Below are 121,190 nucleotides of genomic sequence, written 5' to 3' on the forward strand. Positions count from 1 at the left end.
ACAAGCAACTGGTCGAGTGTAACGGATTGACTGTGTTCAGTATTGCGGAGGTGGAGGTGCAAATATCCACCTGCTTGACTGACTGTGTTACTGGGTGTGCACACACCCACACCTAACTGTTTCTGCTTCCTGCCAGCAGTGTTGGGAAAGTGTCAGTACACGGACCCACAACAGGGGGCGCAAATGAACGGACAATGAAGAAAGTCAAATAACAAGGCTTTACTGTTGTGAACACGCACAACAAATACAACAAATCACAATTTCGGTCTCAAGTTAAATTCCAACGGTGTCGTGTGGGCAGGCTCGACGATAGGAGACGTCTGTCCAAGACGAACCGGAACCACCCGATTTCCTCTGCCACCGAACCCCGGGAATACTGGAACCGCCAAGTCCCGACCTCCCAGGTGGTCTCTGCCTCCGCTCGTTGGATCCGGTACTGCTGGCGAGGAACAGACACAGTCAGACGTGGGTGCGGCTGCACCCAACAACACGTGGGGTGGAAAACACCACCTCCACCTCTAATCAGAAAACAACACTGTCTAGTAACTAGGATACTTATCAAATACGTTCCTTTCACAAATGATGAAGGGCTGGCTGAGTTCGTTACCTCCTTGGTAGAGCGATATCTCGGCAAATGAGGTGGAGATGCCGTCCTGCTGATATACCTCCTCCGTGATTGGGATCAGCTGTCTCCAGTGATAGATGACAGCTGTCATCCTGGCTGCTCCCGTAAGGCGGCAGCGCCCTCCGGTGCCTGGAGCCCACACTCCAGGCAGGGCGCCCTCTAGTGGTGGTGGGCCAGCAGTACCTCCTCTTCAGCGGCCCACACAACAGGACCCCCCCCCTCAACGGGCGCCTCCTGGCGCACGACCGGGTTTGTCAGGGTGGCGACGGTAGAAGTCGGCCAGGAGGGCCGGGTCCAGGATGAAGCCCTTCTTCACCCAGGAGCGTTCTTCGGGGCCGTACCCTTCCCAGTCCACCAGATACTGAAAACCCCGGCCCATCCGTCGGACGTCGAGGAGCCGGCGTACGGTCCAAGCCGGCCCTCCGTCGATGATCCGGGCAGGAGGTGGCGCCGGACCCGGAGTGCAGAGGGGTGAGGTGTGATGGGGTTTAATCCTGGAAATGTGGAATACTGGATGAATCCGCAGTGAGGCCGGAAGCTGGAGCCTCACTGCGGCGGGATTGATGACCTTGAGTATTTTGTACGGGCCGATGTATCGTTCTTGCAGTTTTGGGGAGTCCACTTGAAGGGGAATGTCCTTGGTGGACAACCACACTTCCTGCCCAGGACGATACGTGGGAGCCGGGGCCCGCCGCCGGTCTGCATGGTTCTTCGCCCTCGTCCGGGCCCTCAACAAAGCAGAACGGGCGGCACGCCACACCCGACGGCACTTCCGTAGGTGGGCCTGGACCGAGGGCACACCGACCTCCCCCTCAACCACCGGAAACAACGGGGGTTGATACCCCAAGCACACCTCGAAAGGGGAGAGGCCGGTGGCTGATGACACTTGGCTGTTGTGGGCGTACTCGATCCAGGCCAGGTGGGTACGCCAGGCTGTCGGGTGCGCGGCTGTCACACAGCGTAGGGTCTGCTCCATCTCCTGGTTGGCCCGTTCTGCTTGTCCGTTGGTCTGGGGGTGATACCCGGACGAGAGACTGACCGTGGCCCCCAGTTCCCGGCAAAAGCTCCTCCAAACATGCGAGGAGAACTGGGGACCGCGATCAGAGACGATGTCTGATGGTATCCCATGCAGACGGACGACGTGGTGGACTAGGAGGTCCGCTGTCTCCTGGGCCGTTGGTAGCTTCGGGAGGGCCACGAAGTGGGCCGCCTTGGAGAATCGGTCCACTATCGTGAGGATGACAGTGTTTCCCTGGGACGGCGGAAGACCCGTGACAAAATCCAGGCCGATGTGAGACCAGGGGCGATGAGGCACGGGCAGCGGCTGCAGCAACCCCGATGTCTTGCGGTGGTCGGCCTTGCCCCTGGCGCAGGTGGTACAGGCCTGGATGTAACCCCGGACGTCGGCCTCCAGGGACGCCCACCAGAAGCGCTGCCGGACGACTGCCACGGTTCTTCGCACCCCAGGATGACAGGAGAGCTTAGAACCGTGACAGAAGTCCAAAACTGCAGCCCTGGCTTCTGGTGGGACGTAAAGTTTGTTCTTCGGTCCGGTTCCGGGGTCCGGGTCTCGTGTCAGGGCCTCCCGGACGGTCTTCTCCACGTCCCAGGTGAGGGCGACCACGATAGCGGACTCCGGGATGATGGGATCCGGGGGATCCGACGGCTCCGTTTTGACCTCTTCTTCATGTACCCGGGACAAAGCATCCGATCTTTGATTTTTGGTCCCTGGACGGTAGGTGATCCGGAAGTCAAAACGGCCGAAGAACAGTGACCAGCGGGCTTGCCTGGGATTCAGCCGCTTGGCGGTCCTGATATACTCCAGGTTCCGGTGGTCAGTGAAAACCGTGAATGGCACGGACGTTCCCTCCAACAGATGTCTCCACTCCTCAAGAGCCTCTTTCACCGCAAGGAGCTCTCGATTGCCGACGTCATAGTTCCGTTCGGCTGGGGTCAACCTGTGGGAAAAATAGGCACACGGGTGAAGGACCTTATCGGTCTTCCCGCTTTGGGACAGCACGGCTCCTATCCCTGAGTCCGAGGCGTCCACTTCAACCACTAACTGGCGACTAGGATCGGGCTGCACCAGAACAGGTGCAGACGAGAAGCGCCGTTTCAACTCCTTGAATGCGGCATCGCACCGATCCGACCAGGTGAAGGGGACTTTTGGTGAGGTCAGGGCTGTCAGGGGGCTAGCTACCTGACTGTAGCCCTTAATGAACCTCCTGTAGAAATTAGCAAAGCCTAGGAACTGTTGCAACTTCCTACGGCTTGTGGGTTGGGGCCAGTCTCTCACCGCCGCAACCTTGGCCGGATCAGGAGCGACGGAGTTGGAGGAGATGATGAACCCCAGGAAGGACAAAGAGGTGCGGTGGAACTCACACTTCTCGCCCTTCACAAACAGCCGGTTCTCCAACAACCGCTGCAGGACCTGACGTACATGCCGGACATGAGTCTCAGGATCCGGAGAAAAGATGAGTATATCGTCTAGATATACGAAGACGAACCGGTGCAGGAAATCCCGCAAGACATCATTAACTAATGCTTGGAACGTCGCGGGGGCGTTTGTGAGGCCGAACGGCATGACCAGGTACTCAAAGTGACCTAAGGGGGTGTTGAATGCCGTTTTCCACTCGTCTCCCTTCCGGATCCGAACCAGATGATACGCGTTTCTAAGATCGAGCTTGGTGAAAATTTGGGCTCCATGCAGGGGTGTGAACACCGAATCCAACAGGGGCAACGGGTATCGGTTGCGAACCGTGATCTCGTTCAGCCCCCTATAATCAATGCATGGACGGAGTCCGCCGTCTTTTTTGCCCACAAAAAAGAAACCTGTGCCCATCGGGGAGGTGGAATTCCGGATCAACCCGGCAGCTAATGAGTCCCGGATGTAGGTCTCCATTGATTCACGCTCAGGCCGGGAGAGGTTGTACAGCCTACTGGACGGAAACTCACTGCCCGGAACCAAATCAATGGCACAATCATACGGGCTCATCGATCTCGTCATACGGTTAGACAACCGGTTAGAAGAACGTCGGCGGGAACGAGACGAAGGGCGTGGCCGGGCACGCGCCGTCCCTCTCCCTTCCGGTTCCGACCGCGCTCCGCCTTCCCCACGCTCCACGGCCCCTGCGCTCCGTGGGGCCACAGCCAATATGTTGGATGTATTTCTATGAAATTTCTGTCAAAACATGTTCCTTCTGTCAGGAAAGAATTGAATAAAATTTTGAGGAGTTCCAGATCCTTGATCTCGTTTCTGGTCCCAGTCATATGACATGAAAAAGATCTATTCAGATCCTACACAGAGAAATACAGCGAGTAAAATAGGTTTTGGTCATGTCACCATATTTCTCAGTAAATAAATTTCTCACCAGATGCCGGTAAAAAAACAGGTAATCTGCAAATCGGATGCAAAGAAACCAAAACAAACTAGAGTACTGCACTCAAAGAGCACAAACCTCCACCAACACTAGTTTCCAATTCTGCCAATTTTTAGATAGGAAAAAATTTCAAGGTCGAAGTTCTGTTAGAAGTGGCTTTTCATAAGTGAAATTAGATGTGATCAAATGTCAGGAGGAGTATGTATTTAGTTCATGCGCTTGAATCAATTTTTTTTTTTCAGTTTTTGAATTCTTTTTCAGATAATTTTCACAGAACATTGGTTATCTTTGCTATGCACAATTTGTCGTTTCTGACTGATAAGTGGAAGATAGACAAACAGGCATAAAATTGTAACCTCCATCCAGTTTTGGTGGTGTAGGTAAATCCATAACAGAAAAATGAGTGATTGAGGCACTTTTGATTGAGATATAATGCAAAATGTTCACCAAATGTGCTTTTCAATATTAAATTCAAATGTCCACAAAATCAAAGCTCTCCATAAGTGCTCTTTGTCCAGACAATTCTTCTGATTATTTTTTTTCACTCCTCTGTCAGAAATTTTGTCAGGAGCACTTGACCGTGACCGGATTATGGCCCGAAGAGTGCTCTCTGGAGCATTCACAAGTTTTGAAATCCTTCGGTAACTAATGCCATCAGTATGTTTTGCAACAATAAGGTCACCAAGATCTTGAGATATACGTATTATAATCACACTTATTAAAATGTTGTCCCTCTTTCTGAATACTGTTGCATGTTGCTATTGACTTTAATGTAACTCCAACAAAAATAGCTCCCCCACCATCATTATGGACATATCTGAAAAGTCTGAAGAAATACATTGAACTCTATATGACTAACCATCTTATTGAGAACAAAAAACACCTCCAGTTTTACACAAATTTGGTCTTGTGGGGAAGGAAATGGTTCAAGGAAGCCTATACTGCAACAAATCATTGTTAACCCCAGCCATCAGTGTGGCTGCTTGCATGAATTATTGCCTTTAATCTCAAACCCAGTGGATTATCATTTACTTTCCATCCAGAATACTAACCTGTTTGTCTATACGGTTAAGTAGAGCATGCTGCAGAGTCTAACACACACCGCAGCTTCTTCAAGCAAGACAAATACAACTGGACAGCGGCTGCAACACAAATGGGTACATTGATGGACTTTTAAAAAGCTGAATTATTAATTGGAATAACTAGGGGTTAACTGGGGGACCTTGAGCTGTATTTAAGGGCCTACCTGTAGAGTGCCAACATATCTTTCAGAGCAGTTTCAAAGCAAGCATCTGGAGCAAAATTCAGGATCTCCACAAGTCTGGTTCTACCTTCGGAGCCATATCTATAAGATTAACGGTGATAGAATCTAATATAGTGAAGTCTATGAATCTTTGGACCATACAGACAAGAGATGCACCAAACGATCAGCCAGTGACTGGAATCGCCCAGTTTTTAGCTGGACCTGTCTTTACTGGTGACCAGCTGATCAGTCTCATATAACCAACACTGTGCTGATTAAATTTACACTCACATGCTGGACACAAGTTTGAATATAACTGCAGGCAATGATTGACAGGGTCCAAGCCCTGGTTCCACAATTCGACCCATGAATAACAAACACATCCATAAAAAGTTCCCCAGACATTTTGAGATTTGACAAAATGTCACAGTCTTGTAGGTCTTATATAGCCTACCTCTCTGTCCAGTGTAAACGGGGCATAAGTTTGATTTTTGAAACTTTGAGATTTCTGAGCTCCAGACACTTTTAGCTGAGAAAAACAATTAGTGGGAATAATAATAATAATATTTACAATAACAATAGGGGTCTTCACCCCTTTGGGTCACCCACAAACAAGCAAGGTTTCTGGCTCTCACAGACCTGTAACTTCTTTAAGAAGCTCTTCTGTCCTCCACCTGTTACCTGTATTAATGGCATCTGTTGGAACTCATTATCTGTATAAAAGACACCTGTCCACAGCCTCAAACAGACTCCAAACTCAGCCATGGCTAAGACCAAAGAGCTGTCGAAGGACACCAGGAAGAAAATTGTAGATGTGCACCAGGCTGGGAAGAGTGAATCAACTGTGGGAGCAATTGTAAGAAAATGGAAGACATACAAGACCATTGATAATCTCCCGCAATCTGGGGCTCCACGCAAGATGTCATCCCATGGGGTCAAAATGATCACGAGAACGTTGAACAAAAATCCCAGAACTACACGGAGGGACCTGATGAATGACCTGCAGAGAGCTGGGACAAATTAACAAAGGCTACACACTACGCAGAGAGGGACTCAAATCCTGCAGTGCCAGGCGTGTCCTCCTGCTTAAGCCAGTACGTGTCCAAGCCCGTCTGAAGTTTGCCAGAGAGCATATGGATGATCCAGAAGAGGATTGGGAGAATATCATGTGGTCAGATGTAACCAAAATAGAACATTTTGGTAAAAAACTCAACTCGTTGTGTTTGGAGGAAGAAGAATGCTGAGTTGCATTCCAAGAACACCATATCTGCTATGAAGCATGGGGGTGGAAACATGCTTTGGGGCTGTTTTTCTGCAAAAGGGACAGAACGACTGATCCGTGTTAAGCGAAGAATGAACGTGGCCATGTATCGTGAGATTTTAAGCCAAAACCTCCTTCCATCAGTGAGAGCACTGAAGATGCAACGTGGCTGGGTCTTCCAGCATGACAATGATCCCAAACACACCGCTCAGGCAACAAAGGAGTGGCTCCGTAAAAAGCATTTCATGGTCCTGGAGTGGCCGAGCCAGTCTCCAGACCTCAACCCCATAGAAAATTTGTTGAGGGAGTTGAAAATCCATGTTGTCCACCGACAGCCCCAAAACATCACTGCTCTAGAGGAGATCTGCATGGAGGAATGGGCCAAAATACCAGCTACAGTGTGTGTAAACCTGGTGAAGACTTACAGGAAACATTTGACCTCTGTCATTGCCAACAAAGATTATGTTACAAAGTATTCAGTTGAACTTTTATTATTGACCAAATACTTATTTTCCACCATAATTTACAAATAAATTCTTTAAAAATCCTACAATGTGATGTCTCTCATAGTTGAAGTGTACCTATGTTGAAAATTACAGACCTCTCTCATCTTTCTTAGTAGGAGAACTTGCACAATCAGGACTGACTAAATACTTTTTTGCCCCTCTGTAAGCAGGACAGACAGGTAAGTTTCTGTTACCCTGCAAATTGCACAATTTGAAGCAGCGAAAATACACTAAATGGAAACAAGTGTGCACATACAGTTGTGCTCAAACGTTTACATACCCTGACAGAATTTTTGTGTTTTTTTTGTTTGTTTGTTTTTGTTGTTTTTTTTTTTGCCCATTTTTCAGAGAATATGAATAACACAAAACCTTTTTTTCACTCATGGTTAGTGGTTGGGTGAAGCCATTTATTGTCAAATTGTGTTTACTCTTTTTAAATCACAATGACAAACTACCCAAATGACATCCTAACAGCTCTCCATGCCTCCAGATGGCTTACAGCATAGCAAAATTTTTTTTTTTTGGTGTTAGAAGAATTAGCACAGTCAATTAGCTCCTTCAAATCATCATCCGTCAGCAAAATAAACTCTGCCACGTTTATAGCTAAAGGCCACCCCGACTGGTGGACAGTGGTAGCAGCGTGCAATGGTACAAAACATATAGAACCAAATTTGCACAGTAAATGGAAGCAACACAAATGGGACAAATAATCCATGTTACGTGACATACAAAACACCAATGAAATGCCAAGGATCCACTCAGCCGTTATATAACAAGCGATAAGGTGTTTCATGCATTATTTTTGTTCCATTTTTCTTGCCAACATGTTGTATGGGCCGCTGAAGAGGAGGTACTGCTGGCCCACCACCACCAGAGGGCGCCCTGCCTGAAGTGCGGGCTTCAGGCACGAGAGGGCGCTGTCGCCTCACGGGAACATCCGGGAGAGACAGCTGTCACTCATCAACTCATGACAGCTGTCACTCATCTCCACTTCATCAACCGCTCCATAAAAGCCGGACGACATCTCCACCCCGCTGCCGAGATATCACCTACCATTTGAGGTAATACTCTCAGCCTGAGATTGTGCCGTATTGCACGTAATCGTTTGCTTAATCTTTTCAGAAGGACCTGTTTGCTTGTGTCAGCGGGAGGCTGATTCAGCCGTTGACGGCAGGGTGCGGGATCACACCCTTCACGACTCGTAAGACAAGCAACTGGTCGAGTGTAACGGATTGACTGTGTTCAGTATTGCGGAGGTGGAGGTGCAAATATCCACCTGCTTGACTGACTGTGTTACTGGGTGTGCACACACCCACACCTAACTGTTTCTGCTTCCTGCCAGCAGTGTTGGGAAAGTGTCAGTACACGGACCCACAACAGGGGGCGCAAATGAACGGACAATGAAGAAAGTCAAATAACAAGGCTTTACTGTTGTGAACACGCACAACAAATACAACAAATCACAATTTCGGTCTCAAGTTAAATTCCAACGGTGTCGTGTGGGCAGGCTCGACGATAGGAGACGTCTGTCCAAGACGAACCGGAACCACCCGATTTCCTCTGCCACCGAACCCCGGGAATACTGGAACCGCCAAGTCCCGACCTCCCAGGTGGTCTCTGCCTCCGCTCGTTGGATCCGGTACTGCTGGCGAGGAACAGACACAGTCAGACGTGGGTGCGGCTGCACCCAACAACACGTGGGGTGGAAAACACCACCTCCACCTCTAATCAGAAAACAACACTGTCTAGTAACTAGGATACTTATCAAATACGTTCCTTTCACAAATGATGAAGGGCTGGCTGAGTTCGTTACCTCCTTGGTAGAGCGATATCTCGGCAAATGAGGTGGAGATGCCGTCCTGCTGATATACCTCCTCCGTGATTGGGATCAGCTGTCTCCAGTGATAGATGACAGCTGTCATCCTGGCTGCTCCCGTAAGGCGGCAGCGCCCTCCGGTGCCTGGAGCCCACACTCCAGGCAGGGCGCCCTCTAGTGGTGGTGGGCCAGCAGTACCTCCTCTTCAGCGGCCCACACAACAGGACCCCCCCCTCAACGGGCGCCTCCTGGCGCACGACCGGGTTTGTCAGGGTGGCGACGGTAGAAGTCGGCCAGGAGGGCCGGGTCCAGGATGAAGCCCTTCTTCACCCAGGAGCGTTCTTCGGGGCCGTACCCTTCCCAGTCCACCAGATACTGAAAACCCCGGCCCATCCGTCGGACGTCGAGGAGCCGGCGTACGGTCCAAGCCGGCCCTCCGTCGATGATCCGGGCAGGAGGTGGCGCCGGACCCGGAGTGCAGAGGGGTGAGGTGTGATGGGGTTTAATCCTGGAAACGTGGAATACTGGATGAATCCGCAGTGAGGCCGGAAGCTGGAGCCTCACTGCGGCGGGATTGATGACCTTGAGTATTTTGTACGGGCCGATGTATCGTTCTTGCAGTTTTGGGGAGTCCACTTGAAGGGGAATGTCCTTGGTGGACAACCACACTTCCTGCCCAGGACGATACGTGGGAGCCGGGGCCCGCCGCCGGTCTGCATGGTTCTTCGCCCTCGTCCGGGCCCTCAACAAAGCAGAACGGGCGGCACGCCACACCCGACGGCACTTCCGTAGGTGGGCCTGGACCGAGGGCACACCGACCTCCCCCTCAACCACCGGAAACAACGGGGGTTGATACCCCAAGCACACCTCGAAAGGGGAGAGGCCGGTGGCTGATGACACTTGGCTGTTGTGGGCGTACTCGATCCAGGCCAGGTGGGTACGCCAGGCTGTCGGGTGCGCGGCTGTCACACAGCGTAGGGTCTGCTCCATCTCCTGGTTGGCCCGTTCTGCTTGTCCGTTGGTCTGGGGGTGATACCCGGACGAGAGACTGACCGTGGCCCCCAGTTCCCGGCAAAAGCTCCTCCAAACATGCGAGGAGAACTGGGGACCGCGATCAGAGACGATGTCTGATGGTATCCCATGCAGACGGACGACGTGGTGGACTAGGAGGTCCGCTGTCTCCTGGGCCGTTGGTAGCTTCGGGAGGGCCACGAAGTGGGCCGCCTTGGAGAATCGGTCCACTATCGTGAGGATGACAGTGTTTCCCTGGGACGGCGGAAGACCCGTGACAAAATCCAGGCCGATGTGAGACCAGGGGCGATGAGGCACGGGCAGCGGCTGCAGCAACCCCGATGTCTTGCGGTGGTCGGCCTTGCCCCTGGCGCAGGTGGTACAGGCCTGGATGTAACCCCGGACGTCGGCCTCCAGGGACGCCCACCAGAAGCGCTGCCGGACGACTGCCACGGTTCTTCGCACCCCAGGATGACAGGAGAGCTTAGAACCGTGACAGAAGTCCAAAACTGCAGCCCTGGCTTCTGGTGGGACGTAAAGTTTGTTCTTCGGTCCGGTTCCGGGGTCCGGGTCTCGTGTCAGGGCCTCCCGGACGGTCTTCTCCATGTCCCAGGTGAGGGCGACCACGATAGCGGACTCCGGGATGATGGGATCCGGGGGATCCGACGGCTCCGTTTTGACCTCTTCTTCATGTACCCGGGACAAAGCATCCGATCTTTGATTTTTGGTCCCTGGACGGTAGGTGATCCGGAAGTCAAAACGGCCGAAGAACAGTGACCAGCGGGCTTGCCTGGGATTCAGCCGCTTGGCGGTCCTGATATACTCCAGGTTCCGGTGGTCAGTGAAAACCGTGAATGGCACGGACGTTCCCTCCAACAGATGTCTCCACTCCTCAAGAGCCTCTTTCACCGCAAGGAGCTCTCGATTGCCGACGTCATAGTTCCGTTCGGCTGGGGTCAACCTGTGGGAAAAATAGGCACACGGGTGAAGGACCTTATCGGTCTTCCCGCTTTGGGACAGCACGGCTCCTATCCCTGAGTCCGAGGCGTCCACTTCAACCACTAACTGGCGACTAGGATCGGGCTGCACCAGAACAGGTGCAGACGAGAAGCGCCGTTTCAACTCCTTGAATGCGGCATCGCACCGATCCGACCAGGTGAAGGGGACTTTTGGTGAGGTCAGGGCTGTCAGGGGGCTAGCTACCTGACTGTAGCCCTTAATGAACCTCCTGTAGAAATTAGCAAAGCCTAGGAACTGTTGCAACTTCCTACGGCTTGTGGGTTGGGGCCAGTCTCTCACCGCCGCAACCTTGGCCGGATCAGGAGCGACGGAGTTGGAGGAGATGATGAACCCCAGGAAGGACAAAGAGGTGCGGTGGAACTCACACTTCTCGCCCTTCACAAACAGCCGGTTCTCCAACAACCGCTGCAGGACCTGACGTACATGCCGGACATGAGTCTCAGGATCCGGAGAAAAGATGAGTATATCGTCTAGATATACGAAGACGAACCGGTGCAGGAAATCCCGCAAGACATCATTAACTAATGCTTGGAACGTCGCGGGGGCGTTTGTGAGGCCGAACGGCATGACCAGGTACTCAAAGTGACCTAAGGGGGTGTTGAATGCCGTTTTCCACTCGTCTCCCTTCCGGATCCGAACCAGATGATACGCGTTTCTAAGATCGAGCTTGGTGAAAATTTGGGCTCCATGCAGGGGTGTGAACACCGAATCCAACAGGGGCAACGGGTATCGGTTGCGAACCGTGATCTCGTTCAGCCCCCTATAATCAATGCATGGACGGAGTCCGCCGTCTTTTTTGCCCACAAAAAAGAAACCTGTGCCCATCGGGGAGGTGGAATTCCGGATCAACCCGGCAGCTAATGAGTCCCGGATGTAGGTCTCCATTGATTCACGCTCAGGCCGGGAGAGGTTGTACAGCCTACTGGACGGAAACTCACTGCCCGGAACCAAATCAATGGCACAATCATACGGACGGTGGGGGGGAAGTGTGAGCGCCAGATCCTTGCTGAACACGTCGACAAGGTCGTGGTACTCCACCGGCACCGTCCCCAGATTGGGCGGGACTCTGACCTCCTCCTTAGCTTGGGAGCCGGGAGGAACCGAGGAACCTAAACACACCCGATGGCAGGTCTCGCTCCACTGAACCACTACCCCGGACGGCCAATCAATCCAGGGATTGTGCTTCAACATCCAGGGAAATCCTAAAACCACACGGGAGGTGGCCTGAGTCACAAAAAACTCGATCACCTCTCGGTGATTTCCCGACACCACCAGAGTTACAGGTGGTGTCTTATGCGTGATCGGAGGGAGTAGGGAGCCATCTAGTGCCCGAACCTGCACAGGCGAGGTAAGCGCCACCAGAGGGAGCCCTATCTCCCTAGCCCATCTGCTGTCCAGCAGATTCCCCTCAGAGCCCGTGTCCACCAGTGCTGGGGCCTTCAGGGTTACATCCTCATAAAGGATTGTAACTGGGAGTCGTGTGGCAATGTGGGTGTGTCCCACGTGAATGTCTCGGCCCACCCCTAGCCCAGTTTCTAGGGGCGGGCGTTGGAGTTTAACCGCTCGGGGCAGTCTCTCATATGGTGCTCTATTGCACCACAAACAAAACAAGCTCCGTGGGCCCGTCTCCTCTGTGCATCTGGTGCCCTAAATGTTGCCCTACTCGTGTCCATAGCTTCGTCAGCAGGGGGAGCTGTGGCCCCATGGAGCGCAGGGGCCGTGGAGCGTGGGGAAGGCGGAGCGCGGTCGGAACCGGAAGGGAGAGGGACGGCGCGTGCCCGGCCACGCCCTTCGTCTCATTCCCGCCGACGTTCTTCTAACCGGTTGTCTAACCGTATGACGAGATCGATGAGCCCATCTAAATCCCGCGGTTCGTCCTTAGCCACCAGGTGCTCCTTGAGAACCAAAGACAGTCCGTTTACAAAGGCGGCGCGGAGGGCAGTGCTATTCCAGCTGGACCTCGCAGCCGCAATGCGGAAGTCGACCGCATAGGCAGCTGCGCTCCGACGCCCCTGTCTCATTGACAGTAGCACGGTTGAAGCGGTCTCGCCCCTATTAGGGTGATCGAACACGGTTCTGAGCTCCCTTACAAACCCATCGTATGTCAGAAGGAGCCGTGAATTCTGCTCCCAGAGCGCTGTAGCCCAAGCGCGTGCCTCACCGCGAAGCAGGTTTATTACATAAGCTAGTTTACTAGCATCGGTCGCATACATGACGGGACGCTGTGCGAAGACGAGCGAGCACTGCATCAGAAAATCCGCGCACGTCTCCACACAGCCTCCGTACGGCTCTGGGGGGCTTATGTATGCTTCCGGGGAAGGTGGGAGAGGTCGTTGAACAACCAGTGGAACGTCTATGTTACGCACAGGGTCTACGGGAGGGAGAGCCGCAGCGGCGCCCGGAGGGCGCGCTTCCACCTGCGCGGTGAGAGCCTCCACCCTGCGGTTCAGGAGGACGTTCTGCTCGGTCATCAAATCTAACCGAGTCGTGAAAGCGGTGAGGATCTGCTGCAACTCACCGATTACCCCTCCTGCGGACGCCTGCGCGTCCTGTTCTTCCATTGGCCGTTCAACAGCCGGTTGACGCCCCTCGGGATCCATGACGTTGGCCGAGATATCCTGTTGGGAAAGTGTCAGTACACGGACCCACAACAGGGGGCGCAAATGAACGGACAATGAAGAAAGTCAAATAACAAGGCTTTACTGTTGTGAACACGCACAACAAATACAACAAATCACAATTTCGGTCTCAAGTTAAATTCCAACGGTGTCGTGTGGGCAGGCTCGACGATAGGAGACGTCTGTCCAAGACGAACCGGAACCACCCGATTTCCTCTGCCACCAAACCCCGGGAATACTGGAACCGCCAAGTCCCGACCTCCCAGGTGGTCTCTGCCTCCACTCGTCGGATCCGGTACTGCTGGCAAGGAACAGACACAGTCAGACGTGGGTGCGGCTGCACCCAACAACATGTGGGGTGGAAAACACCACCTCCACCTCTAATCAGAAAACAACACTGTCTAGTAACTAGGATACTTATCAAATACGTTCCTTTCACAAATGATGAAGGGCTGGCTGAGTTCGTTACCTCCTTGGTAGAGCGATATCTCGGCAAATGAGGTGGAGATGCCGTCCTGCTGATATACCTCCTCCGTGATTGGGATCAGCTGTCTCCAGTGATAGATGACAGCTGTCATCCTGGCTGCTCCCGTAAGGTGGCAGCGCCCTCCGGTGCCTGGAGCCCGCACTCCAGGCAGGGCGCCCTCTAGTGGTGGTGGGCCAGCAGTACCTCCTCTTCAGCGGCCCACACAACAAGCAGTACCAGATCCGACAGCCGGAGACGGTGGCCACCTGGGGACTCGGGACTTGGCGGCTCCAGTATCCTCCGGGTTCGGTGTCAGTGGAAATCGTGTGGGATCCGGTTCTTCTCTGGATGGACGTCTTCTATCCTCGAGCCTGCCCACACGTCACCTCTGTAGATTGACTGCATACAAATTCTGTAACCGTCTGTATTTCGTTGTGCACATTCACAAAGTAAAGTGTTCTATTTTCGGCTCATTCATTGACCATTCATTTATGCCCCCTGTTGTGGGTCCGTGTCACTACACTTTCACAACACAAAACTACTGTCAGGACTGCAGGCAGGCGACTCCAGTAACCATAACCTCTTCTTTTGCAGCCATGCTTTTGTAATGTGTGCAGAATATGAATTCGTATTGTCTTGTTGAAATATACATGGACATCCCTGGAAAAGATGTTGTCTTGAAGGCAGCATATGTTGCTCTAAAATCTAAATGTACTTTTCTGCATACAGTGCATCTGTAAAGTATTCACAGTGCTTCACTTTTTCCACATTTTGTTATGTTTACAGCCTTACATTACGCTGAAAAAAAACCTGTTGCTCCAGTTGGTGTGCCAAGAAACTTGCCTCATGCAAGTCTGGTCAGAGAAGACTGAAACAAAGCAATCCACAGTTTAACGTGGGAGACTACAGAAACAAATCTATGTCTTGTAAGTGAAAGTATGAGTTTAGAAAGTGAGCTGAAAAGCTTAAATAGCTCACTAAAATGTGTAGCTGAGTCTTAAGTTTGTCTTATGTCCATTTGAAGATGTTAACTGTGCTAATGTTTGTCATGTGGGCTCCACCCATCCTACCCCAAGGTGAAACCGTGACAGTTGCAAATGGAAAATGATCTGTTGTGCATGATCAGCGGTCATGACTGATGTTGCAATACATATTGCCATCACCGAAGTGTAAATTACCTTTGCCAAGGGTACTGACACAACCCCATACCATGACAGATCCTGGCTTTTGGAATGGTTGCTGGAAACAGTCTGGATGGCACTTTTCATCTTTGGCCTGGAGTACACAGCTTCAATTTTATCTCAAAAAGATCTGGAATACTGATTCATCTGACCACAAGACATGTTTCCCCTGTGTGATGGTCCAACCCAGATAGCTCCAAACCCAGAGAAGTCAGTGCTGCTTCTGGACAAGGGTTACATGAAGCTAGTTTTTTGCACAGTTAAATTCTGAGGGCTGTAATGCTTAACAGAGATTTTCCAAACTAATCCCTTATTCATGTGGTTATATCAGCTATTGATGAATGCCTGTTGTTGAAGTAGTGTCACCTAGGGAATTGTATTTTTAAAGGTGTTGCAGGCCTGAAAGTCAGGAATGGATGTATATTAACAAATTAAACGAAGTTGACCACACAAAACTTGAAATATCTTGGATTCATATTGTTGGCAATGATATAGAATTCAAAGTAAATGTAAGGATCACTGCTTTTTTTTTTTTTTTTTTTTACATTTGCTTTTTCCATACCATTCCAACTGAATTATGTTACCAAAGAATCCTTTGGCTTGTGCCACACACTGAACTACACGTAGACTTAGTAGTGAAGCAGGCAGACAAGACATTCAGCTAACATTCAAAAAAATTTAATGGTCTGTTTTAGGGAAGTCTATGAAATTGAATGGCAATATTTAAAAGTACAGGTAACACCCCCCACCCCCCCAAAAAAAATCTTATTGCTGTTACCTGTGCTGCCATCCGTTGCCATATTGACCACATCACAGAACTACCCTAGGTTCTGGATGGCAACTGCCTCAGTACAAAAGGGATTGTGTTTTTATTATCAAGTGTCGACCATGCATTTGCTCTGATCTTGAGCTATTGTGTTTACAAAAAATGTGTCTGGACACATCTGTGTACATTGTGTACATACATTGAATTAAAGGGCATATCGCACTGAAATCATAACAATTTAGATTTAGGCTGTTAGTGGCCATGTCATGATCCACCGGGATTACATGCCAGTGTGAGGAGCTCGAGCGGTACTGCTAAAGTCAGAAAGATATTCACAAATTCAAAGTTCACAGCTCAATAAATCTGAAGAGACATGTTCTAGAAAAACAAACACTAGTTTCTAACCTGGGCGGCTTTGCTTGAGCTGCGGCCCCCGCGACCCGACTCCGGATAAAGCGGAAGAAAATGGATGGATGGATGGATGGATAGTTTCTAACCTCAGGAAGGTAGACAACGAGCTACAAACTTATTTTCATCCATATGAGCCATCCTCTGAGCTGGAAAAATAACACTGATCTGAACGAGCAGGTGCCAGAGAAACGGAAGCTTAGGGACTGTCTACAAAGTGCGAACACAAAAAAAAGACACCACAAAAATGTTCAATAAATTCATTGTAAAAAGGTGTGGTGTCACCACATTCACTGAACACATCAGTGGTCTCCTGCTTGTTATACTACAGTGCTCAGTTTGGGAAAATGTTGTTGTCCATTCGGCTGCTCCCGTTTTGGGTTTGGGGTCGCCACAGCGTATACAGCCAGATCCGCATTGGTAGTTGGCACAAGTTTTACGCCGAATGCCCTTCCTGACGCAACTCCAGTTTTACCTGAAGAAACACGCACAGCCACTGGTGTTCCAAAGAGGTCTCCCATCCAAGTACTAACCAAGTACCGCACTGCTTAGTTTCTGACATCTGACGTGATCAGGCTGACACAGAGCAGACCGGCTGCTCAGTTTGGGAAAATGTAATTGTGAAAAACTTTGGAGAATTTTTTTATTGTTGGAATTTTCAATAGCATAAATGTTATAAAGGTGTGGTGTCACTAAATTCACTGCACACATCAGTGGTGTCCTGCTGATTATATTCCAGCACCAGTTCCTGAAAATAACATCATCTGAGTTTTTCCAATAGGAGACATACATCTGCATGTACAGGCATGTCCATGATCCCAGCAGCATCACGACACTTTAAGTTCCAAAATCCGACAGACTCTGGAACAGTTGAGAGTTTCGAGGTGAAGTGTGTCGTCTCCTCTGTAAATCCGAGCTTTCAAAGAAAAGCTCAGAAGCATTATCGGACAGAACCGCATTTGTTTTGTTCTATCCATCTCTGGCTTCTTTGTTTTTGTTTTGCTCTTAACTACATCACACACAGAGAAATGCAGAAAACTCCCGAGTGAGACGTTTTCCGGAAATGCACTGAGATGATTCTCTCCTTATTTTTGTGCTCCAGATAATGTAACCTTCAGCCCTCCTAATCTATGTCTGCCATGATTAGCTATTTGATATTTGTTTATATATATAAGAATAAAACACCACTTAAGTACCTCCAGGGGAGTTGGTTTTCTCTTGCAATGTTAATATTTATTACACACTGTGCTTCAGCCTAATATTCGTAATAAAGCTCATAGCAACAACGCCTAAAGTGCCAAAACTTTGCACAAGTAGACCTAATAAATGTCTTACAATAATTTGTTCCAACACAAAAATCAGCATGTGGCTTCACACAAGCCACTTATTATTATTTTTATTATTATTATTATTTATCTATATCTATATGCTGGAATAAAGGATAGAACTCTTCAAATTATTATTCATTACTTTCCATTTCAATCATATTCACAGATGAAATGTTCGTCCACAGTCTTTGAACTGGCGATTTGCACAGTTTATAGCTGCACATGAAAGCATTTATTTAATGTTATTTATTTATTTATTTTTACAAAATCACAAAGAATGGAGAGCATTCAGGAGCAGCACATGCGAGTGGTAATATGGCGGCCGGTTTGCTTCAAAAATATTGACCAATGAGCTATCCAGTATCAGTGGTAGTCACCCATAATGAGTTTACTACATGAACTGTATTATATTCATATCTATTTTTTCCTTTGTAAAATCAAAACAATAGCACCCCCCCCCCCAAAAAAAAGTTTAAACTGATTTCTATCCTTAAAAATGTGATTTTTATTCTAACACTTTCAAGGAATTTGTAAATTAGCATGTTGTGCCATAATTTTTGTACACTTTCGTAATTTTATGTTATTATTTATTAAATAATTGTTTCAAGGTTATTTTTTGTTGTTAAAATTTAAACGTTTATTTCTGTATATTTAAAGGATATATATATATATATATATATATATATATATATATATATATATATATATATATATATATATATATATATATATATATATATATATATATATATGTGTGTGTGTGTGTGTGTGTATTGAAAAATATGCCAAATGCAATAAAACAAACAAGGCACAACTTGGTACGTAAGTACAATTACAGACACAGGAAACAAGAAGTGCAAATAATTTTCCGGTAAATTCTGCAAATAATAGTGCAAGGGGGATAGTTCATAGTTTTTAGAAAAAAAGTTCAAAGTTCACAGGGAAAAGTTCATAGTTTTGAAAGTTCATGGACTTCAGAGAAAGTTCAAAGTTTGCGGGGAAGAGTTTGTAGACTTTAGAAATAGTTCACAGATAAGGTCATGAAGTTTTTGGTTCAAAGATCATTGCTCGACAACTGCAAAAAAATAAGAGAAGAGTTTCATGGCTTTCGGTTGCTTCATATGTTCCAAAGATTTCATGTAGAGGTCAAAGTCATTCTTGAAGTAGGAAAATGTAGGGGGACATTTTTGACATTTTCTTTTGTGGATACAAAATTTGGCAAGACATAAAATGACATTAATACAGAGTTCTTCTTTCTTATTCTTACTCAGAAAACCAAAAGTAATATTATCTCTTGTAAAATTAATTGTTAATGGAAATAATGTTTTGACCCAATTAAATAATTCTGACCAAAAGGATTGCACCACAACACAGTAGAAAAACAAATGGTCCGTAGTTTCAACATTTGTAAGGCAAAATGAACAGTTATTTTCTTGAATGTTAAAACGTAACCTTAGTAATTCTTTAGATGGGTAAATATTGTTCATAATTTTGAAGTGTGTTTCTTTAATTTTTGGAGCTATAGGAAAGGACAAATACATCGTTCTACGTTTGGAAATAGTCTTTTTATCAAATTTTGATAGAATATAATTTCTACATTGCAGTCCAGGGAATAATTCATTATTAAGACATTTTCTAATTAAATGATTGTTACTTTTTTTTTTCTAAAATTGACACACCACATTTCATAGGAGAAGGCAGGTGTGTGTGTGTGTGTGTGTGTGTGTGTGTGTGTGTGTGTGTGTGTGTGTGTGTGTGTGTGTGTGTGTGTGTGTGTGTGTGTGTGTATATATATATATATATATATATATATATATATATATATATATATATATATATATATATATATATATATAAAGGGAGTTGTAGAGCTGTGGTACAGATTGACCATTTTTATGCCTTCTTTAAAATTTAACAATTAACTTTTGATAAACATACAGAGCCGCAAACAAGCATCATATTAGTCGATGGGATATTTCAGTATTGATTATTTTATTTGTTTATATATTAATTTATGGACAAAAAAGAAAGTCTGGTATACATTTTCTTCAGGCATTTGCTTGTAGATACTAAAAACCTTCGTCATCTTTAATCGACATTAATTAGGTGCTCATAAAATCCACAACACCAGGCGCGAAAAAAGAGAAAACTGTCAGAACCTGTGTTTTCACTGTTCAAGACATTTTGGACTCGTTTTATTTAGCTGTTGTTTGGTTCTGTGTGTTTATCGAGAGGCATCATGTTTATTTCCTCACAAAATACACCGCCGTGCTTTAAAGACTTCACCCTGGTGATGGTGAGCGACACATTTGGAGTTTTGGTTTCATTTTGACATTTTTGCGTTCTGTCGCGCCGTTATACCCGTGATTTCAGATACGATTTTGGGAATAAAATGTTAACGTCTGCAAGAAAAGTATCATTTGACGCAAACGAAGGTTTTATTTTCTCGAGAAACTGCAGTTCTGGTTAGACGTTTTGCCTTCAAGGTGACTATTTGGCGCCACCTAGTGCTTGGAGGGCCAATCTGATGTTACGAGGGTCAAGAATTTGCAGGTTTTCTCCTCAGTATAATCTGTGAAATCACACAGTAATATGACTGCCTTGAATGAAACCTGCAGACTGTTTGGCACACACACATACAGGTCTTGGTCCTAGGCTTATTGGCCAGCAGAGGATAATCAAACAAGTAATGTCTCTGTTTAGTAAAAATTTGGAAAAGTTAATGTTGGTTTCTGTAAAGATGTGTTTAAAAAAAATTAGGTGTAACAGCGCAGAGTAGAAGGCACTCTGCGAGCACATACATCCACCATGCAATTGTATTGTATTTGGCATCATCTTGTTTCCCAATAACATATTTCTCTGCTTACAAAATTTCATCAAAGTCCACTCATAAATTTTTGAGTTCGGTGTCACTATATCTCTAACATTCTTCTGGATACCGGCCCGAGAATATGTTCTGGATTAACCCTAAAATTGCATCAGTTATTTCCCAGTTATTATTTATCTGCTTACAAAATGTTATCAAAATTCATTGTTAATAATTTTCTGAATTAAATGTTTCCAAATGCTTAAAACGTCTTATGGATCCTGAATCCAAAATATGTTCTAGATCAAATTCAGAATAAAATCCCCCATTTTCTAGGACATTATCCAGAATATTATCTATGTACTCATCAAATGTTATCAAAATCTGTTCATTATGTTTTAAGTTATCCTGCTAACAGACGCTGGTGAAACCATTACCTCCTTGGCGCCGGTCAAAAACAATTTGAGCATCCTATAGTGTATGAACATGATTGTGTGCAGACATTATTGAAACATGTTTTGAAATGTGTATATTTTCATGAAGCATAGAAAAAGATTGCTTAATATGCTAGAGTCTGAATGGATTTTGTAAAGGACATTTTTGGAACATTTTCCCTTCTGTGCCAGCCTTTGCAATGTAGTATTAATAGTGCATCACTTGTGTTTGTTTACCTTTCAAAGCTGCCATGGCCAAAATTGAGCTCTGGTTTTATAATGCAATGATGAGTGGAATTAGTTGTTATTATGATGTTATGATTTTAATTTCTTTGTCATTGATTTTTTTTTTTCTTAAATGGTTTCTTTTTTTCAAGTTCTCCAAGCTTTTTTTTTTTTTTTTTAAATATATATATATTCTGCCTCCAGCCAGCCGTGGCCGTTGGTAATGTGGGCCAGCTGGCAGTTGACCTGATTGTGAGCACCCTCAATATGAGCCGAGTGGGCTACATGCACACAGACTGTCTCGTCCCCATGGTGGGAAACAACCCGTACACCACCTGCAAAGAAGATGCTGATGAGTTACACACATCTGCAGAAGGTAATAGTATTATAGGTTTCTTTGCAGAAGATGAGCTACATTGTGGTCGATGCTTTGGAATTTGCATATGTTGTTGCATCTTATTACCATAATGTGGCATCAGAAATTTTGACCTGTACTAAAGTCTGTATGAATGAAACTTGAAACGTTTGAAAAAGTATAGTGGAATTAGTATTGTAAATCTGCCTTAACAGGAGGCAGGTTTACTATACTCCAACCTATCGTATGCTACTCGATAGGTTGGAGAATCACTTTGGGATTACTGGGAATGTCTTTGTTTGACATCCTAACTAACCAGTCACTCACACTGTGTCCTGTACAATAACGTTACCTCAAACCTTGTTCTGATGAAATACAGGGTTCCACAGGGATCCGTCTTGGGCCCCCTGCTTTTCTCCATTTATATAGCACCCCTTGGGCATATTCTACGACATTATGGGATTACTTTTCACTGCAGTGCTGATGATACTCAGTTGTACATGCCAATAACTGCTGGTAATCTCATATACATCAAGACTTTAGAGGACTGCCTTGCTTTATTGAAAAGCTGGATGTCTATAGCATTGGTCCAGCGAGACATCGACATCAGTTTGACCAGCTAGCGCTTAACTTAGACACGTGCATCATACATCACTCTGACAAAGTGAGGAACCTTAAGGTGATTTTTGATCCCACGTTGTCTTTTGACCTACACATCAGAGAAATCACAAGGACTGCTTTCTTCTATCTTTGTAACATAGCAGACATTCGTCCCATCTGGTTTATGGTTGACACAGAGACTCTGATTTATGCATTTGTTTCTGGATTATTGCAATGTTCTATTCTCTGCTTTACTGCAGTTCAGCATTACGAGTCTCTAATTATTAGAGACTATTAGAGTCTAATAGGTTCAAAATGCTGCTGCCAGAATTTTGACTAGAAGCAAAATGTTTGACCACATTACACCAATTTTGGCCTCCCTTCATTGGCCTTCTGTCTCTGTGAGGTCAGATTTTAAGATTCTGCTCTTATAAAATTATTCACGAACTAGTACCTCCTTACTTAGCTGACCTATTTACATGCTACATATCAGCCTGTGTTGTGTTCCCAGGACGTTGGACTACTTTGTGTCACTAAGGTTAAAAAAAAAGTCAACAGGCCACAGAGCCTTCTCTTATCATTCATCTGCCTTGTGGAATGATCTACCTGCAGATATTCTGTAGAGTCATTCAAGTCCAGACTAAAGATGCATCTATTCTCCCTCTCGTATGGCTAGCATACTGGTGTAGAACGGAACTATGCTTCTTCTCCTTTTGATTCATATTATTAGTAGTGGAACAGGTCTCTGCCTCACTACATCTTAATTCTGGGGCTGTTAGTACAGCACAGGGCTGCTGCCAGCAACCACCTTAGTAATCTCTTTGTTTCCATGTTGATTTACTGCTGGTGAATTAATGCCTCGGGTGCCGTTATTTCCGGCTGACTGATTCTGCTCTTTTTATCTCTGTCTGAGGCACTGACAGCATCATTGACTGATCCTGGCCTTGCACCCCAGGGTGCCAGACTGACTTTGAGATTCCACGCCGGTTGCACCACTGACCGGAAGTCCTGCCCTGCAGCCTACTGGTGCTAGACATGGACACCTATATATTAGAGACCCAAGATGGACTCCACTGTATTTTCAATTAAGGGCTCTGTTTTTGTTGCTGTTCTGTTTCTACTGTTTGTAAAGAAACTCTTACACAATCTATAAAAACAGTGTAACTGTTAGAATGGCCTAAGCAGTGGGTAACCCCTCTGAGACTGATCTGCTTATGGTTTCTTCCTCATTATCACCAGAGGGAGAGTTTGGTAAGTTTAGACCTTACTCATGTGAAGCGCCTTGAGTCAGCTTTGTTGTTATTTGGCGCTATACAAATAAAATAAATTGAATGAAATTGAATTGTTGAGTCTGGCTGCCAAGAATCAAAAGTTGGAAACACTACTGGTTATCTTGTGAGGCATCACAGGACAACATGCAGTAAAATATTTAACTTAGTCACAGTCTTTTTTTTTTTCTCTTGCCCTGTTATGGTTTTACTGTTTCTTGGTCAAGCCTGAATGGCGTTTTGTATTCAGGAAGATTAAGTTGGAACACAAATGACATGAATTATTCACCTGTACAGAAATCCTACACATTTCAGAAGATCTGTCAGCAGACCATCAATGCAGTTTTCCTTGTTGCTAGATACACGTTTCATGAACCATTTGCTTTTTCCCAACAACTAACCATCAGAAAACATGGGTGACACTGATAAGAGCAATTGATAACAACTGAGGCACATGATTCGAATGGATTGAAAAATTTGGTGGCTTTCAGGGGAAATAATTAACACTGTGAAACCTTAAATAACAGAAAACATTGCTATCCACAGTATACACAGCAGCAGAAACGAAGCTGGCAGTTCTTCAGATCAGGTCGCCAATTATTCAGGTAATGCTCCACTTCCGTCACATGCCCAAGTTGACTTGTTTGTGCATCGGAGTGGTTGTTACATTTTTTTACTCTAAACCATGATTTAATTGCAGAATAAAGCTAAAACGTTTCGCCAGTTGCTTGTGTCTTGGATCAAAACCAGTGGATTCTCCAGGACAATCGTCCTGTCCAGCAGCCACGCCTATCAAAGAGACGACCAGCAGCTGCAAGGGTACTTTATAGTGTAAACGCATTAATTGAGCAGTGTTCCTTTCTTCTTAAATCATGTTTAACAAGTCAACCCTCCCAACAAATGCCAGAACTCCTCTGAGGTACCTGATCACACCGGCCCTGCTGAAGCTGTGTGAGGGAGAGGTGAAGGAGCTGGCCTGGAAGGAAATGGAGCAGGTGCCACCCTTCCCGGGAATCACAGATGCCAACATAGAGTCTCGATTCTCCATCCCTGGAGGCGGTATCACCAAAGGCCTCTTTACAGACAGGTACCAAGCGCGAGCATCACTGCTGGTCACTGTCCTGGAAACTGAAGGAATTAAGAACTGGATTTTACAAAAGCTTATTTAAAACTGTAAAACAAAGCTGAAAGTAGTCTTATGTGCTTTTCAGTTGCGCAGAGGATTTGCCACTGGCCGTGCTTCTGCTTTTCTGCTCAGAAGGCAACAATATCCCAGAAGCCTTCGCCCTCGTCAACCACGTCAATGACTGGCTCCATCTGCTGGACAATCCTGTAAGTGAAAATCTGGAGCATAAAATGTACAAGCATTAGACCACATATTGTTTGCTTAAGGACTTGTTTACCTGCATTGGGAGATTAGATCTAGGAATTGTGTGTGTGTTTGTGTCTATGTGTCCGTGTGCACAAGACATCTTGAAAAAACTTTGATACACAAGGTCACCTCAACTGAGACTTGGAAAATGCTCAACATTGGGGGCAGTGCATCAAACTGATTTTATGTAATGGCTGAGTGGATCCTTGTTATGGATTTTTCATCCCATTTGTGTTGCGTTGCATTTAATGTGCAAATATGGTTCCATTTACTGTGCAATTTGTTTCCATACATTTTGTACCATTGCATGTTGCAAACTCCACCCACGCACACACTAGTGGGGGCGGCGTTTAGATAAAAATGACGCAGTGTGTTTTTCTGACAGACAATGATTTGAACAAGCTAATTGACAGTGCTAATTCTTCTCTCTCACACACACATAAAAAACAAATCCACCATGCCATAAGCTGTCTGGATGCATGAAGAGCTGTTATGAAAACCTGGACAAATTTCTGGTGCAATTTTTCACTTAAGTATCACGGACTACATCGTCATAATTATTTTTGAACTGTTTTTCTGAGCTGACTGAGAACAATTTTGGACACCTATTTAGTGTGCGTGTTCGACTGTTGATGTCAAAGCAGCAGTGACGCACACCAAAATGTAAGTCCCTTTTCTGTTGTTTAGAAATTAATATATCAAATGACAAGGATCTATTTTAGCCGTTATATGAAACAAATAATGTTTTTTACATTATTTCAATGGAACAAATATTTAATAGAGTGAAAGATGGAATGTTCTAATGAGGCGAAGCTGAGCTTTCACCGTTGAACTCATAAACATTCATTATTTGTGTAATGTTAATCATCTGGTGACAGTAACCAAAGTAATATTCCCATCAAGTATGGTGAAGGTTCATCCAGCTGTTTTGTAGTTCCTTTGTTGGTATGCAGACACACACAGGAGTGATTACAATGTCCTGTGAGCCACTGCACACACAGCATAACTATGGCCATCAGGAGGCAGAGTCTCTGAAGCCTACTGTACACAATAATGCCACAAGAACATTGTGGGTTCTGATAAAACTTGAAGATCTTGCACAAGTTTGAGGTTAGACACTGCAGTGCAGGTTAGGCTCCGTATTGGCCTTGTTTCACTGTAAATAGCAGAAATTTGAAAATTGCTCGAGATGGACAGTCTCTTACAGGTGTTGATAAATTATATTACAAATATCTAATCAGTAGTGTTTTATTTCTTATTTCAGAGGCAAGGACCAAACCAGTGGAGGATTCCAAGTTCTTGGAAGCTTCTTTTTGGCAGTGGCATCCCTCCAGCACTCTTCTAACAGTTTCCAGGTTATAATTCACTTCCTTACAATGCAGAAAACTCAAAGCAGCAAAACACATGTTGACTTTGACTTTTAGTTGTGTTGTTCAGCCATGGTGTGTGTTTTCAGGCCTTCATCACTGTTTGGCTTGATATGTGGTGAGTGAGGACGGCTTCCTAAAGGAAAAATCCAGGAAGTCACAGTCTGGTTTAAAAACAACAAAACAGCGTCATGATGATTATTTGCAGTCACGTGATCATTTGTGTTGGATGAACCTGATTCATGACTGCAAGCGGACCACACACAGAAGAATCCCATACTGCACTGGCAACATTGTAACATTTAGATGTACGTACAAACATTAGCTCAAATTCAGGAATAAATTCAAATGTGCACTTAGGGAATATAGTGCTGTCATCATACAGTATCTGTTTGCTTGTGTTCCTAATAAATATTTGTACAATAAAATCCATAGTGAATGTTTCCATGCCAATAAAGCCGCATGTTCTCCTTGAATTGCTGGCTGTCTGAGTGGTGTCCAAAAAATGAGGTGGGCTTCATTGATAATTGGCAAAGCTTCTGGGGAAAACCTGGTCTTGTTAGGAGAGACGGCATCCATCCCACATTAGATGGAGCAGTTCTCATTTCTAGAAATCTGGCCAATTTTCTTGGATCCTCCAAACTGTGACTGTCCAGCGTTGGGACCAGGAGGCAGAGCTGTGGTCTTATACACCTCTCTGCAGCTTCTCTCCCCCTGCCATCCCCTCATTACCCCATCCCCATAGAGACGGTGCCTGCTCCCAGACCACCAATAACCAGCAAAAATCTATTTAAGCATAAAAATTCAAAAAGAAAAAATAATATAGCACCTTCAATTGCACCACAGACTAAAACAGTTAAATGTGGTCTATTAAACATTAGGTCTCTCTCTTCTAAGTCCCTGTTGGTAAATGATATAATAATTGATCAACGTATTGATTTATTCTGCCTAACAGAAACCTGGTTACAGCAGGATGAATATGTTAGTTTAAATGAGTCAACACCCCCGAGTCACACTAACTGTCAGAATGCTCGTAGCACGGGCCGTGGCGGAGGATTAGCAGCAATCTTCCATTCCAGCTTATTAATTAATCAAAAACCTAGACAGAGCTTTAATTCATTTGAAAGCTTGTCTCTTAGTCTTGTCCATCCAAATTGGAAGTCCCAAAAACCAGTTTTATTTGTTATTATCTATCGTCCACCTGGTCGTTACTGTGAGTTTCTCTGTGAATTTTCAGACCTTTTGTCTGACTTAGTGCTTAGCTCAGATAAGATAATTATAGTGGGCGATTTTAACATCCACACAGATGCTGAGAATGACAGCCTCATCACTGCATTTAATCTATTATTAGACTCTATCGGCTTTGCTCAAAAAGTAAATGAGTCCACCCACCACTTTAATCATATCTTAGATCTTGTTCTGACTTATGGTATGGAAATAGAAGACTTAACAGTATTCCCTGAAAACTCCCTTCTGTCTGATCATTTTTTAATAACATTTACATTTACCCTGATGGACTACCCTGCAGTGGGGAATAAGTTTCATTACACTAGAAGTCTTTCAGAAAGCGCTGTAACTAGGTTTAAGGATATGATTCCTTCTTTATGTTCTCTAATGTCATATACCAACACAGAGCAGAGTAGCTACCTAAACTCTGTAAGGGAGTTAGAGTATCTCGTCAATAGTTTTACATCCTCTTTGAAGACAACTTTGGATGCTGTAGCTCCTCTGAAAAAGAGAGCTTTAAATCAGAAGTGTCTGACTCCGTGGTATAACTCACAAACTCGTAGCTTAAAGCAGATAACCCGTAAGTTGGAGAGGAAATGGCGTCTCACTAATTTAGAAGATCTTCACTTAGCCTGGAAAAAGAGTTTGTTGCTCTATAAAAAAGCCCTCCGTAAAGCTAGGACATCTTTCTACTCATCACTAATTGAAGAAAATAAGAATAACCCCAGGTTTCTTTTCAGCACCGTAGCCAGGCTGACAAAGAGTCAGAGCTCTATTGAGCTGAGTATTCCATTAACTTTAACTAGTAATGACTTCATGACTTTCTTTGCTAACAAAATTTTGACTATTAGAGAAAAAATTACTCATAACCATCCCAAAGATGTATCGTTATCTTTGGCTGCTTTCAGTGATGCCGGTATTTGGTTAGACTCTTTCTCTCCGATTGTTCTGTCTGAGTTATTTTCATTAGTTACTTCATCCAAACCATCAACATGTTTATTAGACCCCATTCCTGCCAGGCTGCTCAAGGAAGTCCTACCATTATTTAATGCTTCAATCTTAAATATGATCAATCTATCTTTGTTAGTTGGTTATGTACCACAGGCCTTTAAGGTGGCAGTAATTAAACCATTGCTTAAAAAGCCATCACTTGACCCAGCTATCTTAGCTAATTATAGGCCAATCTCCAACCTTCCTTTTCTCTCAAAGATTCTTGAGAGGGTAGTTGTAAAACAGCTAACTGATCACCTGCAGAGGAATGGTCTATTTGAAGAGTTTCAGTCAGGTTTTAGAATTCATCATAGTACAGAAACAGCATTAGTGAAGGTTACAAATGATCTTCTTATGGCTTCGGACAGTGGACTTATCTCTGTGCTTGTTCTGTTGGACCTCAGTGCTGCTTTTGATACTGTTGACCATAAAATTTTATTACAGAGATTAGAGCATGTCATAGGTATTAAAGGCACTGCGCTGCGGTGGTTTGAATCATATTTGTCTAATAGATTACAGTTTGTTCATGTAAATGGGGAATCTTCTTCACAGACTAAAGTTAATTATGGAGTTCCACAAGGTTCTGTGCTAGGACCAATTTTATTCACTTTATACATGCTTCCCTTAGGCAGTATTATTAGACGGTATTGCTTAAATTTTCATTGTTACGCAGATGATACCCAGCTTTATCTATCCATGAAGCCAGAGGATACACACCAATTAGCTAAACTGCAGGATTGTCTTACAGACATAAAGACATGGATGACCTCTAATTTCCTGCTTTTAAACGCAGATAAAACTGAAGTTATTGTACTTGGCCCCACAAATCTTAGAAGCATGGTGTCTAACCAGATCGTTAGTCTGGATGGCATTTCCCTGATCTCTAGTAATACTGTGAGAAATCTTGGAGTCATTTTTGATCAGGATATGTCATTCAAAGCGCATATTAAACAAATATGTAGGACCGCCTTTTTGCATTTACGCAATATCTCTAAAATCAGAAAGGTCTTGTCTCAGAGTGATGCTGAAAAACTAATTCATGCATTTATTTCCTCTAGGCTGGACTATTGTAATTCATTATTATCAGGTTGTCCTAAAAGTTCCCTAAAAAGCCTTCAGTTGGTTCAGAATGCTGCAGCTAGAGTACTGACGGGGACTAGCAGGAGAGAGCATATCTCACCCGTGTTGGCCTCTCTTCATTGGCTTCCTGTTAATTCTAGAATAGAATTTAAAATTCTTCTTCTTACTTATAAGGTTTTGAATAATCAGGTCCCATCTTATCTTAGGGACCTCGTAGTACCATATTACCCCATTAGAGCGCTTCGCTCTCAGACTGCGGGCTTACTTGTAGTTCCTAGGGTTTGTAAGAGTAGAATGGGAGGCAGAGCCTTCAGCTTTCAGGCTCCTCTCCTGTGGAACCAGCTCCCAATTCAGATCAGGGAGACAGATACCCTCTCTACTTTTAAGATTAGGCTTAAAACTTTCCTTTTCGCTAAGGCTTATAGTTAGGGCTGGATCGGGTGACCCTGGACCATCCCTTGGTTATGCTGCTTTAGACGTAGATTGTGGGGGGGTTCCCATGATGCACTGTTTCTTTCTCTTTTTGCTCCGTATGCATCACTCTGCATTTAATCATTAGTGATCGATCTCTGCCCCCCTTCACGGCATGTCTTTTTCCTGGTTCTTTCCCTCAGCCCCAACCAGTCTCAGCAGAAGACTGCCCCTCCCTGAGCCTGGTTCTGCTGGAGGTTTCTTCCTGTTAAAAGGGAGTTTTTCCTTCCCACTGTGGCCAAGTGCTTGTTCATAGGGGGTCGTTTTGACCGTTGGGGTTTTTCATAATTATTGTATGGCCTTGCCTTACAATATGGAGCGCCTTGGGGCAACTGTTTGTTGTGATTTGGCGCTATATAAGAAAAAAGTTGATTGATTGATTGAATAAAGACGTTATTTTTGTAGTTCCTCCTAACAGAAAGTGGTTGGCATGGAGCCACACTGTATTCCCAGCAGTCCAGCCTCTCTGAAATTTGATTCCATCCAAAAACATGTTTCAGCAGTTACGCCATTGTAACGACTAAGCATGATGACTCATACTTTGCTGTTGTATATTTATGTTTCCTAGTATGTGGCTTTCGCATTGTTGAGTTAATTGCTTAAGTGTTGTGGGTGAAGGGTAGAAATGTCTGGACAGCGTTTATTTTTAAAAGAGACTGGAGTGGAAAACATGAACTTAAAAAAAATCCCACTAAAATAGAAAATTGGCCCTTAAAACAACACAAAACACATCTTAAGAAAGTCTTAAATACTTACCATTCCAGTTTGTTTAAAGCTGTTAGAAATGTTTTTAGATATGATTCATGTTTGTGATGTAATAACCAGGAATTGGTGATGGAAGATACATGAACTAGAAAAGATTTATTTGTAGATTACACTGTAGGTGAAACAGAAACTTAAGACATTCGTTTCCAAAGGAGGATATGTCGTCAGATCAGGTGTCCAATGATTCAAATCCACAACATTTTTTTTTTAACAAGCAAAAAAATGTCTTTACACACATCTTTGAAGTACAACACTATGTACATCATTGGAAACAATACATGCCACTGAATTTATGTGGGAGGAGGCCTTGGTGTAACCAACCCTCCATCACTGTGAAAAACTTCAAGTATCTCTTATAAAAAATACATTTTATTTTTGCCTCTGAAAAAGGTTTCCTAAAAAAAATACGAAATATGAACAGCATTAAAAATTAGTGGTGCACAGCCGGTATTCAGTCTTAAGTTGATAAATGTCAAAAAAAAAAAAAAAAAAAAGCAGAGGATAACAAAGCTGCAAATAATATATAAAAAAAAAAACCCATGAAGTGTAACAGGCTGGATGAGAAAAGAGCTGGTGTATTTGTTGATGATGCACTGCTGTTTCTGGGTGGTAAAAATCAGGCTGAGGAGGTGTACAATATGTCAGTTGGGCTGGAACAAAATTAAGAAGACACCTGGCCGAGTTTGTGTGGGACTAAGGGAGGAGAACAGAGCTGGAATTCCCTGCCGATGTTGGCCTTGACGCCAGAGTAGTGGTCTAGTGGCTGCAGATGGTTAGCAGTCACCAGTTTTCATCCTGTCAGAAAACACAACAGGGTTAATGATGTTAAAACTGCATATGGTCTGAGCACCTGAGTGAAGCCTGGAAGTGATCAAAGAAGCTGGTGCCACAAAAATCTATATATATTGTCTTTAAAGGGGAACAAAAACACTTTTTGAGAATTTGTTTGTGCATTCCTTGGTAAAAATTGTTATTCACATACTTGCAGAATGTTTGAGCGCAGTGTAGTGAATTTGGTGACACCACAACTGAATTTATTGAATGTTTTTTCTGGTCTCTTGTTTTTGTACTTTGTAGACAGTCCCTGTACTTCGTTTCTCAGCCGCCTGCTTGTGCAGATCAATATTATTTTATATTACACATCAGGGGACGGCTCATATGGATAAAAATAAGGTTATAACTCGTTGTCTACCTCCCTGAGGATGGATACTGGTGGTGTTTGTTTCTACAATGTTTCTTTTAAGATTATTGAGCTGTTTCTGGAGGGGGAGGTTTCGGTCCTCTTTGAGTTTGACAAGTGGACCGTCCCAGTCAAACTCCTCACCTGATCATATGGTCCTTGGAGCGGGACACAAGTGACAGCTACTCGGATCACCTCCACATCTCACCGGCTGTGGTGACCCCCACCAAAAAAAAAAAAAAAAAAAAAAAAAAAAAAACATTTTTGCGGTCTTTGGGTTTGTGATCAAGATTTCCTGCAGTAACTGATCCGTAAACTGAAATCAATAAACTACTTAAAATGAAAAAATATTTGTTTACTAATAATGATATTCACATTTTGCAAGACCTGCGTTTGTTTTGCAAGATATTTTTTCAGCATTCACGTTTTGCAATTATCCGTTTGCGGATAATTCACAATTTGCAGCCGATTCACATTTTGGGGGTTAACACTGACTCAATATCCAGGTCAGAATGCCATTTTAACACGTATTTTGCGAGTGGTTTTCTGAGTGTGTTCACGCGAATCCCCATTGAAAATACATTAACATTTGGGAACTTCGTCAATATTTTGCTCAGTTAGGTGTCATGTCACTGTCCATGAAGGGACGTTCGTGTTTAGTGGGCATTGGGAGTGCGGACTCTAGTAGTCATATAACCTCTGGCAGGGAATCTCAGAACGAGGCTCATCTTCCCACCAACCAGTGACGTCACCAGCCTGACCTGCATAAATGGCGGAAGCTGGTCGATGTCAAAGCCTCTCAGACCACGACTAAAACAAGGTTTTCTGTAGATATTTTATGGTCTTTAGTGTTTCTTGAACTATCAAAAGAATGCATTTTTTTGTGTTCATTCTTGCTATAAATAGTCTGTTGGCATTTCTGTTCCCCTTTAATATCTCACACAGTGGGGAAAAGTGTGGGAGCATTTACATTTTTAGGAAACATGGGCACAGATTGCTTTGATCATGTCAACCTTGGAATTTTTTTTTTTTAATGCAGCACAAACATACTTTTAATACACAGCAACATGTCACTGAGTTGTTCTTAGTGTGTGAACATTAAGCAAAGATAAGTCATGCTTTGATAAAACCTCTCCTCTTTCACCTCTACACTATCTCACAGCATCTGAACACTTCAAAAACTATCATCTTAGCAACAGTCTCCACTGATGACAGGAAACTTTAGTTTTTGTTTCAAAACTAAGTAATATTTCTTAAAACAAGCAGCAGCAGACTTAATGTCCATTCGGACCCTGAAATTAGCAACAAGCCTTCATAAATCACATTCTAACAAAAGGTCGACTTGACATGTGCCTGCATGAAAAAGCCCGGACTCGTCCCACTTTGTCAACATTCCTATTTAATATATAAAATAACTCCAAGTTGTGTGAAAACATGCCAAGATAATGCAACACACAAGGCTCAATTGTCCTCGCCTGCATGCATCACAATCCTAAGATTTTAAAGCTGAGTATGCAGTAGTTCACTGACAGAAACTGTTGACCCCGCCCACTTGCTGACCTCATGTCTATGCTTGTCCCGCCAATCACATGGAATAGAGAGATATGAATGCAGCTGCCAGGCTTTTTGGATCGATAGAATATTCTTCTTCAAAAAATTGTCACATATTTTGGTGCAGGAGCTGTTTTTTGTTTTCCACAAAAACAATGTAGCAGAAAAACTCAAACAATTTAAACTTCATCTACTGAAAAAAAAGAACAAAAGGCAGCATATTAAAAAAATAAAATAAGAACACTACCATGTTAAATTTACAACAGAATCTTGTGTAAAACGGCCAGTAAACAAGCATTAATGAGCACCAAATCATGTGACATGATCATCTGCCTGTCACAAGTCGCGCTAACATGCAAGTTTAAACTGAGGTTTTTCTGTCTCTCCCAAACAGTGGAACTATTGTTTACAGCAGATATATTCAGTGAATTTATGGCTGCATGACAGCGGTTTTTCAGAAATAAGCAATAAGTAAAAACTGCAAATGTACATGAACACACACCATGCTCCAGCACAGTCAAAAGTAAAGTCCAACTGAAATAATGGAAATGTATGCATTTCCTTTCTTTATAGTGACTGAAGTTTTAGTTCTCGAAAGGAAGGACAATCACCACCTAAAAACTTTCTTTGATTTCTCCCTTTTTGCTTGGAGTCGCCACAGTGGATTCGGTATGTATCCGTATGTTTTACAATTTTTGCTGCAAATAGCAACATTCTCAGTCTACATACTAGAGGGAGCAACATGTATGCACAAAAGCAGGAGGCACTATCACAAATCCGAAAAATATAAAATTAAAAATTGACCCTCTGAAGTTATTCTTCCCAAAGAGTACGACACAAAATTTACACATGAAATCTGTGCGCTAGCAGGAAATAAAAAATAATTTCAGCTGGACCTTAATGATGCAAAACCACAAGGTGAAGTGATTCAAAAGAAACAAAAGCCCTGAAAGGACTAAAAACACAACACACATGCACACACCTCCATGGACAAGACCAGGTGTGCTGTTTTTTTTAAGATCTGGATAAACCACCTCCTCTAAATGTGTTCTTCACCGTTGCTGCTGTCACAGCAGGGGGAGCAAAGAAACACAACCCCCACTGGACAGATCAGCTCTTGTCATGTGCAGCAAATGCAGCCCAAACTGTCCAAGGAGCACAAGAGCAGATTAAGACCTTTCCAGAAATCACAGCGTGGCTGTGTTACTGGCACAACACCGACATGTCATACAATAGAGATGAGCTTCTCAGAAATGACTCTGTTAGTCATTTTAGGAGGTGCGCTGTCATCAGAAATAAGTGCATTATTACGTCTTACTGACCTACCTTCATACAGTTGTGTTCAAAATATTAGCAGTGTGTTTTTAAAAACGCGAGTAAAGCTCAAAATCCTTTTAATGGCTTTAATTTCCATACATGCAAACACATTGGGAACACTGCACATTCTATTCCAAATCAAAAAATGTTCTTTCTGTGACCCTTACAAGACCCTTATGCTGGTTGTAGTGCTGGCTTCTCTCTAAAAATCTGAGTAAAATAGGTTGTTCCAGACTTTGTTCAGAAGAACAGTGTATTTTGATTAAAAAGTTGATAGGAGAGGGGAAAACAGAAGTGCAGAAAATGACAGGCTGCTCAGCTAAAATTATCTCAAATGGCTTTAAAATGTTCACAGGTACCCAAAGTTGGTCGACTCCATGCAACACAGACGTGAAACTGGTTATACAACTAAATTTTAGTTCAGTGATTCACAGTAAAGTTAAATCTTAAACATTTTTTTAGTTTATACAGTAAATATTTGAGTTCATAAAGAAAAATGCAGACACTGCTATTTTTTGAACAGCCTAATGTTACTTTTTCTTCATTTTCTGTAAAGTAAAAACAAGTCTGCTAAGTTTTTCTTAATGTTTCGAGTTTAAATTGAATGTGCAGTGTTCTGATGTGTGTATAGAAATAAAAGCTATTACAAAGATTTTGAGCATTACTCTTTTTTTTTTAAACGCACTGCTATTATTTTGAACACAAGTGTATGAGGAGCAAGACTGGTGCCTTAGTGCTAAATTACCAAGAATGTCAAAGGAAAGGAAAATAAAGCTATCCCTGATCTCGTGTAGGACAAGAGAACAAATCTGATTTTTTTCGCTCATCATTTTTGTCTCAAAATGAAGGACGTGTGGAGAAAACAATGCATTTATTTTCTGTTTAAAGAACAGACTAAAGTGGAATCGAAGCAAAGGCTGCAGGACTGCAGACTTTCTATCTTCCCACTTAGGAGTTACCTGTTATCTATGAATTACACCAGTTAAACCTGTTGAGACATGATGGATCAGATCTACAGTTGTGGTTGTGACAATATTGGGTCTTCATGGTTTTCTTTGAACTGTCATTTTTTTCTTGATAAACAAGTTATTACTTAGTTTGGGTTTTTAGAATTATACATACTGTACACCCATACAGATTGATCACTCAGTTTTGCTCAGTGTTCCAAAATGTCTTGCCAACACCAGGTAAATTGCTATTAGTGATCGTGATTAAGTATAGCCAGCATCTTCTATGTTACAACATAAAGGGTTTCTTGTGAAGCAAATCCAAGAAGTTCAGTGCAGATCTAAGAAATAGCATTGTACTCACTCTCTCATCTTCGACCGCTTATCCGGGAATGGGGCGCAGGGGCAAAAGCTCCCGCAGGGGACCCCAAACTTCCCTTTCCCAGCCTACATTAACCACCTCTGACTGGGGGATACTGAGGCGTTCCTCAGTATCTTACCAGATGCCCAAACCACCTCAGCTGTCTCCTTTCAATGTGAAGGAACCGCGGCTCTACTCTGAGCACCTCACGGATGACAGAGCACCTCACTTTATCTCTAAGGGAAACACCAGCCACCCTCCTGAGGAAGCCCATTTTGGCCACTTGTATGGTCATGACACAACCCTCATGACCATAGGTGACAGCAGGAATGAAGATTGACCAGTAGATCGAGAGCTTTGCCTTTTGGCTCAGCTCCCTTTACGTGTAAACAGTACAGTAGAGCGAATGCAATACCGTCCCTGCTGCACCAATTCTCCAGCCAATCTCACGCTCCACTGTCCCCTCACTCGTGAACAAGACCCCACGGTACTTGAACTCCTTCACTTGGGGCAAGACCTCATTCCCTACCCTGAGTAGGCAATCCATCGGTTTCCTGCTGACAACCATGACCTCCGATTTACAGGTGAGTGCTGGCATTCACAGGCCGATGAAGCCAGCAGGACCACATCATCTGCAAAAAGTAGTGATGAGACCCTGAGCCCAGCAGACTGAAGACCCTCCTCCCCCGACTACGCCTCGATATCCTGTCCATGAACATCAAAACAGGATTGGTGACAAGGTGCAACCCTGATGGAGGCGAGTCCGACTTACTGCTTGAGAACCTGAACACAGCTCTGGCTTTGTGAGGACAGAGATTGGATGGCCCTGAGAAGGGACCCCCTCACTTCATACTCCCGCAGCAGTTCCCACTGGATGGGCATACTCCCAGGCCACCTCCAGGATCCTTGTGAGAGTAAAGAGCTGGTCTGTTGTCCCACAACCAGGATGGAACCCGCATTGTTCCTCTTCAATCTGATGTTCGGCTGTTAGCCGAACCCTTTTATGAATTAGCCATGAACTTTGCGCAACCTATTTGAAAACACTGCATGTCATTGCGTACAGTGCATCTGAACAATTATGACGAGATCTATAATAAACATCATTTCACTGATATATTGTCCAACTCATAAGAAAGAATGAAAATGCAACTGTTTTACCAATCCATTACAATATTTATAATGTGTGTGTGTGTGTGTGTGTGATTCTAGGAGCGATGAGAGAATGGTTTCATCAGCCAAGTTCTGAGAGCAAATGCGTCATCAGCTACAAAATTATTATTTTATATAGTGTGGCATCAAGCGGGACGCACTGACAAGATGAATTGCGTGGCAGTGCAGAGATCAAATTCATGCAAGTGTCAAGGTGCCTTAAGGTCCAACCCCTATCAAGGAGAGTGTTTCCAGAGCCAAGGCTGTGCGTGGAGGCGAGGCCCACCAGATGTAACTGGTATCACTCCACCTCCCGCACAAGCTCCATCTCCTATCCCCACGGCGGGGTGATGTTCCACACCCTCAAAGTTCGCCCCTGCTGCCTGGGTCTGGTCTGTCGAGGTCCTCAACTTTCACTGCCACCCATGGGACAACGCACCTGACCCCAGCTGTTCTCCCTGTGGGTGGTGATCCCACAGGGTAGAGATGGAAAGTCCATGTTGCCTTTTCAGGCTGTGCCCGACCAGGCTCCATGGCAAGTCCAGCCACCAGGCACTCACTGTCGGGCCCTCCATCCAGGCTTGGCTCCAGACGGGGCCCCGGGTAGAAGGTTTTATGGTCACATGAGATGTAGACTACATCAGAATTATTCAGAAAAACCTTAAGCCGCAGTGGAAATTTGCACACAGTACAATGGTAAATGGACTGCATTTATATAGCGCTTTTCCATCTGCATCAGACGCCTCAAAGTGCTTTACAAATAATGCCTCACATTCATCCCAATGTGAGGGTGCTGCCATGCAAGGCGCTCACTACCCACCGGGAGCAATAGGGGATTAAAGACCTTGTCCAATGCCTTAACCACTAGACCATCACCTCCCCAATGACCCCAAACACACCTCAAAGCTGGCTGTGGAATGGATAACTAAAATGAAACTATTGGAGTGTCCTTGCCAGTCTGTGCTAGGAAATCAACGAATACAAGTGAACTCTGCCAGTTCTGATAAGAACAGTGGGCAAATGTCTAGCCAGAATTCTACTGAAAGCATCTGGTAGAGGTCAAATTTACTAAATCGTCAAATACTAGGTGGACTGTATGTATAATATTTACAGCATTAAAATAAATAATAAATGAATTTGTGCACAAAATTCCTGTTCCCCCCCCCTGTCTATTCAAAATTTACATTGTGCAATAATTATGTCCCAACAAAAGAACAGTTCAAAGAAATCACTGAATATCACCATGATGTTCATGTCTGATGAATGACTGGAACCGCTGTAACCAAATCAAATAAGGTATGTAGTTTATACGTTGTGGAGAGTCTCAAATCTTTTGTGATTATGCATTATATGTCAGTAAAACTGAATATTTCTAACTTTAGTAATTACACTTAATAGTAAGAATAACAGAGGAAATGTGACTGTGCACGGCATAAAACACTCTGAAATGTACTTAACCGTATTTCCTTGATTAAATGCCTAAACTTGAATAGGGCTCTGCCTTATTTAATGCCTGGGTCAAAACTTTGTAAAAATGAATGCCTGCCTCAAATAAGTGCCGGGCACTATGTGTATTGAAAGGATTGCATTTGGTCAAGTCACTCTTTATTCCACGTCCACTGCAGAGTGTTACCTTAAAATTCTAAAGCCTGATTTATGCTTCTACAACTCCATAAGTCTGTGGCCATGCAATGACGTCAACATGCGTGTGACACTTTTAAAGTTCTCAGTTGCATCTTAATGCAATTTTCCCTCAGGAACAGTGGCCTTTTCTGGATCAATCTGTCCCTCAACGAGCTCCACTTCTTTATACAATCCTCCAAATCAACGATATGTTACGTGCAATTTCCCTTCACGGATTGCGGGTCACTTGAGCGTCTTTTTCTGACTCCATGTTGTAAGGTTGGTAATATTTGCAGACTTTTTTTGCCAAACTTATTTGATCCATGATAAAAATGTAATCGGTGTGCGCACTGCAAAAACTATAAGCAGGACAGGACAGGACAAATAAATGCCCGGGCTTTTAATCAAGGAAATATGGTACAGTTAGTGTGGTATACAAAATAAGAGCTGATTTTAGCTAAAAGAAAATCACCTTTTTCTCTTCTTTTCTGAGTCACTTGTCCTGTTCTTGCTTTGGGTCATCTTGGCTGTACCTGATTTGGAGAAACTGTCTTCTCTGCGTCGCTTGCTACATAAAAACAAAAGGACATAATTCAGCAAATTTTTTTTTAACTCAAGCAAAAAGCCATTTTATTTGATCAGGTTTTCACTGGCTAAAAAGTACTGCAAATTTTCAAACCACTGCGTCATTATTTTCTAACAAACCAAATCTAGTATTACTGGTAGCACCTGGAAACTATTTCTCTGCAGAAGCAACATATCTAACTGGTTCCAGTTTAAAATCATACAGAATTAAATGAGCTGTTATGAATTAAATTCACTTCTCAGATGGATGCCATATCTACTCTTATGATATTCACCAGATTATTTCTCAGCTATAAGGTTTAAGATCACTTTCACACCTAATAGTTAATTTATTTCATCCAGACCAGGGACTAAAACATGGCAATGGTTCACTTTCCCCTTTGTTTGGTTTCACAATGCAATATTTGTAGGCGGACCAAACCATGAGAACACGGTGCCTTCACTGATGAGGTTCTATGACGATATTCCAGGACTTGTGTCACAGCCTCAACTTTGAGAGTCTGTTAGGAGGAGATGCTACATCAGACCTATTGCCAGTGGTGGGCACACTTCCAATAATCCGATAACGGATAATTATCGAAGTTAATGTTTTCATTATCGGATTATCTTTTTAGATAACTTTAAAAACCATTATCGGACCAATTATCTTCCGATTAATTTTTGTCCGGTAACTTTTAGACCGATAAACAAAGTAAACAAAGCTGAACAGCGACAAGCATTTTTTTAATTTAAAATCAGTTCAGCACCTGCCTATTAAAAGTTTTGTAACAGATGGACAGTTATACCCTCTGCTAACAGAAGAAAGCTGCTTCTATGAAAAGCGTCTCTATCCTCTGTAGACAAAGGCGAAAAGGCCAAAAAAAAAAAATCATTTCCTTTAACACCATACCAATTTGCTGGCAATATCACCTAAGTCATCCAGAGGCATACATTTTTAACTTATGGTTCAAATTTTAACCAAACTAATTTTGGACAAGTTATTTAAAATTACTGTTATGTCTGAAGTTTTATAAAGTGAAAATATCAGATATATGTTTTAGTTTTAAAGTAATGTGCTAATTTTTAAGGCTTTGTGGGCACATGCTGTTTCCAGCAGTGCATTATGGGTAGGATGATGTAATCTCAGTACAATCACAACAGGACAATTGCATTTCAGACACTCTGTTCAGGCTCCACGGACAACAGCATTAAACTCTAGTGCCTAAAACTCTCGTGAATATATTCTCTGGGTTTATAGACGTTGTTATTGTATTTGCGTTTGTTAAATTCCACGCATTTTAAATGTAGCAGACAGGGATTATCTGGAATTTTGTTTTCAAGGCCTCTACTGTCATCTACTGGCCAGTAGTGTTCATGGCAGTATTCGCCCTAAATACTAAGCATCTGGGCACCAAATCAACTTTTTGGCTTTGCAAATGGCTTTTTTTTTTTTTTTTACAAATGAAGTTTAAAAACAAAACAACAGCAAAAAAAATAAAATAAAATAAACATTACAAGACAGCTCTGCGGTGTTTGCACAGGCACAGTGCGAGCGGTTAGAATCTAACCGCTGCTGAAGAGCTACAAGCATCTAACCCTTAGATGCTTGTAGCTCTTCAGCAGCAGGATACCCTCACGACGGCCGACCACAATAATATCAAACAGGTTTGATTTTCATTGGACCATGCGATCAGGAGGTAGTCCTGAGATGTTAAACGCAGCTTGTTACTCCATGTACACTACACGATGCAGGACGCGCGATTAACCTGAAACTCGGTCCAAAAAATTCATGCATGAAAAATCATCTCGCACAGTGTAAAGCATGTTTTACATCATCATAAAACATGCGCACATTCTCTCCACATGCAAAACATTTTGCGATGACACTTCCAGGGCTCTGTAAAAATGCCTGTTTTTACAAATAAAAAAAATGGAATATTTTACAAAAGCACATTCATCTGTAAACACCAACACACGACAGACGTCACATTAACGTGTTGGTTTACATAATGAATGACTGAACCAATCAGTGTTTAGCAGAGGCACTTTTACCCAGAATCCTTTGTTACAAAACCTCAGAATCAGTGCATTATTCAACATTAAAAGATATATGCTATATTTTAACTTTGTACAAATGACAGAATTGACATTAATGGAGTTATTCTATCGGTATTAATGGTATTTATAAATCAAAACCATAAGTCAGCATGACTTTATTTTTCAAGACCTCTGCCTGACCGGAGCAGACTGATAAGAGAGTTGGCTTTATGGCTGCTCTCAGAGTGCCTCTACTGGGAGCTCTGTAGTGAACAAGTGCTTCCAGCAGGGGCAGAATGTTCAAAGACAAAAGTGTGGTCTCATTGTTTGGATCTGTTGTTACTTTTAATATTACTAGAAACTATTTTGGCATTAAAACTTAAATTTGTTTTATTAGTAGTTGTAAATGTAACAGAGACAATATTGGAATTTATCTGTTATCGGTTATCTGTAACTTCCGATACATTTTTGGGTGGTTTATTGTTTTATATTTATCAAAGATAACTTTTCAGTTATCTGATTATATGTTATCGAAGTTAATTTTTTGGTTATCTGTGCCCACCACTGCCTATTGCTAGCCTGAATCGGTTTAGTCCCTCTAAGGTAGGAGGAGAGAGAGATATTTGACAGTGTACTACAGACTGAAACTCTTCAATCCTTCTCCATGCAGTTCACTAAACACTTTGCATATCAATTGATGTTTTCATGGGTTTGATAATTCACTACTGTGTCTGTACTGCAGTGATTTTCAACCTTTTTTGAGCCGCGGCACCCTTTTTATATTTACAAAATCCTGCGGCACACCACCAACCATTATAATGTATTTCTATTACCTCTGGTTTTGCGCAAAACCCAATTATCGCAATAGAAAATCGATACAGAAAACACCGCATTTCGAAAATCCTCAAGCATTTTGCTCTCTGATCAAGTTGTTTTATTAGACGTGTCGACACTTTTATTCACAATAATCTGCCACTCTAATATTCACGGAGCGCAGAGGCTGCCTTCAGCGAATCCAGTTGTGAGCGACAAGGCCCAAGTCTGACCACGGTGACATCAACGGAGGTCAGGCCGCCTTCCCCGCACACCTCCACAGCCAACGCGGTTTCTCCTTCCCCAGAGGAGCCATGCTCCGTGAGCAGCTGAGATTCATGCTGTAGTCAGCAAAAAAAAAAGTAAATCCAAATGAAAGGTAGCTTTCACTATATTGCCTCGATTTCACCGTCTTGTCTTTTTTCTTTGGTGGCCCACCGTCTCCATCTGCGTCTGAATTTTGTCCAGGATCCCGATTGGAATTTGTATTTTCTCTTTTCAAAAATGTCTCCATCACTGTCACTTGCTCGTATTACACTGCCACTGTCGTGTCACGTAGCACTAACTCAACTGTCTATTATACTATAGTACAGCGCTTTGCTGCCATCTACTGGAATAAAAGAGCATTACATCATCTGCCACACTATTACAGCACATACACCCAATAATGGTGATATTTGATAATTGCCCACGGCACCCCTGACGATCGATCACGGCACCCCGGTTGAGAATCACTGCTGTACTGTACATCAAACTTCAGTCCACACTGCTGTCTTTCATAGCAAATCAAACTAAATAACATACAGAATTCACATCTGATTTGGCCATTTGACTGTTGGTTTGTTTTCTCAGCACATGGTACACTTGGTACTGGACCTCTTCAAGAGGCCCATGGTCCATGTATTCAGTCTGCACCAGAGTTCAACTGAGTGTTCAAACCTCTCTAAACAAACCAAACTATAAGAGGAAATGGACCATGGTCTGATCAAAAAGGTTGAGAAGAAAAGAAGAGCAGCTTAAAACATCTAAATGACATGAAATCTTTACATGTATTCAGCCAGAAGCTCACTGACTTTGTTGTGCTGCTGTCCAGCTCCTGTTCCTTGCTGGAGGTCTGAGTGGATATTTTTCCATCTTGCTTGTAGTCTCCTGCCTCTCCCTGTTGCCCAGCCTTTTGGCTGCCGTTGTATCGCTCTGAGGGACATTTGGCTTGAGGCTGCTTTGAATGCGAAGAGTCCGATATTGGCTCATGGTTATCATTCGACAACTCCCGCCACGGCTTCTACAAAAGGACAAAAAACAGACGTGACAGATTTGGAAAATGGGTTGTGGGTCATCTTGTTTGCAATGAATAATTAAGTCAACAATTTCTTTAATAGTTTTTTTTTTTTTTCAGTGCATCCAGAAAGTTTTCAGAGCTTTTTCCACATTTTGTTATGTTACAAATGGATGTTACAAAATGGATGAAATTATTTTTTTTCCTCAAAATTCTACACACAATCCCCCATAATGACAATGTAAAAAAGATTTGAAATTTTTGTGAGTTTATTTAAAAAAAAAAAAAAAGAAATCACATGTACATAAATATTCACAGCCTTTGCTATCAAGCTCAAAATTGAGTTCAGGTGCATTGTGTTTCCACTGATTATTTTTGAGATGTTTCTACACCTTAACTTGAGTCCACCTGGGGTAAATTTAGTTGATTGGACATGATCTGGAAAGTCACACACCTGTCTATATATAAGGCACCTGACAGACTCTCAGACCATGCGAAACAAAATTTTCTGGTCTGATGAGACAAAGATTGAACTCTTTTTTTTTTTTAATGCCAGGCATCATGTTTAGAGGAAACCAAGCACAATGAAGCATGGTGGTGGCAGTATCATGCTGTAGGGAATGTTTTCAGCAGCAGAAACTGGGAGACTAGTCAAGATTGAGGGAATGATGAATGCAGCAATGTACAGAGACATCCTGGATAAAAACCTACTCCAGAGCACTCTTGACCTCAGACTGGGTGAAGGTTTATCTTTCAGCAGGACAGTGAACCTAAACACACAGCCACAATATCAAAGGAGTGGCATCAGAACAACTCTGTGAATGTCCTTGAGTGTCTCAGCCAGAGCCCAGACCTGAATCCGATTGAACATCTCTGGAGAGATCTGAAAATGGCTGTGCACTGATGCTCTCCATCCAACCTGATGGAGCTTGAGAGGTGTTGCAAAGAGGAATGGACAAAACTGCCCAAAGATAGGTGCATCAAGCTTGTGGCATCATATTCAAGAAGACTTGAGGCTGTAATTGCTGCCAAGGGCACATCAAAGTATTGAGCAAAGGGTGTGAATACTTATTACTTATGTCCATGTGATTTCTTAGTTTTTTGTGTGTGTGTGTGTGTGTGTATATATATATATATATATATATATATATATATATATAGTCTTTATGGGGTATTGTGAGTAGAATTTTGAGGGGGGAAAAAAAAATTTACTCAATTTTGGAATAAGGCTGTAACATAAAATGTGGAAAAAGTGAAGCGCTGTGAATACTTTCCAGGTGCACCGTAAATGCACATTTTATTCACAAATTAATGAAAGCATTTTACTTCCAAAAAGCTCCTAAAATCTGTGTTCAAACATAAATTTGAAATCGAATTTTCAGATATGGAGCCATCCTGGAGCTGACCTCTAATGAGCTACAGGGGTCAAAATTTAAAAAATACTCCAATCATTATTTGTCTGATCATCTATGACGTACGTTACCCCATAACATGATAACTAAGCATGACAGATGGTGCAAACGATTCCTTTTTAAAATGCTATTAACTCAATCAATAATTGGCATGTTTTTTTTTTTTTGTTTTTTTACCAAAATTAGAGCAACTTTAACTTTTGACCCCTGTGTAATTCTTTATTGACCCCTGTAGCTCATTAGAGGTCAGCTCCAGGATGGCTCCATATCCAAAAATAAACATTAGTTAATTTAGAATATGTGTGCCAAATTCCAAGCTTTTTATTCACAAAATAAACAATTTTTAGCTAAGCTGCACCGCTATAACTATAGTTTCTGAGCTTCATTCAAACAAGAGGTAGTGACATGGAAGTGGACGAGAGGGGAAGTGCTGACTGTACGTGAGCAAGTGATTGCCTGCTTTACAGTATTTGTGTGTGTGTGTGCGTGCACACTGGTACCTGTGAAGAGGAGTTGTCTTTGTTGTGCCTGGCTCCTTCAAGCACAGCCATGTAGGAAAAGCGCAGCTGGTCAGGGGTCTGTATGAGGCCCATGCGGTACTTCCTCATGTCCAAAAGGATGCTTTTAATGTCCACTGAGGAAGGATCCTTCCTCTTATCCATCTGGACAGAACAGCATGAAGTGTACTGATTGATTTATCTGTTGTGTTTTTACAGAAAATTATTTTTGAAATACAAAAATGGAACAACAAGGCAAACCATTCTCAAAACCAGCATGAACAAAGCAGCTGGACTTACCAGAACCAGACACGTATCAACTAATGAGAACGTTCCTGATCGTCCAATTCCAGCACTGCAGTGCACCACGGCTGGCCCGTGATCGACCCCCAAAGCACCCGACTCTCGCACTTCAAAGAGGAAGTTCAGGAAGGATGCTGGAGACTCTGGGACACCAAAGTCAGGCCAAGTGGTGTAATGAAAGTGGTAGATGTTTCTTTTCTCCCCTGTCTTTAAGAAGAACAGAGATGCCTCATTGAAAATTACTGTAAGCAATGTAAAATCTGTTAGACCCATGAGGGTTTTTTTTGTTTGTTTTTTTTTTTAGTTTTCCTTTGTCACATTTGCCTACATTTATATTCTGCAACTCCAACACTCTGGTGGTGTAATAAGACTTGATGTCTTCTGACAGTAGTTTGATCAAGAAACGCGTGTCTCTGAAGGCCAGTTCCTTCTCCTCAGCTGTTGGCCAGTACTGTGCACATTGTTCCTGTCAGAGAAAGAAAAGCATGCGGAAAAAAAAAAAAAATCGCATTATTTGCCAGAAACATAAAATATAACAGGTTAAAGAGTTACAATAATGACACATACACAAACATGACAGTTATTGTCATAAATTACAAATGTGAGCAATGCTGCATTCTGAGACCAGAGGAATGATTTCAGAGTTTAATTTTAAAATGTGTGTGTGATTTTAATGCTGTAAAAAGTAAGTTACACATAGAAACGTTCCTGAAGGAACAGTGTGCCGAAAGACAAGCTTGTTCCAACAACTTCAAAACTCTTAACAGAACTGTAGTTAAATGTGTCAAATACCTAATGTCTATAAATAACACCAGAGATATTAGCTTCACCATGAGTTTGCATTTTCAGTTATTGCATAATAGTCACTGTTTATCTTCCAGTTTGGAGAAAAGTGGTTCTCATGACATATCAACTCCGGCTGCCTCACTCAGAGACCAAATGGCACAAAATATCTTGCAATGTTGGAAAGCTGCCAAACCTTGCGGTTGTTTGTTACAGACAATTGCGTTGTGTGCACATGACTCTTCTTTCTTTGCTCTAGTCACTGTTTGTGCACTGTCTTCCAATCTGTGTGTGGGTGTGTAAGCACATACGCAGAACGTGATGTCATAGCAGACAATGTGTTACCGTTGTGCATTGTGTACTTACCGAGCCTTTCTCTATGACTCTGTTGAGCATTATCACTGCTTTGGTCTTCTGCTCCCAGATCATGAGCCAAAAATGGCCGCAGGTGTTCCTGAGAGGGCCCTGTGGATGGCAGCACACACACGCATCAGTTACATACAAGACTACTGCAAGAGCGGGGAAAAGTAATTTATAATTTAACCTTTCACACATTAATAAAATTAGACAAACTGAATACAATTACAGTATAATTAAAGTAGTGACTGTGCAGTGAGTGACTGGCTAGTGAGTTTTTAGTTAAAGGGCTAATGTGGTTGAATAAGTCATATTTTAGGCATGTAGTGCCCTGAGAAATGCGGTGAGTGAACAGACAAGATGGGCCCGGTTAACACAGTAACTCAAAAGCAACAACTACAGCACTTAGAGAGTGCATACCTCCACCAAAAAAGAAAAAAATATCACCTGTTCTTTGATAATAGAGCTGTGCACCCCAAAACAAGATTATATTTTTAGTGCAGTTTGTCTGTTAGAAGGACTTAAAAAAAATAAAATCTACTCAACTGATTTCCTTGAAACTTGGTAGAAGGATGGGGTACGGGCCAAGGAAGAATCCATTAACTTCTGGAGTGAATGTATCAAGGTGGTAGGATCCAGGAATTCCAGGAATTCCCCCCCCACACACACACACTTTTTCTTTAGCTACTTTGAAAAAGGGCTTTTTTTTTCTTTTTTTTTTAATCAGAGTCAAATTTATTGGCAAGTAAGTTCGCACATACAAGGAATGTAATCTGGTGTTACAATAAGAAAAAGAAATGAAAAACACTTCTGTAAGAAGTAAAAAAGTCGAATATGCAAAACTATATACACTGTTAAATAAATATAATGTAGTTGAATGGGACTGTGCAAAAACAGATGATTGGAGTACAGGTGTACATTAATTGAATAAATAAATGATGGATCCACCATCGTAATTGGATTCAATCCAAAAGTTAATGGTTTCCTTCATGCCCATAATACACCCTTCCACCAAGTTTAAACAAAATCATTTCAGTATTTGCATAATCCTACTAAAACACAACCAGCACTTAAAACATAACCTCCTTGACAGTATAATAAATGGTATAATTGCATAACTCAAATTAAAAAGGAGCATAATGAAGACCAACTCATTAAAATTTTTATTTTTTTATCAAATCAATTGAAAAAGCAACTTCATTTTGCCTAAGTAATATCCCATAGATGTGTCTGCCATCTGCTGAATGATTAGTGGATGTTGGGTTGATGGGGAGAAGTGGGGGAATAACATAAATCAAGTGCCAATGATCTCCCCTTGTAGACAGATTGGAATTATTTTCCTTCATGTGCATCTGCACATCTTCGGAAAGTGTGCTACCATTGTGAGAGATTTATCTATTAACCAGTTTAAGAGAAGTTGTGCTTACCAGAATAACAGATACCTAAACCCCCCCCCCCCCCCCCCCAAAAAAAAACATTTGTTTGTTGGGGTATAATAAATGTGTAATAACTGAAAAAAATATCCATTCTTTTTAGGATATTCACAATCTGCAACCATCATCTTAACTTTTGCTTTTTAACAATGATTTTGTTTTTACAGTTGCCTTTGTACTGCTAAAAAACAACTGATTGCCAACATACTTTCTCCAGGTTAGAGTATGAATTGATACAATAGGATTCCCTTTGCAGCCACAGATGCACGTTAAACCGTAATCTGGTTTTACATGATCTGAATAGAATAAATGTGCAACTGTGAAACCAGTAAGAAGCCACCAAACGTGTGCTCTGAGCACTTATGTCATAAAGTCAATGTGTCCTTGTTGGTAGAAATGAAAAGATAAAACTTTGTTCTACATCTATGACCTGAATCTTTATATTGCTGTCCTCTCATATTTTTTATGTGGCACGGAAGCACACACAGTCCTATGGCTGGCAGGGGGAAATGACTCAGAGACCATGTCATCACAGGCTCAATTACTTCCGAAAACTATAATCTGACAATATAATTCAATAGGATCTCTGGGTAATTCCCTCTGCTTCAACAGCAGACGAACAGCTGTGCATACACGTCCTAGTTTTCTTATAATGTTAATAAATGGACATAAACTGATATATTCATCGTTAAAACTGAACAAATACGTATCCCTGGTATGTTACTTCTGAACTTGCCTGAGTCAATATGTAACTTCTCTGGGCTTCTTCCATCACAACCAGACTAGCGTTGATGTAGTCGTTTTCTGTGTTCTCCAGCTTCACCCGACTGTGATCAACTGCAGGGAACATGAGGGAAAAATAATCTAGGGATCATTTTCTTAAATAAAATAGATGTGAAGACGTTTACAAAAAGAATCATATACTGGACGCAGCTTAGAGTTTACTCACATGGACTGACATCTCTGTATCTGTTGCGATTGCGATTCTCTGGATATTTTGCCACTTTGTAGGAGCACTCATGAGACTGAGTCCTGATTTCCTGAAGACAGTTTAAAAATGGTATCATTTACAGTACGTCCAGAAAGTATTCACAGCAATTCACTTTTTCCACAGTTATGTTAGTCTTATTCCAAAATGGATGAAATTCATTTTTTACCTCAAAAATTCTACTTGCAACACCCCATAATGACAACATGAAATCTTTGTTTTTTAATTTTTGCAAATTTATTACAAATTAAAAAAAAAAGAAATCACATGTACACAAGTATTCACACAATTTGCTCAATACTTTGCTGATGCACCTTTGGCAGCAATTACAGCCTCAAGTCTTCTTAAATATGATGCTACAAGCTTGGTGCACCTATCTTTGGGCAGTTTTGTCCATTCCTCTTTGCAGCACCTCTCAATCTCCATCAGGTTCGATGGGGAGCGTCGATGCACAGCCATTTTCAGATCTCTCCTGAAATGTTCAATCGGATTCAGGTCTGAGCTCTCGCTGGGCCACTTAAGGACATTCACAGAGTTGTCCAGAAGCCACTCCTTTGATATTTTGGCTGTGTGCTTAGGGTCATTATCCTGCTTAAAGATGAACCCTTGATCCAGTCTAAGGTCAAGAGCGCTCTGGAGCAGGCTTCCATCCAGGATGTCTCTGTACATTGCTGCATTCATTGTTCCCTCAATCCTGACTAGTCTCCCAGTTCCTGCCACTGAAAAACACTCCCACAGCATGATGCTGCCACCACGCTTCACTTTAGGGATGGTGGCTTGTTTTCTCCAAACATGACGCCTGGCATTCTCGTCCAAGTGTTCAGTCTTTGTCTCATCAGACCAGAGAATTTTGTTTCTCATGGTCTGAGAGTCCTTTAGGTAGCTTTTGGCAAACTCCAGGTGGGCTACCATGTACCTTTAAATAAGGAGTGGCTTCCGTCTGGCCACTCTACCATAAAGGCCTGATTGGTGGATTACTGCAGAGATGGTTGTCCTTCTAGAAGGTTCTCCTCTCTCTCAGAGGAATGCTGGAACTCTGACAGAGTGCCCATCGAGTTCTTAGTAAAGTCCCTGACTAAGGTCCTGCTCTCCGGATCACTCGGTTTAGGCAGGTGGCCAGCACTAGGAACAGTCCTTGTGGATCTGCACTTCTATTTACAGAGGATGGAAGCCACTGTGCTCATTGGGACCTTCAAAACAGCAGAAATGTTTCTGTACCCTTCCCCAGATTTGTGCCTTGTGTGTCTTGGAGGTCTACAGACAATTCCTTTGACTTAATGTTTAGTTTGTGCTCTGACATGCACTGTCAACTGTGGGACCTTATATGTAGACAGGTGTGTGTCTTTCCAAATCATGTCCAATCAACTGAGTTTTCCCCAGGTGGACTCCAATTAAGCTGTAGAAACATCTCAAGGATGATCAGTGAAAACAGGAGACAACTGAATTAAATTTTGAGCTTCATGGCAAAGGCTGTGAATACTTATGTACACCTGATTTTAGTTTTTTTTTATTTTTAATAAATTTGCAAAAATCTCAAAAAAAAAACCCAAACATTTTCACATTGTCATTATGGGGTATTATATGTAGAATTTTGAGGAAAAAATAAATTTCATCCATTTTGGAATAAGGCTCTAACATAACAAAATGTGGAAAAAGTGAATGGCTGAATACTTTCTAGATGCACTATATGTCATTCTGCCTAACTGTCATTTTATTTTGATTTAATGGCCTCCCTGCTGCCAACATCAAAAAAAAAAAAAAAAATTCACAGAAACCAAAACTGTTGCCTTCATAACTTGAGTTTACCAGTCCACTTTCTGTTTTTGTAGAGGAGACAATTTCTCCTGCTTTCACATTTGTTTGGAACAAATACACAGTGTGGACAACACAACTGCTTCAAGGCCACCTCATTGTCCCTGTACTTATTGCTTCACAACAATTACAGCTTTTAAATGTGTTAACTTCAAGCACTGTAGCATGGTCAATTAGTGGGTAGTACTGTTGCCTCACAGCAAGAAGATCCCATGTTTGCGTGGGTTCCCTGCGGGTGCTCCAGCTTCCTCCCACTTCCAAAGACATGCAGGTTAGGTCAACTGGAAACTTTAAGTTGACGGTAGGTGTGAATGTGCTTGTCCGTCTATATGTGGCCCTGTGATAGGCTGATGGCTTGTCCAGGGTGTACCCCACCTCTTGCCCAAGGACCACTGGGATAGGCTCCACCGCCCCCCTGTATCCCTCAATTAGAGTAAGGTCATACAGAAAATAAATGAAACACCTCAAACAGAAGTCACCACTCTAGATCTTTGTCATATCTGAAATTGATGATGAAGCCCGACATTACAGCAGTTATGCACCTGTGATTGCATACTTATCTAACATTTGTTTCTGCATTTTTATTTAATTATGTGTGTGTGTGTTTACACAAGTAACAAAACATATATCTATATCCCCTACAATCACGTCTGTATTGTTTGTTGCCCTACCCAATGTGGCCACTAATGTGCATCATACATGGAGACATCTTAACACAAAGGTGTTGCAACTGAACTTGTTTTGAACTATATTAGTTTAATCTACCCTCAGACAAAAACAAGATGACATTTCTCAATGAAGGTTCTCAGTCATGCAGTTATTGAGTTAAGCGACATCTAAAATTTTATTCCACAACAAGTGGACTTCTTTGTTTTCAAGACATGTTAAGATGATATGCTAAGGGTTGCAGCAAGCTGGTGCTGCCATCTTCACGAAGGGTAATACAAATAGTTCATGAGCATAAGCAACAGTTGATTTTTTTTTTTCAGGTTATTTTTAGACGCTAATGTATGTGGAATGGATTAACACACTTTAACACGGACTGATCAAATACTTTGTATTAAAGTGAGTTGTTAGCGTTAGGTGCAGAGGAAAGTAAGTCACTGGCAAGTCATTCTCAAGTGATCATTCTGCAAGTTCCAAGTCAAGTCTCAAGTTAGCTTGCAAACAATTGGTGGTCATTATGACCTGAGACTTTACTTGGGACTCGCTGATTCATGACTTGAGAGTGACTTGATGGTGACTTGCTCTCACCTCTGGTTAGGTGACCTATCTACAACCTGGCACCATGAGCTTTACAATGGACAGATTCCTTGTGTTGCAGTATGACAGAAAATCTACTCACTACTTTGGTTAGTACATTACACATGAAAGAAAATAAAACACCCCTTGCGCCATGTGTTTTATGTTAGAAAACTGGAGTGTGTAGGCTATTTTGGAATCTGCATGAACAATTGAGTAGTGTGACCAAAGCGGTGTCCTGTCTATGATATTCTCACAAACTGGAGAAGCTCCTTTCCTGATCACGTGGAGCCTTTTTTGCTCTTCTTTCTGACCCACCTCTTACACTCAGGGTCAAGTGAAATGTCCTCTCTGTTAGAGCCAATGTTGGTGCAACTAACGACAAAACAGGGTTTTTTGAGCAAGATTACACTAGAAAAATGCCACAAACCTGCCATCTGAGACAAACTGGTTTATTTTACCCCTCGCGCTGGTTATGACGTACAGTGCATTGTGGGAGGCAAGTTAGACTTCTTCCATGGCAACCTTCAGCAAATTCCCACTTAAATAATCAGCCAAGTGTTGACGGAACGGTAGACTAAACTAATGCGATCCAATTTAAAATACACGAGGCAAAGACGCTTTAAAGAGACAGCCAAAATGTTCAACGCGCGCGTTGAGTTTCTATGTTAGCTTTATGCTAAGCAACGCTAACATACTTACTAGATACAGTTTTTGCCAGCGGCCCTCTGAGTCCATTTCTTCAAAATCCTGATCCATTTTGCCGTGCCAGTCTGTTCCAATCAAGGAAGGTATAATTAAATGTGCGACTCCCTACCTCATTACTTTATTTAATCCAGAGACGCTTTTGGTCAAAGATTATTTACTTCCCTGCGCTAGCGAGCTGAACCGTGTCCGCTACGTGTAGACGTCTGAAGAAGTGCGATGTGCGCATGCGCCAACCGGGGTCACCTGGAGCTGTCAAAACTGACAAAGATTGTGTGTACAAACACGATGTCGCACTAACATACATACATACATACATACACACACGTCTGCTCAATAGACATAAAACAGGAACATCGTTGCTAATAAGAAATCATAAATTAATAAGTAAATTGTCGAAATAACAGATTTCTATTTGCGTGATTTGATTGTGCTGAATTCCAAGATTTAGCTAAAAGATCAACAAAATTTTTGAACTGATTTTGTTTATTTATTCATTTATTTATTTAGACTTTATCCAACTGAAAGGCAATCAGTAGAGTGCAGGATCCTTTCAAGTGGCGCCTGGCCCATAGGGGGCGCTCGGGCGCTGCCCTCCCAGATGTGAAGGGGAAAAAAAATTAGTATCAATGTCAGTTAGTTTTACTTAATAGTATGTGCCTACATGTAATCTGGATTATTTAAACAACATTTCCACCAGCTGACTCTCATTTAACAGTGCATTTCCACCGACAGAACGTATCATTTCTCTTCTTGGGCAATCACTCAAATGAAGGTGCATTGACTCTGCAAATATATTAATGTTTGCACCGAAATTTCGTGAACTCCTTCTTGGTTTATGCCAAGTTTTAAATGGGCTGGAACAACTTCGGGATGAAAGAATTTGCCTTCTACCTGCCATCACCCCCCTAAACACATTTATCGTAATCATCCTGGCTACTAACAAACAAAGAGGAAATGACACTGACATTGAATTTATTGTGAATCGATTTATTTTGTATGGTAAATTTCATGGTAAAATAAATAGGTATGAAAAATGTCCCCAAGTGTTAAAGTCTTCTGAGTTTTGTGGATATATTCAAAATTTATCCTTCACCAACTGTAAAAAAAAAAAAAAAAAAAAAGTGCAAGCGCTTTGAAGGTATGTTTGGACTTTTTTTAAAAAGAGGATTAATTTTTGTTGTTGTTGTTGTTTATTCATTTTCCTTTTCTTGATTTGACTCTTGTGTATTTTATTATTTTTTATAATTTATATTTCCTGCTAACTCCCCCTCCCCATTGTTGTTATTGTAAACTCTGTAAGTTTCCTGTGAGACTATTTTCTATTTGTTGTCCAATGATATCTGTAAACTTCCTTTACAGACATTGCAATACCGCTTACTGTGAGTGCCGTCTAGTGGCCACAATGAAATGCTGCCACACTCACGTTGCTTTATTTTGAAATGTATTGCTGGAAGTGATAATGTGATATTGTGTTTGTTGTAATGTTGACTCATAAATAAGTAAATAAATAAATGAAATTCAAAACAAAGGCAACAGGAAAAAAAAAAAAAGAAAACGAGGCGCTTTGTAGTGTAAAGAATAAATGAAATGTATGCTATTTTACGCATAATTAGCTTTGCATGCTAACAATGCTAAAAGTTACAAAACTGAATAAAAGGTCTTGTGTTCATTATTTTCAAAAAGTAACAAATTATTAGAAGTATGTACACATGCAGGTTTAAATGAAGTTGAATAGAGTGTATACTTGTGCCATAGTGTGTTTAAGGGTTTTATCATGATGTCGAATGAATGAAAATGTGTATGATATGCTTTGATGGGTGTTGAATTGATTTATGATGGTTTTGAAATGGTACAATATTATACGGTTTGATTAATGATTGAAATATGTGCTTATGATGAATTGTATTGAACATGTTGAACTGCCGACAGGTGTGTTGACTCTCAAATCAGCAAAGTGTTGTGGTTTAAGGTTTTTGTAAATAACATATGCTTAAGAAGGGTGTAACATGTTGGTTTAAAACATGTCAGACATTGACCATTTTTGAATAAAGTCATGACTAATGCCTGACATGATGTTTCTTGATATGGTCGTGTACTGCAAATAATATTGTTGTTACCTATGTTTATAATCAAAGGGTTTGTACATTCATCTTTGAACTATGCTGATCAATTATGTACAGTTGAATGATTGTACTGTTCAAAATTAATTGCTGCTTGCTGTATGCTGTAAAATGTGAGTGAGCTCATACTTTGACTGTGAAAAAGTTTTGCTCCCAGAGGCAAAACAATGACTGGGTTATTTCTTATCTGAAGCCAACCTTAAAAATGTCTGGAGAAATCCAGTAAAATCCATTTTACAATAATGTCACTGTGAACTGAACTGAACTGAACATGGACCTGTTCTCATACGGAGTTGTAAACAATAAGCTGAAGAGAGTGTTTCTTTAACAACTGATCTACATTAATTAGTTACACTTGCCGTGAAGGCAGAGTGGGGGTGTATGTGCTAGCAACCTCTGCCCCCAGGGTGATTATCAGATCAGTTTCCATCACAACGAGGGAATAAGGATTAATACAATGTTCCACCTCTTCTATGAAGTACATTTTTGTACTCAGACCAAGGACGTGTGGGACTGGGAGCCCCGCCCGGCCAGATTTCTGGACTGTAAGTTTAAAAATTCTGTTTTTGAAAAGAAGCGTATTCAGTCTGCTGCACAGTGCTGTGGGTATTGGTTTTGTGGCGTTATTAAAGATGTATCCATTTTTGTGCAAAGATGAGTGATTTTTGATGACTGATCTGCTATGCTGTTTTAATAAAGCTGGTAGGATTAATTTTAATTCAAATTAATGTCTGTGTTCTCTTGCACTGCCCACGGACTCACGGGGAAACCTGAGATTTTCTGTATTTTGAGAAAAGGTTGTTTTTCCCCAACAGTAGTCCTATAATGTGATCAATAGTGGGCAGCAGGTATATGCTTCTATCTTTATCTGACACAAATTAACAGTAACACTTTTGAAAATAACTTTAAAATAATAATAATAACAAGCATAAAACATGGTAAATTATTTCATATACATACACACACACACACACACACACACACATACACACACATATATATATATATATATATATATATATATATATATATATATATATATATATATATATATATATATATATATATATATATATATATATTATATATGAGAGAGAGAGAGAGAGAGAGAGAGAGAGAGAGAGAGAGAGAGAGAGAGAGAGTATACCTTTGTATTGAAAGGGAATATTCCATGCCGGAAGTATGTTGCTGCTGACTTAACAGACTTGGGGAGTCAACATAGGCAGCTCGTCGAAGTTTTCTGCAACATTTTTTCCCCACTAAAGGCGCAATTTGCTTTCACAAAAGAAGACGGTAGGACGTGGTTCTCTTTTGAGATAAACGCAAAGTGTATTTTACAGTGAGTATGTGTACGAATTAACTTTACAGTCCAGACTAGCACAACTTCTTCCTCTTTGAGGCTGTCGGGAAGCTAGCAGCTTTAAGCTTTGTTAGCTTAAAAAAAATCCACTGTTTTGGCTCGACAGGGGCAGAACGTCGTTTTTGTTATCACTGAGATTTATGTCACCCTAAAGGCAAACTTAAATACAGAAACGTGTCAGTTTAAGAGTGATTGAATTGAAACCGTAGTTCAACGAGTCAGCGACTGTTTGGGCGATTAAAGTTGGGTACTAGCGTCCAGTTAGCACTCTAGGCTAGCTCTCATTGCCAAGTAGACCCTTTATTATAATAACTAGCGTGTTGCTCGTGGGGATCCACGGGCTCTAGATTGAGTAGTGTTTATAAAATGGGTAGCAGACATTTTTCAAGGGTGGTAATAAATTAAGGAAAGCTTGTATAATGAGTTGGAATCGCATGTTATTCCAGAATGTTTTTAGACCTCAACAATTTTTAGAAGAGGAACTCAGCCCTTTTATTTCCTGTTAATTATGTAATTTTTTTATGTTAAATTACTATCTTAGTGCATTTATAAGTTGTTTAAGTTCTTGTTGTCATATACATGCTATTATTATTAATATGTATATGTTGCGGACATGACGAGCGAAGCTCTTCAGCGTGTCACCATGTCATTTAGGTCCTTCAGACTTTCGTCTACCATCGGTTTTGGCATTTTACGACAATGTTATCCAATTTGTGGTTTTGTCTACCATGGGCAGATTTTTTTTTGTGTGTGTGTGTGTGCGCCATTTCAGGTTTGTGGCTTAGTCTACCATCAGTTTGTGGCTTTTTACGACAGTGTTGTCTGGTTTGTGGCATTTTCCCCTATGGGCGGATTTTTTTGTCATTTCCGGATTGTTTTGTGCTATTTCTAGTTTGTGTCTTGGCCTACCATAGAGTGAGCTTCGTGTTGCTGTGCAGCGCTTTGCTTGTATTCTGTTTTATTTTTACTTCTATTTTGTCATTTGATTTTTAAATGGCCCAGAATGGAAATAAGTGGTTTCACTTTTTTGTGTCATCCATGTATTTTAACATATTTACAGTTATGTTCAGTACATACATTGAACTTACTAAATAAAATCACTCACTGCACTCACACTTTTAATATAAAGATCTTACCACCCTCTGCTGGAATGGCATATGAGTCCAGAAAGGAGTTGGTAACATCCATTGTTCAGTGTTGTTAGCTTATATCTGTAGCTTCTCCAAAAATAGTCCTATTAATGTTCTGTTGTGGCAGCGTTCATCCTTGACCCAAAATACATAAGCATACCAAACGGCAAGGGTTGGTATTTAAATCACTGTAAATAAAAAAAAAAAAAAATATATATATATATATATATATATATATATATATATAGTTTTTTTTTTTTTTTTTTTTTTTTTAAGAAATCAATACTTAAAACATCACCGAAATAGGAACTCGGTACATTACCTAATTAATGGCACTTGTACATGTTGTATGAGCACCTTTATGTTTTAACATGTCAGTAAAGATTATAACTGATATTATTTGTGTCGTCTCATTTAGAAGAGTGAAATAAATAAAAATGGAGAAAGTCTATTTAAATCGACATTGATTTAAATCGAAAAAATAAACTAGGGCTGCAGCTATAGATTATTTTAGTAATAGAGTATTCTATCGATTATTCAGGCAATTAATCGAGTAATACAATTAAAAAAAAGTACTTCTGCATTTTTAAACCACATCACTAGTCCACGGCTCTCCCTAAGCAATGGCACAGTGTCGCTGCACCGCCACGCAGATTGTCAAATTTAGTGTATCTTTTTCTGTTTTCATGGGTAATTATTTATTTTTTCACATCTTTACAAGTTTTGGATCTTTCCAGGTGTCAGGAGCTCAGCCCTCCCCTGATACTGGACCGTGAGCCCGGACAGTTTGTATAATCCTCGGTCAGTCTGGCTGCACCTGAATGTGAGCACAGCCTGCGGAAAAACTGGGCTCTGGGAAGGGTGCGATGATTTACCCAAACTGACCCTAAATGACTAAATGAAGTACTTTTATTTATTTTCGGAAATGTGCATCGTGCTCAAAACAGTACATGAAGCCCCCCCCCCACTGTCTCTTTAGAATGCTGAAACAATAAACAAGGGATATTTAAGTATGTTTGTGAGTACTGGCAATTTTTGGAGGTGGACATATACAACGGACTCTGAACTTTAAGATCTGATGTTACGAGCCCCAACGAGGCAGCAGTGCGTCCCACTGTACGCAAAGGCGAGCGCCGTTTGCTTTTCATGTACCATTTTGAGAACAGAGCACAATTCTGAAAATTAATAAAAGTACTTCATTTAGTCATATTTGGAGTCACTTTCGCTTTCAATGCGCAGTAAGTCTATTTCAGATGATAAGTGTGGACCCCCTTTCTCTTAAGGCTTTATTTTTCTCTTGTGTCGCATTGTAAAGTGGAAGCTTTTGGTGCTACAGATTAGCTCTTGCCCAGCTTGTGTTCATTCTCTAGTCTTATTCTGTTTTTTTTTTTTTTTTTTTTTTTTTTTTTTTTTCTGGGGACATTGCAGCACCACACACAGGCCTGGCATATGTACTATGACATTAAACGGCACTTCGAGGCACAGAATTTGCCTCAAATACTTTTTGTAATTGAATTATTCGAGTTACGCGACGAATCATTTCAGCCCTAAAATAAACAATCATGACTTTTTAGAAAAAAAGTTTTGTTTTTTTACACCACCCTTGCAAACGGCAAATGTCAGCTGTCCACAGTTCATCTGTGATCCAAGTCACACACATGCAGAGCTGCTGCTTTTAATTTGGCAAAAAAAAAGAGTGACAGAAGAAATTAAAACCACTACACTTTTCACTCATGGTGAAATGTGTTGTTGAGTTGAGCCTCATGGTGTTAACATGAGACTTAACTCACTCATGTTAAGAGCAGTGTAACACTTAACTAAACTGACTAAACCAATTGAACTACAAAAACACAATAAATCAATAACACTAACAACACTGTTAAACTAGCATGAAACACAGTAACATTTTAAACCCCAAAACCCTGAACTCCCATGGTGCATTGCAGCACAATGTCCATTGATTACTGGTTAGCTAAAATTCCTTGTCAACATTATTTTACAGACTTACTCGATAGGATCAACTGCTGTAAGCAGTTTTGATATCCTGTGCAACTTTTATCGCTTGCATGGCAAATTATCTCAAGACATTCTCAGTGCCTGGGACTTGAGTCATTGCTGTGTCTCTTATCATTATGTTACTATTTAACTTGATAAATTTAAGACTCTATGTGAATTAATTTGCTTTTGAAAGCATTGCAGTTGAAATCATTTTATCCTGTTAAATTTGGGTGAATTGTGGGGCTTTTTGTTGCTCTTGCTTTAGCTTCAAAACATGTCTTGACATGATTGAGTGACCTGTCAGTGGCATTTTACACCACCTCGGCAAGGGGTTTTGAAATCGGCACAGAGGTTTTATTAGGTCACCCACATTTTTATAAGTCGTATGCATGTGCTAATTTGGAGAGTTGTTTTATACTCCATAGCTTGAAACAAAAGTGTTAAATTATAACCTTGGTTCTGTTTTTTAGGCAAATGGTCATCTATTCACTCAGGACAAAAATGTATTTAATTAGCATGTTATTTATCATGCAAACATCATGTTAGCAAACAGAAATTAACTGGATAATAAATGTTATTGTAAAGGGCAAGAAGAACTCAAGGTAAACTGCTTCTTGTTGCCCCTGGACAGCTGAAAACATCATTACAAGTGCCAAGTTGGAAAGGACCGCTTCAATGTGGAGCTAAATGTGTGCAGGTTTACCTCACTAAATGTAAAAGTGTTAACTTTTTTTTTTTTTAGTAGCTGTATATAACTGTGAATTTGTGACACTGAAGGCTGACGTTTCTACGGTCAAAATAGAATGAAGACCTTCGTTCCGCCTTTTCTCGAGACCTAATGATAAACAGCCTCATGCCTAAAGCCCCGTTTACACACAGACAGTAAGAGCTCCCGGAAGCGTCCCGGAAGAGTTTTTGGCCGTCTTAAGGATCACACACCGTTGTTAATGCTGGCACTAGGGGGCGTGGCTTAGTTCCGGCTTTACCGGGAATCATCGAAAAAATTATTCAACATGTCGAATAATTCCGGGAGCGCTCCCGGAGACCTCCCGTGACGACAGCGACAACGCGAACAACGGCGTTTCATACTTTTTAATCGCCGTTTCATCCTGCCGCTTCCTGTAGTGCCGCAGTTCTCGTTGCGCCGCGATGACCAATCAGGGACTGAATATGTAGTGACGTGGAGATGTCTGGAGTTTGAAGATGTGAACATGTCCTGTATCTGGTAGCAGCTTGTGAGCAGGACTTATGTCTCTTTTGTCCTTTATTTTACAATCATGACAGAGTTTTTGGAGCGAGCAGCAGCACCACAGCAGCGTGGAGCGGAGTTTCTTTTTATTTTTATTTTACGTGCATGCGCGTGCGAATCGTCCTGGAGATTATTTTGCTTATTAGCTACACAGCTGTATAATAAAGCAAATGGTGACTGGCTTCTAAACACAATTATGACAGAGTTTTTTTGGGGGAAAGAGCGGAGGAGCAGCCCCGCAGCAAACAGCAGCAGGGAGTGGAGTTTCTTTTTTTCTTCTTTTTTTTTTTTTACGTGCGCGCGAGCGAATCGTCTGTAGAGAATATTTTATTAATTAACTACACAGATGTATAATAAACCAAATGGTGACTGGCTTCTAAACACAATTATGACAGAGTTTTTTGGGGGAAAGAGCGGAGGAGCCCCGCTGCAAACAGCAACGGGGAGCGGAGTTTCTTTTTTTCTTTCTTTTTTTTTTTTTTTTTTTTTACGTGCACGCGCTCCGCCCCTTTACACTGCGAAAACAGCCGGAACTACCGCGAACTTCGGTCTACGTACTACTCGCTGACAAAACCGTCTATGTGTAACCTTGGCTTAAGACCCCGGTGCATTCAGGGTGACGACTTTAAAAAATACATTTCACTCTCCTGTCCTTCAAACATGAACCAGGTGTGTTTCTGATGGATGGGACACGTGATGTAAACTTCTTACTGTAGCACTTTATGCATCAGTAGGCAAGTCCCCCCCCCCTGTATTTTCTTCCTGTTCAGTGTTCAGAGTGTCACAGTCTGTGACGTGGGCATAGCCAAGGGGGTTGGAAACACTGCTCCCCAAGCCCCTTAGACACAGGATCTACATTTGAAGACATTTTTAAACATCCTGCTACTAATAATGACAATAACTAGCATGCTGCCCATGGGGATCCATAGGCTATAGATTGGGTAGTGCTTATAAAATAGGTAGCTGACATTTTTCAAGGGTGGTAATAAATTATGCAAAATTTCTAGAATGATTTGGAATGGTGTGAGTCCAGAATGTTTTTAGAACCTTAGGCCTAAACAGTTTTAAGAGGAAGAACTTTTATTATATCTGAAGAACCCTTTATTTCCTGTTAATTATGTAATTTTTATGTTAATTTACTGCCTTAATGTATTTATGTAGCGGCTGCACTCTGCGTTGTTGTTATGACTCCGCCCATTTGCTCCTCTCGGACGCAAACTCACGATTCTCGGCATGAGAGTCACACTCTAACCAGAAGGCTAAAAACCCGGGCTCTGGCCTCTTGACCAGAGATTCCTTTTGCGCTGTTGGGAGTGAGGTTTTCTAACTACTAGGGCTGCAACAAGTAATCGCTAAAATTGATAAAAATCAATTACAACAGGCGTTGGCAACACATTGCGTCATCGATGCGTTGTGTTGAGCGATTACGGCGCCAGAACCTGCTGGCCACTTCTGACGGCGACCAGTGCACAGAGCAGATCAGATGCTGTTTCGTAGAACTACACAGTTAGAATATGGCAAATGCAAGTAGACGAAAGAAAGATAAGACTTTAAAAGTTTTGGAGCACTTTACGTTAAACAACGCAAAGATGTTTGTTAACTGCAACACTTGCAAGTCGGACCTCGCATGGCACAGGAGGCTCAGGCTGTTTGCGCGTCTCCCAGAGCAGCAAGGTGAGGGGCAGAGAGGGAGAGAAAAAGAAATTTTATTTTATTAATGTTGTCAAAGTCCTACCATGGACATTAACGCCTGTCCGATTGTCCGGGACAAGTGTAAAATGTGATCGGACAAGTAATAGCTCTAAATCTTTGTCCGACCGGACAAGTGGCTTTTTTTTTTTTTCTTGCTTTTAAACATTCAAATCCTTCTCGCACTTCGCGAGAAAGCGTCTTCGGTTTTTCCTGCCACAGTCTACGCAGCGGACAATCGGAAAACATGGTAACACCGAGTTCTCCCCAGACAGTGGAACGACGCCGCCGCGCCATCAGTGTTCTGACAGCGCCATCACACTGCCGTGCTCTCAGGTCGTTTTTAAAAATTCAGCCAGGCTGCTTATGCAGAAGTGGCCGCCCCCCCACCCCCGCAGAAGCTGCAGCGGAAAAAAACTGCGTCAAAGTCTTCACATAAAACGAGCTCCTTCTGGATGTATAGCTCCAGAAATTCATTTATAGGCTTTATTTTACTGTTGAAAGTCTTCATGTTTCCAAAGTTTGCTCAAATACGGTGTGTGTGAGAGAGAGAGGGGGAAATGGGGGGGGGGGGAGAAAGGGGGGAGGGGGGGGAGAAAGGGGGGGGGGGAGGGGGAGGGGGGGGGGGAAAGGGGGGGGAGGGAGAGGGGGAGAAAGAGGGGGAGGGAGAAAGAGAGAGAAGAAGAGAGGGAGAGAAATACGTATATGTGGGATGAGTCACGTGTCATTGTGAAATGACCACATTGACCACAAGTTATACAGAGAATGTTGCACATATTAATGTAGCCTGACTATGTGTCAGGCTACAGTTTTTGATTTAGGTTTTATGGTTAACTGGTTATGCTAATTGCTCATTTGCAACAATAAAATACCTCTTTTTTCACCATATACATTTTTTATAACATTTATATGTTTCAATGTTTTATGGCAACTCAGCACTTTGATAAAGCAGTGCCATTTGAAATAATTATTTTTGTTCTTTATTATAAACTGTTTTATTCTTTATTATTTTATATTTCAACAGCCAAGGGACATTTGACAATTTGTTGATTTTCAAGTATTTTAAGTTTTCAAATAATGTTCTGTTGTTAAATAAAGTGATGAAGGGGGTGGTGGCCAAGTGGTTAATGCGCTTGGTTTTTACATTACCTGGTCTCCATGTAATGTGGAGTTGCGTCAGGAAGGGCATCTAGTGTAAAACCTGTGCCAATTCAACATGCAGATCCACCTTGGATTTGCTGTGGCGACCCCGAGTGCAAACAAGGGAGCAGCCGAAGGGACTTACTGTTAAATAAAGTGATGGAAGGAGAGAAAAATTGTTTCCCTGGCACATTTTTTAAAAATTCCCCGCTAATCCGATTAATCGTGTCGAAACCCCATCAGATTAATCGATTACCCAAATAATCGTTTGTTGCAGCCCTACTAACTACATATGCACAGTGACACCTGCTGGCCTCTGTCACATTTATAAATTGATTAGGTTCTTGTTATCATATACACATTATTGTTGTTGTTGTTGTTATTATTATTACCATTATTTTATTTTTACTTCTATTTTGTCATTTGATTTTTAAATGGACCACAGTGGAAGTGTTTTCATTTCTTGTATAATCCATGTATGTATAGTTATATTATGTATTTACATTAAACTTACTAAATAAAATCATGCAAACATACACGTACACAGACGCCACTTCGCTTTTAATTTATAGATGATTTACCGCCCCCTGCTGGAATGGCGTGCAAGTCCAGAATGTAATTCTCAACGTCCAATGTTCAGTGTTGTTAGATAATATCCATGGTTCTCAAAAATGTTAGTTCTATCAACATTCCATTTTGGTGGCGTTCATCCTTGACTCAAAATACCTAAGCATACCATATGGCAAATACGAGGTCTTAGAAAAGTAACAGACCTTTTCATTTTTTGCAAAAACTATATGGATTTGAATCGTGTGATTGCATCAGCCAAGCTTGAACCTTCGTGCGCATGCGTGAATTTTTTCACGCCTGTCGGTTGTGTCATTCGCCTGTGAGCACGCCTTTTCCTCCGCACGTCTTTTCATGCCGAAAAAATGCTGATGTCAAACTCTTCTGCCATTTCTGTGGTAGTCAGACGACGTCCCGGATCAACAAAGCGTTTACTTTGGAAATGAACGGCACATTCCACTGTTACAGGAGTTTTTTTGTCATGAAAAGACGTGCGGAGGACTTCGCGCGTCGGGACGGAGGCGCAGGGCACACAACAAAAAGCAACGCCGTGATGAAGCCTCACAGGACGTGTTGTGGCATGTCCAGCTCGTCCACAATTTCTCGGATAGTCACACGACTGAAAAGCCACCGAAAGCCGTCTGAATCTTCCGAATGGTGCAAGAGCTGGGCATGTTAGGGCTTGTCCTGTGAGACCAACACAGAGGTGCTTTCGTCCCGCGCCATGAGCGGCTCCGTGGCGAATTTCTCCGCTCCTCTTTCCATTACAAAAACTCCTGTAACAATGGAATGTGCCGAAAAATTGCTATGTCCAACTGTCTTGGCATTTCTCTGGTAGTCAGACGACGTCCCGGATCAACAAAGCGTTCACTTTGGAAATGATCTGGTCTTTTGAGCCTGTCGATCGCCACTCAGTGCGTGGCGCGCCATCCGCCGCTGTGGGCCGTCTTTAATCCAGTTGTAATTGTCCTTAATCTGTGTGATCCCCATTAGATCTTCACCGAAAGCCATCTGAATTTTCCAAATGGTTTTCACTTGGCTGTCTCTCACACTTTCTGAAAAAACTTCCGTTGGCATATCTCCAAACGCTGCGCGGCTCTCTGCTGAGACAGAGTCTGGTCGGAATTAATAACTTCAAAACGAATTGCCGCTTTAAATAAAATTACACCTCTTACAAACATTGTAATACAGACAAGAAACTGCAATCAACAAAAACGTTTTTTTCATCCCAAAATGAGACGTCCTGCATTCTTTATAAATTACATCCTGACGTGCAGCACAGCCAGCTGCAAGAGCTCAGATGTGTGGAAATACATTCATGCCAATAAATTCTGAAAGGAAATGCTTTTGACAATAACTACAGATTTTGTTTATATCTATTTATGTCCTGAGATCAAGGATCCACCATGTAGAGTTTATTATGTCCAAAGTTTAAGGATCCAGTGACCAATTTCATATTTATTTACTTTAAGATTCAATAAAATGTTGTTCAATTTCAGTTCAATTTAATCGGCTTATAAAGCGCCAAATCACAACAAAAGCCATCTCAAGGCACCTCACATAGAACAGTTCAACATAAAAAATAAAATAAATAAATAAAAATTAAAAAATTCAAATACATAATTAAAAACAGAAGTAAAAGAATAAAGCAGATTAAAAAATAAAAACTATTCATAAAAAAGAGAATAAAAATAGGCTTTAAGTCTTGACTTAAAAATGTCCATGGACTCCGACTGCCTCACTGTCGCTCATGATAAGAAAAAGCTCTTTGACCCACTGACATAGAAAACCTGTAAAGCCTACTTTTAGCACACAAAAAAATTCAAAAGAGGTATCGATAAGGAATCGGCTCAGTAAGCGGAATCGATAATCGTATCTATATTGATACCCATCCCTACTCCTACTGCAGGGCAGAACTGTTAAATTGTCAAGCAAGGACAATGTATTTCTTTCTTTCTTTGTTAATTAAATGTGCTTGCAATGTGCTCTGGGCAACTTCATTATCCAAGAAATACAAGTATCAGATTGGGACTGTATTAGCAATTTCTTAATGTGAAATATACACTCAACAAAACTATAAATGCAACACTTTTGGTTTTGCTCCCATTTTGTATGAGATGAACTCAGAGCTAAACCTTTTTCCACATACACAATATCACCATTTCCCTCAAATATTGTTCACAAACCAGTCTAAATCTGTGATAGTGAGCACTTCTCCTTTGCTGAGATAATCCATCCCACCTCACAGGTGTGCCATACCAAGATGCTGATTAGACACCATGATTAGTGCACAGGTGTGCCTTAGACTGCCCACAATAAAAGGCCACTCTGAAAGGTGCAGTTTTGTTTTATTGGGGGGATACCAGTCAGTATCTGGTGTGACCACCATTTGCCTCATGCAGTGCAACACATCTCCTTCGCATAGAGTTGATCAGGTTGTCAATTGTGGCCTGTGGAATGTTGGTCCACTCCTCTTCAATGGCTGTGCGAAGTTGCTGGATATTGGCAGGAACTGGTACACGCTGTCGTATACGCCGGTCCAGAGCATCCCAAACATGCTCAATGGGTGACATGTCCGGTGAGTATGCCGGCCATGCAAGAACTGGGACATTTTCAGCTTCCAAGAATTGTGTACAGATTCTTGCAACATGGGGCCGTGCATTATCCTGCTGCAACATGAGGTGATGTTCTTCGATGAATGGCACAACAATGGGCCTCAGGATCTCGTCACGGTATCTCTGCATTCAAAATGCCATCAATAAAATGCACCTGTGTTCTTCGTCCATAACAGACGCCTGCCCATACCATAACCCCACCGCCACCATGGGCCACTCGATCCACAACATTGACATCAGAAAACCGCTCACCCACACGACGCCACACACACTGTCTGCCATATGCCCTGGACAGTGTGAACCAGGATTCATCCGTGAAGAGAACACCTCTCCAACGTGCCAAACGCCAGCGAATGTGAGCATTTGCCCACTCAAGTCGGTTACGACGATGAACTGGAGTCAGGTCGAGACCCCGATGAGGACGACGAGCATGCAGATGAGCTTCCCTGAGACGGTTTCTGACAGTTTGTGCAGAAATTCTTTGGTTATGCAAACCGATTGTTTCAGCAGCTGTCCGAGTGGCTGGTCTCAGACGATCTTGGAGGTGAACATGCTGGATGTGGAGGTCCTGGGCTGGTGTGGTTACACGTGGTCTGCGGTTGTGAGGCTGGTTGGATGTACTGCCAAATTCTCTGAAACGCCTTTGGAGACGGCTTATGGTAGAGAAATGAACATTCAATACACGAGCAACAGCTCTGGTTGACATTCCTGCTGTCAGCATGCCAATTGCACGCTCCCTCAAATCTTGCAACATCTGTGTCATTGTGCTGTGTGATAAAACTGCACCTTTCAGAGTGGCCTTTTATTGTGGACAGTGTAAGACACACCTGTGCACTAATCATAGTGTCTAATCAGCATCTTGATATGGCACACCTGTGAGGTGGGATGAATTATCTCAGCAAAGCAGAAGTGCTCACTATCACAGATTTAGACTGGTTTGTGAACAAGATTTGAGGGAAATGGTGATATTGTGTATGTGGAAAAAGTTTTAGATCTTTGAGTTCATCTCATACAAAATGGGAGCAAAACCAAAAGTGTTGCGTTTATATTTTTGTTGAGTGTATTTGAATTAGGAGAGGTCATGGTCTAATGGTTAAGCAGTGGCCTTCCGACCAGAGGATCCTTGCATCAAACTCCAATCTGGCCGGACAATCACTACAGACCCTTGGGCAAGGTCCTTAATCCCCAAGTTGCTCTACTTTTGCTGTATGTTTAATAGTTTTATTACAGAATTCCGTAATTATCCAGGGTTTACTTTTAAGATTAAGCTGTAGACCTTCAGATGGAGGCATTGTGTTATGATTATAAAGTGGGAATGGGTCTTATCCTGTTGGCTTTACATCAAACAGTAAACTGGTGAACTCAAGCTCAGGTACATTCACTCTGCTGCCCATGTTTCTAAAACTATGAATGCCAGACGTTATAGTCTATCTACAAGAATGTGTTAAAGTAGTTCTGTTGAGTGCTGCACGGTCTTGCAATAAATTTTAAGTGTAGGTAAACTTTAGATGTTAAGTTCCAGAATTTATTATCCTCAGTTTCAAAGAAGTTTGAAAACTTTGTCAGTGTGGAAAGAAAGTAGAAGTAAAGAATAGCTTTAATGTGGATTATAGTGTCTGTGCTGTGGCTGTTCCACTGTCCAAATCTATTATAAGTGATTGTATTGTGATGAGGAAGTTGGTCTTCCAGCTGGAATGTCACCGGAAATTAGTGTGGAACAAACTCATGAGCTCTGTTGTTCCCTGTTCTGGAAGTGGGAGTGTTTTCTTTGAAATGGGTTTGGCTGGTGGTTGTTGAAATTTGAAATGGTGTTCCTAACATCATGGTGAGATGAGAGAAGTGAACAGGTTGTATCATGATAGTAAATAATACACAAAGTTGTGTACCGTACGTGCTGGCACAGAATCAGTTAAATCTTGAAATTCGTGGACATAGGTGATTATATTACATTGGCCTTGAATCAGTGCCAGGAACAAAGTGGTCCTGACCTTCAGGGATAATCATATGCATGTTGCATATTACCATAATTTCCGGACTATAAGCTGCTACTTTTTTCACCGGCTTTGAACACTGCGGCTTTTACAATGATGCGGCCAATTTGTGGATTTTTACAGGCTTTTTCATAAGTCGAAATACGTCAATTGATGCTGTCAATTTATTGCCTGAAAGCTGTGCTCCTCATGCGGTGTAAATTCATACACACACACACTATAAATATAATGTATTACCTCTTCGTTTTAGTGAAGAAAAGTCCCTCTCCAGCATTTTGTGCCCAAGTTGCACCGTCAGATCAGTTAGCGGACCGGAGCCTTTCCCCCCATCCTTCCAAACCGGCTCTCTGTCTTGAGGCAACAAGTCGAAAAAGTCACAGCGCCTCATTAACGTCTCATTTGCCACAGACATCGGATCCTGGCTGCACCCGATGAAAACTCAAAAAGTTAAAATTATTCAGTTCTCCGTGTGGAGCAGAGACACCGTGCGTGCACGCTGGATGACGTGCACATCAATATTTACGTGTAACACTTCAGGGGGGAAAAGCATTTACAGTACATATTTAATTAAAAGTTAAAAAAATCTTTCTGTCTAACATCTTTCTGTGTAAATATAGCATGTTACAATGTGGAGACCCGCGGCTTATACACAAGTACAGCTTATTTATATACAATTTCTTTTTTTCTTTTTAAAATTAGTGGGTGTTGCTAATATTCAGGTGTGCTCTATAGTCTGGAAATTACGGTATGTACAGTCACAGTAGCTATGTAACATTGGTATATCAGCTGATGCTAAATCTGTGATGCCTTTTAAGAGATGACAGAAGATTGTGACTCTTTATTCTACATGTCTTCTTCCCTTCAGGTCATTTTTGGAAGTGGGACACTGCCCCAGTTTTTGAGCTGTGGTTGCATGCGAGTGCCCTTCAGTCACAAAACATGAATACAGGCATGATTACACAAACACAACAGATACAATGACCACATTGTCATAGAAAATCCTACTTTCTTTCAGTACAGTGAAGAGGCAGGCTTATTCAGTGTAATTTTTGATTTGTAACTTTTGATTTGTGGTTGTTTTTAAAATGGTTTCTCTCTTGTTAGAAATGTCTTTGTCACGGGGCTTTGTTATGCACAATGCATCGCCAAGGTTTCTGTGGTGTATGCTATAGAGTTAGGATGTTAGCCAGTGGAAAGCGAGCCATTCTGTAGCTTATAGTTATTCTCTGGACTTTAGCGTAATTGACAGCAGACATTTTCAGTCATTTTCACCTAGTTTCAAGGAGATTGCACAGAAAATTGACACATTTCAAGTAATCACATGACAAGCCAGGCGGGCTTTAATCCTCTGGGGTCCAGGAATATTTTTTAGATTTTACCATACTTTCAGTTATTCCCATTTTAAGATAAAGTTTCATATGAAAATGTGCACAACGATCTCAGCTTTCAGAATATGTTGCATATTTTTGAAGAACATTGTATGTAGAAATATTTGGCTCTAAATCTTGGGGAAAAAAATTAAATGCATTTTGTGAAAATTCTTCCAATCTTGATTAAAAATACACATTTTATTCATGTGGATGAACTGTTTTGATTGCTAGGAATGGGTTTATTAAAGTCTTTGTTTCACAAAAGTAGTGTAATATATTTAGAAAATTGCATATCAGTGTAACTAAATGAAAAATAAAGTCACATACTTTTCAGCTAGATGTTTTACCTCTATGCAGAAATGTCCATAAATAGTTAATTGGATGAAAAGTGGAAAGTCCCTCACAAAAACTGCCCATTTTTCAGACTGCAGAAACTGATCTGCTGATGTCTCAGACCTGTGATTCAGCTCGGTATGGTATCTGGGCCACCAGTAGATCATGAAGATAATGTTCAATGATCAACATCTGAAGTTACACTGCTTGTTGCATTGTAGTCTCTACTTAACTACATTGTTTCCACAAAGACTGTAACTAGTCAAAGTGTAATGCTGCATTCACGGGTTGATGTTTAAAAAAAAAAAAAAAAAAAAAAAACAGCCATGTGGTGGTGGCAGAATTTTCTGTGATCTTTTCATTAAGAGTAATGGTTCAACAGCTATTGCGCAACATGTGACCAGACCGTGAGTGGTGTAGTGGTTAGCACTGTCACCTCAGAGCAAAGACATCCAAGGTTGGATTGCAGAGGCGATTGAGGGTGTTCGTGTAGTTTGGTTTTCATGTGAAGTTTGCATGTTGATTGATTCTGTGTGTTGGCCCAAATGGTTAAAGATAAATCTACAGGTACTAGTTATGTCAGCCAAGGACGTAATAAAATCATCAGCGTTTATTTGTGTGTCTGACTGTTGGCAGGATTGTGTCAAAACTACTGAACAGATTTTGACAATTTTCACCAAAGATAGATATTAGGCCAGAGAAGAACCCATTAAATTTTGGAAGTGATCCGGATTCTGGATCAAGTTTCACTTTATATAGGCTTTTCTGGATTACTGTTAGCAGGATTACGTCAAAACTACCACACGGATTTTGACGAGATATTCAACACAGATATATATTAATCCATGGAAGAATCCATTAAATTTTGGCAGTGATCTGGATCCAGATTCTGGATTGAGATTCACTTTATATAGGCTTTGAAGAATTGCATCAAAACTGCTTCATGGATTCTCACCAGATTTGCAACACAGATAGATATTAGGGCATGGAAGATTCCACTGAACTTTGGAGGTGATCCGGATCCAGATTGGTGGATGTCAGAAATCTCTGATTGCTCTTGTTTAGGTAATGCTATGATTAGGACTAGTGTGGGTGTGGTTTCTCTTTGTAAAGGTTGGACAGCTGTATGGTGGTTGAGGGTTTTCATCAGATCTAAAGAAAAATTTGATTTTTTTTTTTTTTTTTTTTCCCTTTGATAGTACTTGGGAAATATTATCAAGCCTGGATTACACATTGAGTTCATTTAAAAGAAGTGATTACTCAGGATGTGCATGTCATGAGGTCATAATCCTCACATTTTTTTCCACAGCTAAAGAGCTTTTTTAATAGTGGGTGTGATCTTGAGATCTTATCGTCCAGCGGGGTTTCATGTACAAACTGGGATAGGAAGTCCCATGATTATAAGATTTAGGAATGCAATGCTGTTCACACGTAATATGAAGAACACACACCCATTGATCTGCTTCACAACCAAATGTTGTATGTAGGCTTTAGTTTTGAAATGTAACTTAAAATGCTAGACCTACTAGTCTATAGCTTAATGTACTATTTTAAATTAAAGCTGTATGGCCTTTAAAATTTCACAAATTGACAAAATTTAGTTTCTACCAAAATCCAATCATTATAATGTAGGATTATTTTTGTAACCTATTGCAAAATTACAGTTCATTTCAGTGGTGAAAACATATTTACCAAGGGGGAATGCCACAGAGAATATTTTCTTTTCTTTCTAATGCCATCTACAGGAGGAAGCACGTGTGTGAGGTTTTACTTATGACCTGATGTACTTGCATGATGCATATTCCCAGGGCATGCACACTAACATCTATAAGATGTCTTTCTAAATCACTTCGCTTATCTGGTTTAAGAATCAGCATTTTTAGATTCAGACGTGTTTATTTCTCACTAACTTTGACAAAATATATGAGAAACATATAAGATTTATACAGAAATAAGCTGTTTCATAGCATTTTCTGCCATCTTGGTTTATTTTGTTCAAGCAAGCAGTCAGGTGACATCATGTTGGCTTTCTTTACTCTGATTGGGTGCCGCCATATGTTTCCTAGCATCTCTCACACAAGTCACGGGAAGCCGGCATGTGATCTGACGTGGCTTCCAAATGTAAGTCTTTAGCTGTCTGATTGCTTGAAATTCTCTCCTTCAGGGGGAGAAATTCTACATTGAATCCAGACATCACAAATTTTTAATCATACTTGCAATATCATATTCTGAATCCCTTATTTAAATTCTAATGAATAAAATGATAGTGGTGACAAAGAAAATTCCTTTTATAACTTAAAGCTTAAAAAAATACAGGTGGTGCAGCTTTAAATTCATTTTTAATTTGGAGTTATACATCTTTATCTCACAGGTTATCATGACTTAATGTTAGCTTTAATCATTTTCCTCTCTCCCACTAAATCAGTCTTGCTTAGCAGTAGTATAATCTTTAATTATGAAGATGGTTCATTATTGTATTGTGGCCAAGATAAGGTTGGGGCTGATCCGATCCCGCATTGGTATCTGGTTCTGATACAGACGTAATTCGCGGATTGGAATTTCCCGATCAAACTCCAGGATTTTCCGATACCAGAGAGAAACCACATCTGTGAAACCTCTCTTGTACTGCCTGTTCTCTGCTGTGTTTACTGCTGAGCAGGGAGAGGGGGAGGTTTCTCTCAGCTGCTGAGAGTTTTAAGCCACCGGTAAGGGCAAATTTCCGCCCAGCTCTTGGGTTCAAATGGTCTGTGCTGCCAAGCGCACATTTTCCAAAAAGTGAACTGAATTGTTACTGAAAAATCAGCCACTTCAACGTCCGGAGGCTGTGAAACACTTTAATAGCAGCTCAGAGCACAGCTAAGGAGGACAGCCGAACAGAGATTCACTTTCTCTCCGCTGAACGGGAAAAGCTCCACCAAAATCCTTTAGTGTTTACCCAGAGTTATTCACATGAGCGTGGCTGATGATACATTTAGAAAATTAGAGTTTATTTTACAGTTGAAAGGCTTCGTGTTTGCTCAGCAGGTAAACGGCAAGGGGGGAGAGATGACTTTCTCTTTTTGCTCCAACGCTTGCTTTTACAATGTAAACATATGTTTCAATTGAAATTGAATTGAGAGACTGAGGGAGAGAACTTAATTTTTACTTGACAATGTAAACATGCTTCCCGTGTCAATAAAGCTCCATTGAAATTGAGGAGAGACAGACAGACAGGCAGAGAGGTTGACAGACAGAGAGAGGGAGACAGACAGAGGACTTGATTTTTACTCTTAACACTTGCTTTGACAATGTAAACGTATGTCTCCCATATCAATAAAGCTCCATTGAAAATGAAAATTGAGGAGAGAGAGAGTGTGTGCTGTCTTTTCTCTTTAAGTCTATAAAAAAATAAAAGTATTTAATTCTTTAAATTGACCCACAAAACAGACATATTTCCAGCCATAACTTTGTAACAAATCATGGTAGGGCTTAGATAATAGGCACAATTGGTCAATATGTGGGCCTGATGTACAAATATTGGGCCTGAGAGACAAATATTACTGAAATTAACTAAAGAATCTAGTCACAATTTCACTATTAATACCCATTTTTCACTATGTACCCTATAATGTGAAAGTGCACATATAGCGTAGACCAGTAAAACCTTTTTCTTACAGATGTTACTTTCTTGTTCCTGAACCTTTCTCTCAAAAAGCTACATTAATTTGTTGATTCATTTCTACAGTGAATCTGAGAGTGACTTTATCTGTTTGTTTTGCTGATAAGGTGCCACACAGAAGGTTTTGGTACTCCAATTTTGTTAATCTATTGTTTATAAATCTTAGCTATTTTTATGTGCTACTTTTTGTAAGCCTCAGATTTTTAAAATGTTTACATTTCTGCATGTGCAGGCTATGGTTATTTATTTTGAGTGTTAGTTCATGAACTAATCTACTATTGCTTCTGCTCCCCCCCACTATGTCTCTTTCAGGTTGGTGTCTCAGATTTGACTGTTCGTCACTGTGATAGACATCAGGGACAGGCCACACTGCACACTTTGACCTGCTAAACCGTTTTCCAGCCACCATGTCCAAACTAACAGCTAGCATGCCCCCTCCATAGTGTCTTTCTTCATCTCCATTCCATTTCTTGTCCACCCCTGATGCAGTAACGTCTGGTAGCAACACTAGTGGCCGACCCCTTCAAGCGTGATGAGCAGCTTGCACCGGCAGCATCATGGCAGCACAGGCTCAGAACGAGATCTTCACTCGGCTGCTTCCTCTGTTAGCCTCCCCTCAGTTAAAAAGACTCCCAAGAAACGTCGCCTTTCCCTCCATTCACTCTTTGGTCGGCGACGACGCCCTGACCATGATTGCAAGCACAAGTCCAAGACCCTGCATACTGCAGCTGGAGTGGATGGCATTGTCAGTACGGAAAGTGTCCAGTCAGAAACTTTCCAGGATAAAACATCTGCCCACTCTGCACAGGGCGTAGCATCGACTTCGTCAGAATCGGAATCTTCATCAGAGCTGCTTGAGTGTCCACTGTGCCTACTGCGTCACACACGAGACCGTTTCCCAGACATCATGACCTGTCACCACCGCTCATGCATAGACTGCTTGCGGCAATATCTGCGTATTGAGATTTCAGAGTCCCGCATCAATATCAGCTGCCCAGAATGTTCTGAGCGCTTTAATCCCCACGATATCCAGATGATTCTGGGGGACCGAGCTCTCATGGAGAAGTATGAAGAGTTCATGCTGAGAAGGTGGCTGGTTGCAGAACCTGACTGCCGCTGGTGCCCTGCCCCAGACTGTGGGTAAGAATGAGTGCTCAGCATAGAATGAAAGAGCCACATTAAACACATTTAAAACATAAAAAAAAAACTTTTAACTACATAGACCGCTCACCTGTAGCAAGAGCATGAAATCAAGGGAAAATGATCAGCAAGTAAACAGATCGTTTGCTTCTGTAAACATCCATGATACGTGTGAGATAGAACAGAACTGTTGCACTTGCATAAAGCCACTCTTGGTGGAAACAAGTGGTTACAGTGTCCCAAAAGAAATGATACCAAATCCACAAACGAAAATGTCACAAATGTCCGAATCCATATTTGGTGTTACTGTGGGATCTGTTGACATAGCTGAAGATGACTGGGGTTTTTCAAGTTGACAGTGTTCAACACAGCAGATCCCAGTCATGACCACAAATTCTTGACAAGCCTAGTTGGCAGCAGGTCAAGAAAACAAATTGAGCAATTGGCATCCCACATAATTTTGGACAGTGTTCCGAGAAGAGGACTCAGAAATCACTTACCTCTGCCAAGGTTTCACACACATCTGTGTAACTGTTAGAAATCAATATTGGCAGGATTATGCAAAAACTACTCAACTGACTTACTTGAAACATGGTTAAACGGTTTGGGTCAATTAAGAAACCATTGACTTTCTTTAACAGGGCATTTTTCAAAATGTTCTTGAATTTGCATTTGTTATGTAAATTTAAGCCTGTGAGATTTTTTCCCACACAGCAGAACTGTCTATTTTAGGAAAAGCTATTTTGGTTTGAGGTGTTATTGACAATATGTGACTCAAGACTGACTTTGCAGAGCAAGCAGCTACATCGAGGAAACATCAGAACTATCATCAGGCTTTTGAAGTTCACTCCGATTTCTGTGTTCATGTCCGAGTTATAAATAGTCCTAACAGTAGACATGTTTATTTTGTCAGCTGAATGAATCAGACAAAGTGATAGGTAGAGAAGTGTGTGATTATCCTGTTGTGATGGGATGTTAATCTGTTATTTTTAGAACCACTGATGGATCATAACAGATGAGGGCTGTAAAATATACTGCAGGAGCAGACACCTAGTTGGCCGTGATGGCCTGCTATTCAGCCGTGTGGTGAGCTCACATGGGCCTGAAATGATGCTTTAACATGATCTCCCTGTTACCTCATCCACATATTTAGGTCCTGATTATACTCTCAGCAAACTTAAAAACTGCTCACTGCACTCAGGGAAGCCTGTTTTTTTTTTTTTTTTTTTTTTTTTTTAAAGAGGTAATGCCATGGTGTAATTAAAGCTACCATATTCTTAATTGTGCATTAGTGGAACCCTTAGTTGTAGTCGTATCTTTAATACGTTCTGTGCTGTGTTGCAAATGTTTAGTCAGCACTGCTGAGTTTGTCTAGTAATATAGGTTCTCTTATGTTTGTTGCACAAAAGTGGGCATATGTTGAAGATGTCATTTATGAGCTCTTTAGAGAATCCAGTGTCATTGTGCAAGCTGCATGGCAACCTTAAAATACTGTGAATTATCTGAAATTTTTAATTATTGTATGTGATATGTTTTAAAAAATACCATGTTTTGATAGTGTTTTCCATCTTTGTGAGGAAGCAAGTGTTGTACAATTCTTGAGGCATCTATAATTTTCTCATTATTATTTGGATAAATGTCAGCACATATTCAGCCACTAGACTAGGGAGGACTACACCTGTTGCTAGTTCTTTGGCATAGCATCCTTGAAGATCAGTGTTTATCGAAAAGCAAACAGGCAAGCAACCAGCAGTTGTTTTAGTGGAACATTAAAAAAACAAAAACATAATCTCTGTGTACTATTATTGTTAGTTCTTATTGATGCATTGTGGAAGAACTTTAATATCCTGAAAATGTAAATTACAGCACCATGTATTAATGTTTCTAAAATTGTGCGAAATGCACTAGAAATTGCTCTGGTTTTAATTATTCCTTTGTCTTTCTTCATTACTATTGTTTGTCACTTTGGCCTTTGTGAATAACTGCAGGTTTTTTTTTTGTTTGTTTTTTGTTTTAACCTTTTACGACTCAACACATCTCTGCTGTATTTCTTCTCTTTCAGCTATGCAGTCATTGCATTTGGTTGCGCCAGCTGCCCAAAGATTACATGTGGACGTGATGGCTGTGGAACAGAGTTTTGCTACCACTGTAAACAGCTGTGGCATCCCAACCAGACATGTGACACTGCGCGCCAGCAAAGGGCCCAAACCTTCCGGCTCAGGAGTTTCAGGTCATCTTCCCTTAGTTACAGCCAAGAAAGTGGAGCTGCAGGTAATGGGTGTGAGCATAAATACCCACATGAGAATCCACACTGACTAACCAGACCAGCTATCTATTATTTATCAAATCGTTTAAAAGTGCCACACTCGTCATGTCCTGAAACTACACTCAACAAAAATATAAACGCAACACTTTTGGTTTTGCTCCCATTTTGTATGAGATGAACTCAAAGATCTAAAACTTTTTCCACATACACAATATCACCATTTCCCTCAAATATTGTTCACAAACCAGTCTAAATGTGTGATAGTGAGCACTTCTCCTTTGCTGAGATAATCCATCCCACCTCACAGGTGTGCCATATCAAGATGCTGATTAGACACCATGATTAGTGCACAGGTGTGCCTTAGACTGTCCACAATAAAAGGCCACTCTGAAAGGTGCAGTTTTATCACACAGCACAATGCCACAGATGTCGCAAGATTTGAGGGAGCGTGCAATTGACATGCTGACAGCAGGAATGTCAACCAGAGCTGTTGCTCGTGTATTGAATGTTCATTTCTCTACCATAAGCCATCTCCAAAGGCGATTCAGAGAATTTGGCAGTACATCCAACCAGCCTCACAACCGCAGACCACGTGTAACCACACCAGCCCAGGACCTCCACATCCAGCATGTTCACCTCCAAGATCGTCTGAGACCAGCCACTCGGACAGCTGCTGAAACAATCGGTTTACATAATCAAAGAATTTCTGCACAAACTGTCAGAAACCGTCTCAGGGAAGCTCATCTGCATGCTCATCGTCTTCATCGGGGTCTCGACCTGACTCCAGTTCATCGTCGTAACTGACTTGAGTGGGCAAATGCTCACATTCACTGGCGTTTGGCACATTGGAGAGGTGTTCTCTTCACGGATGAATCCTGGTTCACATTGTTCAGGGCAGATGGCAGACAGCGTGTGTGGGTGAGCGGTTTCTGATGTCAGTGTTGTGGATCGAGTGGCCCATGGTGGCGGTGGCGTTATGGTATGGGCAGGCGTCTGTTATGGACGAAGAACACAGGTGCATTTTATTGATGGCATTTTAAATGCACAGAGATACTGTGACGAGATCCTGAGGCCCATTGTTGTGCCATACATCCAAGAACATCACCTCATGTTGCAGCAGGATAATGCACGGCCCCATGTTGCAAGGATCTGTACACAATTCTTGGAAGCTGAAAATGTCCCAGTTCTTGCATGGCCGGCATACTCACCGGACATGTCACCCATTGAGCATGTTTGGGATGCTCTGGACCGGCGTATACGACAGCGTGTACCAGTTCCTGCCAATATCCAGCAACTTTGCACAGCCATTGAAGAGGAGTGGACCAACATTCCACAGGCCACAATTGACAACCTGATCAACTCTATGCGAAGGAGATGTGTTGCACTGCATGAGGCAAATGGTGGTCACACCAGATACTGACTGGTATCCCCCCCCCAATAAAACAAAACTGCACCTTTCAGAGTGGCCTTTTATTGTGGACAGTCTAAGGCACACCTGTGCACTAATCATGGTGTCTAATCAGCATCTTGATATGGCACACCTGTGAGGTGGGATGGATTATCTCAGCAAAGAAGTGCTCACTATCACAGATTTAGACTGGTTTGTGAACAATATTTGAGGGAAATGGTGATATTGTGTATGTGGAAAAAGTTTTAGATCTTTGAGTTCATCTCATACAAAATGGGAGCAAAACCAAAAGTGTTGCGTTTATATTTTTGTTGAGTGTATAATTAAAGCTTCAAAGTCATAGAAACACAGGTACTTAATTACATGGTTCTTCACATTTGAGTTAAGTAAATGTCAAACAAATAAAATATGAATCTGTGGCCTCCTGATTGCTCGCCACTAGGTGATGACATCAAGCCTTGTCCAAGGTGCTCTGCCTACATCATTAAGATGAACGATGGCAGCTGTAATCACATGACATGTGCTGTTTGTGGCTGTGAGTTTTGTTGGCTCTGCATGAAAGAGATCTCTGACCTGCACTACCTAAGGTGAGACAAACAATGGTTATCAGTCCAAAGCCCTAGGATCATTTCCTCTTTCTTATATTATATAGTTGTCTCATCTGTGCACTGATATATGATAAAAAGTCACATTTGCATCAGCAGCTCTGACAACCATTTCCCTTCTCTCAGTCCTTCAGGCTGCACCTTCTGGGGCAAGAAACCCTGGAGCAGAAAGAAGAAAATTCTCTGGCAGCTGGGCACATTAGTTGGTGCACCCGTAGGCATTGCTCTGATTGCCGGCATTGCTATCCCTGCAATGATCATTGGCATCCCTGTCTATGTAGGCAGAAAGGTGAGGACGACAATAACAATTTTCTACCAGTCCCTTGGGTTATTGTCAGGTTTGTTTTTCAAATAAATACACATTTTCCTTTTCAGATCCATAATCGCTATGAGGGAAAAGACATTTCTAAACACAAGCGGAACTTGATAATAACTGGTGGCGTGACATTGTCTGTGATTGTGTCACCTGTGGTTGCAGTGGTCACTGTGGGTAAGAATCAGATTTTTCTTGCAAATCTTTGCCTAACTGTATGTATTTTTCAGACCAGGTTCACATTTTGACATCAAAGTACACTAGGATTTGTCACTAATAAGGCAGTAAGCTGTTCATAATTTTTAGTTTTTCTATTAATTTTACTTATTTAATCCTAAACCTGGTTGTCATTATGCATGGAACCTTTTTACTTCAGGTCACTTTTTGCTTTATATTAAGCTGCTGTAACTGGGAACCTTTATTTTTGGTCATTCATGGGTGATTCTTAGACTACGGGCACTTATGTCCTTGGATCATATTGTATGAAAAACAGAAAAAAGGGGAAATTTCACACTTTTATAGTTATCTTTACAATGAAAGTGTGTTAAGAACTTTGTTCTAGTAGTCTATGATGACTTTTTCACCTTTTTTCAGCATCATTATATGCAAATATTGCCGTTTTGTGCTTGTCCCACACGCAGACTTTTGATCTTCAATGATAAAAATGAATGGTAAAGAAACGTTTTTTCTAATGTTTTAAAATATCTCTGAATAAAATATCAGTAATATAATCAAAACATAATTGGGGTATTCAATGTCATACAACTGTTGTGGTTTTTTTAAACAAAATGTAGTTGTCCCACACGATTGCCGTAATTTCCACCACAACACTGTAATGTCCCTTTAAACAGTTTGTATTAAAGATTGTTTGGGTAGTTTCTATGGAGATAAACAGTGACATCAGAGCACATGTATATAGCGCCAGATCACAACAAACAGTTGCCCCAAGGCGCTTTATATTGTAAGGCAATGGTGTGGTGGAAATTACATTTACAAGGCCAATAGTGCCCGTAGTTAAAGAATCACCCTCATACATTCATTTTCTACAACCCCTGGCAAAAATTATGGAATCACAGAATCACAAAAAAGCAGATCACAGACATGACACAAAACTAAAGTCATTTCAAATGGCAGCTTTCTGGCTTTAAGAAACACTATAAGAAATCAGGAAAAAAAAATTGTGGCAGTCAGTAATGGTTACTTTTTTAGACCAAGCAGAGGGAAAAAAATATGGAATCATGAAAAACAAAAGAACACTCCAACACATCACTAGTATTTTGTTGCACCACCTCTGGCTTTTATAACAGCTTCCAGTCTGAGGCATGGATTTAATGAGTGACAAACAGTACTCTTCATCAATCTGGCTCCAACTTTATCTGATTGCTGTTGCCAGATCAGTTTTGCAGGTTGGAGCCTTGTCATGGACCATTTTCTTCAACTTCCACCAAAGATTTTCAATTGGATTAAGATCCGGACTATTTGCAGGCCATGACATTGACCCTATGTGTCTTTTTGCAAGGAATGTTTTCACAGTTTTTGCTCTATGGCAAGATGCATTATCATCTTGAAAAATGATTTCATCATCCCCAAACATCCTTTCAATTGATGGGATAAGAAAAGTGTCCAAAATATCAACGTAAACTTGTGCATTTATTGATGATGTAATGACAGCCATCTCCCCAGTGCCTTTACCTGACATGCAGCCCCATATCATCAATGACTGTGGAAATTTACATGTTCTCTTCAGGCAGTCATCTTTATAAATCTCATTGGAACGGCGCCAAACAAAAGTTCCAGCATCATCACCTTGCCCAATGCAGATTCGAGATTCATCACTGAATATGACTTTCATCCAGTCATCCACAGTCCACGATTGCTTTTCCTTAGCCCATTGTAACCTTGTTTTTTTTTGTTTAGGTGTTAATGATGCCTTTCGTTTAGCTTTTCTGTATGTAAATCCCATTTCCTTTAGGCGGTTTCTTACAGTTCGGTCACAGACGTTGACTCCAGTTTCCTCCCATTCGTTCCTCATTTGTTTTGTTATGCATTTTCGATTTTTGAGACATATTGCTTTAAGTTTTCTGTTTTGACGCTTTGATGTCTTCCTTGGTCTACCAGTATGTTTGCCTTTAACAACCTTCCCATGTTGTTTGTATTTGGTCCAGAGTTTAGACACAGCTGACTGTGAACAACCAACATCTTTTGCAACATTGCGTGATGATTTACCCTCTTTTAAGAGTTTGATAATCCTCTCCTTTGTTTCAATTGACATCTCTCGTGTTGGAGCCATGATTCATGTCAGTCCAGTTGGTGCAATAGCTCTCCAAGGTTTGATCACTCCTTTTTAGATGCAGACTAACGAGCAGATTTGATTTGATGCAGGTGTTAGTTTTGGGGATGAAAATTTACAGGGTGATTCCATAATTTATTCCTCAGAATTGAGTGAGTCCATATTTTTTTTTCCCTCTGCTTGGTCTAAAAAAGTAACAGTTACTGACTGCAGCAATGTTTTTTCTTGATTTCTTATAGTGTTTCTTAAAGCCAGAAAGTTGCCATTTGAAATGACTTTAGTTTTGTGTCATGTCTGTGATCTGCTTTTTTTTTTTCTACAAAATTAAACAACTGAATGAACATCCTCCGAGGCCGGTGATTCCATAATTTTTGCCAGGGGTTGTATACCTGCTTACTCTGGTTAAGGGATTTTTTACCATTCTGTCAGGATTTTATTTGGGAAACATTTTCTGCTGAGTTTGTTCAGAGCTATGGTAAGTCAGTCAGGTCCGTGGTTACAGATATTTGGAGCTAGTGTTAGGATTGGCAGTCTGGCTACTGTAGATGCATTCACCCATCTTTAAATAAGTGATATCACGATACCAACATTTTGGCAACTAATACCGGTGACAATCCATGATTCTCAGTGTATTTAGAGTATGAGCTTTATTGGGCACATTGTTGTTTTTCCTCACTCCTGTATAAAAATGTTATTGAATCTGGGTTTTAAATGTAATGTTTGTTTGTTTTACTACTGTTTTGTAGGCATTGGTGTTCCCATCATGCTGGCGTATGTTTACGGGGTTGTTCCAATCTCACTGTGCCGCAGTGGTGGCTGTGGAGTGTCTGCAGGCAATGGCAAAGGGGTGCGAATCGAGTTTGATGATGAAAATGATAACATCGGTAGTGGAGCAGCAGCTACAGGTAAGTGTCCCTATTTGCCGCATGATTATAATGACTGATAAAAGACCAGAAGTAGACTAGGAGTAACATAATTCTGTCGATTTCCCAACTTGAAAGTCTGCTGGTGGGAATTTGGCAATCAGGACATTTCTTTGTGCTTTCACTTTTGCATGCTTGTTCAGTTTATCATTTGGCAATACTGCTAATCTGTTATTCAACCAGGTTAGCAATTCACAAGTATTGTGAAATTGCTATTCATCAACAAAAGAATAAGCCTAATTTATTTATATTTCTTACACATACAGCTACTTCAGATAGGGTGATATTCATAGTCACAGCCTTCTGAGGTGTAGCACAGTGACTGTTTGGAAAGTACCTTTTGTGTTTTTAAGCATAACTACACCCACATCTGTCACATTGTTTCTGTTTATTGTGCAACAAATGCCAAAACAATTCATGGGGTGTGATATGTGTGAAATAACACACGCCGTATCAGTTGTTTTTCCTGGTAACATCCGTTTGTCACTGTCATGCTGATGCCCGAGTAAGGTCGAGCTCTTCGGTTTTGCAGGAGGTGATGGGAATTATATTTCTCACAGCTTTTGTCAACACTGTGAATAAATTCATTCATATGACAGCCAAGAATTGAACCTTTCCATTGTCACAATATATGACAGCATTTATTCACATTTAAACATTCATCAATTTCTTGTAATGTAATCCTTGTGTAAAACACCAAAACATAAAAATAATAATAATTAAGATTACAGTTGTGAACTGCAGTTTTTTGTTTGCTGCTGTTGTCTCAGGTCACATGATCCCCCTTCTCTATGTGCATTTTTAGGTTTCTTAAAATCCCGTTGACACATTTCTTTCCTTCACTGTCCTCCAGTCTGTAGATTGTATTTGCGAACTTCTGTCCTGGGAATTTATTTGCAGTACAGCTTCAGGAAATTAAGGCATGACACATGTTTTTCAGTTAGCAAATCTGTTGTTTCTGTTTATCATAATCAAATTTTTTTTATTTTATGCTGCATTTGTGAAACTGAACCAATAGGTCATAAAATTAAAGTATAGGCCTTTCATTCTTTTTTCGAGATTACGCATTAATATATTAAGGCATTAACAATTTGCCACACAAGTTTTTAATTTATTTTGGGTTTTCTGAAATCAACACACAGTCAAAACTAAACATGCACCCAGTTAGATTATTCATGCACTGATGCTGAAAATTCCAAAATTTCTTTTAACATGTGATGGCCTCTAATCTCCTACACCTTGTATGTTTCCTATGACAAACATAAAAGGGTTTTTGTCAGCATTCAGTGCATTGACCAACGCACGGTAAAATGGGAACATCCAGGAAGCTTGGCACACATTCAAGAAACAGTATCACAGATTTACACAAGTCCTTTCTACATAGCTGCAGATTCCGAAATCTTAAGTTCAAACAATAGTACGTAACCACAAGTTATTTGCTAACGTCTGGAAGAACAGTCTTACCGGTCATCCTCAGCTGAGATGAAGTTGATTTGGAACAGCCAGCAACCACTAAGGCACAGAGTTGATTAGCAACTCAAACATCAGCTTGATGTATCTCTGTCCACATCCCCGCAGTGTCACTGCAGTTTATTGTTGATCACAACACCAGTGTTGAGTTTTGTGCATTAGTGACACACACAGGGAGCGTGTCAACTTTTCATGCTGTGCCTCAGTTTGAACTAATATGGTGGTCGCCATCTAGCTATCCTTTCTTCTGCTTATCTAAAACTTACTGAAATGCTGAATTGCTGTATTCTCTATTTCTGTCTTTTCTCCTCAGACACAACGTCTGTAGCAGAAACACGGCTCAACAATCCCAGCCTCGGAGATGGAGCGAGTGTGGGTGGCCTGACAGGCCTGAGCCTCAGTGTCAGTGGTAGCCACATGGAGCGCTGTGGAATGGGTTCCACTCAGCGCGACAACTTGAGTGACAACGCCAGTACCACAGCCCTCGCTGGGACCAGCATCACTGGCAGCCTGTCTGGAAGCTGCTATAACAGGTAACAGGCTGAGGCTGGGTGCTTACCTCCTTACGTGCCTTTCCTATATCACTTTTAGGGCTAGTATTTTTTTATTTTCAGAATAATCATAAACATAGTTGCTAGGCCAATAAAAAGTCAGAAATTAAATAAAAGAAACTAGTAAAATAAAGCAGAATGTATCCACATACAGTAGTGTTCAGAATAATAGTAGTGCTATGTGACTAAAAGATTAATCCAGGTTTTGAGTATATTTCTTATTGTTACATGGGAAACAAGGTACCAGTAGATTCAGTAGATTCTCACAAATCCAACAAGACCAAGCATTCATGATATGCACACTCTTAAGGCTATGAAATTGGGCTATTAGAAAAAAAAAAAAAAAAAGTAGGAAAGGGGGTGTTCCCAATAATAGTAGTGTGGCATTCAGTCAGTGAGTTCGTCAATTTTGTGGAACAAACAGGTGTGAATCAGGTGTCCCCTATTTAAGGATGAAGCCAGCACCTGTTGAACATGCTTTTCTCTTTGAAAGCCTGAGGAAAATGGGACGTTCAAAACATTGTTCAGAAGAACAGCGTAGTTTGATTAAAAAGTTGATTGGAGAGGGGAAAACGTATACGCAGGTGCAAAAAAATTATAGGCTGTTCATCTACAATGATCTCCAATGCTTTAAAATGGACAAAACAAAAAGCAGAGATGCGTGGAAGAAAAAAGGAAAACAACCATCAAATGGATAGAAGAATAACCACAATGGCAAAGGCTCACCTATTGATCAGCTCCAGGATGATCAAAGACAGTCTGGAGTTACCTGTAAGTGCTGTGACAGTTAGATGCCTGTGTGAAGCTAATTTATTTGCAAGAATCCCCTGCAAAGTCCCTCTGTTAAATAAAAGATGTGCAGAAGAGGTTACAATTTGCCAAAGAACACATCAACTGGCCTAAAGAGAAATGGAGGAATATTTTGTGGACTGATGAGAGTAAAATTGTTCTTTTTGGGTCCAAGGGCCGCAGACAGTTTGTGAGACGACCCCCAAACTCTGAATTCAAGCCACAGTTCACAGTGAAGACAGTGAAGCATGGTGGTGCAAGCATCATGATATGGGCATGTTTCTCCTACTATGGTGTTGGTCCTGTATATCGCATACCAGGTATCAGTTTGGATATGTCAAAATACTTAAAGAGGTCATGTTGCCTTATGCTGAAGAGGACATGCCTTTGAAATGGGTGTTTCAACAAGACAATGACCCCAAGCACACTAGTAAACTAGCAAATCTGGTTCCAAACCAACAAAATTAATGCCTCCCAGATGTGAAGAAATCATGAAAAACTGTGGTTATACAACTAAATACTAGTTTAGTGATTCACAGGAGTGCTAAAAAAGCAGTTTGAACATAGTAGTTTTGAGTTTGTAGCATCAACAGCAGATGCTACTATTATTGTGAACACCCCCTTTTCTACTTTTTTTTTTCTAATTGCCCAATTCATAGCCTTAAGAGTGTGAATCTACTTGTACCTTGTTTCCCGTGTAACAATAAGAAATATACTCAAAACCTGGATTAATCTTTTTAGTCACATAGCACTACTATTATTCTGAACACTACTATATAGTGGTGTATACTGAAATCAGAGTTTGGATATTAAAAAAATCTGAACTATTAATTTCATAGTTGATTAATAGTTGCAGCTGTAATCACTCTGGATCTGTACTATTAAAGATGTCAGTATAAGTCAGCATGTACTAATAATTATAGTTACTAAACTGTTGAAACATGCCTGTAATTTTCATTGTCATAATTGGCACATTTAACAAGCAGATGTTGCTTTGCCATCCACGCCTATGTGAATCATCTCAAATGAAATAGGTTTTTTTTTTAAGACCACTGCATGCCATAATGTAAGTGTTGTGTGTTCAGGATGGAGGTGCAGGCTGACGTCCAGAAGGAGCGGTGCAGTCTGAGTGGAGAGTCGGCAACTGTCAGCCTGGGAACAATCAGCGACAATGCCAGTACAAAAGCCATGGCAGGATCCATCCTCAATGCTTACATGCCGTTGGAAAGGTCAGCAGACAGACCGAACTAACCTTGTATGTTGTAATCCATACAGGGCTGTCACACTAGGTCTCGTCCATCTGTTGTACTAGCTGACACACCAGCTCCACCATGAAATCTTTGTGTGCTATGGGTTGCACTTTCTTGACACTGTTTATCTCACGGTGCAAGATGAATGCATTTGTGGTTGCAACGTCAAGGAAGTGCAGCAACACTGTCCTGTACCAGCGAGCAGTTTTTCCTGTAGGTGGAGGAGTACTGGATGAGCTGGTCGGACAGGTCAACTCCACCCATGTTTTTATTGTAGGCCTTGACTGGTGTAGGACAGGAAATGTCCTGCGTCCATCCTTCACCGTTCTCCACACTGTCTCACCTGAAAATGCAGGATGGATGGTGGAGCACACAGACACCTCCTGTGTGTCCATCCACTTCACAAACACCGGAGGCCCCTCTCTGATCCATGTCACAGATCGTCTTACACAATTTTTGTTGAGAGAATTTGCCCTCCCTCTGGGGCATCCTCTTCTGTTCTCCTTGTAGGTGCCACATGCTCAAAACTTAATTTTGGCCAGATCTATGAACTGTTTGGGACTTGAATAAAATTGTCCTTGTAAATATGGTACCCAGTACAAAGAGAGGATGGCTGAATCAGATTCATGACCACGTCATAGGACAGCCTATGCTCTCTTGTGGTCACAGTCTTCCCAGTATATAACATGAACCTGATGGTGTAGCCACTGCTTGACTCAGCCAACACAAAAGTTTCATCCCCCATTTAGTTGGCTTGTCCTTCATATATTGTCATTCCAGTTTTTGCCTTCATTGCCACCATCCTTTCATCCACTCCCAGCTGCCTCCCCGGGTGGTAATAAGCCTCGCAGGCACTGATGATCTCATCATAAAGAGGACTGACTCTAAACAGTTTGTCATGGCCTGGCCCTTTTTTTTTTTTATCAGTTTTTTACATCCTCATCTGGGTCACTGAGGTGGATGTTCCAAAATATGGATCTAAACATGTCTCTTGTCATTACTTTAGCTGGAAGGGGCACAGACAAATATGATTCTGTTTCCAGTAGTCCTGGAAACTTGGCAGCAACACCAATGACCTGTACATCAGAAGCCCAAAAAATTTGTACAGATCTTCCATCTCAGTTATCAGTCCATTTATATTTGTTCCCTAATTCCTTGTTTTTTTGCAGCATTTGTTGGTATTGGTGCAGATTGTCTTGACTGTGTCAGTGTCAAAAGAAAAAGGTCTCTTGAACTTTTGGGGAAAAGTGTCTCTACTTGGACTCCTGGCGTTCGCTGTAGCTGGAACTGCTTATTGCTGGCGCAGTGTCGGCAATGTCCTCCTCCGTGTTCCAGGAGTCAGAGCTGGGGCGTGCTCTGCTGCATGTGCGAGTGGAGACCTGGAAGCAGAGGGCGTGCCGTCCAATCCGCTGCGCAGATCTCTGTGTGCACAACAATGGATCCGCCTGCTCTCGTAGCTCATCCAGATCAATAGAGAGATCATCCACTTTATCAATCAGAATCCTCGCGGTCTGGTTCAGACTCTGACGTTTCCCTCCAGCTGATTTAAAAAACAAACAAAAAACCCTGAAGCACCTGCTCTCATTCATGGAATGTCTCATTATTTTGATGCACAAAACAAATAAACGACAACACTAACACACTAAATACACTCCTTGACAGACTAAATAGAGGAGGTGATGGTCTAGTGGTTAAGTGTTGGGCTTGAGACCAGAGGATCCTCTGTTCAAATCCCAGCCTGACCGGAAAATCACTAAGGGCCCTTGGGCAAGGTCCTTAATCTCCTAGTTGCTCCTGGTGTGTAGTGAGTACCTTGTATGGCAGCAGCCTGACATTGGGTGGAATGTGAGGCATTATTGTAAAGCGGTTTGAGCCTCTGATGCAGATGGAAAAGCGCTATAAAAAATGCCGTCCATTTATCATTTACTAAATATATGCTCCAAACATGCCAAATATCACAAATCTCTCAAATATCAAAACTGCTGCTTTCCTCTCTCCGTGCTAAAATCACCCACAATTTTCCTTACCTCATCAACCAAATTATTTGGATTGGAGATCATTTTTTATTTGCTAGGTCGTGCAATTCCCACCAATAATAAAAAGAAATTTGTGAGAGTTTATTTATTTACTTGTAGTTACTACGGGCAGACAGGAGAGATGAAAGAAAAACTCATGTTGCACATTTCCTGCTTGAAGAGCGCTATACAAGCAAACTCATGTGGGGTCTGTGATCAAGGACACCAAAAATGACCATAATATTCAGGAAGAAGCATGTTGTAAAAAAAAAAAAAGAAAATCATGATTCCTATCAACAAAATTTAAAAACTGGTACATAGGTTCAAGCCCGCACCTTCAACATGTACCCGATGCATTCAAGCGTAGGCTCAGAGTGCACCAGATTGGGTGTTACGTCTGCTTTAGTTGGTCATGTGACTTTGGAGGCGTGTCAGTCGACTCCAGAGGGTTACGACAAAAGATAGCAATCAGATGGAGACATATTTTGCTGTAATTTCTGACTCTCCTCAACACTAATCGGTGTTCCTCAGTGATTGCCAGAAAGTTCTGAAAAATAAGTCCAAGTGGAAACAGTGCACTCCACAACAGTGCTGCTATGAGAAGGTTTTGAGTTTAATTCAAATGAAAGAGTGCCTCACCTTGAACAAGAGCCGGTATGTTGACTGTTTGAAGCCACTTTGTGCTGTGTTTATATTTAGAGTATTTTTTCAATATTCTCAAGAATTAAAAGTTCATTCTTCTTTGAAATGGTGTATTTCCATCAGCTGCATAAATCTGTTTTAAAATGACAACATGCGCTCTGCTCAAATTGCATTTATTTTTATATGCTTGATGGAAATGGGGACATGTTGGTTACATACGCACTCAGTTGTGTCAAACTGATTGTCGTGGTGAGTGAGCATGTTACCAATACTGACATGACACACCCCCCGTTGTTCTTACAGAGACAACAGTCTGGAAGTGCAGGCAGATGTAGAGTCCAAACAGAAGGTGAGGCACGGCAGCGCCAGTAGCAGCCTGGATGAAGCCAGTTGTAGCAGTGCTGGCCTGAAAGGAGCGAGCGGTGGCATGTGCTTGTGCTCCTCCACCTGCTGCTATGCACACCACGACAGCCAGTGCTGCCCGTCTTCTCCGTGGTCAAAGGAGCAACCGTCTAGCTCATCCTCCTCAGGGGGCAAGAAGAGCAAAGGAAAGCTCTGGAAAAAGGCCGGCGGTAGCAGCAGTAAAGATGAAATGAAAATTCATGAGATGCGAGAAGACATTGATGCTCAGCTCCTGGACCAGCGTAGCACCAACTCCTCAGAGTTTGATTCACCATCCTTAAGCGGCAGCCTGCCCTCAGTGGCCGACTCGCACTGTAGCCACTTCTCGTCAGAGCTCAGCTCCTCGGATCCTGAAACCTTAAAACCATCTCCACCCCTTCCGATTAGCCCTTACCCTCATACTAGCACTGCCTTTAATGACGTCTCTGTCACACCGATGCCTGAGGTGGAGGACGAGCGCTTGCAGCATTACACAACTCAGAGTAACCGTACAGCCTTCACCCACCACACACTGTCCTCGTCTCCTCCTGCTTTTCCAGAAGAGGGCAGTGGAGGGACATTTCTGCACATCACCGAGGAGAGCGGAGACGATGTCGAAGACGAGAACCTAAAAGAAGAGGCTAACAACACTGCACTCCAGCCTGTGAGCCCAGCTAGAAAGCACTGCATACAGACCGATATCTAAACAAACTGTCTTCATATCTCTGGTATCGGTTGCGTCACTGCTGCTAGCGCAGTTGCCTTTACATCTAACTTCACTTCGAGTGGAGCATGTATTTTGGAAAAATGTTGATTAGTGTTAAAGCTAGTATGATTTCTAGTTCTAGTAATCCTAGTTATGAACTTTATCTTCTGAGGAGTCAGACGTGTATGAGTGTTCCAGTGTACAACGTAAGAAGGACAAAGTGCAAGTTGGAGCGAGATTATTGGGAAGTAAACGGCGTTCAGTAAAGTGATGGAAAAACTGGTGGTCAGACTTGTTGACCGTTTTTGGAGAGCTGCTAAACTTGAGTTTTCGGTGTCGTGAGACTCTGCAGAATACTGATGACCTGATTTGTGTCTGTTCAGAAAGATTGTTTTTCTTTTTCCCCTTCAGTCTCTGCACAAGAATGATTTTCCACTTCTACACCAGATGCATGGCAGTTCTTACTCTGTGCTTACAGGCAGCACAACTGACAAAAGCAAGTAAATATCTGCTCCTCACTGTTGAAATTGAGCTGCTATCAATCTGCAAAACTATGATTTAAGTGTTTGAGATATGTCACTGTGCCACCAGTTTGTGTGTGACTTCATAATCGTTTCAGAACACCACAGCTAAAGGATTGTCTTAACTCCTGATGTCAGTCTAATCCAGGACCAGTCCTTCCTTTTTTTTGTTTGTTTAAATTCCCATTTTGTTTTTGACAGTTTTGCAGGATATCTCAAAAACACATGGGGTTTTTCAGTTAGATGTAGGCTGTGGCGCTCAGAAGAAATGGCAACATTTGAACCAAGTGTAGATACAGTTAGAGGATAATCTGAGCTTGGCAGAAGTATGCGCTTTTTGGTCATTCTGAAGGTACTGAAAATGTTATTTTTCTATAACCATCTCCTAATCAAATTATCCTAATTACTGTTCTTTGGAATGAGACCATTTCCTGTGCTACGTTGTTTTATTTTTCCATTTGCGGAAAGTTGTTTATGTTGAAGCCCTGTGTGGGTCCAAAGTTCATACTATATTTTGGTGCGAATTGTGTTGAAAAGGACTTTGTAAGTTTCAGTCTGCACTGGTATATAATAATAATCTTTTTTTTTGTGGTTTCACCTGTGCAAATGTAAAAAAAAAAATGTATTCATCTGGGAATGAGTACTTCTTTAAAAAAAAAAAAAAAAAGACTAAAACTAAAGGTATATTTAAAAAAAAAAAAAAAAACTGACACTGTAGCCAGTTGACTGTATTCATATTATAAACAGTACAGCACAGTAATATTCTTTAAGAGTTGTGCAATGACCAGTTTGGTAGATGCGCCGAAGTTTGAGCACAACTTCTGTCTACTGGTATTTCATTTTCAGAAGTGAATGTATTACTGTATGCATTAACAAACTTGCATTCAAATTTCTAAATCAAAATACATGTCAATGCAGAGCTTTAGTCACACTTTGACTGCATTAAGGCTTTTCTTTCATCATTGTCTTCTTGATTAAGGACGTGTATGCAATTTTTCTTTAATGACCAGCAGTGCCTTTATGGTGGGGGGGAAAACGCCCATAGTGCGTGTTTTTCCTCCTCCTCACGTCTTCACTGTTAGCATGAAAATCACAAGAGCATGAATTACATGTGTCTCATTTAAAAAAGCTTTGGTTTGAAACCTGATGCAAAATCATCCCTGCCCCGAGTGCTCTGAAAGGTGCTATGTATGCTAGCTGACACGCTACCAAAGATAACTCTCTGGTTACTTCTCCTAAGTGGATGTGTGAAAGTTCTGTTAAAAATGTTGTAAGAATGAAATCCATGACAAGAGTTTATTGCCCAGAATGACTTTAAAGTAGCAGATACAAAATGTACGTTATGTTTGGCTCTTTAAAAAAAAAAAAAAAAAAACATAATGGTTTTTTGTGTGTGTGTGTGTGTTTGTGTAAAAAAAAAAAAAAAAAAGTTCTGTCCCTGTGTAAACCTGGCACAGTCACGTTTCCTGTTCGCTCCTGAGTTGCTTCACGGTCTACCTGCTGAGTTTGCGATGTTGGTCTGGTCAACATCAAGGGGGATCACGTGAAAACATGTCTGATCTCAATCTTTGTTACACCTTTAACATTTTATCATTATTTGAAGACTAGTGCCAGGTCCTGTTTTCCAGCTTAGTCAAACGAAGCTCACGCTAATGGAGAAAGTATATATTTCCTAATTTTTACCTTATGTGCATGTAAATGCATACCCCAAAACAATAAAATTATGTTCTCAATTGAGCTTGTGTGCCTATTTTGTCATGCAGTCAGTGCTTATGAGCTCCAAGTAAGAGTCTGCTACATGTTCACTTTCTCCAGTTAAAAAAAAATAAAAAGGCATAAAATATTTTGCATCATTGTGGTTTATTATTTACATTCAAAAATGTACATGACATGCACCTACATTCCAGGTCACGATATTTAGCTTTATACATCACAACGGAAACAAAGTAAGGAAATAAAGTTGGACAAACTAGTTTGTTAGAAAAGAAATGTAAAATTTGTGGCACATTGTGCTTTACGAAGATTTACATAGTCAAATATGTTCTAGGGGTGGACATGGTGGAATAATTGAAATCAAATTTAAATAAGTATTCAGTACTTTAAAAATGAGGATAAAGTAGAAGTTTCTAAAAGTGGGATGACCTAGTAAGGGTAGCCCATGAGTTACTGATTAGTTATGATTTTTCAATCCTGTTTTTGAAGTGTTCTTTTAAGCTTTCCATTAAAACTGATACAAATGGTTTGGTTCAGTAGAGCAGTATATCATCAGCATACAGACGGTTTTGATTAAGTGACTGAAAGTGATAGAGTCTGGTTCAGTTATTGAAAATGGGTGTGGAATGATGACTTATTTTGAAGTTGCTAGACTTTACTATATACACACAGCTGCATAACTTTCTGGGGTTATTGATTCAGAGACTTCCATCACAGAGTATGTGCCTACATAATCTATAACCGACAGCAGCAGCAAGATCAAATTTAAATCATCCATTTTTGGGTGATTCTTTAACTACGGGCACTATTGGCCTTGTAAATGTAATTTCCACCACACCATTGCCTTACAATATAAAGCGCCTTGGGGCAACTGTTTGTTGTGATTTGGCGCTATACATGTGCTCTGATGTCACTGTTTATCTCCATAGAAACTACCCAAACAATCTTCATACAACTGTTTAAAGCAGGGGAGCATCCCAAACATGCTCAATGGGTGACATGTCCGGGAGTATGCCGGCCATGCAAAACTGGGACATTTTCAGCTTCCAAGAATTGTACAGATTCTTGCAACATGGGCCGTGCATTATCCTGCTGCAACATGAGGTGATGTTCTTCGATGAATGGCACAACAATGGGCCTCAGGATCTCGTCACGGTATCTCTGCATTCAAAATGCCATCAATAAAATGCACCTGGTTCTTCGTCCATAACAGACGCCTGCCCATACCATAACCCCACCGCCACCATGGGCCACTCGATCCACAACATTGACATCAGAAAACCGCTCACCCACACGACGCCACACCACTGTCTGCCATATGCCCTGGACAGTGTGAACCAGGATTCATCCGTGAAGAGAACACCTCTCCAACGTGCCAAACGCCAGCGAATGTGAGCATTTGCCCACTCAAGTCGGTTACGACGATGAACTGGAGTCAGGTCGAGACCCCGATGAGGACGACGAGCATGCAGATGAGCTTCCCTGAGACGGTTTCTGACAGTTGTGCAGAAATTCTTTGGTTATGCAAACCGATTGTTTCAGCAGCTGTCCGAGTGGCTGGTCTCAGACGATCTTGGAGGTGAACATGCTGGATGTGGAGGTCCTGGGCTGGTGTGGTTACACGTGGTCTGCGGTTGTGAGGCTGGTTGGATGTACTGCCAAATTCTCTGAAACGCCTTTGGAGACGGCTTATGGTAGAGAAATGAACATTCAATACACGAGCAACAGCTCTGGTTGACATTCCTGCTGTCAGCATGCCAATTGCACGCTCCCTCAAATCTTGCAACATCTGTGTCATTGTGCTGTGTGATAAAACTGCACCTTTCAGAGTGGCCTTTTATTGTGGACAGTGTAAGACACACCTGTGCACTAATCATAGTGTCTAATCAGCATCTTGATATGGCACATCTGTGAGGTGATGAATTATCTCAGCAAAGCAGAAGTGCTCACTATCACAGATTTAGACTGGTTTGTGAACAAGATTTGAGGGAAATGGTGATATTGTGTATGTGGAAAAAGTTTTAGATCTTTGAGTTCATCTCATACAAAATGGGAGCAAAACCAAAAGTGTTGCGTTTATATTTTTGTTGAGTGTATTTGAATTAGGAGAGGTCATGGTCTAATGGTTAAGCAGTGGCCTTCCGACCAGAGGATCCTTGCATCAAACTCCAATCTGGCCGGACAATCACTACAGACCCTTGGGCAAGGTCCTTAATCCCCAAGTTGCTCTACTTTTGCTGTATGTTTAATAGTTTTATTACAGAATTCCGTAATTATCCAGGGTTTACTTTTAAGATTAAGCTGTAGACCTTCAGATGGAGGCATGTGTTATGATTATAAAGTGGGAATGGGTCTTATCCTGTTGGCTTTACATCAAACAGTAAACTGGTGAACTCAAGCTCAGGTACATTCACTCTGCTGCCCATGTTTCTAAAACTATGAATGCCAGACGTTATAGTCTATCTACAAGAATGTGTTAAAGTAGTTCTGTTGAGTGCTGCACGGTCTTGCAATAAATTTTAAGTGTAGGTAAACTTTAGATGTTAAGTTCCAGAATTTATTATCTCAGTTTCAAAGAAGTTTGAAAACTTTGTCAGTGTGGAAAGAAAGTAGAAGTAAAGAATAGCTTTAATGTGGATTATAGTGTCTGTGCTGTGGCTGTTCCACTGTCCAAATCTATTATAAGTGATTGTATTGTGATGAGGAAGTTGGTCTTCCAGCTGGAATGTCACCGGAAATTAGTGTGGAACAAACTCATGAGCTCTGTTGTTCCCTGTTCTGGAAGTGGGAGTGTTTTCTTTGAAATGGGTTTGGCTGGTGGTTGTTGAAATTTGAAATGGTGTTCCTAACATCATGGTGAGATGATAGAAGTGAACAGGTTGTATCATGATAGTAAATAATACACAAAGTTGTGTACCGTACGTGCTGGCACAGAATCAGTTAAATCTTGAAATTCGTGGACATAGGTGATTATTACATTGGCCTTGAATCAGTGCCAGGAACAAAGTGGTCCTGACCTTCAGGGATAATCATATGCATGTTGCATATTACCATAATTTCCGGACTATAAGCTGCTACTTTTTTCACCGGCTTTGAACACTGCGGCTTTTACAATGATGCGGCCAATTTGTGGATTTTTACAGGCTTTTCATAAGTCGAAATACGTCAATTGATGCTGTCAATTTATTGCCTGAAAGCTGTGCTCCTCATGCGGTGTAAATTCATACACACACACACTATAAATATAATGTATTACCTCTTCGTTTTAGTGAAGAAAAGTCCCTCTCCAGCATTTTGTGCCCAAGTTGCGCCGTCAGATCAGTTAGCGGACCGGAGCCTTTCCCCCATCCTTCCAAACCGGCTCTCTGTCTTGAGGCAACAAGTCGAAAAAGTCACAGCGCCTCATTAACGTCTCATTTGCCACAGACATCGGATCCTGGCTGCACCCGATGAAAACTCAAAAAGTTAAAATTATTCAGTTCTCCGTGTGGAGCAGAGACACCGTGCGTGCACGCTGGATGACGTGCACATCAATATTTACGTGTAACACTTCAGGGGGGAAAAGCATTTACAGTACATATTTAATTAAAAGTTAAAAAAATCTTTCTGTCTAACATCTTTCTGTGTAAATATAGCATGTTACAATGTGGAGACCCGCGGCTTATACACAAGTACAGCTTATTATATACAATTTCTTTTTTCTTTTTAAAATTAGTGGGTGTTGCTAATATTCAGGTGTGCTCTATAGTCTGGAAATTACGGTATGTACAGTCACAGTAGCTATGTAACATTGGTATATCAGCTGATGCTAAATCTGTGATGCCTTTTAAGAGATGACAGAAGATTGTGACTCTTTATTCTACATGTCTTCTTCCCTTCAGGTCATTTTTGGAAGTGGGACACTGCCCCAGTTTTGAGCTGTGGTTGCATGCGAGTGCCCTTCAGTCACAAAACATGAATACAGGCATGATTACACAAACACAACAGATACAATGACCACATTGTCATAGAAAATCCTACTTTCTTTCAGTACAGTGAAGAGGCAGGCTTATTCAGTGTAATTTTGATTTGTAACTTTTGATTTGTGGTTGTTTTTAAAATGGTTTCTCTCTTGTTAGAAATGTCTTTGTCACGGGGCTTTGTTATGCACAATGCATCGCCAAGGTTTCTGTGGTGTATGCTATAGAGTTAGGATGTTAGCCAGTGGAAAGCGAGCCATTCTGTAGCTTATAGTTATTCTCTGGACTTTAGCGTAATTGACAGCAGACATTTTCAGTCATTTTCACCTAGTTTCAAGGAGATTGCACAGAAAATTGACACATTTCAAGTAATCACATGACAAGCCAGGCGGGCTTTAATCCTCTGGGGTCCAGGAATATTTTTTAGATTTTACCATACTTTCAGTTATTCCATTTTAAGATAAAGTTTCATATGAAAATGTGCACAACGATCTCAGCTTTCAGAATATGTTGCATATTTTTGAAGAACATTGTATGTAGAAATATTTGGCTCTAAATCTTGGGGAAAAAAATTAAATGCATTTTGTGAAAATTCTTCCAATCTTGATTAAAAATACACATTTTATTCATGTGGATGAACTGTTTTGATTGCTAGGAATGGGTTTATTAAAGTCTTTGTTTCACAAAAGTAGTGTAATATATTTAGAAAATTGCATATCAGTGTAACTAAATGAAAAATAAAGTCACATACTTTTCAGCTAGATGTTTTACCTCTATGCAGAAATGTCCATAAATAGTTAATTGGATGAAAAGTGGAAAGTCCCTCACAAAAACTGCCCATTTTTCAGACTGCAGAAACTGATCTGCTGATGTCTCAGACCTGTGATTCAGCTCGGTATGGTATCTGGGCCACCAGTAGATCATGAAGATAATGTTCAATGATCAACATCTGAAGTTACACTGCTTGTTGCATTGTAGTCTCTACTTAACTACATTGTTTCCACAAAGACTGTAACTAGTCAAAGTGTAATGCTGCATTCACGGGTTGATGTTTAAAAAAAAAAAAAAAAAAAAAACAGCCATGTGGTGGTGGCAGAATTTTCTGTGATCTTTTCATTAAGAGTAATGGTTCAACAGCTATTGCGCAACATGTGACCAGACCGTGAGTGGTGTAGTGGTTAGCACTGTCACCTCAGAGCAAAGACATCCAAGGTTGGATTGCAGAGGCGATTGAGGGTGTTCGTGTAGTTTGGTTTTCATGTGAAGTTTGCATGTTGATTGATTCTGTGTGTTGGCCCAAATGGTTAAAGATAAATCTACAGGTACTAGTTATGTCAGCCAAGGACGTAATAAAATCATCAGCGTTTATTTGTGTGTCTGACTGTTGGCAGGATTGTGTCAAAACTACTGAACAGATTTTGACAATTTTCACCAAAGATAGATATTAGGCCAGAGAAGAACCCATTAAATTTTGGAAGTGATCCGGATTCTGGATCAAGTTTCACTTTATATAGGCTTTTCTGGATTACTGTTAGCAGGATTACGTCAAAACTACCACACGGATTTTGACGAGATATTCAACACAGATATATATTAATCCATGGAAGAATCCATTAAATTTTGGCAGTGATCTGGATCCAGATTCTGGATTGAGATTCACTTTATATAGGCTTTGAAGAATTGCATCAAAACTGCTTCATGGATTCTCACCAGATTTGCAACACAGATAGATATTAGGGCATGGAAGATTCCACTGAACTTTGGAGGTGATCCGGATCCAGATTGGTGGATGTCAGAAATCTCTGATTGCTCTTGTTTAGGTAATGCTATGATTAGGACTAGTGTGGGTGTGGTTTCTCTTTGTAAAGGTTGGACAGCTGTATGGTGGTTGAGGGTTTCATCAGATCTAAAGAAAAATTTGATTTTTTTTTTTTTTTTTTCCCTTTGATAGTACTTGGGAAATATTATCAAGCCTGGATTACACATTGAGTTCATTTAAAAGAAGTGATTACTCAGGATGTGCATGTCATGAGGTCATAATCCTCACATTTTTTTCCACAGCTAAAGAGCTTTTTAATAGTGGGTGTGATCTTGAGATCTTATCGTCCAGCGGGGTTTCATGTACAAACTGGGATAGGAAGTCCCATGATTATAAGATTTAGGAATGCAATGCTGTTCACACGTAATATGAAGAACACACACCCATTGATCTGCTTCACAACCAAATGTTGTATGTAGGCTTTAGTTTTGAAATGTAACTTAAAATGCTAGACCTACTAGTCTATAGCTTAATGTACTATTTTAAATTAAAGCTGTATGGCCTTTAAAATTTCACAAAATTGACAAAATTTAGTTTCTACCAAAATCCAATCATTATAATGTAGGATTATTTTTGTAACCTATTGCAAAATTACAGTTCATTTCAGTGGTGAAAACATATTTACCAAGGGGGAATGCCACAGAGAATATTTTCTTTTCTTTCTAATGCCATCTACAGGAGGAAGCACGTGTGTGAGGTTTTACTTATGACCTGATGTACTTGCATGATGCATATTCCCAGGGCATGCACACTAACATCTATAAGATGTCTTTCTAAATCACTTCGCTTATCTGGTTTAAGAATCAGCATTTTTAGATTCAGACGTGTTTATTTCTCACTAACTTTGACAAAATATATGAGAAACATATAAGATTTATACAGAAATAAGCTGTTTCATAGCATTTTCTGCCATCTTGGTTTATTTTGTTCAAGCAAGCAGTCAGGTGACATCATGTTGGCTTTCTTTACTCTGATTGGGTGCCGCCATATGTTTCCTAGCATCTCTCACACAAGTCACGGGAAGCCGGCATGTGATCTGACGTGGCTTCCAAATGTAAGTCTTTAGCTGTCTGATTGCTTGAAATTCTCTCCTTCAGGGGGAGAAATTCTACATTGAATCCAGACATCACAAATTTTTAATCATACTTGCAATATCATATTCTGAATCCCTTATTTAAATTCTAATGAATAAAATGATAGTGGTGACAAAGAAAATTCCTTTTATAACTTAAAGCTTAAAAAAATACAGGTGGTGCAGCTTTAAATTCATTTTTAATTTGGAGTTATACATCTTTATCTCACAGGTTATCATGACTTAATGTTAGCTTTAATCATTTTCCTCTCTCCCACTAAATCAGTCTTGCTTAGCAGTAGTATAATCTTTAATTATGAAGATGGTTCATTATTGTATTGTGGCCAAGATAAGGTTGGGGCTGATCCGATCCCGCATTGGTATCTGGTTCTGATACAGACGTAATTCGCGGATTGGAATTTCCCGATCAAACTCCAGGATTTTCCGATACCAGAGAGAAACCACATCTGTGAAACCTCTCTTGTACTGCCTGTTCTCTGCTGTGTTTACTGCTGAGCAGGGAGAGGGGTTTCTCTCAGCTGCTGAGAGTTTTAAGCCACCGGTAAGGGCAAATTTCCGCCCAGCTCTTGGGTTCAAATGGTCTGTGCTGCCAAGCGCACATTTTCCAAAAAGTGAACTGAATTGTTACTGAAAAATCAGCCACTTCAACGTCCGGAGGCTGTGAAACACTTTAATAGCAGCTCAGAGCACAGCTAAGGAGGACAGCCGAACAGAGATTCACTTTCTCTCCGCTGAACGGGAAAAGCTCCACCAAAATCCTTTAGTGTTTACCCAGAGTTATTCACATGAGCGTGGCTGATGATACATTTAGAAAATTAGAGTTTATTTTACAGTTGAAAGGCTTCGTGTTTGCTCAGCAGGTAAACGGCAAGGGGGGAGGATGACTTTCTCTTTTTGCTCCAACGCTTGCTTTTACAATGTAAACATATGTTTCAATTGAAATTGAATTGAGAGACTGAGGGAGAGAACTTAATTTTTACTTGACAATGTAAACATGCTTCCCGTGTCAATAAAGCTCCATTGAAATTGAGGAGAGACAGACAGACAGGCAGAGAGGTTGACAGACAGAGAGAGGGAGACAGACAGAGGACTTGATTTTTACTCTTAACACTTGCTTTGACAATGTAAACGTATGTCTCCCATATCAATAAAGCTCCATTGAAAATGAAAATTGAGGAGAGAGAGTGTGTGCTGTCTTTTCTCTTTAAGTCTATAAAAAAATAAAAGTATTTAATTCTTTAAATTGACCCACAAAACAGACATATTTCCAGCCATAACTTTGTAACAAATCATGGTAGGGCTTAGATAATAGGCACAATTGGTCAATATGTGGGCCTGATGTACAAATATTGGGCCTGAGAGACAAATATTACTGAAATTAACTAAAGAATCTAGTCACAATTTCACTATTAATACCCATTTTTCACTATGTACCCTATAATGTGAAAGTGCACATATAGCGTAGACCAGTAAAACCTTTTTCTTACAGATGTTACTTTCTTGTTCCTGAACCTTTCTCTCAAAAAGCTACATTAATTTGTTGATTCATTTCTACAGTGAATCTGAGAGTGACTTTATCTGTTTGTTTTGCTGATAAGGTGCCACAGAAGGTTTTGGTACTCCAATTTTGTTAATCTATTGTTTATAAATCTTAGCTATTTTTATGTGCTACTTTTTGTAAGCCTCAGATTTTTAAAATGTTTACATTTCTGCATGTGCAGGCTATGGTTATTTATTTTGAGTGTTAGTTCATGAACTAATCTACTATTGCTTCTGCTCCCCCCCACTATGTCTCTTTCAGGTTGGTGTCTCAGATTTGACTGTTCGTCACTGTGATAGACATCAGGGACAGGCCACACTGCACACTTTGACCTGCTAAACCGTTTTCCAGCCACCATGTCCAAACTAACAGCTAGCATGCCCCCTCCATAGTGTCTTTCTTCATCTCCATTCCATTTCTTGTCCACCCCTGATGCAGTAACGTCTGGTAGCAACACTAGTGGCCGACCCCTTCAAGCGTGATGAGCAGCTTGCACCGGCAGCATCATGGCAGCACAGGCTCAGAACGAGATCTTCACTCGGCTGCTTCCTCTGTTAGCCTCCCCTCAGTTAAAAAGACTCCCAAGAAACGTCGCCTTTCCCTCCATTCACTCTTTGGTCGGCGACGACGCCCTGACCATGATTGCAAGCACAAGTCCAAGACCCTGCATACTGCAGCTGGAGTGGATGGCATTGTCAGTACGGAAAGTGTCCAGTCAGAAACTTTCCAGGATAAAACATCTGCCCACTCTGCACAGGGCGTAGCATCGACTTCGTCAGAATCGGAATCTTCATCAGAGCTGCTTGAGTGTCCACTGTGCCTACTGCGTCACACACGAGACCGTTTCCCAGACATCATGACCTGTCACCACCGCTCATGCATAGACTGCTTGCGGCAATATCTGCGTATTGAGATTTCAGAGTCCCGCATCAATATCAGCTGCCCAGAATGTTCTGAGCGCTTTAATCCCCACGATATCCAGATGATTCTGGGGGACCGAGCTCTCATGGAGAAGTATGAAGAGTTCATGCTGAGAAGGTGGCTGGTTGCAGAACCTGACTGCCGCTGGTGCCCTGCCCCAGACTGTGGGTAAGAATGAGTGCTCAGCATAGAATGAAAGAGCCACATTAAACACATTTAAAACATAAAAAAAAAACTTTTAACTACATAGACCGCTCACCTGTAGCAAGAGCATGAAATCAAGGGAAAATGATCAGCAAGTAAACAGATCGTTTGCTTCTGTAAACATCCATGATACGTGTGAGATAGAACAGAACTGTTGCACTTGCATAAAGCCACTCTTGGTGGAAACAAGTGGTTACAGTGTCCCAAAAGAAATGATACCAAATCCACAAACGAAAATGTCACAAATGTCCGAATCCATATTTGGTGTTACTGTGGGATCTGTTGACATAGCTGAAGATGACTGGGGTTTTTCAAGTTGACAGTGTTCAACACAGCAGATCCCAGTCATGACCACAAATTCTTGACAAGCCTAGTTGGCAGCAGGTCAAGAAAACAAATTGAGCAATTGGCATCCCACATAAATTTTGGACAGTGTTCCGAGAAGAGGACTCAGAAATCACTTACCTCTGCCAAGGTTTCACACACATCTGTGTAACTGTTAGAAATCAATATTGGCAGGATTATGCAAAAACTACTCAACTGACTTACTTGAAACATGGTTAAACGGTTTGGGGTCAATTAAGAAACCATTGACTTTCTTTAACAGGGCATTTTCAAAATGTTCTTGAATTTGCATTTGTTATGTAAATTTAAGCCTGTGAGATTTTTTCCCACACAGCAGAACTGTCTATTTTAGGAAAAGCTATTTTGGTTTGAGGTGTATTGACAATATGTGACTCAAGACTGACTTTGCAGAGCAGCAGCTACATCGAGGAAACATCAGAACTATCATCAGGCTTTTGAAGTTCACTCCGATTTCTGTGTTCATGTCCGAGTATAAATAGTCCTAACAGTAGACATGTTTATTTGTCAGCTGAATGAATCAGACAAAGTGATAGTAGAGAAGTGTGTGATTATCCTGTTGTGATGGGATGTTAATCTGTTATTTTTAGAACCACGGATGGATCATAACAGATGAGGGCTGTAAAATACTGCAGGAGCAGACACTAGTTGGCCGTGATGGCCTGCTATTCAGCCGTGTGGTGAGCTCACATGGGCCTGAAATGATGCTTTAACATGATCTCCCTGTTACCCTCATCCACTATTTAGGTCCTGATTATACTCTCAGCAAACTTAAAAACTGCTCACTGCACTCAGGGAAGCCTGTTTTTTTTTTTTTTTTTTTTTTTTTTTTTTTTTAAAGAGGTAATGCCATGGTGTAATTAAAGCTACCTATTCTTAATTGTGCATTATGAACCCTTAGTTTAGTCGTATCTTTAATACGTTCTGTGCTGTGTTGCAAATGTTTAGTCAGCACTGCTGAGTTTGTCTAGTATATAGGTTCTCTTATGTTTGTTGCACAAAAGTGGGCATATGTTGAAGATGTCATTTATGAGCTCTTTAGAGAATCCAGTGTCATTGTGCAAGCTGCATGGCAACCTTAAAATACTGTGAATTATCTGAAATTTTTAATCATTGTATGTGATATGTTTTAAAAAATACCATGTTTTGATAGTGTTTTCCATCTTTGTGAGGAAGCAAGTGTTGTACAATTCTTGAGGCATCTATAATTTTCTCATTATTATTTGGATAAATGTCAGCACATATTCAGCCACTAGACTAGGGAGGACTACACCTGTTGCTAGTTCTTTGGCATAGCATCCTTGAAGATCAGTGTTTATCGAAAAGCAAACAGGCAAGCAACCAGCAGTTGTTTTAGTGGAACATTAAAAAACAAAAACATAATCTCTGTGTACTATTATTGTTAGTTCTTATTGATGCATTGTGGAAGAACTTAATATCCTGAAAATGTAAATTACAGCACCATGTATTAATGTTTCTAAAATTGTGCGAAATGCACTAGAAATTGCTCTGGTTTTAATTATTCCTTTGTCTTTCTTCATTACTATTGTTTGTCACTTTGGCCTTTGTGAATACTGCAGGTTTTTTTTTTGTTTGTTTTTTGTTTTAACCTTTTACGACTCAACACATCTCTGCTGTATTTCTTCTCTTTCAGCTATGCAGTCATTGCATTTGGTTGCGCCAGCTGCCCAAAGATTACATGTGGACGTGATGGCTGTGGAACAGAGTTTTGCTACCACTGTAAACAGCTGTGGCATCCCAACCAGACATGTGACACTGCGCGCCAGCAAAGGGCCCAAACCTTCCGGCTCAGGAGTTTCAGGTCATCTTCCCTTAGTTACAGCCAAGAAAGTGGAGCTGCAGGTAATGGGTGTGAGCATAAATACCCACATGAGAATCCACACTGACTAACCAGACCAGCTATCTATTATTTATCAAATCGTTTAAAAGTGCCACACTCGTCATGTCCTGAAACTACACTCAACAAAAATATAAACGCAACACTTTTGGTTTTGCTCCCATTTTGTATGAGATGAACTCAAAGATCTAAAACTTTTTCCACATACACAATATCACCATTTCCCTCAATATTGTTCACAAACCAGTCTAAATGTGTGATAGTGAGCACTTCTCCTTTGCTGAGATAATCCATCCCACCTCACAGGTGTGCCATATCAAGATGCTGATTAGACACCATGATTAGTGCACAGGTGTGCCTTAGACTGTCCACAATAAAAGGCCACTCTGAAAGGTGCAGTTTTATCACACAGCACAATGCCACAGATGTCGCAAGATTTGAGGGAGCGTGCAATTGACATGCTGACAGCAGGAATGTCAACCAGAGCTGTTGCTCGTGTATTGAATGTTCATTTCTCTACCATAAGCCATCTCCAAAGGCGATTCAGAGAATTTGGCAGTACATCCAACCAGCCTCACAACCGCAGACCACGTGTAACCACACCAGCCCAGGACCTCCACATCCAGCATGTTCACCTCCAAGATCGTCTGAGACCAGCCACTCGGACAGCTGCTGAAACAATCGGTTTACATAATCAAAGAATTTCTGCACAAACTGTCAGAAACCGTCTCAGGGAAGCTCATCTGCATGCTCATCGTCTTCATCGGGGTCTCGACCTGACTCCAGTTCATCGTCGTAACTGACTTGAGTGGGCAAATGCTCACATTCACTGGCGTTTGGCACATTGGAGAGGTGTTCTCTTCACGGATGAATCCTGGTTCACATTGTTCAGGGCAGATGGCAGACAGCGTGTGTGGGTGAGCGGTTTTCTGATGTCAGTGTTGTGGATCGAGTGGCCCATGGTGGCGGTGGCGTTATGGTAGGGCAGGCGTCTGTTATGGACGAAGAACACAGGTGCATTTTATTGATGGCATTTTGAATGCACAGAGATACTGTGACGAGATCCTGAGGCCCATTGTTGTGCCATACATCCAAGAACATCACCTCATGTTGCAGCAGGATAATGCACGGCCCCATGTTGCAAGGATCTGTACACAATTCTTGGAAGCTGAAAATGTCCCCGTTCTTGCATGGCCGGCATACTCACCGGACATGTCACCCATTGAGCATGTTTGGGATGCTCTGGACCGGCGTATACGACAGCGTGTACCAGTTCCTGCCAATATCCAGCAACTTTGCACAGCCATTGAAGAGGAGTGGACCAACATTCCACAGGCCACAATTGACAACCTGATCAACTCTATGCGAAGGAGATGTGTTGCACTGCATGAGGCAAATGGTGGTCACACCAGATACTGACTGGTATCCCCCCCCCAATAAAACAAAACTGCACCTTTCAGAGTGGCCTTTTATTGTGGACAGTCTAAGGCACACCTGTGCACTAATCATGGTGTCTAATCAGCATCTTGATATGGCACACCTGTGAGGTGGGATGGATTATCTCAGCAAAGAAGTGCTCACTATCACAGATTTAGACTGGTTTGTGAACAATATTTGAGGGAAATGGTGATATTGTGTATGTGGAAAAAGTTTTAGATCTTTGAGTTCATCTCATACAAAATGGGAGCAAAACCAAAAGTGTTGCGTTTATATTTTTGTTGAGTGTATAATTAAAGCTTCAAAGTCATAGAAACACAGGTACTTAATTACATGGTTCTTCACATTTGAGTTAAGTAAATGTCAAACAAATAAAATATGAATCTGTGGCCTCCTGATTGCTCGCCACTAGGTGATGACATCAAGCCTTGTCCAAGGTGCTCTGCCTACATCATTAAGATGAACGATGGCAGCTGTAATCACATGACATGTGCTGTTTGTGGCTGTGAGTTTTGTTGGCTCTGCATGAAAGAGATCTCTGACCTGCACTACCTAAGGTGAGACAAACAATGGTTATCAGTCCAAAGCCCTAGGATCATTTCCTCTTTCTTATATTATATAGTTGTCTCATCTGTGCACTGATATATGATAAAAAAGTCACATTTGCATCAGCAGCTCTGACAACCATTTCCCTTCTCTCAGTCCTTCAGGCTGCACCTTCTGGGCAAGAAACCTGGAGCAGAAAGAAGAAAATTCTCTGGCAGCTGGGCACATTAGTTGGTGCACACCGTAGGCATTGCTCTGATTGCCGGCATTGCTATCCCTGCAATGATCATTGGCATCCCTGTCTATGTAGGCAGAAAGGTGAGGACGACAATAACAATTTTCTACCAGGTCCCTTGGGTTATTGTCAGGTTGTTTTTCAAATAATACACATTTCCTTTTCAGATCCATAATCGCTATGAGGGAAAAGACATTTCTAAACACAAGCGGAACTTGATAATAACTGGTGGCGTGACATTGTCTGTGATTGTGTCACCTGTGGTTGCAGTGGTCACTGTGGGTAAGAATCAGATTTTTCTTGCAAATCTTTGCCTAACTGTATGTATTTTTCAGACCAGGTTCACATTTTGACATCAAAGTACACTAGGATTTGTCACTAATAAGGCAGTAAGCTGTTCATAATTTTTAGTTTTTCTATTAATTTTACTTATTTAATCCTAAACCTGGTTGTCATTATGCATGGAACCTTTTTACTTCAGGTCACTTTTTGCTTTATATTAAGCTGCTGTAACTGGGAACCTTTTATTTTTGGTCATTCATGGGTGATTCTTAGACTACGGGCACTTATGTCCTTGGATCATATTGTATGAAAAACAGAAAAAAGAGGAAATTTCACACTTTTATAGTTATCTTTACAATGAAAGTGTGTTAAGAACTTTGTTCTAGTAGTCTATGATGACTTTTTCACCTTTTTTCAGCATCATTATATGCAAATATTGCCGTTTTGTGCTTGTCCCACACGCAGACTTTTGATCTTCAATGATAAAAATGAATGGTAAAGAAACGTTTTTTCTAATGTTTTAAAATATCTCTGAATAAAATATCAGTAATATAATCAAAACATAATTGGGGTATTCAATGTCATACAACTGTTGTGGTTTTTTTAAACAAAATGTAGTTGTCCCACACGATTGCCGTAATTTCCACCACAACACTGTAATGTCCCTTTAAACAGTTTGTATTAAAGATTGTTTGGGTAGTTTCTATGGAGATAAACAGTGACATCAGAGCACATGTATATAGCGCCAGATCACAACAAACAGTTGCCCCAAGGCGCTTTATATTGTAAGGCAATGGTGTGGTGGAAATTACATTTACAAGGCCAATAGTGCCCGTAGTTAAAGAATCACCCTCATACATTCATTTTCTACAACCCCTGGCAAAAATTATGGAATCACAGAATCACAAAAAAGCAGATCACAGACATGACACAAAACTAAAGTCATTTCAAATGGCAGCTTTCTGGCTTTAAGAAACACTATAAGAAATCAGGAAAAAAAAAATTGTGGCAGTCAGTAATGGTTACTTTTTTAGACCAAGCAGAGGGAAAAAAATATGGAATCATGAAAAACAAAAGAACACTCCAACACATCACTAGTATTTTGTTGCACCACCTCTGGCTTTTATAACAGCTTCCAGTCTGAGGCATGGATTTAATGAGTGACAAACAGTACTCTTCATCAATCTGGCTCCAACTTTATCTGATTGCTGTTGCCAGATCAGTTTTGCAGGTTGGAGCCTTGTCATGGACCATTTTCTTCAACTTCCACCAAAGATTTTCAATTGGATTAAGATCCGGACTATTTGCAGGCCATGACATTGACCCTATGTGTCTTTTTGCAAGGAATGTTTTCACAGTTTTTGCTCTATGGCAAGATGCATTATCATCTTGAAAAATGATTTCATCATCCCCAAACATCCTTTCAATTGATGGGATAAGAAAAGTGTCCAAAATATCAACGTAAACTTGTGCATTTATTGATGATGTAATGACAGCCATCTCCCCAGTGCCTTTACCTGACATGCAGCCCCATATCATCAATGACTGTGGAAATTTACATGTTCTCTTCAGGCAGTCATCTTTATAAATCTCATTGGAACGGCGCCAAACAAAAGTTCCAGCATCATCACCTTGCCCAATGCAGATTCGAGATTCATCACTGAATATGACTTTCATCCAGTCATCCACAGTCCACGATTGCTTTTCCTTAGCCCATTGTAACCTTGTTTTTTTTCTGTTTAGGTGTTAATGATGCCTTTCGTTTAGCTTTTCTGTATGTAAATCCCATTTCCTTTAGGCGGTTTCTTACAGTTCGGTCACAGACGTTGACTCCAGTTTCCTCCCATTCGTTCCTCATTTGTTTTGTTATGCATTTTCGATTTTTGAGACATATTGCTTTAAGTTTTCTGTTTTGACGCTTTGATGTCTTCCTTGGTCTACCAGTATGTTTGCCTTTAACAACCTTCCCATGTTTGTATTTGGTCCAGAGTTTAGACACAGCTGACTGTGAACAACCAACATCTTTTGCAACATTGCGTGATGATTTACCCTCTTTTAAGAGTTTGATAATCCTCTCCTTTGTTTCAATTGACATCTCTCGTGTTGGAGCCATGATTCATGTCAGTCCAGTTGGTGCAATAGCTCTCCAAGGTTTGATCACTCCTTTTTAGATGCAGACTAACGAGCAGATTTGATTTGATGCAGGTGTTAGTTTTGGGGATGAAAATTTACAGGGTGATTCCATAATTTATTCCTCAGAATTGAGTGAGTCCATATTTTTTTTTCCCTCTGCTTGGTCTAAAAAGTAACAGTTACTGACTGCAGCAATGTTTTTTCTTGATTTCTTATAGTGTTTCTTAAAGCCAGAAAGTTGCCATTTGAAATGACTTTAGTTTTGTGTCATGTCTGTGATCTGCTTTTTTTTTTTCTACAAAATTAAACAACTGAATGAACATCCTCCGAGGCCGGTGATTCCATAATTTTTGCCAGGGGTTGTATACCTGCTTACTCTGGTTAAGGGATTTTTTACCATTCTGTCAGGATTTTATTTGGGAAACATTTTCTGCTGAGTTTGTTCAGAGCTATGGTAAGTCAGTCAGGTCCGTGGTTACAGATATTTGGAGCTAGTGTTAGGATTGGCAGTCTGGCTACTGTAGATGCATTCACCCATCTTTAAATAAGTGATATCACGATACCAACATTTTGGCAACTAATACCGGTGACAATCCATGATTCTCAGTGTATTTAGAGTATGAGCTTTATTGGGCACATTGTTGTTTTTCCTCACTCCTGTATAAAAAATGTTATTGAATCTGGGTTTTAAATGTAATGTTTGTTTGTTTTACTACTGTTTTGTAGGCATTGGTGTTCCCATCATGCTGGCGTATGTTTACGGGGTTGTTCCAATCTCACTGTGCCGCAGTGGTGGCTGTGGAGTGTCTGCAGGCAATGGCAAAGGGGTGCGAATCGAGTTTGATGATGAAAATGATAACATCGGTAGTGGAGCAGCAGCTACAGGTAAGTGTCCCTATTTGCCGCATGATTATAATGACTGATAAAAGACCAGAAGTAGACTAGGAGTAACATAATTCTGTCGATTTCCCAACTTGAAAGTCTGCTGGTGGGAATTTGGCAATCAGGACATTTCTTTGTGCTTTCACTTTTGCATGCTTGTTCAGTTTATCATTTGGCAATACTGCTAATCTGTTATTCAACCAGGTTAGCAATTCACAAGTATTGTGAAATTGCTATTCATCAACAAAAGAATAAGCCTAATTTATTTATATTTCTTACACATACAGCTACTTCAGATAGGGTGATATTCATAGTCACAGCCTTCTGAGGTGTAGCACAGTGACTGTTTGGAAAGTACCTTTTGTGTTTTTAAGCATAACTACACCCACATCTGTCACATTGTTTCTGTTTATTGTGCAACAAATGCCAAAACAATTCATGGGGTGTGATATGTGTGAAATAACACACGCCGTATCAGTTGTTTTTCCTGGTAACATCCGTTTGTCACTGTCATGCTGATGCCCGAGTAAGGTCGAGCTCTTCGGTTTTGCAGGAGGTGATGGGAATTATATTTCTCACAGCTTTTGTCAACACTGTGAATAAATTCATTCATATGACAGCCAAGAATTGAACCTTTCCATTGTCACAATATATGACAGCATTTATTCACATTTAAACATTCATCAATTTCTTGTAATGTAATCCTTGTGTAAAACACCAAAACATAAAAATAATAATAATTAAGATTACAGTTGTGAACTGCAGTTTTTTGTTTGCTGCTGTTGTCTCAGGTCACATGATCCCCCTTCTCTATGTGCATTTTTAGGTTTCTTAAAATCCCGTTGACACATTTCTTTCCTTCACTGTCCTCCAGTCTGTAGATTGTATTTGCGAACTTCTGTCCTGGGAATTTATTTGCAGTACAGCTTCAGGAAATTAAGGCATGACACATGTTTTTCAGTTAGCAAATCTGTTGTTTCTGTTTATCATAATCAAATTTTTTTTATTTTATGCTGCATTTGTGAAACTGAACCAATAGGTCATAAAATTAAAGTATAGGCCTTTCATTCTTTTTTCGAGATTACGCATTAATATATTAAGGCATTAACAATTTGCCACACAAGTTTTTAATTTATTTTGGGTTTTCTGAAATCAACACACAGTCAAAACTAAACATGCACCCAGTTAGATTATTCATGCACTGATGCTGAAAATTCCAAAATTTCTTTTAACATGTGATGGCCTCTAATCTCCTACACCTTGTATGTTTCCTATGACAAACATAAAAAGGGTTTTTGTCAGCATTCAGTGCATTGACCAACGCACGGTAAAATGGGAACATCCAGGAAGCTTGGCACACATTCAAGAAACAGTATCACAGATTTACACAAGTCCTTTCTACATAGCTGCAGATTCCGAAATCTTAAGTTCAAACAATAGTACGTAACCACAAGTTATTTGCTAACGTCTGGAAGAACAGTCTTACCGGTCATCCTCAGCTGAGATGAAGTTGATTTGGAACAGCCCAGCAACCACTAAGGCACAGAGTTGATTAGCAACTCAAACATCAGCTTGATGTATCTCTGTCCACATCCCCGCAGTGTCACTGCAGTTTATTGTTGATCACAACACCAGTGTTGAGTTTTGTGCATTAGTGACACACACAGGGAGCGTGTCAACTTTTCATGCTGTGCCTCAGTTTGAACTAATATGGTGGTCGCCATCTAGCTATCCTTTCTTCTGCTTATCTAAAACTTACTGAAATGCTGAATTGCTGTATTCTCTATTTCTGTCTTTTCTCCTCAGACACAACGTCTGTAGCAGAAACACGGCTCAACAATCCCAGCCTCGGAGATGGAGCGAGTGTGGGTGGCCTGACAGGCCTGAGCCTCAGTGTCAGTGGTAGCCACATGGAGCGCTGTGGAATGGGTTCCACTCAGCGCGACAACTTGAGTGACAACGCCAGTACCACAGCCCTCGCTGGGACCAGCATCACTGGCAGCCTGTCTGGAAGCTGCTATAACAGGTAACAGGCTGAGGCTGGGTGCTTACCTCCTTACGTGCCTTTCCTATATCACTTTTAGGGCTAGTATTTTTTTATTTTCAGAATAATCATAAACATAGTTGCTAGGCCAATAAAAAGTCAGAAATTAAATAAAAGAAACTAGTAAAATAAAGCAGAATGTATCCACATACAGTAGTGTTCAGAATAATAGTAGTGCTATGTGACTAAAAAGATTAATCCAGGTTTTGAGTATATTTCTTATTGTTACATGGGAAACAAGGTACCAGTAGATTCAGTAGATTCTCACAAATCCAACAAGACCAAGCATTCATGATATGCACACTCTTAAGGCTATGAAATTGGGCTATTAGTAAAGAAAAGTAGAAAAGGGGGTGTTCCCAATAATAGTAGTGTGGCATTCAGTCAGTGAGTTCGTCAATTTTGTGGAACAAACAGGTGTGAATCAGGTGTCCCCTATTTAAGGATGAAGCCAGCACCTGTTGAACATGCTTTTCTCTTTGAAAGCCTGAGGAAAATGGGACGTTCAAAACATTGTTCAGAAGAACAGCGTAGTTTGATTAAAAAGTTGATTGGAGAGGGGAAAACGTATACGCAGGTGCAAAAAAATTATAGGCTGTTCATCTACAATGATCTCCAATGCTTTAAAATGGACAAAACAAAAAGCAGAGATGCGTGGAAGAAAAAGGAAAACAACCATCAAAATGGATAGAAGAATAACCACAATGGCAAAGGCTCACCTATTGATCAGCTCCAGGATGATCAAAGACAGTCTGGAGTTACCTGTAAGTGCTGTGACAGTTAGATGCCTGTGTGAAGCTAATTTATTTGCAAGAATCCCCTGCAAAGTCCCTCTGTTAAATAAAAGATGTGCAGAAGAGGTTACAATTTGCCAAAGAACACATCAACTGGCCTAAAGAGAAATGGAGGAATATTTTGTGGACTGATGAGAGTAAAATTGTTCTTTTTGGGTCCAAGGGCCGCAGACAGTTTGTGAGACGACCCCCAAACTCTGAATTCAAGCCACAGTTCACAGTGAAGACAGTGAAGCATGGTGGTGCAAGCATCATGATATGGGCATGTTTCTCCTACTATGGTGTTGGTCCTGTATATCGCATACCAGGTATCAGTTTGGATATGTCAAAATACTTAAAGAGGTCATGTTGCCTTATGCTGAAGAGGACATGCCTTTGAAATGGGTGTTTCAACAAGACAATGACCCCAAGCACACTAGTAAACTAGCAAAATCTGGTTCCAAACCAACAAAATTAATGCCTCCCAGATGTGAAGAAATCATGAAAAACTGTGGTTATACAACTAAATACTAGTTTAGTGATTCACAGGAGTGCTAAAAAAGCAGTTTGAACATAGTAGTTTTGAGTTTGTAGCATCAACAGCAGATGCTACTATTATTGTGAACACCCCCTTTTCTACTTTTTTTTTTCTAATTGCCCAATTTCATAGCCTTAAGAGTGTGAATCTACTTGTACCTTGTTTCCCGTGTAACAATAAGAAATATACTCAAAACCTGGATTAATCTTTTTAGTCACATAGCACTACTATTATTCTGAACACTACTATATAGTGGTGTATACTGAAATCAGAGTTTGGATATTAAAAAAATCTGAACTATTAATTTCATAGTTGATTAATAGTTGCAGCTGTAATCACTCTGGATCTGTACTATTAAAGATGTCAGTATAAGTCAGCATGTACTAATAATTATAGTTACTAAACTGTTGAAACATGCCTGTAATTTTCATTGTCATAATTGGCACATTTAACAAGCAGATGTTGCTTTGCCATCCACGCCTATGTGAATCATCTCAAATGAAATAGGTTTTTTTTTAAGACCACTGCATGCCATAATGTAAGTGTTGTGTGTTCAGGATGGAGGTGCAGGCTGACGTCCAGAAGGAGCGGTGCAGTCTGAGTGGAGAGTCGGCAACTGTCAGCCTGGGAACAATCAGCGACAATGCCAGTACAAAAGCCATGGCAGGATCCATCCTCAATGCTTACATGCCGTTGGAAAGGTCAGCAGACAGACCGAACTAACCTTGTATGTTGTAATCCATACAGGGCTGTCACACTAGGTCTCGTCCATCTGTTGTACTAGCTGACACACCAGCTCCACCATGAAATCTTTGTGTGCTATGGGTTGCACTTTCTTGACACTGTTTATCTCACGGTGCAAGATGAATGCATTTGTGGTTGCAACGTCAAGGAAGTGCAGCAACACTGTCCTGTACCAGCGAGCAGTTTTTCCTGTAGGTGGAGGAGTACTGGATGAGCTGGTCGGACAGGTCAACTCCACCCATGTTTTTATTGTAGGCCTTGACTGGTGTAGGACAGGAAATGTCCTGCGTCCATCCTTCACCGTTCTCCACACTGTCTCACCTGAAAATGCAGGATGGATGGTGGAGCACACAGACACCTCCTGTGTGTCCATCCACTTCACAAACACCGGAGGCCCCTCTCTGATCCATGTCACAGATCGTCTTACACAATTTTTGTTGAGAGAATTTGCCCTCCCTCTGGGGCATCCTCTTCTGTTCTCCTTGTAGGTGCCACATGCTCAAAACTTAATTTTGGCCAGATCTATGAACTGTTTGGGACTTGAATAAAATTGTCCTTGTAAATATGGTACCCAGTACAAAGAGAGGATGGCTGAATCAGATTCATGACCACGTCATAGGACAGCCTATGCTCTCTTGTGGTCACAGTCTTCCCAGTATATAACATGAACCTGATGGTGTAGCCACTGCTTGACTCAGCCAACACAAAAAGTTTCATCCCCCATTTAGTTGGCTTGTCCTTCATATATTGTCATTCCAGTTTTTGCCTTCATTGCCACCATCCTTTCATCCACTCCCAGCTGCCTCCCCGGGTGGTAATAAGCCTCGCAGGCACTGATGATCTCATCATAAAGAGGACTGACTCTAAACAGTTTGTCATGGCCTGGCCCTTTTTTTTTTTTATCAGTTTTTACATCCTCATCTGGGTCACTGAGGTGGATGTTCCAAAATATGGATCTAAACATGTCTCTTGTCATTACTTTAGCTGGAAGGGGCACAGACAAAATATGATTCTGTTTCCAGTAGTCCTGGAAACTTGGCAGCAACACCAATGACCTGTACATCAGAAGCCCAAAAAATTTGTACAGATCTTCCATCTCAGTTATCAGTCCATTTATATTTGTTCCCTAATTCCTTGTTTTTTTGCAGCATTTGTTGGTATTGGTGCAGATTGTCTTGACTGTGTCAGTGTCAAAAGAAAAAGGTCTCTTGAACTTTTGGGGAAAAGTGTCTCTACTTGGACTCCTGGCGTTCGCTGTAGCTGGAACCTGCTTATTGCTGGCGCAGTGTCGGCAATGTCCTCCTCCGTGTTCCAGGAGTCAGAGCTGGGGCGTGGCTCTGCTGCATGTGCGAGTGGAGACCTGGAAGCAGAGGCGTGCCGTCCAATCCGCTGCGCAGATCTCTGTGTGCACAACAATGGATCCGCCTGCTCTCGTAGCTCATCCAGATCAATAGAGAGATCATCCACTTTATCATCAGAATCCTCGCGGTCTGGTTCAGACTCTGACGTTTCCCTCCAGCTGATTTAAAAAACAAACAAAAAACCCTGAAGCACCTGCTCTACATTCATGGAATGTCTCATTATTTTGATGCACAAAACAAATAAACGACAACACTAACACACTAAATACACTCCTTGACAGACTAAATAGAGGAGGTGATGGTCTAGTGGTTAAGTGTTGGGCTTGAGACCAGAGGATCCTCTGTTCAAATCCCAGCCTGACCGGAAAATCACTAAGGGCCCTTGGGCAAGGTCCTTAATCTCCTAGTTGCTCCTGGTGTGTAGTGAGTACCTTGTATGGCAGCAGCCTGACATTGGGGTGAATGTGAGGCATTATTGTAAAGCGGTTTGAGCCTCTGATGCAGATGGAAAAGCGCTATAAAAAATGCCGTCCATTTATCATTTACTAAATATACGCTCCAAACATGCCAAATATCACAAATCTCTCAAATATCAAAACTGCTGCTTTCCTCTCTCCGTGCTAAAATCACCCACAATTTTCCTTACCTCATCAACCAAATTATTTGGATTGGAGATCATTTTTTATTTGCTTAGGTCGTGCAATTCCCACCAATAATAAAAAGAAATTTGTGAGAGTTTATTTATTTACTTGTAGTTACTACGGGCAGACAGGAGAGATGAAAGAAAAACTCATGTTTGCACATTTCCTGCTTGAAGAGCGCTATACAAGCAAACTCATGTGGGGTCTGTGATCAAGGACACCAAAAATGACCATAATATTCAGGAAGAAGCATGTTGTAAAAAAAAAAAAAGAAAATCATGATTCCTATCAACAAAATTTAAAAACTGGTACATAGGTTCAAGCCCGCACCTTCAACATGTACCCGATGCATTCAAGCGTAGGCTCAGAGTGCACCAGATTGGGTGTTACGTCTGCTTTAGTTGGTCATGTGACTTTGGAGGCGTGTCAGTCGACTCCAGAGGGTTACGACAAAAGATAGCAATCAGATGGAGACATATTTTGCTGTAATTTCTGACTCTCCTCAACACTAATCGGTGTTCCGCAGTGATTGCCAGAAAGTTCTGAAAAATAAGTCCAAGTGGAAACAGTGCACTCCACAACAGTGCTGCTATGAGAAGGTTTTGAGTTTAATTCAAATGAAAGAGTGCCTCACCTTGAACAAGAGCCGGTATGTTGACTGTTTGAAGCCACTTTGTGCTGTGTTTATATTTAGAGTATTTTTTCAATATTCTCAAGAATTAAAAGTTCATTCTTCTTTGAAATGGTGTATTTCCATCAGCTGCATAAATCTGTTTTAAAATGACAACATGCGCTCTGCTCAAATTGCATTTATTTTTATATGCTTGATGGAAATGGGGACATGTTGGTTACATACGCACTCAGTTGTGTCAAACTGATTGTCGTGGTGAGTGAGCATGTTACCAATACTGACATGACACACCCCCCGTTGTTCTTACAGAGACAACAGTCTGGAAGTGCAGGCAGATGTAGAGTCCAAACAGAAGGTGAGGCACGGCAGCGCCAGTAGCAGCCTGGATGAAGCCAGTTGTAGCAGTGCTGGCCTGAAAGGAGCGAGCGGTGGCATGTGCTTGTGCTCCTCCACCTGCTGCTATGCACACCACGACAGCCAGTGCTGCCCGTCTTCTCCGTGGTCAAAGGAGCAACCGTCTAGCTCATCCTCCTCAGGGGGCAAGAAGAGCAAAGGAAAGCTCTGGAAAAAGGCCGGCGGTAGCAGCAGTAAAGATGAAATGAAAATTCATGAGATGCGAGAAGACATTGATGCTCAGCTCCTGGACCAGCGTAGCACCAACTCCTCAGAGTTTGATTCACCATCCTTAAGCGGCAGCCTGCCCTCAGTGGCCGACTCGCACTGTAGCCACTTCTCGTCAGAGCTCAGCTCCTCGGATCCTGAAACCTTAAAACCATCTCCACCCCTTCCGATTAGCCCTTACCCTCATACTAGCACTGCCTTTAATGACGTCTCTGTCACACCGATGCCTGAGGTGGAGGACGAGCGCTTGCAGCATTACACAACTCAGAGTAACCGTACAGCCTTCACCCACCACACACTGTCCTCGTCTCCTCCTGCTTTTCCAGAAGAGGGCAGTGGAGGGACATTTCTGCACATCACCGAGGAGAGCGGAGACGATGTCGAAGACGAGAACCTAAAAGAAGAGGCTAACAACACTGCACTCCAGCCTGTGAGCCCAGCTAGAAAGCACTGCATACAGACCGATATCTAAACAAACTGTCTTCATATCTCTGGTATCGGTTGCGTCACTGCTGCTAGCGCAGTTGCCTTTACATCTAACTTCACTTCGAGTGGAGCATGTATTTTGGAAAAATGTTGATTAGTGTTAAAGCTAGTATGATTTCTAGTTCTAGTAATCCTAGTTATGAACTTTATCTTCTGAGGAGTCAGACGTGTATGAGTGTTCCAGTGTACAACGTAAGAAGGACAAAGTGCAAGTTGGAGCGAGATTATTGGGGAAGTAAACGGCGTTCAGTAAAGTGATGGAAAAACTGGTGGTCAGACTTGTTGAACGTTTTTGGAGAGCTGCTAAACTTGAGTTTTCGGTGTCGTGAGACTCTGCAGAATACTGATGACCTGATTTGTGTCTGTTCAGAAAGATTGTTTTTCTTTTTCCCCTTCAGTCTCTGCACAAGAATGATTTTCCACTTCTACACCAGATGCATGGCAGTTCTTACTCTGTTGCTTACAGGCAGCACAACTGACAAAAGCAAGTAAATATCTGCTCCTCACTGTTGAAATTGAGCTGCTATCAAATCTGCAAAACTATGATTTAAGTGTTTGAGATATGTCACTGTGCCACCAGTTTGTGTGTGACTTCATAATCGTGTCAGAAACACCACAGCTAAAGGATTGTCTTAACTCCTGATGTCAGTCTAATCCAGGACCAGTCCTTCCTTTTTTTTGTTTTGTTTAAATCCCATTTTGTTTTTGACAGTTTGCAGGATATCTCAAAAACACATGGGGTTTTTCAGTTAGATGTAGGCTGTGGCGCTCAGAAGAAATGGCAACATTTGAACCAAGTGTAAGATACAGTTAGAGGATAATCTGAGCTTGGCAGAAGTATGCGCTTTTTGGTCATTCTGAAGTACTGAAAATGTTATTTTTCTATAACCATCTCCTAATCAAATTATCCTAATTACTGTTCTTTGGAATGAGACCATTTCCTGTGCTACTTGTTTTATTTTTCCATTTGCGGAAAGTTGTTTATTGTTGAAGCCCTGTGTTGGGTCCAAAGTTCATACTATATTTTGGTGCGAATTGTGTTGAAAAGGACTTTGTAAGTTTCAGTCTGCACTGGTATATAATAATAATCTTTTTTTTTTGTGGTTTCACCTGTGCAAATGTAAAAAAAAAATGTATTCATCTGGGAAATGAGTACTTCTTTAAAAAAAAAAAAAAAAAGACTAAAACTAAAGGTATATTTAAAAAAAAAAAAAAAAACTGACACTGTAGCCAGTTGACTGTATTCATATTATAAACAGTACAGCACAGTAATATTCTTTAAGAGTTGTGCAATGACCAGTTTGGTAGATGCGCCGAAGTTTGAGCACAACTTCTGTCTACTGGTATTTCATTTTCAGAAGTGAATGTATTACTGTAATGATTAACAAACTTGCATTCAAATTTCTAAATCAAAATATACATGTCAATGCAGAGCTTTAGTCACACTTTGACTGCATTAAGGCTTTTTCTTTTCATCATTGTCTTCTTGATTAAGGACGTGTATGCAATTTTTCTTTAATGACCAGCAGTGCCTTTATGGTGGGGGGGAAAACGCCCAATAGTGCATGTTTTTCCTCCTCCTCACGTCTTCACGTGTTAGCATGAAAATCACAAGAGCATGAATTACATTTGTCTCATTTAAAAAAGCTTTGGTTTGAAACCTGATGCAAAATCATCCCTGCCCCCGAGTGCTCTGAAAGGTGCTATGTATGCTAGCTGACACGCTACCAAAGATAACTCTCTGGTTACTTCTCCTAAGTGGATGTGTGAAAGTTCTGTTAAAAATGTTGTAAAATGAAATCCATGACAAGAGTTTATTGCCCCAGAATGACTTTAAAGTAGCAGATACAAAATGTACGTTATGTTTGGCTCTTTAAAAAAAAAAAAAAAAACATAATGGTTTTTTTTGTGTGTGTGTGTGTTTGTGTAAAAAAAAAAAAAAAAGTTCTGTCCCCTGTGTAAACTGGCACAGTCACGTTTCCTGTTCAGCTCCTGAGTTGCTTCACGGTCTACCTGCTGAGTTTGCGATGTTGGTCTGGTCAACATCAAGGGGGATCACGTGAAAACATTCTGATCTCAATCTTTGTTACACCTTTAACATTTTATCATTATTTGAAGACTAGTGCCAGGTCTGTTTTCCAGCTTAGTCAAACGAAGCTCACGCTAATGGAGAAAGTATATATTTCCTAATTTTTTACCTTATGTGCATGTAAATGCATACCCCAAAACAATAAAATTATGTTCTCAATTGAGCTTGTGTGCCTATTTTGTCATGCAGTCAGTGCTTATGAGCTCCAAGTAAGAGTCTGGCTACATGTTCACTTTTCTCCAGTTAAAAAAAAATAAAAAAGGCATAAAATATTTTGCATCATTGTGGTTTATTATTTACATTCAAAAATGTACATGACATGCACCTACATTCCAGGTCACGATATTTAGCTTTATACATCACAACGGAAACAAAGTAAGGAAATAAAGTTGGACAAACTAGTTTGTTAGAAAAGAAATGTAAAATTTGTGGCACATTGTGCTTTACGAAGATTTACATAGTCAAATATGTTCTAGGGTGGACATGGTGGAATAATTGAAATCAAATTTAAATAAGTATTCAGTACTTTAAAAATGAGGATAAAGTAGAAGTTTCTAAAAGTGGGATGACCTAGTAAGGGTAGCCCATGAGTTACTGATTAGTTATGATTTTTCAATCCTGTTTTTGAAGTGTTCTTTTAAGCTTTCCATTAAAACTGATACAAATGGTTTGGTTCAGTAGAGCAGTATATCATCAGCATACAGACGGTTTCTGATTAAGTGACTGAAAGTGATAGAGTCTGGTTCAGTTATTGAAAATGGGTGTGGAATGATGACTTATTTTGAAGTTGCTAGACTTTACTATATACACACAGCTGCATAACTTTCTGGGGTTATTGATTCAGA

At 41.3% G+C, this 121,190-nt stretch overlaps 4 protein-coding genes across 7 annotated transcripts; 3 read left to right on the forward strand and 1 right to left on the reverse strand.

Annotated features, from left to right (window-relative positions):
- The first annotated feature begins 19,731 nt into the window (after positions 1-19,731).
- psmg2 (proteasome (prosome, macropain) assembly chaperone 2) lies at positions 19,732-45,551 on the forward strand. Of its 2 annotated transcripts, XM_034160300.1 has the most exons (8): positions 19,732-19,925; positions 21,299-21,470; positions 23,864-23,922; positions 24,018-24,136; positions 24,225-24,404; positions 24,529-24,649; positions 25,954-26,044; positions 45,536-45,551. In XM_034160300.1, exons 1-7 carry the CDS (start codon positions 19,869-19,871, stop codon positions 26,032-26,034), a joined length of 789 nt encoding a protein of 262 aa, XP_034016191.1. In that variant the 5' UTR covers positions 19,732-19,868; the 3' UTR covers positions 26,035-26,044; positions 45,536-45,551. The 2 variants fall into 2 exon arrangements, with proteins under 2 accessions (XP_034016191.1, XP_034016190.1); XM_034160299.1 differs by lacking the exon at positions 45,536-45,551 and having other exon boundaries at positions 25,954-26,501.
- On the reverse strand, positions 30,663-53,165 carry ptpn2b (protein tyrosine phosphatase non-receptor type 2b). The gene is made up of 10 exons (XM_034160290.1): positions 52,937-53,165; positions 49,142-49,232; positions 48,929-49,029; positions 46,769-46,867; positions 45,948-46,085; positions 45,617-45,826; positions 45,320-45,481; positions 43,205-43,413; positions 39,190-39,285; positions 30,663-31,384 (listed from the first exon to the last, which is right to left on the reverse strand). The coding sequence occupies exons 1-10, from the start codon at positions 52,991-52,993 to the stop codon at positions 31,363-31,365; spliced, it is 1,185 nt and encodes a 394-aa protein (XP_034016181.1). The 5' UTR covers positions 52,994-53,165; the 3' UTR covers positions 30,663-31,362.
- A 3,067-nt stretch (positions 53,166-56,232) lies between these two features.
- LOC117501400 (E3 ubiquitin-protein ligase RNF19A-like) lies at positions 56,233-91,151 on the forward strand. Of its 3 annotated transcripts, none has more exons than XM_034160278.1 (10): positions 56,233-56,355; positions 74,475-75,302; positions 77,365-77,573; positions 79,419-79,563; positions 79,708-79,870; positions 79,957-80,071; positions 82,931-83,089; positions 84,891-85,110; positions 87,003-87,146; positions 90,128-91,151. In XM_034160278.1, the coding sequence occupies exons 2-10, from the start codon at positions 74,695-74,697 to the stop codon at positions 90,909-90,911; spliced, it is 2,547 nt and encodes an 848-aa protein (XP_034016169.1). In that variant the 5' UTR covers positions 56,233-56,355; positions 74,475-74,694; the 3' UTR covers positions 90,912-91,151. The 3 variants fall into 3 exon arrangements, with proteins under 3 accessions (XP_034016169.1, XP_034016168.1, XP_034016170.1); XM_034160277.1 differs by having other exon boundaries at positions 56,239-56,401; XM_034160279.1 differs by lacking the exon at positions 56,233-56,355 and adding an exon at positions 60,237-60,247.
- Positions 91,152-101,786: 10,635 nt separating this feature from the next.
- Positions 101,787-120,879, forward strand: LOC117501401 (E3 ubiquitin-protein ligase RNF19A-like). Its single transcript, XM_034160280.1, is given in 11 exon segments — positions 101,787-102,645; positions 104,699-104,907; positions 106,752-106,896; positions 107,042-107,071; positions 107,073-107,124; positions 107,126-107,203; positions 107,288-107,402; positions 110,262-110,420; positions 112,224-112,443; positions 114,330-114,473; positions 117,459-120,879. Coding segments are annotated over 11 exon segments (2,544 nt in total). The 5' UTR covers positions 101,787-102,037; the 3' UTR covers positions 118,243-120,879.
- Positions 120,880-121,190: the final 311 nt, after the last annotated feature.

Source organism: Thalassophryne amazonica, chromosome 20 (assembly GCF_902500255.1).
Source record: "Thalassophryne amazonica chromosome 20, fThaAma1.1, whole genome shotgun sequence".
Classification (NCBI taxonomy): Eukaryota; Metazoa; Chordata; class Actinopteri; order Batrachoidiformes; family Batrachoididae; genus Thalassophryne; species Thalassophryne amazonica.

Excerpts from the sequence above, each read along its gene's own strand:
- psmg2 (XM_034160300.1), top strand. The coding sequence starts at position 19,869 with ATGTTTATTTCCTCACAAAATACACCGCCGTGCTTTAAAGACTTCACC. Across the intron at positions 19,926-21,298 it reads AAGACTTCACCCTGGTGATG|CCAGCCGTGGCCGTTGGTAA; the intron begins GTGAGCGACACA and ends TTCTGCCTCCAG. Across the intron at positions 21,471-23,863 it reads GTTACACACATCTGCAGAAG|TATACACAGCAGCAGAAACG; the intron begins GTAATAGTATTA and ends TGCTATCCACAG.
- ptpn2b (XM_034160290.1), bottom strand. The coding sequence starts at position 52,993 with ATGGATCAGGATTTTGAAGAAATGGACTCAGAGGGCCGCTGGCAAAAA. Across the intron at positions 49,233-52,936 it reads GCTGGCAAAAACTGTATCTA|GAAATCAGGACTCAGTCTCA; the intron begins GTAAGTATGTTA and ends AACTGTCTTCAG. Across the intron at positions 46,868-48,928 it reads GAAGTTACATATTGACTCAG|GGCCCTCTCAGGAACACCTG; the intron begins GCAAGTTCAGAA and ends TGCCATCCACAG.
- LOC117501400 (XM_034160278.1), top strand. The coding sequence starts at position 74,695 with ATGAGCAGCTTGCACCGGCAGCATCATGGCAGCACAGGCTCAGAACGA. Across the intron at positions 75,303-77,364 it reads TGCCCTGCCCCAGACTGTGG|CTATGCAGTCATTGCATTTG; the intron begins GTAAGAATGAGT and ends CTTCTCTTTCAG. Across the intron at positions 77,574-79,418 it reads CCAAGAAAGTGGAGCTGCAG|GTGATGACATCAAGCCTTGT; the intron begins GTAATGGGTGTG and ends GCTCGCCACTAG.